The following is a 121,896-nucleotide window of genomic DNA, read 5'->3' as shown; positions in this document are numbered from 1 at the left end:
ACCCATGTTAAAGGCCGGTAACGCACCTCCAACACTTCTGGTGTTTCGGGTGTCCATGGGTGGCAGTGATCGCTTACCATCAGGCGACCTGTCTGCTCGTTTGCCTCCTATCCCATAAAAAAAATGAGCCGTGGCAAATGCCGGGATAACGCAAGGAGGATAGACTCATGATGAAGTTCTTTGAACTACTACGAGACTCCACAATAACAGCGCGTGTCACATTAGTCACATATTTACAGGTGCAATTGACCATTATCCTCATGCACCATCGCAAGACGTCCGTTAGCTCACACCCTACCGAGTCCGTATGTCCAAACACTGACCTAAATAAGCCAAGATAACACCTGATGATGCGATAATGCACAATCGAAGAGGGGATTTCAAGTTTAAATAAAAAGAAACGCCAGCGGCCGGTGAGAGTGACAGTATTGCGAGTTGCACGCGCACCGTCGCGCGGGAAAGTTTACCGATTTGGCGCCAACGCGAATTAAAAAAAACTTTTGCTTTTTAACAGGAACAGTGTTGTGTCTCGCTCTAACAGTACGGGTTGGATAGTGACGTGTAATTAGTGACTTTCGCTGTTTGATCAGGATGATGCGTTGTGTGAAGGTAAGGCTTGTTTACACGGTTAATTGGTCGCGGTTAATTTTTTTAAGTGCCAATCTGACGTGGAAAGTTGGAAAAATGAATATGGACCGATTGATTATTAATTTGATATGATACATAACATGGATGCAATTATAAAAATATATGCATAAAATAATAGAACATATAAATATTTCTATAAATTAAAAACATAAACGAAATGTTCAAATCAGTACACATTCATTAAGATAGATATTCATTAAGGTAGAGAAACTTTTACACGAACAGAAAATATACAAAACACACCAAACGTTGTAAAGTAATATAAATCAAATAATGTATTATTATTTAAATGAAAACCAATCAAGTGTTAAATAGACAAAATCAGAAATATAAACAATAAGTATTTGTAATGTAAAAGCAAAATTAATCAAATATTTGAACGACAAACTGGCCATATAATATTACAAGTGTATATGTGTAGATATGGAAACACGTTATTGTACTTACATAAAAATATTACAAAACACGTTTGGAACAAATTAAGTACAATATACAAAGGTTGACATATATATCCGCAAAAGGGATCTCTTCTAATTAACCATCCAAATATACAACAGTAAGTCTAAAATATTTTTTTGATGTCTGAAATTTTAAGTTATAATTTACGTATCCTTGGTACAATGCCTATGCCTATGGCAATGCTAATGGGCCTATTTTAGACAGTAGTTTTAGCTTTTAAGTTTAGTCTTAGTTTCTTATATAATTATGTCCCATGTAAATAAAAACCATTTTTATAATTTTAACTCTTAAAAAAAATATTTGCTGCTTATACAATATGCTTTGTTAATTTTATATGTATATTTTTCAAATTGTTAAATACCTCTTCATCCGTTTCAACAAGTCAAATACTGATTAGGTAACACATATATATTTTATTTAAGTACCTATTTGTTTCATTTCAGATGCGATAAATGTTCAAATTATTCGCTTAAATAACGTTTATTTACATAATTAATAATCATTTAAAATGCATAAGTATATTCTACAGTCTACTTGCATACATTTTGTCATAATCATAACGTTCGTTTATTGTAGTGTGTAGTCCTCTATAATAGTATTCTTCATTTATAATAGTATTGTTTCCTTCATATATGTTGCTTATATCGATCGCAAGACGCAAAGCCATTAAAGTGAGACATATATGAGAACAATGAGGCATTGAAAGTTCTTTCACATTACACAGGTGTCAAAGCTTAACCCATTCATAAACGTTCACTAAAGTTATCAAGCCGATAAAGTTCGTTTATCCCTTTCTAACGTATTAGTGTGATAGAAAGGGACAAACGAACTTCACCGGCTTGATAACTTTAGTGAACGTTTATGAATAAGGGGATAAGAGCATAATATTATTAGTATGTTATTCTTCAACACAGGGCGCAAACGCGCAATCTATGAAAATTGATAATAATATGTATTAAAATCCACACGAATGGCCAAGTCTTTGCCTTTGGCTAGTCTGTGGCCAAGAGTTAGCCCATTTATAATACTAAAAAAAAGTATTTAATCAGATGCCTATTTGGATTTGTTTTCTTATGGCTGATGGAATTATTTGGTGTTATAATAAATTGTTGCGCTTCACTCCAAAACAGTTTCTACGCTTAGAGCCGGTTCCCACAAGTCGGATGTCGGATCCGGATTTTAATCGGAAGTTCTAGTGGCAGAACATTTTATATGAAGCAATTTACACTTGCCCGACACCAATTTTGTGTCGGAGCGGACAAGAAAATAAATGTCGGCTCTTTTGCCGGCCCTCGTAGTCGACGAGGAGTGTGTATAACAACTGATTGTTCGAATATATTTAACTTCAGTTCAAATTTTATAATTAACATAAGATGTATTATATATTAAACAAGTGTAAAGCAAACGGATGGACTAATACTTGTAATTCATCAGTTACCCGTGATCATGAGTATCATGATACATATCATTACGTGAAAATTTCGGGAGCTCGACAAATATCAAAATGGTAATCATAGATGGTAGATTGGTAGATTAGATTAGGAATAAATCTCATATGTCATTTCGAAACATTTAGATTTAGCAACCTGTTTTGATATAAATAAATAGAAACTACCGGAAACACTAATGATATACTTGTACATATAACTTAATCGTGCCTTTAATTGTGAGTATTATTTGCCAAATTATTGCACGATGCGAGATCAATTCATATTAATATTTATACCTAAGTAGGTAAATAAAACTGTATTAATATGAATTACTGCTGCTACTCTCATTAATGCTGCTACAATTAGTATTCTCTATGTAATGTTTATATGCCAACCATTTCTCATAACTTCTTAAAAACAATACGTTTTCTGTTACTCAATCGCGGTGCAGGACCCTTTGTGCCACCTACTTTTCCTTGTATTTAAAACTAAAACGTTATCATGACTATTGACATCAGCTTCTTATTGTTTATCAAAGTTAGAAAGCGTTTTTTTCTCTTCATTTAAGGCGTTTCAAGAAAGTAAAGCGTCGCCTGAGTAGTTAAACTGAAAAAGCTCTATAGCCATCCTACAGCCGCCCCAAGCGTATTATAGCCATCATCTTCATCATAGGTGAGTTTAAATAATCCACGGTTAGTTTAATAAAAACTAAAAAGGTTATCACGGTTTACATCCCGGTCAATATAAGCCTAATCATCATAGGTTATTTGCGCCGTACCGGTTATTTTCGATTTCGTCCAAATCTTTATTCCTTTTCTTTATCCGCGCCCATGACTTGATCATTATTTCTCCCATTGTTCAAACACATCAATAGATAAATGATATACTTTACACCCTCATAGTCCGGCCGTTGACATCGTTGCGTCGAACGAAAGTGAGTCCGTTTTGCTTTCTGAGCCCATGTGCTCAAATTATAACTATTACAGCATTTGTTTATATTGACGTGTGTCACTGAGGCATATATTTTTCCTATGCAACTGACCATTACGGTGGCTGGTTGTTGGATAAAAATTACACAGGAACTGGTTTGTGTAATGCGATTTTTAAAGGCCTCAAGTCTAATGCTTGGTATAGAACGTTTTCCTTTTAATATTCTTTTTACATTTCCCGGATGTAGAAATTACGACACTTGGCTGTTTTTACATACAATAAGTGTCATTATTATACAATAATTTGTTAAACAATTGTCATTAGGTAACTTGTTCATAACCTTTTTCCTTTTCTTTGCTCCGTGCACTATGACGTTTGAGTTTGAGTCACGGAAATTCACAATAGTTGGTTCATTAGTGGTATTGGTGATCTACGGCTATGAAGACACTTTAAGTTAGTCTGCATATTAGTTTTTACCCACATAAAAAGTTTGTAGTAGTAAATAAAAGGTAGTAGTACTAGTACTACACTAAAAAACACTTTATTGTACTAGAAAATAAGATAAGAAAAAAGCTTATCATTAGTAGTAAGGCCAACTTCTCCCTTTAAAGGATCTCTTCCAGTTAACCTTTGAGTAATTATTTTATTGAAAATGTCGATTGGAAGAACACTGCATTTATTATTCTTAAGTTCTTATTAATTAGTTTTACAAAAATTCGTACCGATCCATGCTAAGCTAGGCAGCGAAAGCAAGAAGGTGTGGTCACCCGGTGACATTTATATAAATTTTATTTTTAGAAAAGGTTCATTCGGAAACTAGCCACTAAAATATACATAGGCACAGATACTTAATACACAAACGATGCAAATAAAAGTGTAAGCGTTCTTAATAGCTTACAGGTTTATATAACTTATATTCAAATCGACATTAATCACGAAAGCATGCTCATCTCAGGTGTGGCACACATCCGGATGCAAGATCAAGCGGGTCCAATAGGCAGCGTCCCCACTTAGGCGTCGCGTGTCTCGCGGCGCGCAACGGACGTCTCCGCTACGCCGCCTGAATCGCGCGCCGCGACGCCTGGGGGCGCGTCTTACGTCCTTCCTATACAAAATGTACTGAGGAGACGTTTTTTGAATTACATTCAGGCGGCGTGGCGGAGACGTCCGTTGCGCGCCGCAAGACATGCGTCTTATGAGTGTGGATGGTAGCTAAAACACGTCTTGCGTACTTGCAAAAACGCACATAAAGAGTCATCAGTCACAGTCAATGAAGACGATGCACACTTGCACAGTCAACAAATCGGAATCCTAGGCCACTTTACAACCATGTCAAAATGACATGCAGTAAGAGATTTTTTACAATCTTATTTATAACGTCACTGTGACATAGTTCTATAGTGGCCTAGGATTCTAATTGGTTGACTGTACAATTGCCACCAGATCGCGGTCAACGTGCTCACAAATATCTGAACACGCCTCTCTTGTCAAGACGATATGACGTGTTCAGATGTTTTTGCTCGTCCGACCTGTTTAGATATATCTGATTGTGACTGTACATACGGTTGTTATCTTGACTGCTCTCGGTGATTCTAACCCCCTGATTCGTAAACGTTCACTAAAGTTATCAAGCCGATAAAGTTCCTTTGTCCCTTTCTATCACACCAATACGCCGGAAAGGTATAAAGGGACAAACAAACTTTATCGGCTTGATAACTTTAGTGAACGTTTATGAATAAGGGGGTAAGTATTTAACTATTCAAACCTGAACATGTATTGCCTAACGCTTCATCAGTCTTCGAAGACGAGGTGACAAAGACTAGAAACTCATCTCTCGAAAACCGGTCATAATCTCCAAAACAACGTGTGACCGAGAAACCTAACAATGTGTCATATTATATAATGTGGATTGTTTACGACAATTCAGCTCTTTGGGTACGGTTTGGGACCGCAAACTGGAAAATTGTTATGTCATCAGAGTTGAGACGTCACTTTTGGTGATAAGTATACAGTGTGTAAATTCAATACGGGCGATATATTAAACCAGACTAGATTGTAATTTATCCGTGTCTTTAATTAAGAACTATGTTAAGTGACACGTAATCGTGACATCGTTATAAACCTTTTTTAAAATTTACAACTATAAAATGATTGTTCTTAGTACTCATGTTCTAGATATCTCATCACTGTAATGTAATATAGATTTGTGTAAGATGTCCCTAAATAATTATTTATATTTATTCATAGCTTCACTCTTATTTAATTCACACACTGTTATTGTGTATATTGAACTTGCGTGGGATTTTATATTTATAAGGTTATGTCGAAATAGTAGGTAATAGAAATCAAACAATTAAATTTTTTATAAACTTAAGATGTCTTTTTTTGACACTGAAACCCAAGAGTAGTATACCTAAACCTATTATTAAGTTTTAATGTCGAGAAAAATTATGACAATCGATAAATGACACTGCTTGTTTTGATTTAATTAGTAATTTAATATCTGAATCTAGAAAAATAATTTGTCGGTTCGCGTGTCAGCACACATAGGGTAAACTTTATTATTTCCATCTACGAAATGAATAAATCGGATATAATTATGTTTCGACCGCTCTGATTCATATTATCTAATAATTCCTTTTAAGGTAAAATTACGTAAAACGCATGATTGGTTTTTAATTAGTAATGATTTCCTGCTATGTTGTTAATAAATGATAAATTATGGTTAAATCAAAAGAAATCAATAACTTTGCGGTAAGTTGTGCTTGTAAAAAACACAAAAGTGTAATTAAACACGGCGTTATATTTGGTTGAACTTTTATTGGCAACATTTTAATATTTTAAAATGTAGCTATCTCGATTTTTGAAAAAGTTGTCTTTTTAACGTTTGGTAACTTTGCTTGCAAGTCTTGCAACAAAAACTAGACATGTCTGTGGAATGACAACAAATTTTAAGTTTTAAACAGGTAAAAAAAAATGAAATAATCTTCTCAATCAATTGGTTTTAACGTGATATTTCCGTATTTACGAGAATAGTACCAGTTAACCATATCTTGACCGAAATAGGAATTGTTACATCACACAACTAGGCTGGCAATACCAGATTTCCTGGATCTTATATCAATAAATATCATTGCTGCGGAGCAAAACTTGATAGTAGATAGTTGACCTGAAGTTGTTTTAGCACCAGCCAGTTGATGAAAGCTTTTAAAGCTAGCATCGTAAGCATCGGACTCATAGTATTTCGTCATACTGATACTACAATAACACAGATTATTGAGTAAAAATTTCATGTAATAATAGATATCGAGGGAGGAATACATATTGTATGAATAAACTAGCGGTAGTATTAGCGGTCGTCCACCGCGTTCTTAACACATACATTTTTCCCGTTTTCCTAATATATTTGACGTCATAACTAAGCAACAGCTTGAGGCTAAGTATTATACTTAGTGTATTTACTCTGTATGACGACAGACTCGATGTAGAGGTGTTCGCGTATTTGTGGTGCAAGTACTGTGTCGTGTTAATTCGGTCATTCTCCAGAACGATGTTATAATTCTAATTAACGCGTCGCTTTTTTTCCTCTTACTTTTTAATGAGTTTTATCTCAAATATAGTATCTTTTTGATCATTAAAACTTAAATCCTTATTGGGCACATTAAATATATTGACGGTTAATTAGTTAAAAATAATTTAAAATTTCTGTGGCGCGTGAATTAGAAAAACGACGTGTTATTTAGAATAGTACACTTTTCCATGACGTGTGAATTATGAAAACGACGTTTTAATTAGAATATGTTATTTTTGCTGGATGCAAAACATACAAAACGGACCCGGAAAAATAATTAGGTATAAAAAAATCTTTTTAAATTAAAACCAAAACGTTAGTGAGCAGTCTTTTTATTACAAAACGCAATATGGAAATAAAATAGAATTAAAACATTTTAATAAAACATTTTTAATAAAACATCCATTACGACAAACATAAGTAAAAATACTGATAACATTATCCAAGGATCCGTCCAGCTTGCCAAAAGCTTTCATTGGTATGCGTGTCATCGGCAGAGGGGTTGAAGAAGTAATTTCTCGAGAGTTTTTAAATGTTAATGAACTCTCAGAAAGCAATGGCTCATTCGGAATATTGCTGTTCAATATATTGGGAGATCCTCGTGTGTCGGTAGAATAAGTTGTATTCATATCGGAATTTCTTTCAGCACGACTACCCGAACGAAGATGATATCTAGAAGTCTGTAGTGCAGCAGCTGGTGATGGTAATGGATCGTTTTCATTTTGGGATTCGTTTCGTTGTGGTAACGTGATCTCTGGCTCGGATTCTACTTCCTCAATAGTCTTTAATTTTTTTGCTTTTTGCCTATAATAATAGGCACGAAATGCTTCTCTATTTCTTTGCCTTATAATTTTTTGTTTTTGAGGTGGTAGTTCATTTATTGGCAAAGCCTTTTTCTCTAGTTTTCTTTTTTGATACCTTGCTTTTTCTTTTGCTCTAAATTCTCTATACAACTCAGGATCATTTTTAATCTTTTCCCGTCTTCTACGATCTCTTTTTCTTTTTTTCTCCAGTGCATCGTTACTTTTTGGTTTTCCCATGCTAAAACGGAAGGACTTTTTAGTATGATTATAAAAAATTAATGCACTTTATTATGTAGCAGTCACATTAAACTACTATTATTGAATCAAATGACAAAAAAAAGAGTAAATAATACGCAAGTATATACTTGAATAAGAAAACTTTAGGAACAAACACACAGACCAAGAGAAAGTTATTGTTAATAAGTAGGTATATGTAATTATGCCGCCGAAAGAAGCTGTATGCAAGTAGCTTTCAACCGGTATTATGTATTATATATGATGGAGATCGAAAGGGGAGGCTTATGTTCAGCAGTGGACGTCTTGTGGCTGAGATGATGATGATGATGATGGTGATGATAACGTAACTATGCATGTAGGTCCATTCTTACGGTAAGTAATTATTATTCTGTATTTAAACTATAATATAACTATACATATGACGATATTTTTCCACAAATTCTAATTAACGCGTTGATTTTGGACGCGTTAATTAGACGCGTGAATTAGGGATTCTTGAAAAACACAAAATAACTTTTTAAAGGTACATGTAATAAATCACAGAATCTAGTATCAATTAAATATTGCTACCTTTAATGTATTCTGTAACTCTCATAGCAATAAAGTTGCTGGTTGATTTTTAAAATGTAAACTTGTTAATTAGAAATTTATTAAACCAAAACGCGTGAATTAGATACTTACGTGCGTAATCTGCGGCCTGGACACAACTGACACTACCATCCCGCACGGGGCTTTGGGCGCGACCGACTGCTTGACCGAAATGCGGTAGCGAGATCCGTGCCTACATTCAGACCACTGGTGTGGTCAAAAACGATCGCGACGCGTGATTTAGGATACGTTTCGAGACAAAGTAATTATAATTGAATTTTTTGTGGTTTATGACTGTATTGACTAGATTTTTTTTGTACAATGAAAATATATATTCTTTTGTGAAATAAACTTGTTTTCATCGGGTTTTCTTTATGTATATCATCAGGAAAAATTGGAACGTAAGTAGTTTTGGTAGTGGGACGCGACGTGTTTATTAGGAGAATGGGACTTTTAGATTTTTTTTCCACCCGAAGCCTTTTAACTATCTCTTTGAAAATGCATATACAGCTCAATACAAATACCTTCTACGATAAAAAAATATAAACCATGATAAAATCTATGATTTTATATGGTTAAAGAGTGAAGACAAGCAAAAATGTACGTCTGGAGAATGACCGTATTATGACGAGCCTTAATTACAGCCTGATCTGGACCAAAAATTTGCTCTAAAAAAAATATGGATCATATGTATATAATGTCAGTGTAAAAGGTAATTGCAATTATTGCCGTATACTAAAGTTCGACTTTAAATATTCCATTCGAACACCCGACGTATGAGTTCAGGCCCTGTTAGCCGAATGGCATTTATCTGACGCGAAACGAAAACAAAACACCGCGAAAGTTAGTCTGGCTCTGTCGCGCCAATACGCAAGAGCGATACAGATAGGTATCTACGAGCGTTTCGTTTCGTGAGCGTTTCGTAAGCGTTTGTGACATTCGGCTACGTACCCTGATAATAAATAATTTTAGCTCTTAAACTTGTTATCTTCTATGGGCACGTTTACATGGTGTTGAATTACGACCGGTCTGGCTCAGTCGGTAGTGACCCTGCCTGCTGAGCCGCGATCCTGGGTTCGAATCCCGGTAAGGGAATTTATTTGTGTGATGAACATAGATATTTGTTCCTGAGTCATGGATGTTTTCTATGAATATAAATAGGTAGCTATTTATCTATTTAAGTATGTATATCGTCGCTTAGAACCCATAGTACAAGCTTTGCTTAGTTTGGGGCTAAGTTGATCTGTGTAAGGCGTTCCCAATATTTATTTATTTATTTATTACATTGCGGGAGGTATATCTCGTTTCTTCACAGGTTACGCTTTGTAAGCGTGCCTATGTATAGTAGCTAGAACCCTATTGCTCTTCTGTATTGGCGCGACAGAGTCAGATAGCGTTTCGATCGCCACGTAACGACGATAACGATTGTAACCTCGAATAGACCAGTGTGCGTAGCCGAATGCACAAACGAAACGCTCACGATAATATCTCTTTCGTAGCTATTATCTCTGTCGCTCTTGCGTATTGGCGTGACAGAGCCAGACTACCTTTCAGCGGCGTTTCGATTTCGATTCGCGTCGCAGAAATGCCATTCGGCTACGGCGCCAGCAGTACTAGTAGAATGTGAAATGTAAGTTACCTCTTGAGGTATTTCTTTAGCCTTCCGATGTGAAGTTCTTCAAGAAGTTAGTATTCCGGGTTTCAAGAGTCGGCTGTGGCATTACGTAACTTGTAATGAACTATAATTCGGAAGATGTCTCTATAATGTAATTTTGTTTGCTTTAAAAAAAAAAGGAATATCTTCCTAAAATTTGCTATAAACTGAAATAAATAATTATCATATACGAAAGAAAAAACGACAAGGCCCACTGGTGGCAGAGTGGTGTATGATATCTGTCGCGTTTATAATTTATACAGAGTGGGGCCTGTAACAAAGGCGAAGAATTGAACTGTAGGCTATTCTCCTTATACTAATCAACATTTGTTCAGTGACTTTTAAAAATTATGAAGTCTTTAAATTTTTAATTTTTCATACAAGATAAATATTAGCTTCAATGTACGCCATTATTATTGTCATTGACGTTGTCTGTTAACAGAATTCGCAATACATTACTTCTTAGAAAAAACTTTCAAGGGTGATAAAAATCAAAATACAAGTTATTTTTAAAAGTCGCCGAACAAATGTTGATCAGTTTGTAGTGTAGTGTGACAACCCTGATGATATATAACTCATCTCATACAGAGTGACAACCCTATGCTCATGCAGCTGTGTGTTATGGATCATAGAGTTTTACGATGTAATTATAAATAATCATAAAGTTTATGGTATAATTAAAGTAATGATTATTGGTCATAAAATATACAATAAAATGTAATGTTAAAACAGATGGGAATGACTATTGACCGTGACCAGGATAGTATATAAGCATGATTTTCATTGAATAAATATGGAGTATTGACTTGACTTTTGAGTTATCATTACACCCGAAGCACCCCTCACTTCATGGCGACCCTAGCCAGTCGTGCTACTCGAGCCAGCCCGAGTGCGACCCCCCGCCGCCGTAACTAATCCGCGCCGCTTTTGTCTCTCATATCAACTCAGTCGTCACCTTACCAGTTGGGCAGCTCGAAGCAGCCTATGTGTGACCCACCGCGAACACCAACGCCGCCGACACCACGACCACCATCGCTATAGCCAAGTATGGACCACCACCACCACAGAAACCATCGCCACAGCCAAGCACGTCCTCGCCACAACCGCGCATGTAATTACCAGCCGCAACCGTCATCGTCGCCATTCAATTGGACTGAACAATGCGAAGACGCGTTCAAAAATCTAAAAATAACCATCACAACCACTACCACCACAAAGATGGACAATAAGAAGATCGAGCGGCAATATATTGAAGTGGCCATGCGTAAGCCGAGCGCCGTCGGAGCCAGCCCAGCGCAACATCGTCCACCAGCTACTCCGCACCGCAGCGCCACGGCCCCTTCGCAGCACCGCGGTCCCTCCGCAACGCCACAGGTTCGCACCGCAGCACCACGACGCACTTGGTGGCACCGCGTGCCACACCCGCCCCAGCCCAGCGCACAAACAGCGGAACAGGGTAAAATATAAAATCCATTACATATTCACACTAATCGCTATTATGTTTCCATAATAAGTTTTAATATATATAAAAATAAGTATATTAAAGTTCTTGTAGGTATTTAAAAAAAATGTTTATAGAGAGTTATAAAAAGCACCAGATTTTTTTAACACTATTTGAGTCTATCAGACTCCAGAAATCGATTAGTTCATAAATTACAATACTTCAAAATAACAAGAGAAAAGACAAACAGACTCAATAAACAAATCATAATAAAAATTTCTAAAAGTTAAATAGTAGATCGCGGAAAATTCATACGAAACTATCAAGTTTTACATAATTAATAACTACCTATAAAAGGTGAAACAACTCTGTCAGGACATCTTATAATAAATTAATCAGAACTCATGTTCCATGATAAAAATATATATATATATAGATATAAAGTATCTATTCAACATACAACTTGTTGCATTCAAATATCCCATTACTGTACAAGATCAAAAGCTTATATGGGACCCAAAAGAAATTCGAAAATCGAGAAATGGTCCCATGCCATTGGTATGAAAAAAAAAAAAAACTTCTTTTTTTTCTATAATTCTGTTTTGTTGTTGTACTATATGTACTATAATAAAAATTAAGGTAATCGAATACAAAATAAAAGTCGTGCTATTGAAATTGACTGATTTTTATCAAATCTAATTAATCTTATTCTTTCCAATTTATTGTACGTTTCCGGTCGTAAATATTAATAGAAAAAAAAAACACCTTATCAAACGTATTTATTATTATTTAATAATCAGGCAGGCAGTTAAAAAAAAAACTGACATAGCCTAAATCCAGTAATCACTTAATATTCGTAAAATAAAAAAGTGATGTATAGATTTATAATTTATTTTCTCTCTCTCAATAGTAGCGAGACCGGACAGATCTCAGGCTGTAAGGTACTAAGGACAAGGACAATATCAATATATATATATATATATATATATATATATATATATATATATATATATATATATATATATATATATATATATATATATATATATATATATATATATATAAAAAAAAGAATTTTAAACTGCTGATATGTAAAATTAATATTATTTAATGACAGTAAAAAGAGGATAATATAAATTGTATGTGTAATGTAATAAAAAAATAAAAAAATAAATAATTACATAAGTATGTTTACAAGTAACAGGGAAAAAAACATAAGAAAAACGTCTTGTCGGGAAAGCAAAATCAGTTAAGTGTCGCAACCAACGATTAGCCTGATCACCTAAAAGTTATTGTGACTCTTAAATGCTTTTATGTTTTCAAACCGACATTATTAACAATACTGGGTATAGCTGGTAAATTATAATGTAAGCAGAGTACACCAGGATACAAACCAGACACAGCCCCCTTGAAACCAAAACCAATTCGAGCGAGCTCTCAATTGTGAAGGTCCTTGGGCACACGCAAAGCTATTGCGTTCTAATGTGTGAAAGCATATGTCTGGAAAAACATACTACATTTATTGAGTATGTATCAGCGCGCTATAATAAATATATTTTTTGTATCCTTAATATTTATGTATTGTAATGTAGGGTCGGCCGACCGGATGCGCTAAAATGCGCAGTGTACTCTTTAAAAGAAAAGTGAACTTCATGTATCACGAAGAAGCTTACATTATTTCCCAATGCAGACATTAAGGTACTATGGCTCATGGGAATTGATTTCTATGTAATACAAGCAGGTATGAAATCCTTGACGGCTGACCATGATTCGATCGAGAATCAATCGTGGAGACTCTTGGACACACAAAATAGTGTGATGCTTAAAAGCAATGCCTGAATGCATGAACAATACTAAAAGTATAATTGTAATCGCCAGTAGTAAAAAAAAAAAAAAAAAAACTCCTCTAACAAGTTTAGTAAGCAGGTTTTATCTGCGGAAAAGAGGTGTAGGTACTAAAAACAAATACTTTTACCCCAAACAAAATTGATATCACAAAACGACATAGGTATAAAAATTTATTAAAATAGGAATACAAATCTAAAAAAAAAACACCTTAAAAAAAAAAGAGGGGATAAGAATATGAAAAATAAAAATAACCACAATACTCACTACATCAATCGCTATACGTACAACAATTTTTTTTTTTAACTCAATCACAAGTCAGAATTACTGCATACACAACTCACAAAAGTAACTAGAATACAAATATCATATAATATATAATTATAACCTCAAAATTAGAAAGTTCAAATAAACTAACTAATTTATTATATTTTATCTCGAGCAAAAAAAAAAAATCTGAACTACCAAATAAATTAACATCTCTTGGCATTTTCTTGTTAAAAAAAAAATACTATAGCGTGATTACGCTATACAAAATAGTTTAAATCATCTATAAAAATACCACAAATAATCAGACCTTACTAAAATAAAATGACAAAAATATACATAACTCGAGTACAACTCACGTACAAACACGTTAACAAAAAAAACAACCAACTTAATACAAGTAAAAAGCAGCCAACAATAAATTTCAAATTAATCGGTATCAAAAATTCAAAAAAAAAAAAAAAAAAAAATTAGAAGTCGAACTATTTTCACCACAATATAAATACCCAAAACCAAAAGTGTAATTTTACGCAACTACATCCTTTCTTTTATAGCGTGTAGTAGTAAAACTAAAATCACAAACACAACGCAGTTAGACAAAAAAAAAATGAATAGAAAATACTTCAAAAAAAATACCTAAAGCATAACGCGAAACAAACACGAAATTATTAGTGAAATTGTGTGATGCTTTAAAAGTGATGCCACAATATATGAAATATTATATAATATGTTGTAATTGCCAGGGTGAGCGATAATTTTTTTTCTTGTATCCTGAGCAAATAAATATGTATTGAACTATTGAGCTGAGTAATAGCCATAAATGAAAATGCGTTGTGTACCCTTACCGTTTGTGATGCATTTCGTCTGCACACAAAAATAAGGTTAAAATTGTTTTAATCCCTTTCAAATAAATACAGAAGTCAATATGACAGGCAAAGACAACAGATCTAATGGAAGATTGTAAAGTGTTTATGAATAATGTCATTAGTAAAATTAAAACATATTATGATCAGATGACACCATCCAAGTAAGGAATTGCTAAAAAAAAACACTCATTGGCACACATATACACACCTATACACAATACACATATAGCTATCTTAAACTTATAATGATTTTTTTTTTGCATAACCAACTAGCAATAAGATTTTTTATTATATTCAGATCTTAATTAAGAATCTATAATCAATTAAAAATGTATCCCAGTAGAAATAAGTAAAAAAAAAAAAAAAAAAAAAAAAAAGTCAAAAGCCAAAAACAGTTGTCATGTATAATCCAACTATTTTTAACTCAAAAAAAAGGGGAAAGCTGTAGTGTAGTGTGACAACCCTGATGATATATAATTCATCTCATACAGAGTGACAACCCTATGCTCATGCAGCTGTGTGTTATGGATCATAGAGTTTTACGATGTAATTATAAATAATCATAAAGTTTATGGTATAATTAAAGTAATGATTATTGGTCATAAAATATACAATAAAATGTAATGTTAAAACAGATGGGAATGACTATTGACCGTGACCAGGATAGTATATAAGCATGATTTTCATTGAATAAATATGGAGTATTGACTTGACTTTTGAGTTATCATTACACCCGAAGCACCCCTCACTATTAATAGTGTATGTAGTGTAGTGTGACAACCCTGATGATATATAACTCATCTCATACAGAGTGACAACCCTATGCTCATGCAGCTGTGTGTTATGGATCATAGAGTTTTACGATGTAATTATAAATAATCATAAAGTTTATGGTATAATTAAAGTAATGATTATTGGTCATAAAATATACAATAAAATGTAATGTTAAAACAGATGGGAATGACTATTGACCGTGACCAGGATAGTATATAAGCACGATTTTCATTGAATAAATATAGAGTATTGACTCGACTTTTGAGTTATCATTACACCCGATCAAACCCTCACTTCATGGCGACCCTAGCCAGTCGTGCTACTCGAGCCAGCCCGAGTGCGACCCCCCGCCGCCGTAACTAATCCGCGCCGCTTTTGTCTCTCATATCAACTCAGTCGTCACCTTACCAGTTGGCAACCTATGTGTGACCCACCGCGAACACCAACGCCGCCAACACCACGACCACCATCGCTATAGCCAAGTATGGACCACCACCACCACAGAAACCATCGCCACAGCCAAGCACGTCCTCGCCACAACCGCGCATGTAATTACCAGCCGCAACCGTCATCGTCGCCATTCAATTGGACTGAACAATGCGAAGACGCGTTCAAAAATCTAAAAATAACCATCACAACCACTACCACCACAAAGATGGACAATAAGAAGATCGAGCGGCAATATATTGAAGTGGCCATGCGTAAGCCGAGCGCCGTCGGAGCCAGCCCAGCGCAACATCGTCCACCAGCTACTCCGCACCGCAGCGCCACGGCCCCTTCGCAGCACCGCGGTCCCTCCGCAACGCCACAGGTTCGCACCGCAGCACCACGACGCACTTGGTGGCACCGCGTGCCACACCCGCCCCAGCCCAGCGCACAAACAGCGGAACAGGGTAAAATATAAAATCCATTACATATTCACACTAATCGCTATTATGTTTCCATAATAAGTTTTAATATATATAAAAATAAGTATATTAAAGTTCTTGTAGGTATTTAAAAAAAATGTTTATAGAGAGTTATAAAAAGCACCAGATTTTTTTTAACACTATTTGAGTCCATCAGACTCCAGAAATCGATTAGTTCATAAATTACAATACTTCAAAATAACAAAAGAAAAGACAAACAGACTCAATAAACAAATCATAATAAAAATTTCTAAAAGTTAAATAGTAGATCGCGGAAAATTCATACGAAACTATCAAGTTTTACATAATTAATAACTACCTATAAAAGGTGAAACAACTCTGTCAGGACATCTTATAATAAATTAATCAGAACTCATGTTCCATGATAAAAATATATATATATATAGATATAAAGTATCTATTCAACATACAACTTGTTGCATTCAAATATCCCATTACTGTACAAGATCAAAAGCTTATATGGGACCCAAAAGAAATTCGAAAATCGAGAAATGGTCCCATGCCATTGGTATGAAAAAAAAAAAAAAAAAAAACTTCTTTTTTTTCTATAATTCTGTTTTGTTGTTGTACTATATGTACTATAATAAAAATTAAGGTAATCGAATACAAAATAAAAGTCGTGCTATTGAAATTGACTGATTTTTATCAAATCTAATTAATCTTATTCTTTCCAATTTATTGTACGTTTCCGGTCGTAAATATTAATAGAAAAAAAACACCTTATCAAACGTATTTATTATTATTTAATAATCAGGCAGGCAGTTAAAAAAAAAACTGACATAGCCTAAATCCAGTAATCACTTAATATTCGTAAAATAAAAGTGATGTATAGATTTATAATTTATTTTCTCTCTCTCAATAGTAGCGAGACCGGACAGATCTCAGGCTGTAAGGTACTAAGGACAAGGACAATATCAATATATATATATATATATATATATATATATATATATATATATATATATATATATATATATATAAAAAAAAGAATTTTAAACTGCTGATATGTAAAATTAATATTATTTAATGACAGTAAAAAGAGGATAATATAAATTGTATAAACTTAAATAAAAAAATAAAAAAAAAAAAATTACAAAAGTATGTTTACAAGTAACAGGGAAAAAAAACATAAGAAAAACGTCTTGTCGGGAAAGCAAAATCAGTTAAGTGTCGCAACCAACGATTAGCCTGATCACCTAAAAGTTATTGTGACTCTTAAATGCTTTTATGTTTTTAAACCGACATTATTAACAATACTGGGTATAGCTGGTAAATTATAATGTAAGCAGAGTACACCAGGATACAAACCAGACACAGCCCCTTGAAACCAAAACCAATTCGAGCGAGCTCTCAATTGTGAAGGTCCTTGGGCACACGCAAAGCTATTGCGTTCTAATGTGTGAAAGCATATGTCTGGAAAAACATACTACATTTATTGAGTATGTATCAGCGCGCTATAATAAATATATTTTTTGTATCCTTAATATTTATGTATTGTAATGTAGGGTCGGCCGACCGGATGCGCTAAAATGCGCAGTGTACTCTTTAAAAGAAAAGTGAACTTCATGTATCACGAAGAAGCTTACATTATTTCCCAATGCAGACATTAAGTACTATGGCTCATGGGAATTGATTTCTATGTAATACAAGCAGGTATGAAATCCTTGACGGCTGACCATGATTCGATCGAGAATCAATCGTGGAGACTCTTGGACACACAAAATAGTGTGATGCTTAAAAGCAATGCCTGAATGCATGAACAATACTAAAAGTATAATTGTAATCGCCAGTAGTAAAAAAAAAAAAAAAAAACTCCTCTAACAAGTTTAGTAAGCAGGTTTTATCTGCGGAAAAGAGGTGTAGGTACTAAAAACAAATACTTTTACCCCAAACAAAATTGATATCACAAAACGACATAGGTATAAAAATTTATTAAAATAGGAATACAAATCTAAAAAAAAAAAACACCTTAAAAAAAAAGAGGGGATAAGAATATGAAAAATAAAAATAACCACAATACTCACTACATCAATCGCTATACGTACAACAATTTTTTTTTTTTAACTAAATCACAAGTCAGAATTACTGCATACACAACTCACAAAAGTAACTAGAATACAAATATCATATAATATATAATTATAACCTCAAAATTAGAAAGTTCAAATAAACTAACTTGAAGTGAGGGTTTGATCGGGTGTAATGATAACTCAAAAGTCGAGTCAATACTCTATATTTATTCAATGAAAATCGTGCTTATATACTATCCTGGTCACGGTCAATAGTCATTCCCATCTGTTTTAACATTACATTTTATTGTATATTTTATGACCAATAATCATTACTTTAATTATACCATAAACTTTATGATTATTTATAATTACATCGTAAAACTCTATGATCCATAACACACAGCTGCATGAGCATAGGGTTGTCACTCTGTATGAGATGAGTTATATATCATCAGGGTTGTCACACTACACTACAGCTTTCCCCTTTTTTTGAGTTAAAAATAGTTGGATTATACATGACAACTGTTTTTGGCTTTTGACTTTTTTTTTTTTTTTGTTTTACTTATTTCTACTGGGATACATTTTTAATTGATTATAGATTCTTAATTAAGATCTGAATATAATAAAAAATCTTATTGCTAGTTGGTTATGCAAAAAAAAAAAAAAATCATTATAAGTTTAAGATAGCTATATGTGTATTGTGTATAGGTGTGTATATGTGTGCCAATGAGTGTTTTTTTTTTTAGCAATTCCTTACTTGGATGGTGTCATCTGATCATAATATGTTTTAATTTTACTAATGACATTATTCATAAACACTTTACAATCTTCCATTAGATCTGTTGTCTTTGCCTGTCATATTGACTTCTGTATTTATTTGAAAGGGATAAAAACAATTTTAACCTTATTTTTGTGTGCAGACGAAATGCATCACAAACGGTAAGGGTACACAACGCATTTTCATTTATGGCTATTACTCAGCTCAATAGTTCAATACATATTTATTTGCTCAGGATACAAGAAAAAAAAATTATCGCTCACCCTGGCAATTACAACATATTATATAATATTTCATATATTGTGGCGTCACTTTTAAAGCATCACACAATTTCACTAATAATTTCGTGTTTGTTTCGCGTTATGCTTTATGTATTTTTTTGAAGTATTTTCTATTCATTTTTTTTTTTGTCTAACTGCGTTGTGTTTGTGATTTTAGTTTTACTACTACACGCTATAAAAGAAAGGATGTAGTTGCGTAAAATTACACTTTTGGTTTTGGGTATTTATATTGTGGTGAAAATAGTTCGACTTCTAATTTTTTTTTTTTTTTTTTTTTTTTTTTTTTTTTGAATTTTTGATACCGATTAATTTGAAATTTATTGTTGGCTGCTTTTTACTTGTATTAAGTTGGTTGTTTTTTTTGTTAACGTGTTTGTACGTGAGTTGTACTCGAGTTATGTATATTTTTGTCATTTTATTTTAGTAAGGTCTGATTATTTGTGGTATTTTTATAGATGATTTAAACTATTTTGTATAGCGTAATCACGCTATAGTATTTTTTTTTTTAACAAGAAAATGCCAAGAGATGTTAATTTATTTGGTAGTTCAGATTTTTTTTTTTGCTCGAGATAAAATATAATAAATATAGTTAAAATTCGTTTAATATTATTCGTTTTATAAAATTCGTTTTTACCCGCTGGTATTAAAGGACAAAACACGTGTTTCCGAGCTAATGAGGGGAAAATATTTTTTCTTATATATTTTATTTAAGAATAATATAACTTACAGTCACTGTTTGCCGGAAATAAAATTGGATACCATTTTATTAGGTAGGCGTCCGGTTTTTTTATACCATAGCCCAGTATTTAGTCCTTCACTTTAATACAATATCCCAGTTCATTTAAGATTCCATTAACTCTCAAATAGTCCCTACACCATGGCCTCTGCATGCGTCCCATAATACGCGCAATGTCAGCATGCGCTCGTTGTACCTTTTACATGTCATTAATGTGTCAAATGGGTTTCTTTGAAGTGTAGGCTTTAGCCCCGCGGATGCCTTAAAAAGTCGTAATACACAATAGTTTTCGTAATACAAAAGACATACAATTTATATATCTTATTTATACTATGATTTTCTTTAAGTTTACGTAAAATAGCCCAGAGCACGATAAATCATCAACGCAGACACAAGTAATGCATAAAACCGGTCGAGAGGAGACACGACCGCTTTCTTTCTTTACTAAGCGTTAATGGACGTTGGAGGCCATTTACACTGCGAATCTGTATGCTTAATTACTTCTACGAAACAAAAGCCCTGTAACTTTAGAAAATAGTAAAACGCAAACATTTTAATCTCTTCTGTCATTTACTGACAGATTCGAACTTTTTGTCAGCTCCAGACACGATATGGTTCGGATATCAAAGTTTTTAAAGTGACGTGTTTTAAAAAACGTCATATTTGCCAGTGACATCCTAACTATTGTCCCGGAGCTGTAAGTTCACATTTTTGAAACATTTGTTTTGAAGTATGTCAAGTTTGCCAAATCTAGCGATAATTTACGAATTGGTTGAATCGATTAGGATTGGATGTACAAGGAGGCGCTTAAACAAATATACGATTTCTATCAACTTACTGAAATGTCATTAGAATCGAAATGACAGACTACCACAGCACTAGTTTAAAAATAAAAATGAATGATAAAAAACGACATAATAAGTAAATGCTGAGTGATAAATTAATTTCGTAAAATACTCACTACCGAAGATCAGCAAAAATGTAACATGTGTTAGATTATGTTTAAAGTAAGCGAAATATTGTTTTTGTGTAAGTACTTGATTTTTTTAAATATTATTACAGGATTTTATTTCAAATTTCATTAGGTCGCTCGAGTTTACGATTCGAGTTGACGCTGTCATGAGTCAAAAAGAGGAACTTACAGCTCCGGAACAATAGTAATTCGAATGAGACCGTATGTCGCTATCGCGCATCGCGAGTACCTACTTACTCGTACATATGTATGAAGAGTGATTCTTAGAGACCAAACCGTTTTCTAACGAGCTATAGAAAATATTTTTAGTACGTAACTACTTTACTTTAAAAAAATTAAGATATTTTTTTACAATTCTTTATATTTTTAACACACACATGATTATAATTTGGGAGATGAAGCTGTCTACAACATGTAGTACGAAAAGCTTTTCCTTCGTATTTTTCCGGAAACGTTAGTATTTGTCACGCTAGTTCAGATAGTGTCAGTACCTACGTCTTGTACTGAGACTGACTGAAACAGCATGACACGTTCGTATGTTTCCGTAAAAATAAAAAGGAAATTCTGTTCGAAAAACATCTGTAGTAAGCAAAGGATTGCCTGTGTTATCAGTGTAATAACTACGTATTCACCTGGTATAGTCTAACCCAATACATACTACATAATATACGGAATGGTGGCCGCTAACAAATGCAAGAAGTGCCTGGCATCCGTTGGCGCGTTGGGTCGACGACATCCGAAAAATTGGGGGTCACAACTGGATGAGACTAGCCCAGGACCGGGAGAAGTGGCGTACTAGAAGAGAAGCCTGTGCTCAGCAGTGGGCGATAAAGGGCTGATATGATGATGATGATGATGATGAATACTACATGGATACGACTTATAATAATAGATTGTCACTGCACGATTTCCAATATTTACCAATTAAAACCTTATTGAAGCTATCAAACGATGCGTAAGCATCAATTTGCATTTCAAAAAATGTCTCAAAAGGAAACCGGCCATTTGTCGTAGTTGCCATTTCACGCGTGTATGGCCGCGATGATTGGTGGCTGTATGCTTTTTTATGACAACCTAGAATTTTACACACAAACACAACACATACATGTACAATTTTCTTATATGCCATAGATGCCCGAAGTCAGTCAAAACGTCTATGTACAGAATTGTGCCAGCAGGGTTAGCACATGATTGGCGGAGAGTATGTCGCCGCGAGATAGACTACCCGTCCTTTTTTTTTTTATTATTATTATAAACTGGCCAGTGATTGACCTTAGTCGCACCTGATGGAAAGTGACGACAAGGCCGAGGTTGTAGCTCACTGGTTCAGTAATAGCCTATTCACTCTTGACTTGAATTCACCCAGATTGTATTCGCCCGGGAATACAGACGAGGGGAGCATGTTCCATTCCTTAGCAGTTCGCATTAGGAAAGAAGAGGCAAACCTCTTCGTGCGAATGAAAGGTAGGTCGACAACGTAAGGGTGAAACCGCTCCCCGCGCCTGGTTGTCCGGTGATGGAACGGTGAAGGAGGAACCAGGTCATGCAGTTCCTGTGCACACTCTCCAGAATGTATCCGGTAGAAGACGGACAAGGACGCAACTCGACGGCGATGCTCGAGGCTTTGTAATCCTGCCTTGCCTGCCGGAACGTCGCCAATGAGTCTTCGAGCTCGACGTTCTATTGAGTCCAAGGCTGCCAACTGGGGTGCCCTCTATTTCGCCTATCATTAATTCGCATAATTTGAATTCGCATAACAGATTTGGCATAACATAATTGTTCATAACATTGAATAAGCATAATATTAAAAATGCATAATTCTTATTTCGCATAACAATGAATTTGCATAATTGAAATTTGCATACTATTATTTCGTATAACTTTAATTATCCTAAAATGAATTGCCATACTTACTAACTGTATGGAGAAAGCGATTGGATCAATCAGGGGCTGATTTTCCAATTTTGAGTGTTTAATTTTATACTGTCTCACTTATTAAGCATGAAAAAAATAGGGGTAAGTATGGTACAGCGGGGCAAATCTCGAGTGGGGGGCAAATGTAACTGGTCAATTTCTTCCATGTTTTACAATGTTTGCATTATTAAAAAAAACTGTTTATTTTTAAGAAACATACATGCATTTATGAACTTATCTGCTAATCTTAAATTAAAAAGATTATTTGAGTTAAGGAGTCTTTATTTTATTTATACATTACTTATTAAGTTTTTTCGTTTTTCATAAGTGTTTTTTTAGAAAATGGAATGTCTACCAGTTATGTAGTCAGCGTGTTCAGTGGGTACATGTAATAATGGAATAATGGAAATAGTGTAAAAATGGAAAAAATGGATTAGTTACAATTGCCTTTTAGTCTAGATTTGCCCCGCTGTACCTTACTAAAGAAATTGAAAATGGATAGTATTTAATAAATAATACTATTTCATCGTTCAGATTTTCGCTGATCGCACGTGCCGATACTGATACCTGAGCAAGCAGAAGATTCCAATATTGAACCGCGAGCGTAGCGAGTGGTTCACAAAGTGGAATCTTGAGCGTTGCGAGGGTTTCAAGGCACATTAACCTTCGTACGGCACGTTAAACATTGCCACCGAGTTTGAAAACCAAAATTTTCACCACCCCAACACGAACAAAATACTGACTATAAAACATCAAACTAAATCAAATCCATCGATTTTTTCAATATTTATGATTCAAAATCATCATTTATAGGTAAAATTCTATCAGCTAGCTTAAGACATCAAGTTAAAATTTGTATGAAATTACTTTGCACTCTTGTGGATAAAATGCAATTTTGCTATCTGTTTTCGAACAGAAAAGTAAGCCGTTAGGCCGTTACCCGTTAGTGTGGTGAAAATATAATTTTCTTGTAAGTATGCCATTTAAAGATTCTACGAAACAAAGTTATGCTTATTATACTTATACCAATTCATCGTTATAACAATTTACATTATGCGCATTAGCATTATACGAAATCAGTTATGCGAAATAATGATATGCGTATTAAACGTTATGCGTAATAAACGGTATGCCAATTCATATTAGGAGTATTCAGTTATGCGAATTAATATAGACCCTGCCAACTGGTATTTGTCATAATTACTATTATAAAAAGACCTGCGATCTATGGCGACGGTATACTCTCGCGCCAATCATGGGATATATATAGGCTTAACTGTCAGCTATTAAAACTAAATGCGTGTAAAATAAGTCCAATTCATAGCAGTTAAATTCATAAATGACTGTACCCAAATTTAATTTCATTGCAATGGTAAAAGGTAAGTAAATGAATATTCATGAACTCAAACTATAGTACATTATTTAAAATATTCCAATTGTAATGGTTATGAACTTGATCTTTATACAGTGATCTCGATTTGTTTTTTGAGTTTATCTGTTAGCAACAACAGTAGGCCTAGCACATGATGACCGCGAGAGTATGTCGCCGCGAGATAGATGACACGTCTTCTTCTAACTGTATTAATGACATAAGGACGGGTAGTCTATCTCGCGGCGATATACTCTCGCGGCAATCATGCGGTAACCCTGCAGGAGCTCTTGATGATTTAGATTTGTTGTGACCAGATAGCGCAACCGCCAAGGAAAATTTATGTAAGTAATTCACACGCAAAGGCCCCGACGGAAGATCAGCGTTGCGCAGGCTAACACCATGCTGAATCGGGACCATTTCGTGTCAAATATATGTCAAATGTATGTACCTATCTTTTTGTGTTATGCGCAAATAATTTCTGTTGTCACGAACAAATAATTTCTATTTCTAATTTTTAATTTTAACCGCCTAGGGGCAATATTCACTTTCTCCATAAAATTAATGTCATTTTGACTAACGTAGGGTAACGTAGAAGGTCTAGGTTAACCACAATCGATCACCTAATTGATAGGCACGCAAATCTACAAACAGCCGTTAACATCTAACAGTGGCAAATGAATCTAAATGCGTTTCGTTCCACGCTGCACAAGCACGGCATTCTATTCGGCGCGCGTACCTTTTCGCGCGCACTCGCCCGTGGCATTGAATCATTCAGAACACCATTGCGAATGAATCGATTTGTTTTATCGGTGACGATGACATTACGACTTTTTTACATTTTTATTTTTAAGTAGGTGTAGAATGAAGACGTCACGGGGACGGGAGCATGCTTGACGCGAATACCAAACACATTTTTTTGATACAGTGGAAATGTAGTTACCTACACTAGGAACTTACAGCTCCGGGACAATAGTAATTCGAATGAGACCGTATGTCGCTATCGCGCATCGCGAACACCTACTCGTATGTATGAAGGAGTGATTCAGAGAGACCGTACCGTTTTCTAACGAGCTGAAGAAAAATATTTTTTACCTACGAATCCTACGATGTTTGGGACTCGCCGTTTTTATCCCCTCCTCTAGAGAGAGGGAGGAAACATATCCCTACCCAATAAACTCACTCTGACGTTTCAAGTCATTTTGAGGACATTTCACCAAGGCGCCCTCGAACACCAAATTTATGCCAAATCACCACGATTGTGCCAGTTTGACGCCCCTTTAATGTGCGCGATAAAACACCGATACCGATCACTGGCAAATACCAAAAAGAAAAATGATCAATCACCTATCTTAACGTGCATGTTCGTCTTTCGAAGAGTGATGTTTGCCAAGCGTGAGGAGGCACCTTCAAAATTAAATATAACACGAAATTCTGATAGGTTTAGGTGCGGATAATGCAGTATTTGTATTATGCCCTATTGCTTCCCTGTGGGAATTATTATTTGTCGTAATCCTTAATGACTAACATATTCCTAAGGTAGTCTGCTGAATGAAGAGTAATATACATATAGGCAAATTGGCTTTATGACCAGAAAACCTTTGGGAAATCATCGATGCAAGCTAGATGCACACGATGCACCGCATGTAGAATAAATACAATCGTGAGAACTTAAACTTACTCGAAGTATTATACAGGGAAAACAGAGGAAAACGTAAGTTGTGGGATAGGTGATAATGAAAGGAAAGTATTTGAATGAGGTGTTGGACGATTGCTAAATTACCATTTCTATGTAAACTCGTGAAGAACGCCGATGTGTGATTATTATAATATTTCCTTAAGCTAGATTGGTGGACACAAAGTTGGATCCACCAGAAGTATATTTTTAGGGAAATGGTTTTTAAGTATGAAATGCACCGTAGGTTCCTATTTTTTTATGAGATAGGAGATAGACAAACGAGCAGACATGTCACTTGATGGTAAGCGATCACTGCCACCCATGGACACCCGAAACACCAAAAGTGTTTTAGGTGATTTGCCGGCCTTGAAGATGGGTGTAGGCTCTTGTTTTGAACGTATTGAAAGCAATTGTACAGAATGGACCTTGTTTTGTCCAAAAAATGGACCATAGCGTAACTGTTATTTATGGCAGGTACATTTAAACTATCTATAATACTTTTAGCACTTCCGCAGCATTGCAGTGGCATTACCTTAGTAAATGTTTTTTAAATACAGTCATATTCTCCGGTAGTCGTGCTTTTCCGCACGCCTGACGGTATTTAACTTTCTGATAAAAGCAACGAAGAAAGTTTTTTTCGTAACAAGCATAGTTTTGAATTCGAGGTCGTTAATATGCATATTAAGACGATACGGTAGGGGTCAATTCTCCATACAAACGCTCTCGGCTATTTCCTCCCTGGTTTTTGAAGATAGAGCAATGATTTTTTCAACATAAATTGTTATTATTTTTATCTGTGTCGAACCGTTTTGATTTTTTTGATATTTTGCTTTTTAAAGACTCTAGAGTCAATCAAAAATTTCCAAAAACGGCCTTTTTCATTGTGGCGCAAAAAAAGGTGTGATACTCAAGATTGGTAACAATTAACCAAAAAAGCTAAACGGTCCGACATAGATTATTTCATTGTTATTCAGATTCTCAAATTTCGTTCCGATTGATTAAGTTTTGAAGGAGGAAAGAGTCGAGAGCGGGACCTCGATTTTAAAGATTTTTTGAAATGTCTTTTGACTGAGTTGTTCTTAATGGACAATTTTTTTTCGATAAATCTAGTTAATAACACTTGTATATTTAACTAAAATTCCCAAGTTGAAAGCGGGGCTCCTTTCCATTTTAGCATTTTCGCTACCGTATCCTCTTTCAGAACTTTACACGCAGTATTGTATTTTATCTCATGAGATCCTAACAAACCTCAGATATTTAGTAGAACCTCCAAGGGATCTCACAAAGATGCAAAATATTTTAACCTGTAGGTATAGATGACAATAACAATAAAGTGCAGGCAATGGCCATTTACTTCGGAGTGCTGTAAATAGGACTGAATAAATGAAATCTGCACCCTTGATTTATTCCAAAATTATCTCAGTATTTTAAATGATATGGATGTATTTTCATTAGCAATGCAGATCCCAGGTTTGACGAAGACACTCTTCTTTTCTATATTCGTCTTTACTAGGGTATGCAAAAACCGGTTAACTTAAAAAACCGGTTAATAACCGAGACTTTTCCTTCAAAACCGGTTAACCGGTTATTAACCGGTTTTGAGGATTTTTGGTAAATGGCCGTACTACGCTATAATTACCATTACCTTTAAGAATTCTGATGATGATATCGTAGCAGGTATTACTTGCACGATGAAGATCATTTTTATCCAGTTTTTGGAAATTTGGTAAATGCGGAAATTGCTAAAAAAGGCTTGTGTGGTTTGAATGTGATTCGACAGTTGCGTTTTCTAGGCATGTCGCGAAGGACTACAGCTCCCAGAGCCCAAAGTAATACAAGCAATTGATGTAAGAAAACCAAGATCTCCATTTTACCTTTCTTTTAAAAAATATAGTTTGAAATATACGGTAGACTCCGGTTACAACGACGCTCAAAGGACCGCTGATATTACGTCGTACTAACCAGATGTCGTACAAAACAAATTTCATTTCTTTTAATTAAAAGTAATATCTACATCTCTATTACTAAAACATTTCAATCAATAGGTTTATTTACAGGGTATTATTATCATCATAGTATTAATACCTTATTTTATTGTGACTTGTTTAGTTAGAAAAGTCCTTCTTAGTATGCGTGCTTGCTCATCATTTGTAAGTAAAGCTAGTTTATACGCAATCGAAAAATACAAATTGGGTTCTATTTAGCTTATAATATTAGACCCGAGGCGAACAAATTGTTAAAATTTTAACTGCAATACTCCAAAAAGTTACTTGGCCACAATGTAATCTTGCTACTTGTTGTAGGCAAGACTGGGGGCCGTGCTCGGGTGGAAGTAGCCTTGTTTCCTCAATTTACTAGTAAAACTAAAAACGTTGTCGCTCGTCGTTGCAACCGGACTTGACGGACGGATTCTGTGTAAAATGTGTCGTAAAAAGCGGCTGGTCGTTCAAATCGGAGTCGTAATAAACGGATGTACTTTCATACTATCACATACGAAAACCAAATAAATACCTGTGCTTATGTCGTTGTAAGAGGCTGGACGTTAGGTCTATGCGGAGTCGAAATATACTAACTGCACTGTACTGTATTGTATAAAATGTGTAATTGAGTAGACTCGGGACAGTCGGGACTCATTAGGATTCCGTAGTCAACTAGGAACCCTTATAGTTTCGCCATGTCTGTCTGTCCGTCCGTCCGTCCGTCCGCGGATAATCTCAGTGACCATTAGCACTAGAAAGCTGAAATTTGGTACCAATATGTATATCAATCACGCCGATAAAGTGGTAAAATAAAAAGTGGAAAAAAATGCTTTGTTAGGGTACCCCCCTACATGTAAAGTGGGGACTGATTTTTTTTTCATTGCAACCCCAACGTGTGATATATTGTTGGATAGGTATGGTAGGAAAAAAAAGTGTGTCCCCCCCCTCTAACTTTTGAACCATATGTTTAAAAAATGTGAAAAAAATCACAAAAGTACAACTTTATAAAGACTTTTTAGGAAAATTGTTTTGAACTTGATAGGTTCAGTAGTTTTTGAGAAAAATACGGAAAACTACGGAACCCTACACTGAGCGTAGCCCGACACGCTCTTGGCCGGTGTAGCGGCGTTTAATTGGTGAGGCTACTTACATTTGTCCAGAGGCGCTTGTGGGGCCACGTGGAAACACTTTGGGAAAATCCTCACACTAAAACGATTGTCACATATAAACGGAAGCTTAGGTCACTGGTCGGAATATCACTTAAAATGTCAATTTTCACGTTTGTGTCGCGCCGGTGCACCGATAACTATTTTTTAATTCGTAATAACGGGAGCGCAGATCATGGCGCTCGCACGGTCGAAGAGAGAGTTTTTTTTTATATATCCGCCAGGTGGCGTGGTGGGGCACCGGAAAATCGCTTTGGGACTTCTGTAATTGCCAGCTCCAAAAAACTGTGCTACATATACATGGAAACAAGTATTCTTTCAAAATTGTGTTGCCTTGTATGTATGAAAATGAAATAACTATTTAACTATATCAAGAAAAGAAATTAAAACTAAAAATCTCTGTTCCTCGACGGAACATGCCGCTCACCTTAAAAGACACGGAGTGACTTTTAAAAGAAAATAAAAAAAGAAACCATACGAAAGTATACCAAAATATTTTATGAAACTTATATTTAACTTAACATTAAGAGTCGTAACGATTGTATAAGTTTATTCTAAAGGTAAGGGACAGACCTTCACAACAGGTCGTTTGAACAACGTGTTCCCGCTTTTCAATGTTACGACGCGAATAACTTGATCGCTGCCCGGATGGACAGCATGAACGCGCGCGAGTTTCCACTGCAGCGGCGGCAGGTGGTCGTCGCATACCACAACAACAGTACCTTCACGAACGGCGGGACCGCGGTCTTGCAGCCACTTTGTACTTTGTTGCAGTTGATGGAGATATTCACGACTCCATCGACGCCAGAAATGCTGGACAGCTTGCTGTATCCAGCGCCAACGTGTAAGACGATTAGGGTTCTCGTCTATCAGAGAAACGTCCGGTAGGGCCGTTAAGGGCTCACCGATTAAGAAATGGGCCGGCGTAAGAGGTAAAGGATCCGCGGAGTCCGAACTTAGAACGCAGAGCGGACGACTGTTTAATACAGCTTCGATTTGACACGTCAAAGTGTGCATACAATCATATGTTTGCGTTTGTGTACCTATTACGCGATGTAAATGAGTTTTGAAACTCTTAACAGCTGCTTCAAATAATCCACCGAAATGACTAGCATAAGGTGGTTGAAAATGCCAAGTTAATCCTTGTTTTAAAGTTTGTTGATTAAGGGCACTCATGACCGAATCATTACGTAAAAAAATATATAACTCTTGAAGGTAATTATTACAACCAACAAAGTTACGTCCGCAATCGGTATATATATCCGTACAATATCCTCGACGGGACGTGAAACGTCGCAACGCAGCTAAAAAACCTTCCGTGGAAAGTTCGGAAACTAACTCAAGATGTACAGCTTTAACGCTCATACATACGAAAACTGCAACGTAACATTTTATTATTTTTGCATTACGAACCTTATTAGCGCGTACGTAGAATGGCCCACAAAAGTCACAAGACGTTTTACTAAACACACGTGCGGGGCGTAGCCGAACCGAGGGTAACATTCCTATGCGCGGCTGGCAGCGAGTCGGTCGAGCGCGGAAGCATTTGATACAACGATGTACGCGGAGGCGAACAATATCACGACCAGAGATAATCCAGTATCGCTGTAAGAGCGAGTTTTGCACGCACTGCGAACCGGCATGTAGTTCCTTTATATGCGCATCGTCAATGATAAGATTTGTAAGAGGATGTCGTTTAGGTAAAATCAATTGATGTTTTGATTCAAAAGGTAAAAGTGATTTGTGAATACGTCCGCCGACGCGTAACAAACCATCCCTATCTAACATGGGCGTGAGACGCCGCAAACGAATTGACGGAAGTTTATTTGACGAAATCCTTTTAATGTCGTCTTCGAACACTTTTTGTTGTGTAATCAATATTAGTCGATTTAATGCAAAATTGTACTCTGGTACGGTGACGTACTTTGGGAATGTTTGTTTATGTTTCCTGCATTTATTGTAGAAACGAAATATGACTGCCGTGACGCGAACTAATTTACCTAGCGACGAAAATCGCGTTATAAGAGTGTCGTCGTCCGGGGAAGGAGGCAATGTGGACACACATGCATAACTAAGACTTGCCGAGTCATGTGTATTGCGTTTTTCCTCGTTCGTGTTTACCACCGGTTTTGGTATAGGCCAGGAGTCGCGACTTTGTTGGAGCCATGTAGGACCATGGAACCACAAGTCATTTTGTACGAGCGCGGCGGGGAGCAGACCGCGAGACGCCGGGTCAGCGCTGTTATCAGCTGACGGGACGTGACGCCAACAGCGCGCCGGGACACGGGACAAAATCTCACTAGTGCGGTTCGAGACAAACGTTTTCCATTCGTGCGGGGGTGACTGAAGCCACGCGAGCACGACGGAACTGTCAGACCATGCGTACACTTGATCGGGGTGAATGTGACCACCGTAAAGATGCATAACTCTTTCAATTAATTTTGATAGGATTACACAACCCATCAATTCCATTCTAGGTATAGTAAGGCATACCCGAAGAGGTGCAACGCGACTTTTAGCCATGACTAAATAGGTTTGAACTCGCCCGGTGGTGTCCGTCAGACGTATATAAACACATGCTGCGTATGCAATTTTGCTTGCGTCGGCAAATCCGTGAATTTCGATTGAATCGAAGTCGTCAGTATTGAAAATATGACGAGGAAAAGAAATTTGCGATAGGAGCGGTAGCTCGTTAATAAAACTCGTCCATGAGTTAATAATATCGATAGGGGTTCTGAGTCCCAGGAAATTTTGGCTAACCATAGCAATTGAATTAAATGTTTGGCAAACAATGTCACCGGAGATAATAACCCGAGGGGGTCGTAAATTTTTGCAATTTCGGAAAGAATCGCCCGCTTTGTACAGGCCTGCGAAGAACTTTGAACTTTGAAACTAAATGCGTCAGATCTTGGATTCCATTGAAGTCCAAGGACCTTGACCCCTTTGTCATTTTCCATTTCGGCAAAATGAACATTTTCGCGCCGCTCACCATGAAACTCTGTCGGTCGCGTGGCAGCGAGAATGGCTGGCGAGTTACTTTGCCACTTTCGCAATTCGAACCCGGCCGTGGCACAAATACCTATCAGCTCCTGCTGCAGATTGAGGGCTTCGGCTAAGGTATCTGCGCCGGTCACCACATCGTCGACGAACACGTCATTTAGGAGGACTGGCGAGGCGAGCGGGAAACGCTCGGCTTCGTCATGCGCGAGCTGTTTAATTGTGCGCAAGGCGAGATAAGGGGAACTACTGATACCAAAAGTAACGGTACGCAGCCTATAATCGCGCAGAGGTTCCTCTGGCGACTTGCGCCACAGGATGCGCTGAAAGTCCCTATCACTCTCACGTACAAGAATATTCCGATACATTTGTTTAATATCAGAACAAAATGCAACTTTATGTACTCGAAATTTTAGAAGTACATCTACTATGTCTAAGTGTAACTTAGGCCCTTTTAGCAACGCATCATTGAGCGCGTAGCCACTCGTTGTGCGACAACCAGCATCATAGACAACACGAGTTCGGGTAGTGTCGGAAATCTTCGACACCGAGTGGTGCGGGATGTAATAACTCGCGCCAGCGGGGGTTATCGTCCGCGAGCTCCATGTGGTTAAGATCCACATACTCCTGGAGGCACGCGTGATACTCCGCCTTCAGCTGGGGGTTTCGTTCTAGACGGTATTCCAGTTTGTGGAAACGTGCTAGAGCAATTTGCCGAGACTCGCCGAGGGGCGGTGCATCGGGCTTGAATGGCAGAGCAACTATGTATCGCCCTGTCTCATCGCGCGTATGCGTCCTTTGGAAAAAGGATTCGCATAGCTTTTCTTCGGGAGTGTAACTCCGCATCTCTGGAACTGACTCCAGCTCCCAAAACTTCTCGAGATTGTCGTTGTCGAACGACGTAAAACAAGTATGGCGTGGAGTCGAAATATTAGAAGTAAAGTTGACTTTACCCCCTAGTAAATAACCAAATACACTATTGATTGCTGTGGGTGTGCCAGGTTTACCCCTGACTATACCCTCGCGAATGACATCCATGAAAATGTCCTCGCCAAGTATCATGTCAACCGGCTGAGGTTTATGAAATTCAGGGTCGGCTAGAGCGAGCCCTTGCAAATGAGGCCATTCCCCGTACGGTGCTAGTGGTACACTAGGCATTTGACGGGTTAATTTTGACAAAATAGTAGCCTCCAAAGGAATACTTGGACTTTGTTTGCCCTTGGGCGAAATTGAGCACACGAAGGTACCCCTAGGGTTGAGCGGTAAATCACCGACACCTACCAACGGCTCGCTGACATTTCGTCGCGGTAAATTTAATCGTTGCATACACGATTCAGTAATAAGAGCTGCTTGTGAGCCCCCGTCTAACATACAACGAATTGTAGCAATTTTATTACCTTCGTAATAAAGGTCAACCAACGCAGTTGACAGTAACACCGTATGAGGCTCAATACCTAAACCTAGATTATTTTGATTCACGCCGTGAACAGCTGATGGGCTCGGGACAGCGCCCGCGCCGGGCTGCGACTGCTCCGTTAGAGCGAGCGAGACGGCAACTAGTTCCGCGGCTTCATTGTTCGCCGGGAAGGGTCGCGTACGCGTAAGGTCCGAATCTAAATGAATTAAGGTGTGGTGCTTCTTATTGCACTTACGACACTTAAAACTTGATTTACAATTACGTAAGTCATGTCCGGAACATAAACAATTATAACAAATGTTATTTGTTTGAACAAATGTGAATCTATCTTTAGTAGACAAATTTAAAAACTCCAAACATTTGTGAAGGGCATGCGAGCCTTTGCACTTCACGCAAGATCGAACCTTATTCGTATCGACATACGGTCGAGTTTGGTCTGACGTATTCGTAATTAAAACCCGTTTAGGTGTAATTTGATTTGAAATTAAATTATTTTTATTTGTTGTACTTAAGGAATTATTTTTTGTGGACTGTATATGGGAAACTGTAATCATCTGTTCCGCCGTAAGTTCGCGCTCTAAGAATGTTATTAAGGTTTGGACTTTAGGTATTTCACTTGGGTTGGTTAAAGAACGTTCATATTCTTTTCGCGTATTAACGGGAATTTTACGTAATAATAAATTTAACAGAACGAAGTCCCATTCTTTAACCGGAAACTCCAAAACTTCAAGTGCTTTAATATTTTCGTGGTAAACATTAAGCAAATTTCGCATAGCAACAACTGATGAGCGCGCGGAACAAGAATCGATATCGAATAATTTATCTAGATGTTGTGACGCAATAATGCGTTTGTTGTCATAACGGGATTTTAGAACATCGATCGCAATTGAATAATTACTTTCCGTTATGGGAATTGATTTAATTAAATTAAATGGTTCGTTTTTAACCGAAAGTAGTAAATACCTAAACTTTTCCGCGTCAGTGTAGGCATTGTTGTTGTGGACCAACGATTGAAATAAGTCGAAAAAGGCGGGCCAGCCCGTAGGTTCACCGTGAAATTCAGGAAGCGACAATTTAGGCAAGTTTCGACGGTCGTTCATAAACGTGTCGTGTTGGCTAGGCACAGGAATGCGGCTCGCTCGCCGCTTTTCTACATCTACCTCCTTTAGGTTATTTAAATGCGTAACTATCGCGTAATATAAATCGTTGAAATCATTTCGAATCTTAATGTTGGCTTCTTTGTTGAAGCTATTAGACTTAATTAATGCCTTTTCGATCTTAGTTTGAATTTTGGTAAACTTTCGCTGGTGCGCTGTTAAATCGGAAGTTCTTGAACGAAATTGTTCTATATTCGTTGCTGCGAACTGTAATGTTCGTTTTAATTCGTCGAGAATTAGATCTCGCTCGAATAAATCTTGTGTCATACACGATGTGTCGGTTTCGACACCCTCTGTAGGATTCGGTACCATTTTGCCGTGAGCAAAGATGGCGGAAATTACAATGAAAAATTGAACTACAAACGTATGTAATTGGAATGATGGGTACGTAATACCGCAAAATACACGGGCAACACAACGTGAGAAAGAAAAATCCGGATCGAACGGATCAAAAAAACTATATGTAGCGGCGTTTAATTGGTGAGGCTACTTACATTTGTCCAGAGGCGCTTGTGGGGCCACGTGGAAACACTTTGGGAAAATCCTCACACTAAAACGATTGTCACATATAAACGGAAGCTTAGGTCACTGGTCGGAATATCACTTAAAATGTCAATTTTCACGTTTGTGTCGCGCCGGTGCACCGATAACTATTTTTTAATTCGTAATAACGGGAGCGCAGATCATGGCGCTCGCACGGTCGAAGAGAGAGTTTTTTTTTATATATCCGCCAGGTGGCGTGGTGGGGCACCGGAAAATCGCTTTGGGACTTCTGTAATTGCCAGCTCCAAAAAACTGTGCTACATATACATGGAAACAAGTATTCTTTCAAAATTGTGTTGCCTTGTATGTATGAAAATGAAATAACTATTTAACTATATCAAGAAAAGAAATTAAAACTAAAAATCTCTGTTCCTCGACGGAACAGCCGGTTTTTTTAAAATAAAATCATTACAGATAATAATGTTGTCAATGAAAAGTAATGAATAAATCTTTATTATTACAAAACATTAAATAATTACGTATTTTTGAACCTTTTAATGCCGAATTTTCCAAATTTTGAGAAATAAATACAGTTTCGGTTATTAACCGGTTAGAGACTATAAAAACCGGTTTTTAACAGAGGCCAAAAAGTCTCGGTTAACCGGTTTTTCGGTTAACCGGTTAACCGGTTTGCACACCCTAGTCTTTACTGAACAAAGTACAGTGGTGCTTTGGACATAATACCTAATACTTATGCCGTGATCCACACACAGGCGACGCACGTCGTAAGACGCGGAACAGACGTCAACGCCGCGCCGCCCGAGTGCTGATACGCAATAATCTTTGAAATGATTGATAATGGTTATAGAGGTACATACTACAACTATGTTCTTATGATTTAGTGGATAACTAAAACTTAGTTTAAACAACTCTGAACTCTTCTCAGCTCTTAAACTACAGTTTTTTAACTTTTTTACAAAACAATTTTATTTATATTTTGACGCAAGGTACAGCGGGGCAAATCTCGACTGGGGGGCAATTGTAACTAATCCATTTTTTCCATTACTACACTATGATGTTGAGTTCTACTTCTACATGTATCCTCTGAACACGCCTACCATATATAACCGGTAGACACTCTATTTAATAATGCAAACAGTGTAAAACATGGAAAAAATGGACCAGTTATATTTGCCCCGCTGTACCTCATAGGTGATTATCTCTTTTTAGTAGTTCCTTAGAAAGCTTGACCGGCTTGACCCCTTGGCGCTGCGTAGAGATGTGGCCTCGCTCTGCATTTTCTATCGCATGTATAACGGGGAGTGCTCCGAGGAATTGTTCGGATTAATCCCTACCGCTTCTTTCCGCCATCGCCCTACGCGACAACATTTCCATCGTCATCATCTAGATGGCTGGCAGTCCTCAACTGTGCGTTTCTCCAGAAACTTCCTGCCCCGCACAGCTAAACTGTGGAATGAATTGTCGCCTGCGGTATTTCCGGACCGATACGACCTTCAAATCTTCAAGAAAAGAGCGTACACCCATCTTAAAGGCCGGCAACGCACCTCCAACACCTCTGGTGTTTCGGGTGTCCATGGGCGGCGGTGATCGCTTACCATCAGGCGACCTGTCTGCTCGTTTGCCTCCTATCCCATAAAAAAAAAAAAAAAAAGCTACTAAAATAGGAGCTTATTATCCAACGGAATACATAAGATCTTCATTAGTTATTTACTTTGATTATTCGGTAAATATTCGGCAATGCAACCGAATTATTCGGCCAAGAATGTTCGTAAACATTGAAAAACTTGCCGAATATGCCGAATATTTACCGAATAGGCCTATGTAGTAATGACATAATACTTACACCACCGGCACGATTTAAGAAGTAAATAACGCGGAATGAAATATTATCTCCAATAACTAATAATTTTACATCCGTCACGAGTCATAATTGCAAGGAAAACCTGTGGCATACCGCAGACATGAAATCCTTAATATACCACCATCGTATCTTATAAATGCATATTATGTCTACCTTATTGATAAGGATGAAGGTTCGAAATGCGGAGACCTGGCGCTTTTGATACTACAGTTTGCCGCGCGGAAGGCGATGACGTCATAACTTTCGCTTTTCACTGCCAAGGCGCTCGCGAGTCGCGACCGATGACATGATCTTTGTAACTCACTTTTGGTGACAATATGAATGTAGCTGTTGTCTTTGTCACTAAGCTTTAGTGCGAAAGGGAAGGTATTACATTTGTAAAGGTTACTTACGTGAGTCGAATGAGTTTAACTCTTGATAGTCTTGATCTCAATTCAGTGGGGACGAGTATGAATAAAGTGCTGCTATTAATTATATCATGACAAGCGAGTAAATTGATTTAAATCAAGTAGGCACTTTAAATCAATTTTCTTGCTTTTATGCCATGGCATGTTTTTCGGATATAATATCGTTTGATTAATAATGTTAATAGTTTAATACGAATTTGAGAAGTTACGACAATGAATATACATCCTAACAATCAAATAAACTACTTATTTTTATGCATGGCATGTAGTTTTTCATCAATTAAGTTTATAACTTAAGGCTATAAATATTTATTACACCCATTTATATTTATACTTATCAGTTTTCCAGCAGTATAGTCATGTCTAGAAATATCTACACATATCGAAACTTATAACTGGGGAAGAAAGTTCAAAATTGAATACAGGTGTGTAACTGTGTACATATTTATGAAGCTGACCCTAAACAAAGATAATAAAATGCTATGCTTTCAATTCAATAAACCAAAATTAAGATAATAACCTAACCACAAAATTAAATTAAACAAAAAATCCCGACAAAGAGGACCGATTTTCATGAAACATAGGTATGGTAGCTAAGAACACTCCCGACTAATTCAGCTTTCAAAAAAAAAACTAAATCTGAATCAGTTCATCAGTTCGGGATCTACGATACGACCGATACGACCTTCAAATCTTCAAGAAAAGAGCGTACACCCATCTTAAAGGCCGGCAACGCACCTCCAACACCTCTGGTGTTTCGGGTGTCCATGGGCGGCGGTGATCGCTTACCATCAGGCGACCTGTCTGCTCGTTTGCCTCTTATCCCATAAAAAAAAAAACCATGCCACAGACAGACAGAAACACAGACATCCAGACACGTCGAAACTTATAAAACTAAAATAACGAAATTCACGTATGAGTTCTTACAAAAGAAAACTGTTTACTTGTCGTATAAATTAGTCATCTTTATGAGCCTTGCATAAGCCGTGCGTAAAATAATGCAAGACCGCATAAAAAACGCATGCACTGGAAAAACGAGAAGAACATGTTAAAGTGACTCGAATTAGGTAATGTTGTGATCATCGACAATGCACTGCGTTGTTGCATGTACCTTGGACTACACAAGTGGCGATTGCGGTGGTGGTTAATCTTCGTTCAACACCCCTGTTGGGGTGTGAGTGGCCCCTTCCGCGCTAGACGCTGTGGGGACTGTGTCGGACCGCGCCCCATCCTTGTGGGGCGGTCTGCCGTTGTCTTTTTAGGGACGACTGGGCGATTGCTAGCCCTACCGCTACCGGCCGTTATCCAACCCCGCGACCCCTAGCTACGGTGATACCGTTTGAGCGGGGCCAGGTTGTGGCGATTGCTGCTGCAGCGTTCCTTTATTAGTCTTGTAGGTTGGTCGTTCTGACAAGTCACTCGCGGCGGCAGGAGTGTTTGAAGATGATCAGGAGTGGTCGTATGCCCCGTAGCCGAATGGCATTTCTACGACGCGAAACGAAAACGAAACGCCGCGAAAGGTAGTCTGGCTCTGTGGCGCCAACACGAAAGAGCGATAGAGATAGATATCTACGAGCGTTTCGTTTCGTGAGCGTTTCGTGAGAGTTTGTGCTATTCTGCTACGTACCCAGGCTATATACCTGTAGCTGCGGCGTCAGATATTGCATTCTTGACTGTGGGGTTAGGAGAGGCCATATTTATTCACTGTGTGCACGAGAATGACCACTCCCAAACATTTTCAAACATCATACCGACGCCGCAGGCATTGTTCCACCAAACGACGGAGGCCTTACTATTACACCGGTCCTCTGACAAGATGTCGATATTAGTTTTGAAATTTCCTGAAAAAAACGTTGCAGTAGACATCCGAAAGCAACCTTCATTCCCGAAGACCTAAGAGAACTACATTCTTGCTTACCAAGTCAAATTTCATGGATAGAAATAAATAAAAAAGTAAAAACCGCTTCAACTTGATCTTGGCGTTACGACTGAGCAATCATCGTTTTTGTCAACTAAAACCTTTTCGTGCGTAGAGTATGAACCTCGGACGATTTGGTTTTCTATAAGACTGTAGGTCGACCTAATAAGGTCCTCAAAACAGTCGCGATAAACTATGTCATCTACCTGTAACAATCGCGATAGATATAGTTAGTAGTTTTCAAGTCCAGCAGCTAGGAGTACCTATGTCAATGTCTAAGAAAATTTGTTTTCTTTCAGCTATGGATGATCGCGTGTCTGACGACATCACTGGCGGCGCCGTCACCACAACAGCTCGGGCTGGACTTAATAGACCTGGCTGCTATCAGCAGAATGTCTCCAAAACAGCTGGAGGCATTAGCTGAGGGGCCTAGCGGCGGAGGAAATTATGAGGTACTTACTTTTTATTAAGTCTGTTATGGTGTCCCCCTGTGAAACCTTAGCTGAAGACCGTGGTCAATGGCGAAAGCGTGTTGTGGAGGGGAGAAGGTTATGCGACGAAGCCTGGTTTAATATGTTAGATAGAAAAACGTGTAAATCGTAAACTAGAACTTTCCTTTGCTAATCCGCGAATAGATAACGTGCAAGTCAATCAGTGCTAACCTGTTATAATTACTTGCGTATTTTTTACATGCAATTAATTTTCCCACCCTCCCACCGCAAAAATAAAAATAAATACGCAAATAAATATAACAACCCACCACCAAAAATACAAAACTCGACACGTGTTTCGCCTCTCTATCAGGGATATAGGCAGACGCGTATGAGTTTTCTCTGCCAAAAATGTGGCAGGTTGTGCCGCTCGCGAATCGGCCTCCACAGTCACCAAACCCGTTGTCGAAGTAGCCATGTGTAAATCGTCTGCAATAGACGCAAAGGCCTGTGATGTGGTGTATGGTGTCTCACAGCTGAGCAAAAAAACAGTGTTGACCAGTTAGTGTTTCCTTTGGCCAGTTATTAAGAAAGGAGTCTATCTAGGTCATCTCGCCATTCATCATGACTGGGTCAGCTCTGTCCACACTAACATAACAATATACTGTCAGCGATGTCTCCACAACTACTGTCCCCAAACTACGTCGCTCAAACAGCTGGAGGCGTTAGGACTGGGGAAAGGTCAACATTTTAGCCTCTACGACTCCTTTTGTTAAGGAAGGAGTCTAGGTGGTCTTGTGATCTGAGACTAGGTTGAGTGCGTCAAAAACCAACACAGCTATGTCGCCACAACTACTGGGAATAGTCATGGCCTGCAAACATGTCTCCCAATCAGTTGGAAGCGCTGCCTGAGGGTAGGAGTTTACCACAAGAAATTATGAAGAAGGTACTCATATAATTAAATATCCTACTCGTAGCAAAACAACTTATTATACTACATCATTTCCACTACCTCTAGATCTCCACGGTTCCCAATTTAGTTTTTCCTTTTTAACCGATTTCTTTACGCAACGTGTACTTCAATACTCTTAAGGTAGCGCTCGAAAATATTGCAGATACAGATTGTACATATACAGCATAATCATTTAAAGCATATCTTTATGAGGCATCTATTTAATATTTACAATGTCTTCTATAGAGCACGAAAGCTGGGAAAGCTTACCATCGCGTAGGTTACAAATGATGTATGTTTGTAGTCACGTACTTATCAACGTCAGCAAGTCATTCATAAAAGTATAATAGGAAAACAAAAACCATAATGACGGAAGCGACATTTCGGCTGAACTATTTCGCCGCTCGTTGGTAGAATAAAAAAAAAAACTAGATTTTTTGCTCATTGATTTCATGTTAATTATCGGGGGCTGCGATCCTCGTTCTGGGTCGTATCTGGTCCAACAGGTCTCCATTGCCGTCCAGCAGGGTAATGCAGCGGGAGTGATGGGGACTTTTGAGCCAGGTACGATCCAGGGAGGAATATTTTAGTTTTAGTGTATGATATGATTTGTATTGAGTTGACTTAACTTAATTTTACATATTAACTTATTGACGCTTGCAACATAACCTTGAAATGGGAATATCCACAATATCCACATACAGAAGGCCATTCCTTGTAGTTTCCATCCACAAAGCACATCCTTTGCCAGAGCCACACGTGACCATTTATGTTGTTCCTAAATCATCCATACTTTCGTGTACTACTTAAACATCACGATCATTATTATCATATTTGTCCTTTTGGTGATCTAATTTCTAATGGAGGCTTCTTTCTTCCCTGTTCTTTCACTCTTTTCGATAATGAGCACTATGAGCAGAACTCATCCAGTTTCAATTGCTGTATCATCAGTGATCCACCAAACTCTGTGTTGATCTGTTGGTCTACATTGCTGTCGGGTCATAAGGACATACCACATTAGCAATATTCCTTGCAGAAGCAAATTCCTTTTCAAACAACAGTGTATTAATAACTACCATCCATACTTCTTCTGTTATCCCGGTATTCGCCACGGCTCTTGGGAGCCTGGGGTCTAGTTTTACGAAAGCGACTGCCATCTGACCACTCAACCAGAAGGATAAGTGTGTTAAGAACCATGATTTATTTTTGACTTCAATATTACCTGCTTTCGTGAAATATAATCTAACCAGATCTATTTTTCCAGGACAAAGAGATCATCAGCGCAAGCGCTTAGTTCTGTCGTCTCAAAAGCATCATCAGCATCAAACATCGGCAGCAAGATCGGGCTGCTTGGCCAAGCATCATCAGGGGCGCTGACATTCATCGCCTCTGCTTCAAGCAAGTCAGGCCAACACGACGAACACCCTGGATATTCCTATGAACCGGTAAATGCTTTTTTGACCTTAACACTTCAGACTTTTACGATTTTTAGACCTGCTTAAAATTGCAAACGGAGCAGACCACGCTCTGAGACCACGGAGACAATGACGTCCTTCACGATGACTTGGAAGGTTAGTGTTAAAAACACAGTACGCGATCCTGTTTACAATTTTAATCATGCTTATTTATTTAAACTTTATTGCACAACTAAATAAAAATGAACAAATTTCGGGCTTAATGTCAAAAGGCATTTTCTACCAGTCAACCAACCATGTTATGAAAAAATCGATTTTGAAAATCGGTTATATAGTTTTTTCTCAAAGACGTAAGCGGACCTAAAATTCCGAACACTTTCTTATAGAAATTAATACAACTCTATGAATAAGTCATTTTTTTCATTATGGCCAATTCTGGTCAAATCTCATTTATTTATGCTAGAAAGCAAAAGAAATTAATGTTCGCTCGTTTTCTTATTCGTCATATCATAATAAATGTATTTCACAAAAGAGTTTTTCAAATTAAACTTTAGTTAACAAAAGTTCGTATGTTAACCATAACCGCTGTATTTTGAAGGTCTTAGATTAAGAGCCTACTTCGTGGAAATTCTGTAGTGTACTTTTACTCAGAAAAAAGCTTTTAGCAAACTGCACTTGTTTGCTCTCTTATGTATTCTACTGTCACTCATTCTACTTATTTATATGAAATTATTGCAAAAAGCATGATTATTTCTCACGATTTCTTCCCTTGAAGTGCTCCGGACATGTCGTTTTTTTGCACATTAACGGCATAAAAGACGTTTGATTTTATTCAATTTAATTATTTTTTTGTTATAAACTGGTCAGTGATTGACCTTAGACGCACCTGATGGAAAGCGACGCCAACGCCGAAGTTGTAACTCACTGGTTCAGTAATAGCCTATTCACTCTTGACTTGAAGATAGGTACCCAGATTTGTATTCGGCCGGGAATACAGATTTGTTTCCTTTCGATATGTTTTTTATTTAAAAATCTACATTTCAAGAACATCAATGAATTGATTTACATTCAGGTGACATAATGATTATCTTAAAGAAACTTAACGTGTCTATCTATGCTAAGTACCTATATTTTCAGTTTTTAATTAAAATGTACAGCTAAATAGAATGCGGTTTTGATATCTATTCCGGTAAGTTTCGCAACAATACGAGTAGGATGGTATTTACGTCAATTGTGGTTACATATTACAATAAAATTATTATGTAACATAGTGATACCATGTAATAAAATAAAATGTGATATTACTAAATAAGGGACTCGTCACGTCACTAGTACCTACGCAAATACATTGATATCCATTATTCATTGTTACTAAATTGTGAATCACTTTAATAGAGAACCCATTTTTTTAGAAATAATAGATTTTATACTTTTGGTTCCCTGCTACATTGATTCGCGACGTCAGGCCTATTTTACAACAGTGACCATTGTCACCCGACAGTGACACTTCGCTGTTCATTGCCTGTTCTACAAGGAAATAGATTAAGATTAAGATTTATTTATTTCATAATATATAATTGATACTAATATACATTGACGACGAGTAACAATTATTTTTATTATTATTTGGAGCCCGTCGTGTCCCACTGCTGGGCAAAGGCCTCCCCCCAATTTTTCCACTGATCTTTATCCAGTGCTATGTCTGACCATTCCTCCAAGAAGGAGTCCAGTTCATCCCTCCATCGCCGGTGGGGTCTGCCGGATCCCCGATCAGAGTTTTCGGGCTCCCACACTGTAGTGAGTTTGGCCCACAACTCATTAGGCATTCGGCAGACGTGACCAGCCCAGTCCCATTTTAACTTGGCCGCCTTCCGAGCTACATCGGCGATTTGAGTTTTAGAGCGTAGCGTGGTGTTCCAATATTACTTAACGAGTAACAATATTACTTATTAACCCAGAAATAGGCACGGAATTGTCAGTGTCAAGAGGTGTCAAGTATCAATTTCAAATTTCAATATACTGAACGTGTATTAAAGTATTTATAAAAAAACACATTTACCCACAGCAAGAAAGCAAAGTCGACTTCTGGGGTCTCAAGAAGTCCATCTTCTACACACTCCTTCAAGCGGCGAAGGCTATAACCGGAGGGGTGACCATCTTGAAGGGCCAGCTGATCAAGGGCGGTGGTGCGCTAGCTGCGACCTTGGGCAAGGTCATATCGGTGAAGGGGGAAGCTGTCAGCAACTTTGGCAAGAAGATCGTCTCGTCTGCTGCTTTGAGCCATAAGAAACCATGTGAGTATTTTGGAATAAACTGAAGCTGATGTTACTTTTTTAGTTTGCAGCATTTTTTATATATCTGATCTCTGAGTTGCTTTTAATGTTTTATGGTTAGAGAAGAAATTCAATTACATTTTTCATAAGATTCATTTATTCAGAAGGATAATACTTTTATGATTACTGGAACCTGGCGTTTCACGTGACAATATAAATATGATAGTCATTCAAGGTCGTATCATAACAATATCGCCACTTTTAGGTATACAATTTTGTACGCAGCATCGGCCTCTTGATCGACGTAAATTGGGGTATTGGGATTTGAATTGACGTAAACTTTATATGTAGCTCACAAATTGTTTATTATAATGTAACAATTTAAAAAACCGAGTTACAATGTTTAGTGAAGTTAAGTGAGATAATGAGGAAGCTGTTAGATATGGGAAATGGGTTCAATTATGTGTGGGCTAGGAACCTGTCTCTGCCATATCACAATTACATTTTCTTTCAGCCCCTTAATTGCTAAGAGTAGCACTGAAAGTTAAGCAGTTTAATATGATCTGCCTGCCCCTTATGGCGTCTGCATAGAGTATTCGAAGGCATGAGTTTAGGTATATTTCTGTATGTTCGAAAATGGTAGTCACTTTTGACGTGTAGTCTATTCCACTACTTTTGATACTGTCTGTACTGTACTGTCTGTACCACACCTCGGACACTGGCGATTAAATATATGAAAGAAGCGCGTTCCTAGCACACAGTCTAACTTCGTGTAGGTTAACGGTTACTATGCTTGTATGAGTGAAATATGACAGGTCGACTGTTCGCGGTTTTGACAGGCGGTAACTGTGAGGTAACCGAGAGGGGGTGGCCGGCACTTTCAGCGGGGAGCGGGAGTGTCCACACTGTACGATAGTACTCTTTATTATACTGTGACTGTACGCTCATAAGTAGCAAACTTTGTTGCAAAATATTGCGATGTTTCAAAAGATGCAGTGAAAGAGTTTATGACTGTGTGAAACTATTTTACGTTTATTACGATTAAAATAATTGATAATCATTCGGAACCTGATTTACATGAAATTAGTTTCATAGTTCTACAGAGTAAAGAAAACCACGAATGTCCTTATTTGTAAATCAATGGTTGCAAAGTTTATACATACGTTTTAATTAGTGCAATGATTTTATGCCGCGACAGTTAATTATGTTTTCCTTACAATTTAATTATGTGTGATGTTAGCAATTTACATGATTATCCTTATTGGGCCTTGTGTCTCATAGATTAAGAAGCTCTATTTTAACAACAAATTAAATGAACTTAATGGTATTGAGTGAAATTATAATAATGTTATTGAGTATTTTTGAATACTTTATAGTTACAGGTCAAGTTTAAAATACATTCAAGCAAGTTAAATAAAATAAATAAATACTTAATATAAATTATTTTCGACGTCCGAATACGAAACGATACGATATTGTAAGGGTGGAATCACATCTATCAGCATCCAGCCACATTTGTATTATTAGAAATCGCTTGTTAGAATGAACATGTGTACGCATGTTTTCCGCTTTCCGATGCGTTAGCGTCTTCACCTTCAGACTAACGAGCGGTCTCTCATAGATACATAAAATGCGTGATGACTTCTCCCTAAAAATATTGACGCGATACTACTTAGAGTTTTTCGTATATTATGAACCGAATGCAAGTGAACGATGAGATGACGTCCGATAGAGAGGTATGGAAGAAGAAGACATGATGCGCCGACCCCAGGTAACTGGGATTTATAAGGGACTAGCTTTTGCCTGCGGCTTCGCTCGCGTTAGAAAGAGACAAAAATAGCCAATGTCTCTCTCCATCCTTTCAACTATCTCCACTTAAAAAATAACGTCTATTCGTCGCTCCGTTTTGCCGTGAAAGACGGACAAACAAACAGACACACTTTCCCATTTATAATATTAGTATGGATTTTTAAGGTCAAGCGAATGATGTCTAGATTTTTTCTTATACATTCTTATATTTATTGTTAGAAGGTTTGATATTTTTACTGTTAATAGTGAGGCATAAGTAGCAATTAAAGCATAATTCAAAATTCAAAATATTTATTCAGCAAATAGGCCACAGGGGCACTAAACAGTTAAACACGTCACATACATTTTAACATAATTTTTATTAGGGATGTACCGACTATTGATTTGGCCGACTAGGCCGACTACCGACTAGTCGGCGCTTGGGTGGCCGATTAGTCGGCCGACTAGTCGGCTAGTCGGCCAAAGCATAATTTTTGACTAAATTTTCATTTTGAATATCATTTTTGGTCCTTCGTTCGCGCTTTTCATGATTTTTAACAGGTTCAAAGGTTCATGACAATAGTTACATATATACATTTTACATTTTCAACAAACTTGGCTTAATGCGTAGTGATCCCGCTTATGAAATCGATAATCCTAGGTAGGAAATTTATTTCTGTGATGATTATCAAAACAACAAATATCTGTAAAGAAAGAAATTACGAATAGGTACATAATACAACCGTAATTTTCAGCTGATAATTTAGTTTCGTTCTGTTTTTCTATCAGTAATGAAGTGCCGACTAATCGGCCTTTTTTGCCGACTAGTCGCCGACTAATCGCCGACTACAAATGTGGCCGGATAGTCGGCTTTCCCGACTAGTCGGCGACTAGTCGGTACATCCCTAATTTTTATATTTGCCCGTGTGGTGACGGGTTAAGAATTTCACCACCCCCTTTCTTCCCGTGGGTGTCGTAGGAGGCGACTCTGTGGAGGCGACTGTGGGATATGGGTTAAATTGTGGCGTAGGCGAGAGGCTGGCAACCTGTCACTGCAATGTCACAGTTTCGTTTTCTTTCAACCCCTTATTTGCCAAGAGTGGCACTGAAACCTGAGTAGTTTCATGTGCTCTGCCTACCCCTTCATGGGACACAGGCGTGATTGTATGTATGTATGTATGTATGTTTTATATTTGAATTTAAATTACGCAATTGATACAATACTAATTTTACCTAATGTATAACGCTACTACAATTTATTAGAGATGTATAAGGTCTCTTCAAGTCGAATTACAACTAAAGCTGGTAGCTTAAACAGACCGGTCTTCGTCTTCACAGACAGCACCCGTTCCCATAATTCAGCACCCATAATTTTGTTATTGTATTATATGTATAGTTATATCATTTTCAGAGTGTGTGCGTCCCCGTTGCACATAGTAAAAAATATTCTGTGTACGTAAATGTGCATGTGTACGTTCATTTTAAGTGTGTTAGGGGTGGTGCATAGGGATCAGCCCTCGTATAGCCTCTACATGTGCATACTAGAAGTATAGCCTTTTTTAAATGAGAAACCTTGTTAATATCCTACACTGAGGCTTTGCTATACATAAATTACGGTCTAAAATACGCTGTATTCATAATAACGCCTTTATTTTTCAGCGCCACCCGTATACGGGCCACCGCCCGCGCACATAGAGTACCCGCCAAGCGCGTACGGCGCGCCGACTGCGCCCGCGCATTACTCCGCGCCGACCGCGCCGGCGCACTATGGCGCGCCATCGGCGCCCACCGGCTTCGCTTCGCACAAATACCCCTCGCATTTGGACGGTATGTATTAAATACTATTTAACCCCTTTTTCTGACAACGTGTCTTAAAGAATATTTTTTTTGTATTTTTTTTCAAGATTTTATAATCTGTCATGTGCTATAGAGGCTTGATTTACATAATTTTTGAAATGTGGCAAATAAAGTTACTAAGCGTCATTAATTTGGATAGACTTGGCTGTGACTATACAAATCCCTAGACAAATATGTATTAGGGCGCCGTTAGTGCGTTTTCACATTATCCGATCCGATATCGGATGTAGGACCGATATTCCATACATTTGAGCCGCCCTCTTTGCTTTTTGCCTTTGAAATCTTTCCGACATCCGATATCGGATCGGATAATGTGAAAACGCACTAAGAGCATGCAAGCGTTTCATACGTGTGTGTATCATTTTGGATGTCAGTAGGCAATTTTAGGCGAGCCTGCTGCAGGCTCTTAACTGGACGAATTTCTTGTGACATACATAACTTTTCATATATGACACAACATACTTAATACATGAGTAGGTATCCTATAAGTGCTGCTATGTGATATCTGCATATATATGTAATATTCGTACACTACTCCAGTGTTTGAGAATGAGAACTATGAACTATTATGCAATAATTGTATAATCATAAAGATGCGTGTAATACCGCATAACGCCGGTAGATTAAACTGGTTCCATAACAAGCCAACATGACACATCTTTCAGAGTACGGAAGTTCAATATTTGAATATCTTACAATTCTAAGTAAGTTCAAGTAACACCGGAATCATTAATATAGAAATAGGGCAGTTTCGTCATAATTTAGTTACAATCTTGTCTGCGTGGACACGGATTCGTCAGTAGAAATTTTAATATTTTATTTTAAATATAATTCAACGTATACATTTGACACTTAGCATACGAAAGGTCCTTCCTAAATATTAGTACATAAATACTAAATTAGGGTTAAGTTATTAGTGGTTCAAACAAAATTTTGTTTACCGAGCATTTATCTATTTGATATTTTATTGAAATCATCAAATTGCAAATAAATGTGTCAATATAATTAATTACGAAACACGTACATTAAAACAAACTAATTAAACATTTATATTTTAGCAGAATTTCAACATTAAAATAGATGGTAAATAGCTAACCTCATGTTGAATCACGTAAAATCGTAAAATTGTAGTGAACTAAACGACATAACATTTTCTGCTACGCCCAAGTAGTAATAATGTTATGTTGCATTACCAAAACTTACGTAGGTACAATAAATACTTTCAATTTATACAGTCCCTACCTAACACCAGATTTTATGATATAATAATGATACATAGGTACCTATCAAAGTATAAATTGAAATAGATATCATACACGAAAGAAAAAACGGCAAGGCCCACTGGTGGCCGAGTCGGGAATCAAACCCGGGACTTCAGCTTACGCGGCTAACGTCTTTACCACTAGACCACACGCCTGCCTATACATATATCTATTTCAACAACTACTTGAAAAAAGAACAAATATAAAAAAAATCAATAAAATAATTTCATTTGTTCCCTAGTTATACTCGTACCTATCAAAGGTTAATAAAAGTGAAGTAATTTATTTATATTATAGATACTTATTACTGCCTAATGTTAATATTTGTAGCCTATCATAAAGTATTCCAATTCATATTGTATTACTACGAGTAGCTAATAAATATCCCACTTTATGATAAACTATGCCGTCTTCAGAAATAATATAACGTGTTTTATCGCCATTTCGATTCATGAACAAAACTTATGCACGCGATCATATTTTCAGCGTTTTTTAATATGTCAATTCGTTATACATGTATTATATGATGACATATTTATTATGATGACATATTTATTTATGTAGATTTTAATACATTTTGATAAACAAACGTAGGTAAATTACCAGATTGGGTTGTCTAAGCCAGCGTTCCCACTTAAGCGTCGCGTGTCTCGGGGCGCGCAACGGACGTCCGCGCCACGCCACCTGAGTGTAATTCAAAAAACGTCTCCTCAGTACATTTTGTATAGGAAGGACGTAAGACGCGCCCCAGGTGGCGTGGCGGCGGCGTGGCGCGCGCCGCGCCGCTTGGCGGCGCGTCTTACGTCCTTCCTATACAAAATGTACTGAGGAGACGTTTTTTGAATTACACTCAGGTGGCGTGGCGCGGACGTCCGTTGCGTGCCCCGAGACACGCGACGCTCTGATGTGGCCGGTCCCTTAGTTGTTTTGCATTCTTGTAATCTGTAAAAATGTTTGTGATCTCGATTGAAGTAGGTTACGCATCTGTTTACATATCTCTTACACACAGTACGAACATACTCCTCAGCAAAATCCTAAAGGAACCAAATGTCTCATTAAATATTACGCAAACCAAGGTAACAAACCAGAAAGAAGTCGCAGATGTAACAGTTGCGTAAAACATTATTGGGACAAAAAACGATACGGATACGTGCACGGCTTTAATGAGTGGACCAGTTAATGGGCTGTCATTTGCGAATTGGTTGTCAATTTCGACGGGCCCCTACAGGCCTAGAAGCAGCAATCGTGGACGCTATAAGGTGATTAAAATGCAGTCTGTCCCTGTCGCGCTACTAATGCTACTTATACAAGAGCGATAGGGAGACGGAGAGTTACGACGATTACGAATCCTATCTAATCTACGAAACGTACCAGTGTCTTTTGGTTGTTTGATACGAGTACCTCCTTTATTTGTGTTTAATACAGATATATCGTGTCATTTTTTATTTAAAAAATGGTCGTGAGCTATTTATAAGCATTTGTTTTGCTCTGGCACATTATTTAAAATTATAATTTTAACAAGCGTCTAGCCTTTCTGTATATAAAAAGGTATTAGAATATCTATGTTGGAAAATAATATGTATATGTTAAATAAAACTACAAATTTTTAAAATGTATTACTGTTTCTTAAAATATTTTTATTTGTCGTTGTATTTTTGACAATTCTGTAAACTTTAGCGACCATTATTGTAATTCAATTTGGCAAGAACAACTGAACAAGTGACCTCTTTAAACTTTAATATAACATATTACTTAACATGAGCGATATAAGACTCCGAAAAAATTCAATTTAACATTTACAATCCCAACGTAACATTTCTTAATTAACCACGACGAGTATAAAATTAAATAATATAAACATAAAAGTGGAACATGAAGCTAAGCATTTCCTAACAGTTATCAAAACTGACCTAGACAGGAACTGAGCATTATAACGTAACTTCCGTGTGAATCTTCAGATTACATCATTAATGCATAGCTAAAGTAATTAATAAAGCAGTTGAGTATATTAAAACCATTGATATTTAGGTGTTTTGGTTGAAGGCATTAGATAAAACATTGTTTAGATACATCGTCATATAAAAGCTACGTCATATAAAGAACCACTGATTGATAGCCCAAAAGTTTATTTAGTCTTTACAACCATTTAAGATGCAATTACAAGATATTTGTCTTCCTGACCATAGTTTTGGAAAAGCAGGTACATCAACGTCCTTATCAATATGAATTACGACGAAGTTCATGAGGTAAAATGTTAACATACCATAGGTATTATATAATGAGGTCAGCCATAACTTACCTATGATCTGACCATATTGACTCATTATTTAACCAAAAAAGGAAATTGTACACGGAACGGCGAAATTACCAAAATTATAAATAATTAATGAATGCTTCACACAATGACTCGTAGACGATGACACCAAAAATATTCGTATTTTCACTGCCACCGCGGAATTTAAATAACTCATGTATTATTCAGTTTGAAAAGTGTAACCCACTTACATCACGCGTATTTTGTTTCAACTTCAAAACAATGTATCACTACCTAAGTAATGTTACTAAGGACCCATATGATAATTCCATAACGTAATAATTTGCAAGATAAAAGGATGTTTCTTTTTTCCATTATTTGGGACTGTTTATGTACGTAAATAACTAAAAAAGTAATATTTACAATAAAAAATCGCGAAGCTTAGAATATGACAGAGAATATTCAATTGAACGCCACATCACTTACAAAAGAAGACATCATGCGAACATCGAAAAAACATTAGAAGCAAAGATAGAACCCCAACTCAGCATGATTCCGGGGCAATCCGTGGCACTGGCTTTTTGTGGGGACAACTTATTTGCTATTCATATTTGTGTAAAGATGGTCATTATGGTCATTTACTAAAAATTGTGGCTGGATTGCAGTTTTTAGTTAATTTAGGTCAACCTTAATAACACTAGCTTTATCCATTTCAAGAAGAGTTCTAAAGGAATAATGGGTGAAAAGTAACGATAATATTATAACTGTATGTTACTTAAATCCATCCCATTGGCTATTTCATTTCAGAGCTGATAGTGATGTCCTCAGTGGCAGACAACACGGTGATATCTGACTCGCCGCCGCCACCGTACCCTCCCCCGGAGTTATATGAACGTTACTATGATTTAGTTGACGCCCTTTGGTAAGACATCGGTCAGATGTTGGTACAGTGTGTATGTTGTTGTCTGGTTTGTTAGTGGACCTTATTTCTGCCTTCTTATGCTCATAACTTTATCAAGTCTTGCAGCTTTTTGTAATACGAGCATTGTTTTTGTTTCTTGTAGTGTCATGTATTTTTTCGTTTCTATTTATTCCCTTCTCATTATTAACCTTGTACCTTTTAGTACTCCTTTGCATTTAAATTGTAGTTATTGTCTTCTTAGCTCTGTATTTTGCAGTTATAGATGTGTTGTTATTGTAATTAGTTCTTGCTTCGTTTTCCTCTTCTTTAGTGATGTATTATCATCGTGTTTTATTATTGATTTCACTAACATGTTTTAGTTTTTGCTTCTGAGACGACCTTCTTACTGCTAAACACATATTTACATAAACGTCTGCTTTCCCTTTCAAACGGAAACAGATATTTATTCGACATGACGATTACTCAAACGTTGCGAGTATCTGAATCGGTAATTTCAACATTTTACCCAATAATTTGGGTTTGGCAAGTGTGTTACATGGCAGAGGTTTTGGATTTGCAAAATAGGATGAAGGTTTGTTACTAATGTTGCATGTTGAATGGTTTGTGCGTGAAATTGTAATGTTCGATGACAATGCGTATTGTTGCCGTGAAAAGTTTATTCCCACGCCTTTTCCAAACGTTTTCGAACATATGATAATTTTATAATAAGATATAAAATGAACTAATATGGAAGATTTACGTTTTCGTTATTAATATGCAGTAGGATCCATTTTTATACACTTGTAAAACTTCATAACCGGTTCAGTCAGAGTTATGCATCTCTTTTTATGCATTCATGACTTAATGTCTATTTGATATCTAAATATCCAAAAAACAAGTTAGAAATTTTCTGAATTTGAGAAATAGCGTAAAATATTCAATCGCCTGAGGTCAATTTACGAAGTCTAAAGATGTGTTGTTATAATTAGGTAGTTGTAGATGGCATCCGATTATCCTAATTCACAATCACGAAGCTATAATAAATAAATTTAATTAGGTACTATAACAATGCACGACCGGATACATTCATTAGGTACATTTACCTTGTACCTTGTTGAAGATTGTTTTAACCTAGTTTTAATGTACTTTGCTCTAGTCTTCGAATCCATACTAATATTATACATGGGAAAGTGTGTGTGTCTGTTTTGTCCGTCTTTCACGGCAAACCGGAGCGACGAATTGACGTGATTTTTAGGTGGAGATAGTTGAAGGGATGGAGAGTGACATAGGCTACTGTTTGTCTCTTTCTAACGCGAGCGAAGCCGCGGGCAAAAGCTAGTACTCAATAAACTAACGAAACACTGTAAAAAGTTCGAAATGTTGGTGTGTATTAAAGTAAATTCCGGATGTATTAAAATATAACTTGATTTGTTCCTAGTTCCATTATTTTGTTTTAGATGATAATCAGCATCAATTTAACCGATTTATAACTTTCGATTTTTTATATCCAATAATCATAAAATACTAATAGAAGAATTAGCGAGAACACAAATCTAGCTTGTCCAGATATTCTAAAATAGCCATTATTTTCACAGGACAAGATTCCAAATTGGCTTGTTGATTGGGTTCAGTGAAAGTGCATTATGTCACCGGTCGGCTGCGCGAGCGCACATGTGGAAGGAAGGAGGAAACATTGCTTTAATCATATATATATAGTATTAAATGGCTAAAATCTGTACCGAGAAATTAGCACACAGCGTCTTACGTGTATTAATGTGTAATAGGGTTTTTCTGGATCTTTCCTGGCGGCATATTTTATGACAGTTCGTCTCGTAATAAATTAGTCATAAAGCTAGTAAATTCTTTGAATATGTAGGGATATGCGGAAAAACCTGTGTCAAGTAAGTAAGTATGTAGCAAATAGAGGCTACTAGATACATTTGGTACCTTAAAGTTTTAAATCTCGTGTCACGGTCGTGTTTGTCATTCGTAAAATTTCAATTTCTAGAAACTTCAGCATTTTGAATAAATTAAATTGAAAAATGTTGATGGTAATTAACATTTTTTAACAGGGAGCCGGTTTCTGAATCTCGGCCATTCGATTTCGTGAAATTCGTTCTCCTAAAAATAATATTTCCACTACTAGCGGTTTAAATTCTACTAACAGAATCGAAAACGAGTGGTCATTACCACTAGTTTTAAAATTACTAGCCGTTCTTTTTCAAAAATAGCATTACGTCGTTTTCCACAGACTTTCGAACGGCGAATTCGTGCGTCCCAGGTCTTAAACCTACGGACTAGGCAATGTTTCAAGAAAACTTTGAACAAGTAAAATTCATCTGGAACATACGTGAATCAGAAATTAAAATTGTATATTGGCGTATAGTGGAACTTTATTTTTGTAAATACTATTATATTTCAGAAGTAACTATCCCTTGAACATAACAACGAATCATTTTTTATTTGTAAACAACAGGGCGTGACGACTTGTCTAGACGGATCAACAGACAGCGTAATTCGCTATCTATTTATTTAACTAGTTATGTTTAATGGCGTCGACCGAAAATTTACTACCGCAAGTTGCATCGTTGTTTTATTATTATATTATTAGCTTTTGCTCGCGGCTGCGCTCGCGTTAAATTCGAAAATTGCGGTATACTCCATCCAAACTTCCATCCCCCATTTTCGGAAAGTGGGGGGTTGGAAAGAGACAAAAAGGAGCCAATGTCACTCCTCATCCCTTCAACTACCTTCACTAAAAAAATCACGTCAATTCGTTGCTCCGTTTTGCCGTGAAATACGGACAAACAAACAGACACACACTTTCCCATTTATAATATTAATATGGATTATGATTACTTAATGATGAAAATTATATTATTAATTGCGGTTTACTTGGTTTTCCACTACGATACGTTTGGAGGATAGTTTGGCATAAAAGGATTCGTTGTTATTATGTCAACTGAAACTATTTGTAATCGTGATAATTTCATTAAAAAAAAATCACCTTTGAATATGATATTATCGCCAATCGCAGAAGTGACTGTAAAACCTATTATACAGAATATTACAACTTTATTTCTTATAAGTCTGATAGTTATTTCTAATATTTCTGTTTTAACACTTGCAACCATAACTATTATCGATAAAAATCTATCGATTGTGTGATAATAATCTATCGATTCCACCTATCAAACTATCGTTCTGTGAAAGTTTCTATAACTTGTTTTGATACTCATATTTAGAAAGATCACGTAAATTGTGTTTGTGTAGGAAGTGTCTTGCTACTGACACATTACACAATGCTTTCTGCTGATACTTGTTTAAGGGCTCGACGGCAGTGATAAGCGATAGCGGGCTAGCACTTACTGCAGTGGGTCAACTCAAAATACCGCATGCAGTCTATGATACTTATTTATTAAATCTACAACCGTGTAGTCACTAAAAATATTTTTTGTTATAATATATACTCAAAATACATAAAGAAATGACTACCGTTCTGAATAATATTTTTAATATAATATGCTAGCTATGTATGAACTGGATAGAATATGTCAGTATCAACAGTGATAAACAGCTTCTCCGATTTATAGGTATAGAGTTAATCACGGTTTGAATCAGACCGTGTAACTATGTTACTTCACCTATTAAAGTACTTAAGTATCATCGTAATTCGTTGATGAAAATCGAATATAAACTTTGATTTAATGGTTTCCGTCGCTCACTTTATTTATGTTCGAATGTGGTTTTCTACTCGAAAATTTATTTTATGAGCATAGTAAATGCAAAGTATATTAAATACACAATATAACTACGTATAATCCTGATATGAGGATCACTAAATGATAATGAAATACCAAAGCAAATTGAGGAAATATGCAATAACCATAATTTTATAAATTATTTTTAAATATCATCATATTTAAATCTCTTTAAAAGCATATTGAAATAAAAACATTTAATTATAGCTTCACCCAAGCTTCAATATAGTGAATTCTCCACTTTAGTTTTTTTTTTCTAAGTTTAATCGCATAATCGCCTTCGATCGCATTAGGTACGTTCCTAGTGCCGTTAAAAATGGACATTGAAATGCATTATTTGCCAAGAGTGGCACTAAAACCTGAGTAGTTTCATGTGCTCTGCCTACCCCTTCATGGGACACAGACGTGATTGTATGTATGTATGTATGAAATGCATTCCCGCGTCTGCTACTTGGCTCGCGACCGCTCATGCATTGTGTCCTCGCCTTAATCGGTGAAAGAGAACCTTTACTTGTGAAAGGTGGTATCGATGATATAATATGAATCATCGCGAACCTACTGGAGCGTACAGTTATATCATTTGTCCGAGATACACAATGTGGGTCGGTTGATGGTCTAATCTACTTATTCGTACACTAGTGAAGCTCGCAATAGGTACGATTATAATAATGAAGTTAATGAGGTATTTTATATACATATGTTTTACCTATAAACAATTGTATCATATTATTGATTTCATTTTGGAATCGTATGGCTTGAATAGCCATTTAATCCCAAAGAAAAATCAATAGATACCTAGGTAAAATGGTGACCGTCGACTTTATATTGCCAAAATTCCATTGTCTACTACAAACTATCGTCATCTAAATATTGTCACGCATTATTTACAATTTACAATGTAAAACACACTATTCATGATATACTGAATTAAAAGCTATCTTTTATGAACGAAAATGTAAAGCTTATCTCGTATCATGATTTTTCATTGCAATAAGTATTTAAAAACAAATGCACAAAACAATAATTTCTTACTTTACCTATACATTATTATTTACCTTAATTCAACATACATCTTTCTAAAAAAAATTAATAATAAATTTTCAGGTATTTTTATACTGATTTATCTATTTTTAGGTATTCTAGGAGACGCATCGATACACCAAGTCATTCCTGTTCACTTTCGCAGAATAGGTATCTCTTTCTTACACGCACACGACGGGGATTGATGGAGATTAAACAAAGATACATGATGACCGACTTTTACTATCTTACGTGAATGACAGAACTGTGACTGGTCTAACCAAATATTTCTTAACAAAGCGTTAAAGCTACGAAAAATATTTAATAAACTATTGTAATATATTAGCGTTCAGAAAACTAGATTTAAAACTTCCTTGGGTTTTAACTAATGACACCTCAACTCCATTTTTAGTTAAGTTTTTGTATTAAATATCTGTATGATTGATTTGAACTGATTCTCCGAGACAGGGCGAGGTAAACTGAACGGAGTACACGCCGGCCTCGTCATACTGACGCCGCTGGAAGAAGGCGGCACCAGCGAAGCTCAGCACACTCACGCTAGCCACACCCCCCTCGAACCACCCCCCTCCATCCTTCATACCGCCTTCAGTGCCATCAAGAACGTCTTCTCCTCAGTCAAACCTGCATTCCAATCCCCCGAACCAGAAGCAGACACCTACCAACCCCCACCCCCACCAGTCCCCGCCTTCAAACCGATGACTTGGGGCGCCGTCAACTCCTACGGAGAACCAGCCATGGTCGAGGCCCACCCGGACTATGACCCTCGCAACCCATACCCACCCTTCGACAAAGCCTCCAACAAAAAAGGTGTCGCGTCTCGACCAGCCCCAGTCTTCCACAAAACAGGCTTGACTGACGAAAAAATACAAAAAATAAGTCATAACTTAAAAAAGATGGCCGCTTTTATAAACGACAACATCCAACGATCCTCAGAAGAACAACCAAAATTAACTCCCATGGATGTCTATAGGGACATGCTTGTCAAAGGCGAAATTCCTTTAATCCCAACTCCTGTAGTAACTGACAATGAAATAGGAGTTTTACCCGCTGATCTCCTCCCTTCCGAATCCCCGACAACAACGACAACAACAACGACCACGACAACAACTACAACAACGACAGAAAAACCAAAGACATCGACAGAAAACCAGACGGATAGGAGAAAGAAGGATGTGAAGTATTTCCTACGAGGGAACAGAATAGTCGTAGTATGATCGACTGACCGACAAGACTGACTGAGGTACGTTCTGACTAACGACTGTAACTGACCGACCTTCCTATAATAACTACATGTAAGGTCAGTAAGTATGGCTACTTTCAGCCGCGGGATAAGTACGGCTAGCTATTGAGGGCTACTGTCAGAAACTAGATAAGGTAAGTACAATCAACTAATCTGAATCCCAGGCCGCTGTAGAACCCTTTCACAGTAAAAGTTAAACTGACTTCTATAGCAAATAAAGCACGGTGTCAATACGACAGGGTTCTAGAGTGGCCTAGGATTCTAATTGGTTGACTATACATTTCGTCACTACTTTTAAAAAAAATTTTTTTTTTTTTTGAACTTGAAAATATTTTATTTATTAACTTGCGTACAATTATAAAATAAATAAAAAAAAAAACAATTATTACTACATATATAAAAAAAAGGTAGGATACCTAAAGGAACCCGTTCCGGGCCATGCCGGGTCCAAAGGTCCCCATCACGCTAGCAGCGTTACCCCGTTGTATGGCGATGGAGACCTGTTGGACAAGCCATGACTCGGAACGGGGATCTTTTGTTTTCTCCCTGAGGCGCTTTCCGATCTCTCGGAAGAGTTCACGCGCCTCCCTTCCCCAGGGCCCGGCTGTCTCAACCGCGAAGGGCACGAAGTCATAAGTGGCTTCCAAGGCAGAGTACTTCAGGCGTTTGTTTTTGGCGGCAGTCTCTGCTGCTGAGCCTGCCGTCTTAACTGTGTGTCTGATATGGGATGCAGCAAATGTACTCACACACGTTGCATCCCATATAAGACACCGCCCTCTCTGCCAAGGAACCAGCGTCAGCCCGTCGGGACGTTTGCCATCGGTTCGAGACAAACCTGGCGGTTCCAGGAGGCACGGAACACTTACCGAGAGCATCGCACGACGAATTATTTCGTTTATCGAGTGGTGCCTGGGGAAACGACCGGCGCAACGTAGGCAGCTGAGTCCGTGGTGGCCGTTCTCCTCAACTGACGCCCCACAAATGCATCGGTGAACATTGCACACCTTGCTCCCTAGCCTTAAGGCCATTGCGATTCTTAGGGAATCGTTGTCCAGCAGTGTCCCCAGTTGAGGAGAAGGCAAGGCATGCAGCCACGCACCCGACTCAGGCTTGGAAATCGCCTTGAGTCGCGCTAGATCGTATCCCGAGGCACCAGCCTGTAGGTTAGTTTGACGGAGCCTGCACAGGATATCGTCCCAGCCCCTCTGAACAGCCGGGTTTTCCGGCCGGTCGTTGGAAGGGCATAATGTGGCCCTTGTATCTTCGTCTGTCAATGAAAAAAAAATTGTAGTAAGTATGTATGGAATGCATATAGACTTACTGCGTTTTAACTTTGAGGAACAGCGTGAGATACGAGATTTTTTAAAAGTAGTGACGATTTGCTACTTATGTTTAGTGGCACTTATCAAAGCGTAATAGACCCCAATATGAAAACCAGCCTCCCTTACCTATTCCGTAGCCAAACTTAGTCATATTGACCTCATCTAATTTACTAAGTAGCCCCCTTATTCCATAAATTACATTAAAGTTATCAAGCCGATAAAGTTCATTTGTCCCTTTTCGACCTTTCAGTGTGATAGAAAGGGACAAACGAACTTTATCGGCTTGATAACTTTAGTGTACGTTTATGAATAAGGGGGTTAGTATAAAAATGTTATAAGTGATGATAGCTTAAAAACAAGCTGTCTCCACTTTCCAAGAATCATAATATATTGTGTAGCTGTACCAAAATTATTTGAATTGTATTTCCCGAAACCATATTGAGAGTATTAGAGAAATAATGACGGCTCTTGACTTTTCTAGATGGTCCGACTGACTTAACACACACATGCACACCACTAACACACTCTGTTGTATGTAGTTGTAGTTAGAAGTAGTTAGAAACACACATTTAATACTATAAATATATGCCTAATATGTTTTAGATAATCCTTAGTGTAAGTATAATAAAATTCAATGGTGATTTTTAACAATGATCCCAAAAGTCCTCTCTAGTCTTTTCAGTACCTTAAGTGGAAATAAATTGTATATAAAATAACCCTAACCTAACTTGTTTTACATTACTATATGGTGCTACTTTAATGCACTAGTACGCAGATTAATATTTTGCGTGCATAATTATGTGCTGTAAAACGTCACCGGCAATAACAACGTACGAAAAGAAGGCTGCAAAAATATACAGGGCTAAGATGGACTGATGTCTATCTAGACATGTCACCATGTTTGTCAAGTTCTAACCCGTATATACTTAAGTGCGAAAGTGACAGTATGATATGACATGTGTCAAAAACAATACCATGATACGGCTACTGACAAACTTATTTCTAGACCCATAAGTATGTCCGATATTTCTGCACCCTTCTTTTTGTACGAGTTCACTGTCGGTGACTACTGACTATACCATGTGCGAAGAGGTATTTTCTCGACCGTGTCAAGTCCCTTCGGTCTTGTGTAATTTAATTGCTTCCTTTTTCGTGTTTCCTCTTTACTGCACATGTATCTTAATAGGTACTCTTTCAATACGATACAAAACTTACTAGAATCCTATGGTTTTCAGATGTTCCTGACCACGGTTCGGTGTTAGGTGGCGAGGAGCTTCAAAATTACTACTACCACCAGTAACGGTCGCCAGTGATAAATAGTTAGTAGGGCCCTGCCAGTCTACGCAAACACTTTTGTGACTCTCCAGCCGACCTAGCCGAAGTGACAATCGTTGCCGATCGAAACGCAGTCTGTCTCTGTCGCGCCACTACCGAAAAGCGATAGGGAGAGCTACGCAGCGTAAACGATTGTGACGATGGCTAGCTATCCTGGAGAGAAGGGTACAACTTTATTACCAAAAAAGACGAATTCATGTCGGAATTTCAGTTGAAAGAGTCCTCATTCCATTTGAAGCATAGGGCCCTTTCTGTGGTGGAAAGCTACATTTATCTTAAACTTGCACTTTATGATTGTTAGTTTGAATGAAAGCAGTCAATGGTAAAAACTAAAAACACCATTATTAAACAGAATATCAAGTTTCTGAGCTATTACTGCAGCCTATCCAGGATACAAATTTTAAAGCCTAGCCAGAAATATATGAGCGTCGTCATGAGGGCGCTGTTAATCTCATGTAAAGTCATGTACCTATGTAGTGACAGTCCAATACACTCTCATACATTTCTGGTGTCCATGAAGAAACAAGCTTATTTAGGATTCAAGTTGATTTTAAATGGATAAAGGTGGATAGGCTGCTGTAATAATAACACAGTCATAAACTTGACACTTTGCTCGTAGCGTAAACGTAGGAGTTTGAACAAAATTTTTTGGAAGAAACAGAAACTATTTTTTTATTTTTGAAAGCACAGTTTCTAGAATTGTTCATGTCGCGCTATTTTGGACATTTTAAAAGTTTATTTTGCGTAGACGTCTTTGAGGCTAACATTAGTTTATCCGCACCTGTCTAAAACCGTGTATTATTAAATAAGTCTCTATTTATATAATCTATGACTAATTTAACATTCGAACAAAATTCAGAATCGTGTGTATGTGTATGTATGTACGCAATGGTTACATTTGTGCGTTGTATGATCAGAAATGGCTCAATACCAAAGTTATAGTATCATTGGTTTCCCAAATTTCAGAAATTTATTTGTAAATCTTTTTTTAACATATCAAAGCTACATATTGTTTGGCCAAAATAAATAAACCTGGTATTTGTGCATAAAAATCTAATGTTTGCATGCTATGTTTTTTCAACATATTTGTCATGAAATCAATACTACTTAGTAAGCAATTTATTTTTATTGTGTCTTTGTTGTGTCTCCTTTGGATGTAGGTACCTAATCATTTTTTGAATAATACTATATGTATGACATATGGATTGTCCAAGTATCAAAACAGTTTCATCTTTAGGTATTCGTAATAACAACCCAAAATCACGTTTCAACTTTCAACGGACAGACTATATTAATTATACATATGTAATTATGTTCTTACTATCAAGTAACACGTACTTTGTTAACACTTAATTAATAATTTTATAGAAGACTTCATACAGTTTTGAAAATGTCTCTTTTCAAAATATTTTATTCACTTTTTCCCTATATGGAAATAATGACACAAAATTAAATGGGTTTGTATTGTATGTACAAATATTTTTCGAGCAAAAACCTAGTTAATACTTGTAGCCTTTTTTATCTGATTTAGATCATTGTCCTAAGCTTATTTATTTAAACGCATATATTGTAAATAATCGGTGTAGTTAATATAGAACGAATTTATTAGCGAGGGTGTACATAACAGAATGCTCAATTAATATTGTATTTAAATCTCTAGGTAAGTATGTAGTAATTTGATAAATAAAAATTAAGGGTAAATAACTGTGTTTTATTTTGATTAATTTAATTAACACTGTATAGATTCTGAATCAAATAAAGACTGGCAGTATCATACAGATATCATAAGACACGGCTAACGTGGTATATACGGAGGTCAACACATCAAAACAACTAAGTACAAACGTAACAAATATACCCTCAAGTCATATTATTACTACTATCCAGGTTGTATTCTATAAACGCCAATCTTTATTCATTTGAAATCCAAAGGAAAGTCTTAAGCCATATTTTTTTTGCATAGCTGCACGAAATCGGATTTTGCAGTCGGGTAGTTATTAATTAACCAAACGGACTCAAGTTTTGCAAGGTCCGAGTGGTCTGACCGAGACTATGGCCGGCCGAGAAATCTCGGCCGAGACTTCATACAACTTAGATCGCGAGATCCATACAACTTAAATAGTAGCCGAGAATCTCGATCAGACTTTACATAAAACCGCCTTCAAAAATAAGCGCGTTACAAAACACAGAGAAACTAAAAAGCCAAAAATAATAAACCTTTCAATTCAGATTTCTTATCGTATTGCAATAAGTTAAACATCCAAATTATAAACAAATCAATTATTTTTGTAGTCGGTACTAGACCTGTTCGTCGCCTTGCTATTGCCTGTTTGCCCCACCCAACCATACACAGGCTGGTACCGACTCCAAAAATAATTGATTTGTTTATAATTTGGATGTTTAACTTATTGCAATACGATAAGAAATCTGAATTGAAAGGTTTATTATTTTTGGCTTTTTAGTTTCTCCGTGTTTTGTAACGCGCTTATTTTTGAAGGCGGTTTTATTTTTTGTTAAAAAGTTTATTTATTTGTTGATTTTTAGTGGTTCCTAGTGATATTATATGTATCAGTCCGAATACATGTACAGTAGTGAAAGAATTATCCTTTAACTCCTAACCATTGAGGATTTGACCTTCCATCAGCAGCTCAGCCACATAAAATTATTACCATCAGGCGTAAATACTGGTGTACCTTTGAAAAATAGACTAAAAACATTACATGTGCCTATAACATTTGAAGAGTTCCCTCGATTTCTCCAGGATCCCATCATCAGACCCTGACTTGGTGCCAATGGGACCATCTCGGGGTTATACCGGTTCGATCAAAAAATTTTGAAAATCGGTCCACGATTCTCGGAGATATCGAGTAACATACATACAAAAAAAAAATAAAAAAAAAAAAAACATTCAGTCGAATTGAGAACCTCCTCCTTTTTTGAAGTCGGTTAAAAATGGTTAATACTTCAGTAAGTTTGGCCTCTTTTGAGTTTCACAGATAAAGTACTTAATAACCTATAACTAGAAGAAGGAAAAATAGTCAGCAACATAACTGTGTGTCGAATATTCTAGAGGTATTTAGTTACAGCAGGCAATAATGTTCAAGTGCAACAATAGCACGAGTTTTCAATGAATCCATAAAAAATTAAAAACATACCTACCATGCAACCAACACCTGCGAATCATTGGCATTCCATTTTAAAGCTAAGTAATACACCGTGTCTTTTTATTTCCATAAAAATCGACACGTCTTTAGGCTTCTGCAAAAGCTTCCTGGACTTCCTGGTACATAGTAGTAGGTTTTTGTGAAATTAGATTTTGTTTAATAACTCAATAACATTAAAGGTTAAGAAACTAGTTTCTTAGAGACATTAACTTTAATGAACTTGAAGAATTAAAAGTAACCGGAATCAAAAGTAACACAGCGTATATTAAGTACCTGCAGTTGATAACATTGCTTTCACTTTATTTTCTGCATACCTGCTGAATTTTAACAAAATATTGTGTCAAGTGTAAAAAATATTTGTTGAAAATTAAAACTAGTAGGTACCAATTTATTTTTTAATACACGTGTCAAATAACAGGTATTAGGTATTAAGTAAAAAGTAGTTACTTGAGTAGGTATACAAAACTAAAGGAATACCTAATGACAATAAGGTTGTCAAATCGGACCCCAGGCTCTCATGAGCCGTGGTATTTATGCCGGGTTAAGAGGGCTTTCGGGTGAAAAACAGGTAAATCGCAACCGAGCGCTTGATCATACCGTGTGTGGTATCAAATTAAAGGGCTGTGCGAGTAATTTACAAATATATATCACATTATAGGACTTTTTCTACTTGGTCTAACAAAATATGAGAAAATGTCCAAAAGTGGTAATAATTGTACCGGTGAAGGCTCGTTTTCAAAAAATTGCCAAAAATAAATAATAGCAATTTATAATCACTAAAGCATAACAGCAAAATAAATAAACGTTGCAGATTAATAAAGTACAAAAATTACTTCGATGTGATGTAGATTTTCAAAGAAAATGTCACTTAATTTTAGGTAATTTCTGAAAAAAATTGAATTCGTCTTAGCCTTGTTTACTCTTTTTCAAAACCTTATAATAAAAAAGTAGTCTGAGAAGATTGTAGCACAGGATAAACGAATTATAAATTTACCTGTTTTAGTATTCAAAATTGTCCAAATTTTACAAATAAGATCGACTAATTCTGCTCTATACGTGAGAGCTGCATTTGCTCAACTCAAGCCTGTCTGGGATTCAAACGTGCTTACTCGCCGCGTAAAAATCTCCCTCTTCGAATCCATTATCAAGTCCGTGCTGCTCTTCGGCTGTGAGACATGGAGAGTAACAAAGGGGCTAACGCACAAACTACAGGTGTTTGTCAATAAGTCCCTCCGGTCGATCCTCCGTATCTTCTGGCCGAAGATCATAAGAAATGAGGATTTGTGGAGTGTATGCCGACAACCTCCGATTGCACAGGAAGTGGCTCAGCGGAAATGGAGATGGATCGGTCATACCCTTCGAAGAGGAGCTACCAACAGCGCCAGTATCGCGTTTGAGTGGCGGCCTCAAGGAGGAAAGCGAGCCCGCAAACGCCCCGTACACACCTGGAGGCGGAGCGTAGAGAACGAGTTGCGGGAGTTCGGACTGAGTTGGAACGAGGCCAAGGCGGTGGCTCAAGATAGAAAGGCGTGGAAGGATCTTGTGGAGGCCCTATGCACCTATGGGGTGTCCTAGAACGATCAACAACAATAACAACATACGTGAGTTTCTCTAAACGTGCATTAGAGAAAAAATCATAATTAATTTAGTGAGTTAGTTTTCAAAAATCCAGTCTTATAAAAATCAAGATAATAAAATGATTTAACTGAAACTTGAATTAAATAAATCGATTGGATAACGGAAAGTGTAGTATTTCACCGACTAAAACTATCAATTTTACATTCTTTTGACGTTTTTCTTGAAAGCACCCTACTAGGTATGCCTCTTGTAGCGTCAAGCCAGAAAATGTGGACTGTAAACATGTGTAAATATGTATAAGTAAGTATGAAGAGGTACTACATCAGAAGTTCTAAGATGGCTTACCGGGTGCTGCAAGTTGAGCTTGCTCGCAAAACCCGTTCTTCTGCTGCTGATTTGGGAACTGTATTTCTGGTTTACGCTGTTATTAAATTCTTCACAATAGTATTTGGCTATTGCCTAAACAGATTTTGAGATGACACTAATTTTATTTTGAAGTTTAACATTTAATATTTTTTACTAGCAGGCTAGTGGCCGCGCTAGAACCAATGAATTTTGCTTTACCAAAGAATAAGGTTTACTAAACACTGTTCGACCTTATTTCAGACAACTAAAAGATAACAACATGAATAACATGATAACAACCGGTAACGGTCGTATCAAAATCAAGATGTTAATTTTCGAGTCTCTTATCTGTAGATGTCCAATTGTCCATAGAAGAGACGCCAGGCATTCTAAGGTGTAACATTATGACCAGTCTGCGCCTGCGTGCGGGCACAGAATACATATTCGGTGCGGGCCCTTTTTTTTCACCGCCGCCATATTTATGAAAATATAAAGGCTTAATCCATCCATACTAATATTATAAATGGGAAAGTGTGTGTGTCTGTTTGTTTGTCCGTCTTTCACGGCAAAACGGAGCAACGAATTGACGTGATTTTTTTAGGGAAATAGTTCTTCAACTATTTCCCTAAAAAAATCACGTCAATTCGTTGCTCCGCTCCCTTCGGATGGAGAGTGACATAGGCTTTTGGCTCTTTCTAACGCGAGCGAAGCTGCGGGCAAAAGCTAGTAGTTTATAATCCAATTTTACAATATTAATAATTCAAGGCTCAAGCTACTAGGCTCAAGGTACTTGTTGTATCTAGTACCTAAATAGCCTAAACTTAAAACTGTTGTATACCTACCTGCCAACAAAGCTACAAGCTTTTGAAGCTTTCCTCGATTCTCTGACACGGAGACTTGTTTTTAATATGCTGATTGGCGATTGACCCTAGTCACACCTGTAGGGCAATCATGGTCGCGCGATAGATGAGAAAACATCGGGCCGTCCCTATCGCACTTACAAATGGTGCGGTAGGGACGGCCTGCTAACATTTATCGCGCGACCATAATTGCCCGCCTTGCCTGGTAATGAAGACAGTCCAAGATGGAGCTCACTGATTCATTTATGCTTTAAAGAGACCGAGGTCGCATTTTGCAGGGAACACCGATGGTGGTAAGCGCGGATGTGGTGTAAACACCCGAAAAAGTTATTTTTCGTTTCCTAATTTTGTTAAGATAAGCAGGCCTTCCGAAACGCGCAGGCTGATGCGTAGTTCAGAATCGTAATCTTGGATATGGCGCGGATCGTTCGGCGGTTCCTCTTCTCTGCAGCCTTCACTACGGTCTAGCTTGGGCCCTGCCCCGCTGCTATATGTTCTTGTAGCTATTTTATATGTTTGGTAAGTAGTTTTGTATTTTATAAATGACCTAACTTTTTTTATGAAATAGGCAGCAAACGAGCAAACAAGCCGCCTGATGGGAAGCAGCCAGCGCCGCCTGTGGACATAAGCAACATCAGGATCTGCTTCTTGCAGAATCCTATATCATAGCGCAAGGGAAACATCTCAGAAGGTAGCTCATTCCACAACTTTCACGTTCTGGCCAAAAGCGAACGAGATGCCCGTTTGTTCTTGGTTTGCCACGTAGTTAACTTAAAATGTAAAATCAATAAAGTAAATTTAATAATATTAATTAAAATCCAACATTATTTACTACACGTGTACATATAACATTTCTGATAATATTGATATTGCAATTATTTAAGCAATCCCAAAAATGTTGAAGAACAAAATACACGTGGAAGTAATTAAGTATTTTATTATTATTTTTTATATAAAAGCGCTGCGAAAAATTGTATCAGTAGTTCTACTTGGTACCGTTCTAGTAAGATCATACCTATCAACGAACATCATGTTTGTGCCAATTGTCCTGGCAACCGTCTGCCTCGCCAGCAGCACGGTCTTGGCTGCTTTCGACAAGCCGTACTACGACCTGGAAGACGCCGAGAACCTATTCGACGCCTTCCTTCAAGAGCATAATAAAGTATACACCCGTCAAGAGTATCACGAAAGGCTCGCAATCTTCAAAAAATCCTTAAAATCGATAAATGAGCAAAATGAGAAATTCCCTGACACTGTATTTGGATTGAATTACTTCGCTGACTTAACTCCCAAAGAGTTACAGTGTTATCGCGGTTACAAACAGCAAAATGTTAATTTGACGAACGTGGAGATCACCGAGGGGTTGGATGCGCCTGAGGCCTTTGACTGGAGACAACAAAATAAGGTTACACATGTTAAGAACCAACAACAATGTGGGAGTTGCTTCATCTTCAGTGCTATTGGTATATATCCTTATTTTATTTATTTACCTTGTTGTTATTATCTTCGTTTAAATTTAAAATTGTAGTGTTTGCGTTAGCATGTATTTCCCACCAGGGATCCCCACTGCCATAGAGTTCTCTTTTAGTACGCCACTTCTCCCGGTCCTGGGCTGGTCTCATCCATTGTGACCCACTAATCTCCGGATGTCGTCGACCCAACGAGCCAATGGATGCCAGGCGTTTTTTACATTTCCATTCCTTTAACTTTTTTGGTCCACCTGCTATCACTCTGCCTAGCAACGTGTCCCGCCCAACTCCATTTTAGTTTGATAATAACGAATCTCACGTCTTGCAGCTTGGTGCGACGACGGATCTCGGTATTCCTCACTCGATTTTGCATCTTGCAGGTATCAATGGTGTGCTGAAACAGTTGTTGTAATATTTGTCTTGCTCTTTTTGCAGGTGACATTGAAGGTCAGCATGCTATTAAGCACAATCAACTCATAGCTCTGTCCGAACAACAAGCTCTCGACTGTCTTAATGTAGGAACTTGCGAGGGAGGATGGATGCACCAAGTTATGCAGTATGTTTAATTTTAATTTATTTTAATTTTAATATAGAACAAATCCAATTATTGTATTAAATATAAACTTTTTTAACTAGTTATATTAATTATAATATAAGTACATTATACAGGATGATTCATGAGTCGTGAGCAGGAGTGAACAGGGTACTGGGGAGGGTCACGCTGAGCAACTTTCATAATGGGGCAACACTGAATTGTGATTATTTTTCTTAACTATGACTTAATTGATAAGTACTTAATTGATAGCTAATTATCAATTACGTTCTAATTATGACTTAATTGATGATTAACTATCAATTAAGTCATAGTTAAGAAAAAAAAATATCACAATTTAGTGTTGCCCCATTATGAAAGTTGCTCAGTGTGACCCTCCCCAGTACCCTGTTCACTCCTGCTCACGACTCATGAATCACCCTGTATAGAGTCAATCACGTCAGCCGCGTCGACGCTAATTCGATTCAGGCGTGGATTTTATCGTGAAAAAACAGATTGTCAAATTTTATAAGGGGAATTATTTTTTAATGGGGTTATCTTTTCCTGTAGGAGGTAATTAACGAGTTATAAAATAAATAAAATACATTTATTTCAGACTATTTGGGTCCATAAGTTTGTTAATAAATTTTACAATAATAAATCTTACAAACTAAGGTTAATATCCTAAATTACTAACTTAGAACCTAGACATAAATGTAGCTGGGACCAGTGTTTAATTAAACCACTGTCCCATCTACCTGCAACGACGGCTAGGAGACTAGCGGCTGCCGCTCACCCTGCGGAGCGTGGCAGCGCAGCGCTTGCGCAGTGTTGTGTGGAACCCGCCTACATGCGCATCCGCGAACATGCCAGACGCGCTGCAGTACTGCGGCAGCCGCAACAGTACGTACGTTCAGGGAACGCGTCAATGTATTGCACGCGCAGGGCGTTAAATGCTTTTTGAGTATATCTAGTCCACAGGCTACAGGCGTACAGTGAGGTACAATACGCTCGAAATAGTGCTATTTTAACCAGCGCTGTACACCTGCTGAACCTGCGGGCTATCATGTTGGCCATGATGGCCAGAGCCCTACGCTCACGTTCCATATCCGTGTCATCACGCCGGTCATCGGTAACCAAGTGCCCGAGATATTTAAATGTAAACACCATGACATGTTGAGAATGGGTGGGACATGAGAAGGGCACTTATTTCCCACCCTAAATACCATGTACTCACTTTTGAGAACATTGTACTCAAGGCTATGACTTAGAGCGTAGGATTCACACTTCTCAATCAGCATACGCAGGCCACCAACCGAGGGGCTCAGCAATACCATGTCATCAGCATAGCTAATGTTGTTAAAACAAACCTTATCTATGTGACAACCGACATGCATACTGCTAAGCCCACCGATCAGTGCGTCCATATACAGATTGAAGAGCTTGGGAGAGGTTATCCCCCCCTGCCTCACCCCACACTCTAGACCATATTCATCAGACTGCGCATTGCCCCACCGAACAGTATTTCGCTGGCTCGCGTACCAACTCCTAAATATGCGTGTGAGTTCCTTTGGAAATTGCACTTCGTCGAGTTTCTTCCATATTAGTTCATAATTGACAAGATCGAAGGCCTTGGAAATATCTAAAAAACACGCATATATAGGAGTCTTCCTGCGGGTATAGTACTCGACGGCGTGCTTTAAACAAACAATTGCACTTTCTGTAGATAAGCCGGCGCGAAAGTATTTGTCCAATTGTGTGTTCAACAGGCCATCGAATACCCGTGCTACAATGGTAGCCAGCGAAATAGGTCGATAGTTGTTCTTGTTCGATACATCACCCGTTTAATTTTTGACAATAGGCATCACCCGTTTATTTTAACAATTGTTTTTGTCATGAGTGGAGGTAGGTACGAGTGACATATACACAGGTTGAAGAAAATTGCTTGCACTCGAGGCAGGTGAGATCCAGCAAACCGCAGGTGCTCAACACTGAGACGGTCATGACCTGGAGATTTACTCCTTTTCATTTCCTTTAGTACGCTAGCTACGACACTAGCACTAAAACATTACTCTTTTCGTACGTCATCATAATTAATTGCATGTAAAAAATACGCAAGTAAGTAGGGCAAACTCGCCTCATTCAGTGACACGCCTAATTCGGTAGTACAAGCTTTGAAGCTCTATTCCGAAAGACGATGCGTTAGGTTGTTTCACCGAATTAGGCGTGTCACCGAATGAGGCGAGTTTGCCTTATAACAGGTTAGCACTGATTGACTTGCACGTTATCTATTCGCGGATAAGCAAAGGAATGTTATAGTTTTTGATCATCATAATAAGTATATCTTTTATTTTTTAAGGGAATTAGCTCAAAGACAAATGAAATCAGAAAAGGAGAGTGATTATCCCTACAAAGGAGCCAAAGATAGCAGCTGTCAATATGCGCCCAACAATGGGGTTGTCCAGTGCACGGGCGGCGAACAAAAAGCTATCATGGACGAAGAACAGCTGAAGGCCCGTCTAGCCAACCGTGGACCTATTTCGATTGGTAAATTTCGTTCTTTAACCTCTTGAGTCCTGGCACCGTATAGCCGAATGCCATTTCTGCGACGCGAAACGAAATCGAAACGCCGCAGAAAGGTAGTCAGCGTGCGTAGCCGAATGGCATTTCCCCGACGCCGAACGAAAACGAAACGCCACGCCAGTTAGTCTGGCTCTGTCGTGCCAATACGCACGAGCGATAGAGATAGATATCTACGAGCGTTTCGTTTCGTGAGCGTTTGTGCCATTCGGCTACGCACCCTGGCTCTGTTGCGCCAATACGCAAGAGCGATAGATATGTATACATATAGTATAGATAGCTACTCAACGAAATAAATTATTATATCGTGAGCGTTTCGTGAGTATTTGTGCATTCTGGTAGCGTTTGTTTCGTCTTTGAATTTTGAACCTTTTAAATCTCAATAAAAGTTAAAAATAAATGTTGGAAAATGTGCAAAAATTTGTAAAATAGGACTGAGGTGGTTAAAATTCAGTTTTTCGTAATTTCAGTCTCCACGTTCTTTGATTTCTACTTTATGATACTTAAATCTAAGATTAATTAACTTTATTTTACTATCCATTTGAAGTTTTCCACTGTGGGTTTTAAAAAATCTTTGAATGCTCTTTTGAGGAATGTCCTTTAGGTAAAATGAGCCAGCTTAAGTATTTATGGTAGTTTTCCTCCAGGGTCTGACTTATTTTTCCCTGCGTAGTATAAAAATACTTAAAACATCACATGGGATTTAAACCCAGAATCGCGGCTAAGCAGGCAAGGTCACTATCCGTTAGGCCAGACTGGTGGACAGTTCTGTTATGAATATCGCTAACCTCTTATTTACATGTAATATTTTCTTGCAGCTATAAATGCAAACGACTTCAACTATTATCATCATGGTATTCTGATACCTAGTCAATGCACAGGACAACCCGTAGATCACGCGGTGCTTTTGGTGGGATACGGAGAAGGTTTGTACAAAATATTACGACAGTTTGTTCAGCTATGATTTCATTGGAAAAAAAAGTATTTTTTCACTTTGAGTTCTCGCGCTTTGTACACATTTTTTTATTTTATTTATTTATTGGTATTTAGGACAACAACAGCCGTAAATATTCAACTTACATAGGTATTTTTACATAGACTTAGGCCAATAACAGTTATCCGTTGAGTGAAAAGTATTATACACAATAATTATGTTACTAAAAAAAAAAACTTGTGTTACATATTTAAAATTACAGTGAAAATGTGCAAGCCACACAGAAAACAGTGAACTGATGCAAACAATACATACAACGAAAAGTGAAGTTAGAGGTCGATACACAGGTTAAATATTACCCTACCTTAATAATATTTATAGGTAAATGAATTTAGCGATTATAAATAATTCTTTTAATCACGCTTATACCCAAGGATCACTATAAATTACGCAGATTAAGCTCTTGTAAGAAATGCCTATTGTTCTACTTTTTTTTTATATACCCTTCCATATTATAAGTGATAAGATACCAAGATATATCGTCTTTCCAAGCCCAAACACAAAATACCTTTTACTTTATAATGAATTACATGTATTTTTTTTATTTTTTTTATCCGTTATTTTTCAATATTTTTTTCATCACACTGGAAAAGTAAATCCTTAAATAGTAATTTTTCAATACTACGGAGTTTATTCGCTCTATTTGCAATAGGTAGATCTTTTTCCAGAATGTCCACCGCAAGTGTTTTTGTGGCTTTACGATTAAAAAATACATTTTTTTTCTGTAATCTTTAAGCCGCCTAAAGCACAAGTGCTAGAAAGTTCCAATTTACATATCATACTTAATCTATGTGTTAGGTACAGCGGGGCAAATCTCGACTGGGAGGCAAATAGAACTGGTCCATTTTATCCATGTCCTACAATGTTTGCATTATCAAATAGTGTCCATCGGTTATATAATAATATGGTAGGCGTGTTTAGTGGATACATGTAAAGCTTAACATAATAGTGTAATAATGGAAAAAAGGGATCAGTTACAATTGACCCCCAGTCGAGATTGGTCCGGCTGTACCTTACAAAATTATAAAGTTACTAGCTTTTGCCCGCGGCGTCGCTCGCGTTAGAGACAAATAGTAGCCTACTCGTATGTCACTCTCCATCCCTTCAACTATATCCACCTAAAAAATCACGTCAATTTGTCGCTCCGTTTTGCCGTGAAAGACGGACAAACAAACAAACACATACACACTTAATAGGTAATATTAGGATGGATCTTAAGATTCAGTGAACAGTGAAAGTTTTAAAAAGGATTGATAATATGGGAAAACAAAATAATTTAACCGTTTATAATAGTGTGTACACGTAACATGCACCTAGACCTAAGAAATATTGAATACCCTTACAGGGTGTCATGTACCTACCTCTTTAATGTGTAACACGTAACACCTAATGTATTATGAACATGACTGCAATACAATAAAGAATAATAATGTGAAATAATTGTCTTAATAAGCCGCAGCCCTAACCACCGGCAGCTTGGGCCCTGCCCCGCTGCTGGCGGCACCCTAGCTTAGGTTTTTTTATAATATGTTTATATGTCTTTATATTTAATTTTTATGTACACATTGTAAAATACCTAGCCTAAGAATTAAAATAAATACTGAATGTCTTAATAATATTTTACAGAAGGCGGCCAAAAGTACTGGATAATCAAGAATTCCTGGGGAGTTGGCTGGGGAGAGCAAGGTTATGTGCGCATGCTGCGAGGAGTCAACGCATGCGGCATTGGGTCTGCCGTAGCCGAATCCACTGTAGCATAAGAGCATAACCTCTTTCGTTTACTATTACGAGCACTCAATGAATCCCAAAGCGTATTCAAGGCATAGCAAAATTCTAAATTAAACTTCATCATCATCATCATCATATCAGCCGAAAGACGTCCACTTCTGGACATAGGCCTCCCCAAAGATTGCCACAATGACCTGTCCTGCGCCACCCGCATCCAGCGGACTCCTGCACCAAGTCATCGGTCCACCTTGTGGGTCTACCCACCAAAACCAAAGCCAAATTAAACTTAAGAAGTAGCAAGCAGTTTCATGGCTCACCTTTACGATAATCAACTTACCTATACATCTTTTATCATGGTTTAGGTAGGAAATTAATTAACAATAATGTGAATTTGGGCAGCATGAAAACTTACAAGAAAACTAAAATTTTCATAACTGTTCTTTTTCTTCACAATTATATCGGCTTCATTCAATAATTGGAAATAAATAAATTTGGTATATCGTGGCTAGACTTTCAAACTGACTTTTTTTTTAACCCCTTTTCCTACAGATTCAAAAGAACTAGTTAGGAACAGTTAGTTCAACTGCAACATTAATTTTCCAAAATCCGGATACCTATACAATGTACTACGTGTACTTCTTAACTTTCTCTAATGAGTACTTATAAACTGTTATTGCCCACTTGACAAGTGTCTGTGCTCTACATTGCTGGCAATTTTTTTTTTGTTAGAATGTTTAATAAAGTCAAAATGTTTATTTTTAATTACTGAAAAGGGCATGGTTGAGTTAACTTACTATGTTAGATTACGCTCCTTTAAAAAGCCCATTTGCTGTTAACCATATAGGTACTTACATATTCTTCGCTGATAATACATTGTTTACTTAACATCATTTTTATTTCAAAACAAAAAAACCTTCACTCATGGGGTTCTGGTGAAAGATACTCGTACTTGCGAATGTTGGATTATGTAGAAATCTGTATTATTAAAAAGTGGTTCCGCTACTACCTCACTTCGCGCTTCTACAAAGTCAGGGTTGGGGGTTGGGAACACCTTCAGTCGGTGTACCCTTGTTTCACCGACAAATTTTTCATCGAAATTCATTTCATCGACAACAAATCATCGAAAGTTTAGTTCGAGTAAAATTGTTTCAACTACTATTTATTTGAAATTTTCTTAGTTATTAACCGACTTCAAAAAAGGAGGAGGTTCTCAATTCGACTGAATGTGTTTTTTTTTCTTGTATGTATGTTACTCGATATCTCCGAGAATTGTGGACCGATTTTCAAAATTTTTTTTTTGATCGAACGGGTACGAGGGTCTTGCCAAATGAAGTTAGATACTCCATGGTCATTTGATCGATATTGGCCAGTTTTACACCATTGTAAAGGTAGGTTATTTGCTTACAAATTTAAAAATGGAACACTTGGAAATTCGTAGGATTCTTTTTTTAATTATTTTTTTTCTAAATAATTTTGGCGGGAATTTTCCGCAACAATGGAGCTTACTCGACGTGATTTTCGTGTTATGATATACAGAGTGGGGCCTGTAACAAAGGCGAAGAATTGAACTGTAGGCTATTCTCCTTATACTGATCAACATTTGTTCAGTGACTTTTAAAAATTATGAAGTCTTTAAATTTTTTATTTTTCATACAAAATAAATATAAGCTTCGATGTACGCCATTATTGTTGTCATTGACGTTGTCTGTCACACTTTGGACTTAACAGAATTCGCAATACATTACCTCTTAGAAAAAACTTTCAAGGGTGATAAAAATCAAAATACAAGTTATTTTTAAAAGTCGCCGAACAAATGTTGATCAGTATAAGGAGAATAGCTTAGAGTTCAATTCTTCGCCTTTGTTACAGGCCCCACTCTGTATTATGACTTTAAAAAAGGTTTAAAACCTCAAGAGTGTTGTGAACTTTTAGTTTTGGAGAGTCTGCGTGTTCATGTGCAACTGTTTTTAATTGTTTTGCCGAATTTAAAAGAGGACGGGAGAGCTTTGAAGATGAGGCGAAGACCGGACGGCCGCCAACCGCAGTCACTAAAGAAAATGGAACACAGGCTGTGGAAAAAAATATTCGTGCGAACCGACGAATTACATATGTAGAGCTCGAACGTGAACTGGGCATTGGATCAGCAGCATTGCAAACTATAATTATTCATAGTAAACTGTCTCTTCATAAGTGTTGTTCTAAATGGGTGCCGCACAAGCTCACCGATTTACAGAAAGACCGTCGCGTGGATTGGTGCAAATTTATGATAGATAAATTCGACGCAGGCGAGAAAAAAAACGTATATGATATACTTACAGGTGACGAAACATGGCTATATAACTACGATCTCGAAACAAAGCGACAGTCCACAATATGGTGTTTTGAAGATGAGCCGACGCCAACAAAATGTCACCGAACCCGAAGCACACAAAAACAAATGGTTGCCTCATTTTTCTGCAAGACGGGACATATTGCTACAATAGTGCTAGAAGATCAAAAGACAGTTAATTCAGAATGGTATGTGACAGTTTGTGCCCCAAGAGTACTGTCAGCTTGGCGTGACAAGCGGCCGAAGTCAGGAACCCGGCACCTATTCTGGCACCACGACAACGCTGCCCCGCACACTTCCGCTAGAACACTTGACTATTTCAGCTCAAAAAACGTGACTATTCTGCCCCACCCCCCATATTCCCCTGACCTAGCCCCCTGTGATTTTTACCTTTTTCCTAAAATTAAAAAAAAATTAAAAGGAAAGCGATTTGAGAACAAAGAAGATGCTCTGGCTGCTGTAGTGTAGTCGTGACGTAGCTTATTTATCATTGTAAAGGCTTGACCTAAATGAACCATAATTAATATTATATTAAAACAATACTTAAAGGTCAGCCTAAATGTCACGCACGTAGGCATCAACTATATAAGCCTAACCATCTTCAAATAAATGTTCTTTACTTAACTGGAAACAAGAGTATTATTTTATCACACCTACCGCCGACCATTATATGGCGACCCTGCCAGGCGGACTGCCTCTCAGCAGTCCAGGTATCATTTCTGCTCTCCAGCAAGCCTGAACACATCCCCTGATCCTGCAACATCATGGGAAGTCAGCCTGCCAAGGGCTATCAAAAGCAAGAAGAAATCATCATAGCCCAAAACGGCGCGGGTAGCAGCGTGCAGTCATCGCAAGCCGAGAACCACACGGTTGTTTACATAACCACCTCAATAATGATATTGGTGGCTATCACGTTTGTGTACATACTCTGGAAGAAAGTACACAAGTGCCTCACCAGGAAGATAGAACGTCAGGCAGTCGCGGTAGCGATGCGAAGAACCAGCTCTGTCTAATCATCACGGAGCACACCAAACCGGCGGAGCAGAACGAGCCAGCCCAGCAGCACAGCCCAGCTAACCAGCCAGTGTCTTCAGCCCAGCCGAACAAGCCTGCTCGCAGAAACAACCAAGCCAGCCCATGCAGTCAGCGCACGTAACGGTATTGTTAATTTATTTTCATTTCCGATCGTAATGAGCTTGTACTGGGGATAATTTGCTATGATTACGAGGGATGAGTAATGACTAAAATTGTGGACCTATATGAGAAATTGTCAAAATTACGAGACGATATAAGAAAATTAGGACCTAAGCGTCGGCAAGACAAACTCGGTCAGGACAAATTACTTCAAGCACAGCAAATTTATGCCAAGTACGAGGAGCTCGTAGAGGAAGTTAGCGATAAGTTAACCAAATCGGAAATATCTTTAGAAGACAGTCAGCTAGTAACATCATACTGCATCAAAATTGAACAGATTTTTAGCACCATAAAGGGGTATTTTTCAGAAAACGCAACGATGTCTTCTCAAGATAATTTTGAACTTAAGGCCGCGGTGACGGTCAAGACCAAGGTCACAACGTTAAAATAATAGCTGCAGGTAAGGAAAATATTGTGCACAAAAACAGAACTAAACCCTACTACTTATAAAAAAAAAAAAAATGTATATATAACTCACCAATTCCACAGTTATAATAGCGCGAAACACTAGTTACTGAACAAACTTGGTCTATAATAAAAAAAAAAAAAAAAAAAAAAAAAAAAAAAAACCACACACAACACACACTTATGCAGCCCATGGGGCCACTAAGTCCAACTCCGCCCAGAGCCAATCCAGTTCCAAGCGCGTCCAGGCTACACGCCAGAATAGGCCACTGGGGGACAACTCATGCGTAACCCCATAGAAGGTGTTGCTGTCCGACAATATGCATAGCTCCGATAACAACACATCCCCCAAGTCACGGGCCGGATGCCGGGGACACAGTAGGGGATGCCCCTCCACGGCATCCAACCACGCGATATAGGTCACTTCGGGGCCAGAAAAGTCCAGGGTCACCCCGAAAACCCGTACACCATGCCGTACCGCAAAGTCATTAATAACTAAATACACATATTCATACACATTCGCGACTTCCATAATGAAAAAAAAAAAAATATATATATATATAACAAAAGAAACAAAAGGAAACAAAAGTTAGCACAAGTGGGATGATTGACGAAACCACAGCAAGACTGATCCCATAATCTAAAGATACACTTTAGAAATGCAGATATTGCAATTAGAAACCAGGAAAACACCAATACGTATTGATGACAAGAGCACTCCATAGATGGATCTCCATCTTCCTTATTAAAATAGAGCATTGCTGACGGCGTCAACGCATTGAAATACTAGCATTTAAAATGTTTACATTGTAATATAATATTAAGGAAGCTAATACCTAAGATGTAACACTAATCCCTAAGATACGTACGTATGTGCTTAATTAAGGAATAAAATGTTAGAAATAGATTATGTATAACTACAGATAGCATTTAACCATATATTTTCGTTTTTAAGATCTAGATTGTTTAGAAAAAAATTTTTTTTTTAACCAGTAACCATTACGATAATATATCTGTATATAAACAAAAAAAAAATGTCAAAAACATTTTTTTTTTTCCAAAAAGAGGGAAGGTGTAGTGTAGTCGTGACGTAGCTTATTTATCATTGTAAAGGCTTGACCTAAATGAACCATAATTAATATTATATTAAAACAATACTTAAAGGTCAGCCTAAATGTCACGCACGTAGGCATCAACTATATAAGCCTAACCATCTTCAAATAAATGTTCTTTACTTAACTGGAAACAAGAGTATTATTTTATCACACCTACCGCCGACCATTATACTGCGTATAATTACGAAATTTCTGGGGTGTCTAAAGAAGAGTGGTCATCGGTATTTTCTAAGTGGTTTAGACGGATGGAAAAGTGTATACGTGTTTACGGTGAATACTTCGAAAAAATAGATAGCTGTAATAAAGAATAAAGTATGTAAATTTTGAGTATCTAATTTCTTTTGACATGACCCTCGTATAACCCCGAGATGGTCCCATTGGCACCAAGTCAGGGTCTGATGATGGGATCCTGGAGAAATCGAGGGAACTCTTCAAATGTTATCGGCACATGTAATGTTTTTAGTTTATTTTTCAAAGGTACACCAGTATTTACGCCTGATGGTAATAATTTTATGTGGCTGTGCTGACGATGGAAGGTCAACTCCTCAGTGGTTAGGAGTTGAAGGATATTTTTTTCACTAGTGTACATATATTCGGACTGATACATATAATATCAATAGGAACCACTAAAAATCAACAAATAAATAAACTTTTTTAACAAAAAATAAAACCGCCTTCAAAAATAAGCGCGATACAAAACACGGAGAAACTAAAAAGCAAAAAATAATAAACCTTTGAATTCAGATTTCTTAATGGATTGCAATAATCTAAACATCCAAATTATAAACAAATCAATTATTTTTGGAGTCGGTGCCAGCCTGCGTATGGTTGGGTGGGGCAAACAGGCAATAGCAAGGCGACGAACAGGTCTGGTACCGACTACAAAAATAATTGATTTGTTTATAATTTGGATGTTTAGATTATTGCAATACGATAAGAAATCTGAATTCAAAGGTTTATTATTTTGCTTTTTAGTTTCTCCCTGTTTTGTAACGCGCTTATTTTTGAAGGCGGTTTTATTTTTTGTTAAAAAAGTTTATATTTATTATAAATACTGTATGGGCTGCTAGTGCTCCGTACACCAGTTATATTCTGTTGGTTGCTTGATGTAATGATAACACTCACTATTGCCGAAACACTTTATTGTCACTAAAATACCTTAAGTATAAAAGCGCGAAATAATGAATGAAAATGCTAATGAGAACACGCGTGATGGGCGGTAATTATGCACGTGAACTGACTCGTATTCTAATGCTTTACGCAATTGTAAGTAATTTCGCTGAGATGGCAATGTGCGGTATGTGGACCGTACATGCTGCCCCGCGAGAGAAGCGAGAGATGAGGATGATACAAATTTGATGATAAAAGCAATTGATACAATATAAATTTAAAAACGTATGATCACTGTTTTGATACGTAATGTTAATTTAAGACGGGTGAAGTTCCTCTATGTTGCTTCGACGTCTTACGTATGCTGAGAGTGTTGGGTGTCGTCTTAACTTCTAAGTTAATAGGTGTCTCGTGCCTGGATGAGTGACTCAGGATTCGTGGTTGAATTTGTGGAGTGTCAGTTACGACGGTAGATATTGTCTGTTCCTGAAGTGCTGAATGAATATCGGCGCTTCCGCTACGGCGACGGCGCAAGCGGCGCCAGATGACTGCTCCTGTTGCTATGAGCGCAGCCAGCAGTAGTAGGTAAATTATGGAGAATTGATGTACGTCGTGGTACGAGATGTCGCCTTGTAGTGCTGTCTCTGTCTTCATTTGTTTGATTTGAGTTCGGATTTGCTCAAGCTCAACTCTGTTATCAGTGATATTTATATCGGATAATGGGAGTGAAATATTTAAAATATGATTTATTTGAGCTATTTCTGGGGTGTAAATGTCTGATGTAGCCTTAATTTCACTCCATTGGTCCTTATGTGATAATACAGTAAAGTCCACGCCCTTGATGACGCAGCTCTGGCCGAGTACGATTACCCCGGCCTTTTCTGTCTGTGTTGCAGTAACTTGATCGTCGCATATGATTCGCATAGTGCATTTATCACAACAGTAGTACAAATAAGTGTTTAACTTATTTAATTCTGTCCAGCTATTTCGGCATGCTGTGATTGTTGTTTCACATTTGTTTGTGATCTGATCTTTGATACAGAGACTTTCATCTGGCTTGAAATGAAATACTGGCTTTTTTGTGTGACAAAGTCGAGTAGAGTCTTCATAGCGTAGACACTGTTGTATGTCCTTTTCCGACATAGAGAGATACACATCTTTGTGTAAGTTGATGGCCACATAGTCGGATATTGGTTTAATGCTGACTGTTTTGATATTGTTGCGGGATCGTTATAACCTTGTATAGTTCAAAGCTCTCTCTGTTGACCAGGGGTATTTTAATCTCGAACATCAAATACCGCTGCGTAACTCTTGCCTTTACCTTGAGTAAATGATATATGTTTGCCATACCAGTCTGTATGTTATTGATTGGCAATGCTAAGTCTTGAGATAATTGCCCTGAGATGATGCTTAGTTCGTTACGTAACTGTTCAGGTGCTAGGAGATGAATGTTAAACATGCCGTGGTGAATGTCAGTTATTGTGTCTAACAATGTATCTTGAATCGATTTTAACTTGCTGAGCATGTTGTTAGCGATGATTGCCGAGAGTGCTAATTCATTCATGACTTCGGCGTTTTGAACCTCTGTTTGCAGTGTATTAGTTGCGTTGATTAAACTGTTCAAGTGTTTGTTGATAACTTTATGTTGTTTGTTCATTGCTTTTTCTGTTCTTTTCAGCTTTTGCTTCAACGACCGATGTTTGATTTTGCCATAGTAGTGCCAAATGTTTCTGATTGTTCTTGACAATAGAGATGTCTTTCTCGTATTGTGCGGCAAATCGTTGATCTAAAACTCCAAATAGGCTATTTGCGATATAGCCTACGCCGTCCGCGAGGCCGCGACGCTTCCGTACATGTGATTCAAAACGCTGACTAAGTAACATGCTGTTATAATATTGTAATTCGCTGTAGCTATGATGCAATTGTAACATTATTATGTCACAAAAGTGTTTTGTTTTTGTTTTAGAACAAACATTGTCGATTTGCTTGAGATATTTTTCGAATGTTTTTGAACCTTCCCAGTAGGGGCCCATGTCGTAATATACGACCAGTTTCCACTCGTCTCGGATTACTTGCATGTTTGATATTTTGTCCAAATAAAGTGATTTGCTCAATTTCGTAATGTTATAGTAGCAGTGTCCGGTCGTGAGTAAGGTCATAAATAGAAATAGCGATAAAGCCATTGATGCTAAGACTGATCTCCGTGGATTTGTCTTCCTTTTCTTTTCCGCAGTGGGTTCCACGTTTGATTGTTGTGCTTGTTGTTTGTTGGCTTCGTTGTCGCTTGTTGATTGGTGCGGTGTCGTCGTCATTGATTTATATGCTGTGCTTAGCGATGTATCTGTTGATAATAACGACAACTTGACGATTTTTTGCCGTGCTTGATCTAACTCCGTTGTAGTCAAATAGGGCTCTTGTTTTGTTTGACGCGTTATCACTCGTAGTATCCAAGCAAGTACACGTACCGCTCGTGTCATTTTGCTGAATTTGCTCAATATGTGTTGTATTACGTCGTCGTCGCTGTTACGTATTGTGACGTTGATTTGCTTTGTTGAACGTACTTCTTGATCTGTGATAAAGGCGGGATGATCTATGTTTTGCTCTTCTTCGAATGACGGAAGGAAAGCGGGCCCTTTCCACCATAATGAATGTTGTTGTAGTTGCTCTCCGGAAATCCCTCGGCTAGCACAATCAGCTGGGTTTTCAGCTGATTTTACATATCGTCAGTTGCTTGATGGTATTACTTGTTTTATCTGCTCGACTCGGTTTGCTACAAAGGGCTTCCATCTTCCGCTGTCTCCTTGAAGCCATCTTAGGACCGCGGTTGAGTCTGTCCACCCAAAAACTTTGATATGGTGACCTGTCAATGCTTGTTGTGTTTTGACCATGAGTTTGGACAATAATTGTGCTCCTGATAATTCTAGTCGCGGCAATGTGAGGTTTTTATTCTCGGGGGCCAATCTTGATTTAGCTGCGACCAGTGTGATTTGATTGTTTGCTTTACAATATATGACACAAGCGAATGCTTTCATTGATGCATCACAGAATCCGTGTAGTTCAACATGGTCGGCCTCGGAAGTCTGGTACCATCTTGGAATCTTGAAATCGTTGATATATTGGAGATCAAGCCGAGTTTTCCCCCATTCCTCTTTGATGTTGTCAGGTAACTCATCATCCCATTGTATATTGCTAAGCCAAACTTGTTTGAACAGGAGTTTGAATTTTGTTGTTAAAGGCGCGTACCAGCCTGCCGGGTCAAATATTTTCGAAATTTCTGAGAGTAATGTCCTTTTTGTAAGTATCTTCGCAGGCGCTGTAGTGTCGTTTTTCATTTGAAATGTAAATTGATCTTCAACTGGATTCCATTTGAGGCCGAGCGTTTTTGTTGTTGATTGTAAGTGCTTGAAGTTGAACTCTTCCTCATGATTTTGTGCTTTGCTGACGTCTTCTAAAAGTTCGGCTTTCTTCGAAGACCATTTTCGTAAATGAAAGCCCCCTGATTTGAGTAGCTTCATTAAATCTGATTGTAATTGTTTTGCTGACTCCAAAGTGAAACTTCCGCTGAGGAGGTCGTCCATGTAAAACTCCTCTTGTAATGCTTTTGCTGCTCTGCTATTTGGGTATTTGTGACCTTCGTCTGTTGCTAACTGTCTCAATGTCATCATTGCTAGAAATGGGGCGCATTTTGTTCCATACGTGATTGTTAATAATTTGTATTCTTGCAACGGCTCATTTGGAGATGGCCGCCAAATTATTTTTTGAAATTGCTGATGCTCAGGGTTCAATAACACTTGCCTGAACATTTTTGCTATATCTGCTGTATATGCGTATTGATATTGTCTCCATTTCAAAATAAGACTTAGAAGATCTTGCTGCAAATTTGGGCCTCGGTACATTAAATCATTTGATGTGTAGCCTGTTGACGTTTTTGCTGACGCGTTGAAAACAACACGTAGTGCTGACGTTGCAGATTCCCGTTCGACACTATGATGCGGCAGGTAGCAGCTGGGTATCTCATTGCTGGTACACTCTGCCATATGATTTAATGATAAATATTCATTGATAAAATCTTTGTATGCTTCTGCTAATTTCGGGTATCTGCTGAATTTGTTTTCGAGTTGACGAAATTGTGCTATGGCCATAGGTTTTGAAGCTCCCAAATTTTCTTCAAAATCTGGCTTAAAAGGTATGTTCACGATGTAACGACCTTCATCGTTGCGTTTCGTTGTATTCTGATAATGATGAAGGCAATCGAGGTCCTCTTGAGACATATTTGAAGTTTCTGATATATCTTCTACCGACCAAAATTTGTGTATGTCGTCAATGTTGTTGCAAACAACGTGGCATCTCATTGGTTGGACGTTACCGCTGAAAATCCATCCCAATTGTGTTGCTTGTGCTAGTGGGTGGCTTTTTTCTCGTCTCATGATACCAGGTAGCATGATATCTGCATAAATGACTGCTCCGAATATTATGTCTATCTGGCGGCAGATGTTAAAGTCTGGGTCAGCTAGCTGAATTTCTTCTAAGAAATCCCATGTAGGTTTTTGAAATGATTCGTTGGGCAAATTTTTTGCGACTTTGTGCATAATGTAAGTCTCTGCGTTAAAGACGTAGTCATTGACTAGAGACGTGCATGTTATGTTCAAAACGCCTCTGCAATTGTTTTCCTTTTCACCGACGCCAATAATGACTCCACTATATTGTTCACGTGGTAGCCCCAAAATTTGCGCTGCTTTCTCTGATATCAGGTTTGGCTGAGCTCCCGGGTCAATTAGGGCTCTCAAGACCACCATTGTATTATCTTTTGTCATGACTTTGACTAATGCTGTTCCTAAGAGAGTTTCTGGAAATTCATCTTGATACACGTGATTGCTGTTGCCTATGTAAGGTTTTTTGCTGTCGGCGGTAATTGCTTTGTGACCCGATGTGCTTGGGTTCGGGTTTCCGTAGGCATCATGAAGTAATGTGTTGTGATTTCCATTGCAGACGTGGCATCTTTTATATGACTGACACTGATTGCCTTTATGATCGTATAAACAATTTTTGCATAAATTATATTTCGCAATCATTTCCCGTTTGTTGTTTGCTTGTAATCCGAGAAATGCTTTGCACGCATATAACTTGTGGTCATTCTGACAATGTGGGCATTTATAACATTCATTTAAATTGTTTGTTGCATTTTTAAATGAATTGTTATAATATGAATTAGAGTTCTGATTAGTGTTGAATGCTTTATAATAATGACCCTTTTTGCTACTTGTTGAGGGTTCATTTTGCTGTTGATGCTGTTGGTATGATTTCGGCTGGTCAGATTTGCGGCGAGATGACTCCAATGATGTAAATTTGTTTTCTAAGAAATCCAAAAATTCGCTCAGAATAGGTAATTCACGTGGCGTTTTCTGTGACTCGACGTAATCATTGTATGTTTCCACGTCCAATTTTTGAGAGAGAAGGTGGACTATGATAGGATCCCACGTCGATATATCCACTCCAAGGTTTTTGATGGCATGTAGACATTCGTTGGTAGTGTCGTGGATTTTCTTAATTGATGCTGCTGAATGTTGCAGTGTGTTTGGTATGCTGAGTAAAACGTTGATATGAGACGAAAAAATCATCTTCTTGTTGTTATATCTATGGTTTAGAATATCCCAACATGTATGATAGTTGTCCGAACTGATAAGCAGATGCTGAATTAGTTTTTCTGCTTCCCCTTTCACCTTGCTTTTTAGAAATTGCATTTTCTGGGCGTTAGGGATCGATGGATTTGCGTGGATTGCTTCTGTAAAAAGGTCCTTGAAAGAGGTCCAATGTTGATAACTGCCACTGAATACTGGAATTTCCATCTTAGGTGTTGACTTTTCTCGGTGAGAGACCGACCACATTTTGGTGTTTATTTCTTTCTTGACTTTGTTAAACTGCATCTCATAAGTGTTGTAATTCATCTCATACGTGAGATTTCTTGATTCTAAAATGCTGTCAAGTTCCCAGTGAAGGGTATCTATGGCGGTCCACCGTGCTTGTAGAGTCTTGAGAGCATCCTCAAATTCCCATTTTTCGTTAAGATGCTCTAAGACAGTGTTTGATACAGTTCTGACGAATGCTCTAAAATTGCTGGCTTGCTTACGCAACATCTCATCTGTTTTGCTAAGAGACCCACGAGATGTTGTATCTGTTGCTTCTGTATTGATAGGAGCGGGGTCACTATTGTGAGTAGACCCCGTCTGCAATGTAGTTGGTACCTGGAGCTGCTCCGCCATCGCCGGGCGGGGTTGTTCCGCCCTGTCACGATGACTTGGTTGGGGTGATGGTTCCCTCTTTGATGTAGATGCTTCTGATAATGATGGTATATCTGCTAACTTACGTTCCTGCTTCAAGAAGGTACATACGTACTGCCTTGTGGTTTTGTAAAATTGCTCCGCGGTTTCAAATTGATTATCGTAAAAGTAAGGATGCTCGACATCCTCCCCTTCACAAAGTTTCTTGTGGTTTCCTTGAAAATCCTCCCAATACCGGTCAAGAATTTGTAACCTTCTCGGGATCCTGTCAGGAGTCTTGCGATCATGTCCATCCTTTTTAAAATTTTCAAGAAACTTGCTCATGCTTTCCATAAGCTCTGATTGGGTTTCCAACATTTCCTGTGTGGATCCCATTTTGCTATGATATGCTTACTGCTTTTGATATGCTGTGATATGCTGATTATGATGTAAACTGCTAAATAAGTGCAGCTGCTGGTGCTGCTAAATTTTAGCTGTATACTGCTGTAAAGGTCTGATATTCTGCTCTATGATGCAGCTGCTGGTGCTGCTATGCTGGTCAAACAGTGTTCCCTTATGCCCGGTGTAGCGTAGACGCCTTCTCAATCCGACTGGTGAGACCCGCTTGTGGGAGGCCAGCCAAACCGATTCGATACTACACGTTAGGCATTCGAAAAACACTATAAAGACTCGAAGGACCAAATTGATTTTTTTTTATTTTTTTTTATTGCCGAAACACTTTATTTATAATCCGGCTCGAAGGACCAAATTGATGTATGGGCTGCTAGTGCTCCGTACACCAGTTATATTCTGTTGGTTGCTTGATGTAATGATAACACTCACTATTGCCGAAACACTTTATTGTCACTAAAATACCTTAAGTATAAAAGCGCGAAATAATGAATGAAAATGCTAATGAGAACACGCGTGATGGGCGGTAATTATGCACGTGAACTGACTCGTATTCTAATGCTTTACGCAATTGTAAGTAATTTCGCTGAGATGGCAATGTGCGGTATGTGGACCGTACAAATACTATTCAACTAATATTTCTTCATCGCTGATTCGTTTCAAAGTTTTTCAAATAGCAGAACTCGCAATTCATTTATTTGACGTATTACAATATTACAAAACTTTTTCATTTTTTGTACAACATATTTATAGATGTTTCTATTCTAAGAAACTTCAGATTGTCGATTTTATCGTGACACATCACATACGCTCATAATTAAACTATAACCATTGGCTTGAATCCTATACATATTAAAGTAGGTTTAGGTTAGGTTAGAACTGTAATCACGCAGAAACAAACGGCTTACCGAGTAGGTTTAGGTTAGGTTAGTATTGCGACCTACACAACAACGAATGGCTTTTAAATTAGGTTTAGGTTAGGTTAGAACTGTGACCACACACAAAAACAAACTATTTACAGAGTAGGTTTAGGTTAAGGTTAACTATAACCAAACAGTTTACTAATTGTAAAATTTCAGAAAAAATCATAATTGAAATAATATGCGTAATTAATTGTATTTATATTTAATGAAAAACAGAATGAAATGAAAAAACACGAAACTAAATACCACGATATAAAGTATACTCGGAACAACTCATCTACGAAATAAAAGTCTACGGTTTGATTTTACTTGTATCGATTGGTCTACGATACGAACTGTCGATGAAATGAAATTATTTGAAACGTTGTCTTTGAAATAATATTCGAACAAGTGTCTGTCGGTGATTGAAGGGTAAATCCCTTCAGTCACAAGTATGCAGTCGAGTGTGGGGTTTCGCAGGGCTCAGGGTGAGGCCCAGTCTGCTACGTGTGGTGCACGTCAAGAGCTTGTGCGGGGTGCTGCAACATTGCTCAGCTTACATGTTTGCGGATGACCTTTGTACCCTGCACGGTGGACACTGCTTGACTTGTACAGAAATACCTATTCAATCGTTAAGTGGTCCCATGATAATGGAATAGTTATCAACGCTGACATAACTAAACTTCTATTTATGCACTCACCGTACATTCCTGTCAACAATATCCCAAGTTTAAATGCTCATAATTACCCTAGTTTTCACCAAAATATGACTAATTGTACGTGTAAACTTATAGAGAACGTGAAACGTGTTACACACCTAGGAATACAAATATACTTGATGAAAAATTGAAAACTCAGAGTAGTACATGGTAAAATGTTCAGTTCGCCTAATTATAATTGGAGCCAACTTCGAACCTGTCAGTAAGAGGTAGGTATATAACATTTACATAATTCGGTGTCTAATTTAATATTGGAATATTTTTTTGATAATAATACGGAACGTAAAACATTTTAATGTTTCAAGGATACGTACCAGTACATACATAGATAAACAAACTAAGTTATTTTGCACTGATTAAAAAGTAATTAAAAAAAACATATTAACGCTATTTTTAAAATGTTGGTACAAAGTACAGTTAAAAGAACTATAAATGCCTGGGCATTTTTATGATTATTTTTTATATAAAAAGGCTGCATAGAAAAAAGTAACTTCATCAGTTGATCTACTGGTAAGCTTACAACAGCCCACGACCACCATGTTTGTATCGATCGTCCTGGCAGCCGTCTGCCTTGCTAGCAGCACGGTCTTGGCTGCAACTGATAAGCCATTCTATGACGTGGAAGACTCTGAGAACTTGTTCGAGAGTTTTCTCCAAGAGCATAATAAAGTATACAAGAACCGGAGGGAGTATTACGAACGGCTTGGCAATTTCAAGAAAAGCTTGAGGGAAATAAATGAGCGAAATGCCAAATTTCCTGACACTGTATTTGCATTGAACCACTTTGCTGACTTATACCCTGATGAGCTGCAGCAATATTTAGGCTTCAAACTTCCAGAAAACATGACGGGTGTAGTACTCCCCAATGGGCCGACTCCGACGGAAGACCACTTTGACTGGAGGGACAAGGATGCTGTTACACATGTTAAGAACCAAGGAAGGTGTGGAAGTTGCTACATCTTCAGCGCTGTTGGTATGACCACTCTATAAGAACTTAACCATTATTTTATTGTCAGTACCTTTTTGACACGCACATTATCAATTTACTAAATACCTATTATAATATCTTTATTTACATGAACATATTTACATAATTATATAAGAAACTAAGACTAAACTTAAAAGCTAGCTAATGTCTAAAATAGGTCCTTGAGGCATTGTACCAAGGATACTGGCGACATTTCCTCGCTGTATCGCAATGCTTTATTTCTATTAGAACTTGATATGTGCTGAATCAATGTGCTGTCATGACGTACTCAAAGAAGACACACACCGTTGATCGTACTTACGCTTTGAATCACGAAAACCTTCAGAATGTCAAAACTATGCGTGATCTTGGCACATCCTTTGATTCTGAAATATCGTTTAGCCAAAATATAATTCAAATTTGCAACAGGTCGAGAAAGGCCCTTGCTGGATTAGTTGTTCGTCAGTCAAAATACTTCCATAGTTGTCATGTCTTCACATTATGTATAATGCATTTGTACGTAGCTTACTGGAATCCGCACGAACAAAAGTACACTCTTCTTCTCGAACAAGTACAAAAGTCATTTGTTAGGTATCTCTACTGGAAAACACTTGGGTACTATCCCTACATGTATCCTACGCCATTTGTATTGGGAATGGTCTCCTACCAAAGTCTTGAAGTGCGCAAGCAGCTTGCTGCGGTCAAATACTTTTTGAGGTTGATACGTCGATCAATATATAATCCGTTGTTAATAAATTATTTTTATTTTGAGGTACCATCACCATTTGTTAGAACCACTCTCAGACCTCGCATTACACCTCTGTTCGTAATACCCAGGACCAGTACTACAATGACACTAAGTGACTATATGTTGCACTTAATCATATTAATAACATAATTTTACATAATCCCACTCTTGACATTTTCTCGCAGACAGAGCCTAAGGTCCTAGCCGCTGCAGCCCGCTACCGCGAGTCCATATCCACTCCCACATCTATTAATATTAATAATTTTAGTTATAAGCTTATTATTTAGTTTTAAGTGTTTGCATGCCTGGATTCTCTGTAAATGTAAGTTGGTTCAATAAATAATAATGATATATCTATGCATACCTATAAATCCTTCAGTACCTACCTAGTTGTCTTTCATGACTCTATAATATTTATTATTTTTTTATTTATGTAGGTAATTACAAACAAAAATCTCTAGTTAATTACACTGGTATCGATAAACCAATAAGGTTTGCCTCGATACCTATTCCATTCCGCGGTAGATACAATACAACAATCACATGATCATGTAGGTATTTATTCTATTCATTATACATATTATAACTAAAACAACGAATCGCCAATATTGCACTGAGCGCAAGTAGCATTGTTTAATCGTAGAACATGAAAAACAAAATGCTGAATAAAACTCTGAAGAAATTAGTAAATTGATGCCAAATGAATTTATTGACAGGTAATATTGAAGGGCAGTACGCCATCAAACACAAGCAATGCCTAGCCTTGTCTGAAGGGCAGGCTCTCGACTGCCTTCACAAGGGAAGATGCTACGGAGGTTGGATGCACGAAGTTATGCAGTAAGTGTGTATCGATCGTTGCCAAAATAAAAAAAAAAAAACTTCTTCAACCTCCTTTATTTAAATACATTTTAATAAAATTTGGCGTCCAAACAAAGTGGAAAACAATATATGTATAATATTGTATTGATTGTTAATTTTGGCATTTACTTACTTAACTTTTGTGACTCATCCAACTCCTAATTATGCAACATTTTTTTTTTCTTATTAATTTGACTTTAAAGTGCGTTCATTACAGAGAACTTGCTCACACAAAGAAAAAGTTAGAAAAAGAATCAGACTATCCCTATGTCCCTGTAAAAAGAGATTGCACTGAAGACGCCAGCAAAGGAGTTGCGCTAGTAACAGGAGGAGATTACGTCGCAATCGCCGATGAAGAAGAATTGAAGAACAAATTGGTAAACTTAGGACCACTTGCAGTGGGTGAGTAGGAACCTCACGTATTTTAAATTACGTTGATACTTTTTTAGGCTTACGCACATCAAAAAGGAAGAACATAATCCCGAAAGGAGCCACATGACCAGACGATTTGGCCCATTCTTTTCTTGAAACTGAACTAAATTACATATGTCCGAAAGCAGTGCCCGCAGCTGGAATCGAACCAACGTAAACAGTTATAACGGCCTGAGAACACATTTCTATAAACCTATAGGAATACCGAAATCCGTCATCGCACTATGTAAGGTGCAAGACGTAGGTTTCGTTATACCAAACTAAAATGGAGTTGGGCAGGACATGTTGCTAGGCAGAGTGATGGCAGGTGGACTAAAATGTAACAAGTGCCTGGCATACGTTTGCGGAAAATTGCGGATCACATCTGGGTGAAATGAGAAGTGGCCTACTAGAAGAGAGGCATTTGTTCAGCACTGCAGTGGGCGATAAAGGGCTTATATGATGATGCTGATAAACCTCTCGGCCACTAGGATAACAGCGGCTTAGGTCGAAATTATCTCTCTTCTAAGTACATCATTATTTATAAAGGGCTACTTGTAGGACAAAACGCTATGGTTCTTGCTCCGTATGACTATTGTGACCTAATACGGTTAGTTGAGTTAGTTCATAAACCCGCTAAGGACTCATCTTGGCAACCCATTAAATAAAGAGGTTAACTAATTAGAATGTGTATATTTTGATTTTTCCAGAAGACCTCGTTGATTATACGGCCTGAAAAAGGGTTTATACTGAAATTGTTTGTTTTCTTTCAGCTTTAAATGCCTATGACTTCTTCTTTTATCATAAAGGCATACTAGAACCAGACTACTGCAAGAAGCTGCCACCTAACCACGGCGTGCTTTTGGTCGGATATGGAGAAGGTATACCGTTATATATATTTTAATTACCAAATATTCCCTGAAGAGGTAACACAAGTATTAGTCTAGAGAAAAAAAAATACAAGTACTGTCAACCAATTGGAACCCTAGGCCACTGTAGAACTATCATAATATGATAACTAAGACATATTATGTCTTAGTGACGTTATAAATCAGATTGTAAGTAAAGCCTGACAAGATATTATTTGACCCTGAAATAGTGTCGCTATAAACCGCTTTCATATGGCAATAATTTGCCGACGTCATATGTAATGGGGACAGCGTGTACTGGTTACCTGTTAATATTGTATTTCATCATCATCAGAAATTTAAGAGCTGGGCTCTTGTCGGTGAAGCAATCTCCAGCTATATCTTTCCTGGGCTTTTTCTTTGACAGCCTGATACGACACGACATTCACTTTCTCTTTCACTTGGTCCATGTATGCCCTCCTTGGCTTTCCTCTCTTTCTTCTTCCTTCTACTTTCCCTTCTATGATGATCTTGATGAATTCGTCGTGTCGTAACAGGTGTCCCAACATATTTCCTCTTCTGCATTCAACAGTTCTTAAAATACACCTCTTTTCTTTCACTCTGTTTAAGACTTCTTCGTTTGTTACTTTCTCTGTCCAACTTATTTTCTCCATCCGCCGCCAGCACCACATTTATCACGTTCAGTATAATTATTTTCACTTTTATGTCTTTCTCATCACGGAACAATGGTGTTCCGGACCTTTGGGAGGCGTGCGCGGGGCCGAAGCCAACACGTAGAGGCCCTTTCGACACTTTAATGAAATGTAAGGGGTACACCGAGCGGATGTTGCCCTTGCCCGTATCATGGGACACACGCAGAGGCAACACCCGCCAGGGTGTAAGGACTATTTGAGAGTTAATGGAATCTAAAATGAACTTTTTTTTTTTATACCACGTCGGTGGCCCGCCTGATGGAAAGCGGTCACCATAACCTATGGACGCCCGCAACTCAAGGGGTGTCACGTGCGCTTTGCCGACCCATTAGAAACTTGTACACTCCTTTTTTGAAGAACCCCATACTGTAGTTCATCGGGAATACCTCGACAGGGAGCTCATTCCACAGCCGGAGCGTTCGTGGGAGGAAATTCCTCTGAAACCGCATGGTGCGCGACCATTTAGGTTGCAAGGTGTGTGGATGAGCGCCCTGTCGATGAACTGGTCTATTTTGATGAAAGTGATGGACTAATTACTGGGCTATGGATAAAAAACCGGACGCCTGCCTAATAAAACGGTATCCAATTTTATTTCCGGCAGACATTTCACTTTTATTATTATTATTTTGGGGAAAATTGCGATGAAACCGTTAGAAAATTTAAATCATTTACTTCTTGTTTACATCACTGACATTCGATGACTTTCGACGACGGGTGTCAAATAGTAATTAATCCTTACCAGTAAAAGAAATTAGTTCGCTAAAAACCCGCAACGCGGCGAGGGTCAAATAAAAACTTGTCAGGCTACAATCTCTTACTGCTTGTTATTTTGACATGGTTGTATGGCCTAGGGTTCCAATATTTTGGTTGACTGTACACGACCTGAGAGGACGGTTAGCTATTTTTTAACTTATAAAGTGACATGCCTTACGTCATATTACGAGAAAAGTAGGTCACCCTTTTCGATTTCTGCCTCTGATACATACTTTTTTTTTACGTTGAGGATCATCATAAAAATCAACCAATCAAATATTTTCCTTTTTGCAGAAAATGGCAAGAAGTATTGGATTATTAAAAACTCGTGGAGCTCAGGGTGGGGAGAAAAAGGCTACGTGAGACTGTTGCGAGGAGTCGACGCTTGCGGCATGGGCACCAGATACACCGCTCACTCCCAAGTGGCTTAGAGTCTGAAGTCTCCCGCAGCCTGCTGCCGTCACCTTGGATTGCATGTCACACCGGCGCTTTGGTTAACATAATGTAAATCTTCATTATGGTTTATCGATTTAAATTCCTTGATTATTGTACGTAAAACGCCAAAATTCATTTGTTTGAGTTTGAGATCAATAAAGTTCTCAATTATTGGACATAAAAATAAAATTGGTACATGCATTTGAGTTACAATCTGTGTATTTTTAAGACCTATCCTTGCAATATAAGGCCCCAAAATGGATTCCTAGAAAAAAACATATTTGTGGAGATCTGTTATTGGCTATAGCTCAACAAGACATATTGTAACTCCGTATAGGCGATCAATTCTAATAAAAAAACGTACCTCAAAGCCGTAGAGAAATAGGTATGGTGGCCTAGATGGCGTTACACCTTTGGGGAACGCTCGGCTAGATGGCGCTAATATTAATATTCGTCATTTTAACACATATCAAGCAAGGACCTAAGACTGATATGTATGGGATTTGTATGGGCTATACAAAAAAGCGTACCCCTGAAAAAGCTTAGTTTTTGCTTTAAAACTAGATGGCGTTGTTTCGTAACCCGGGAGTGGAAAAAAACATATTTTCACACATATTTTTACTTGTTTTTATATTATACTATGAATAACTATCAAAAAACTTTATTTTAATATCAAAATATTAGCTCAAAACACAATTTTTACAAATTATATTTTTTGGTCGGCCTCGACGTAGTTGTGATCGCTTCGCTGGCTAAGTTTGTTCGCATGTTGTCTAATTATTTCCAAATAAAATGACTAGATGACGTTGGTGGACTAGGAAAATGTCACATCCGTTTCGTTGTTCATTAATATAATATACTTAGTGATAATAAACCTATATGTTGAGCTCAAATACGTTCAACAAAACGCAATCATTGTGCCAACAGATGTGACATCTGACATCCATGTCACATCACAAATGTCATTGTATGATTTATTGAATATTCATAATATATGGATATTAAATATTTTAGAATCGCAGCAGCAATGCGAGTAGAGATACAGAATTAATAACTGTATAAATTAATAATTGTATGACCAATGACCTCATACATAAAATTACCAGTTTAGGTGACAGAAGGCGAATCCAATTTGTAAACATTAAATGTGCTAAGGAAAAGAATCTTTCCGATTTTCAACGGGACACGGCTGAAGGGGCGAGCTGGTTTCGACTGCGCCCATGCATCTCAATTGTCCAGAAAGTTCATTCGAAGATCATTTTGCTTACAATAATCTGAGTAATCACAGTGAATGGTTTGACAGTATTTCAGCTAACATGTAGAGAGACTTGCTAGCTTCGTCGGTCAGGCTTCGTCTTGGACACAACGCGGATAGTTAGGCCGCCAGGTGTGGCACTTTGGATGACGTTTTTATAATAAATTAATGATAGTTTGTATTGTTTTGGTAATATATTTTCTACTCGTATACTACTCGTTTGGTACTCGTATAAACCTAAACTGAGATAATAAATGAATAAAAGGAAATAATTAGTGAAACTCTGACATAAGTAATAATTAATGAGACTAAATGCGTTTTCACATTATCCGATTCGATATCGGATGTAGGACTGATACCCCATACATTACAGGCGCTATCTTGGATTTTTTCCATTTAAATCCTTCCGACATCCGATATCGGATCGGATAATGTGAAAACGGACTAAGACAATAGATACCTTGTTAGTGTTATATACCTATGCCTATGTATATCCCACCAAAAACATTATGTAAAAAATAGCCGTCTCGATGGAGCTGCTTGTTTATTTCTAAAAAGTAATGAAATCTACATAAAGTTCCTTACTGCGATTTCTTTATTATTATAGTTAACTAGCCTTTGCCCGCGGCTTTGCTCGCGTTAAATTCGAAAATCTCTCCACAAACTTCCATCCTCCATTCTAAGGAAGTGGGGGGATATAAAAAGAAACAAAAAGTAGCCTATGTCACTTTCCATCCCTTCAACTATCTCCACTTAAAAAATCACGTCAATACGTCGCTCCGTTTTGCCGTGAAAGGTGGACAAACAAACAGACACACACACTTTCCCATTTATAATATTAGTATGGATGTTGTGTGACTTGGCCGTTGAAGTGTAGCGGTGCTGGCGACAGATTGGTGCAATGGTGTCATGGAGCACCTGGTTATAAACTTCTTTATACCCTTGTGTATAAATAAGTTTTTAAGTTTCATATTCGATGGTCCGAGCTAAGGTTCGTAAAGCCATGAAGCCGAGCTGATAATCATTGTCGCTAAACGCCGATCGAAACGCAGTCTGAAGTGGGTGATAAACGTACGATACGAGCAGGTATGCGTACTTATGGCTCGACGACCTTTTTCGATTGTGTGTCACCGTAAGTACGCGTAAAAACCGCTGCGCATAGTAGTCGACCATCCAACGCGTACTTGCTCGTACGCCTATCACCCACTTGACGTCGCGCCAACACTTTATGGAAAAAGCTGGTTTTCGACCCGACTTTCGACTACCAATAAGATTTTAGACATTCAAAAATCTTCAATAATAGGTACTCAACTGTTTCGGTCGCACTCGTTCAAATATAGGATAGGATTGGTATGAGCGAGACGGTCAGGAGATTGATTGTCAACATGATATCTATCATAAACACCGTTCGAAATGGCCTCATTAAAATCTAAATTTTAAATATATTGAAAGTAATATTACTAATCATTGACGTCACGCTCAAAATGAAAGAGATAGAAAATTTTACAGTATGGTACTCTTTTGCATGATTGTCATAATTCAAAATAAGAACGTTGGCTTGCGTTGTAAACAGGGACTGAAACATGACACGGGCCCCTAGCGTCATCTATATACTTTTCACTGTATCACTTGTAATGCCGTTGAACTACCGCGTGCGTATTTTTAAAAAAAAACGACATTTTTATTCAAATGACACTCTTAGTGACATCTAGTGACATAGATTTACGGCTGCCAACGGGGTACGGTATTTAGTATGGACTCTGCTGGTCCTTTATAATCGTCCTTGATATCAAGCTAACAAATATGGGCCAAATTGTCAAAACTGAGGTTCAAGAGTTTTAATCTTGTGTCGAGATAGAACTATAACTACTACTGTTACTAATTTGCCTATCTCTTTTCGAGTTCTACATATATAAGTATAAGTTGTACGATGTACAATTTTATTTAGTTGAATGATAATAATAATACGTTCTACATGACATCAAAGCTCTCCAAATGGCCTCTACGTGTTGGATCTATATCCCCACGTACGCCTTATAAATGACCGGGCTCGAAAGACCCGAGAGTTTTAAACGGAGATACAAATAATAATAATAATATATACTTTATTGTACACCACTTAGTGACAATGAAATTACAAAAACAAAACATAATTATTAAGAAGCAGGTAACAACAGGCGGTCTTATCGCTAAAAAGCGATCTCTACCAGACAACCTTAGGGTAGCAGGAAACAGAATGCAAAGAACAATGAACGGGTAGTGCCAACATAAAATTACGTATTCGAACTATACATATAAACACATCAAAAAGTAAGAGAAAAAAAAATGCAAATGACTAATTTGATATATTATACATTAGACAAAGTTATGATTATGCACTACCAGAAATATATTCCCACAACACAAGCCTTCCTGAGTTTACCGTGGGCCTCAGTCAATCTGTGTAATATTTGTATGTCCTTCGTTTATCTCGGGACCATGGGGTCCCGGACATTTGGAAGGCGGGCGTGGGACCGAAGCCAACAGCGCAGAGGCCCTTTAAGAGAATTTAATCTAAAAGGTGATGTGACACCAACCGACGCTTATCTCTGTATGCACTATAGTAATGGACCCAAGGACAAGCCCCGGTTAGTGTAGAACTATTGCAATGAAAAGAGACACATATTATATAAAAACATGAACAAATAGGTAGGCGGTGACTCGCCAACTCACTATATGGGTCCCCGAAAACGGCCGCTCTCTCGGAGTGACAAGGGCACAACATAGCGTGAGCGGCTCAGGGTGTGGAGAGGTCTGGTGTGCGCCGCTTTCTACCCAGTCTGTTCGAAACAGCCACTGTGCCAACTCGCGTCTAATACATCATCATAAAACTATATGACCTTGACGCTGTATCATTGTGTCAAACAAATGCATCCGATGCCCAACGAGCTCCTCACATACAAAGCCATTAGTGTGTTTCACATTATCCTATCCGATATCGGATGTAAGACCAGGTATCCCATACATAACAGGCGTCATCATGGATTTTTTCTATTTAAATCCTTCCGACATCCGATATCGGATCGGATAATGTGAAAACGGACTTAAGCTCGACAAAATGATGTAGACCGATCGCACCTTCCAACAGAATTTCGTGAAAGCAAGGATTTACATCAAGGCTGGCTGAAGAAATATGACGATAGTCGCTTCAGCAAACAGTATTGTCCGGATGAGTCTCAACCAATACACCTAGAGATAGAGTCTCTCGCTCTCTGCGTACGTTAGATACATATCTACTATGGTATCTAGTCTAACATCTAAATAATTTATTAATATCATGTTACTAATAATAACAAGTATTGTAAAACATTTAAAAAATTTGGTGATTATGAAGTACGCATATTCGTGGAGATAATTAAATAAAGTTATTTAAAAATACTTGTACTGATAAAATTATCATGAAAAATTCATATTTCGCGCAATTTTAACAATTTTAATATGTAGGTATTATAGATGTATAAAAACGAATTTGGTATTCATATGATTATTTTTAATATAAAAAGGCTTCGTAGAATGTAACTTCATCAGTTCGTCTACTGGTTGTTCTGCGAAGCTCACAACTGTCAGAAGCTATGTTTGTACCGATCGTCCTGGCAGCCGTCTGCCTTGCCAGCAGCACGGTCTTGGCTGCAACTGACAAGCCATTCTATGACGTGGAAGACGCTGAGAACTTGTTCGAGAGTTTTCTCCAAGAGCACAATAAAGTGTACAAGAACCGGAGGGAGTATTACGAAAGGCTTGGCAATTTCAAGAAAACTTTGAAAAACATAAATGAGCGAAATGCCAAGTTTCCTGATACTGTGTTTGCATTAAACCAGTTTGCTGACTTATACCCTGAAGAGCTACAGAAATATAATGGCTTCACACTTCCAACCAATGTGAAGGGTGTAGTACTCCCTGACGGGCCGACTCCGACGGAAGATCACTTTGACTGGAGGGACAAGGGTGTTGTTTCACATGTAAAGTACCAAGGATTTAGTCTTAGCTACATCTTCAGCGCTCTTGGTATGGCGACTTTATTAGATCTTACTTTATATTTCTTTTAACGGTACATCTACATTATTCCATGTATTTTGTGGAATCTCGAATGAAAAACTAAAACAATCATTACTTACTGTCTGCTTTCTAACCGAGTTTATCCATGTATTGGTTATGATTTGCTTATGATCTATTTGATTTAAGAATATGAAAATTATGAATCAATAACATAAGTTTTACATCACAAGATGGTTTAATTCATCGCAAAATCTAATAAATCATGGGTGTTCGTACAGCAATTAGGGATTTTAGTTTTTGAATGAAACTCTGAAAAAGGGAAGTTCTTATTTAGTAAAAAAACGAAATTGATACCAAATGAATTCATTGACAATTTGACAGGTAATATTGAAGGGCAGTACGCCATCAAACACAAGCAATGCCTAGCCTTTTCTGAAGGGCAGGCTTATGAATGCCTCCGCACAGGAAATGGATATTATTGGCCGCACAAAATTATGCAGTAAGTGATTATCGCTACCAATATAAAAAAAAACATTTCTATCATGTGTGATCTGATGTAGTAATAACGTTAATATCCGAATCTTGCACCGAGTCAGATGACGCAACGTTGCCACGCCATGTCGTCGCCGAAACCTAAGGGACCAGCCACACTTACGCATGGAACGGACGTCCGGCTACGCCGCCTGAATGTAATTCAAAAAATATCTCCTCAGTTTTTTGAATTACATTCAGGCGGCGTGGCGGAGACGTCCGTTGCGCGCCGCAAGACACGCGACGCCTAAGTGGGGTCGGTCCCTAATGTTTAATTTATGTTTCTTTTTTATATTTTTTGTATTTATCTTCTGCTTGTGTCTTAATTTTTATTTTATTCTGTAGTTTAACAGTGCCTTAGCTGAACTGTAATGCTGTTTATACAGATAGTAATAATTATTAAATAAATAAATAATTATTACTATCTGTATAGGAAAGTACCTATTTATACTATCTATATTTTGCTTACAAATAGTGTCTATAATAATACTTACTAATCAATGATCCTGATTGTTCATTATAGCACTTAGTTCATAGAACTTGGTGACTTATCCACGTGAATCCAATTATGCAAAAGACTTTTGTTTGTAAGTATAACTAATTTATCTTAAAAATGCGTTCATTACAGGGAACTTGCTCAGACAAAGAAAAAGTTAGAAAAAGAATCAGACTATCCCTTTGACGATGAAAAAAGAAATTGCAGTGAAGACGCCAGTAAGGGAGTTGTGCTAGTAACAAGTGGTGATAGGATCGAAATCGCGGATGAAGAAGAATTGAAGAACAAATTGGTAAACTTAGGACCTCTGGCAGTGGGTGAGTGCCTCACATATATTAAACATATAGGTTCGGCATTTAAAAAAGGAAAAACATTATCCTTTAAGATTTATTGCCATATACCTTAAAGGAGCACGTGATTGAACCAATTGATCCATTTTCTTCTTAAAACTGAAATAAACTACACAATATAATTTGCCCGTAAGCCGTGCCCGAGGCTATGCTCGCACGAAAAATGATAAAACATCAGGCCGTCCCTATCGCACTTACAAATAGTGCGATAGGGACAAGGGGCGGCCTGATGTTTTATCATTTATCGCGCGACCATAATTGCTCGCCAGGTAACGCATACGCGACAGTCTGATGACTCTGAGCACCTCTAGTGCAGAATGGTATAATGGTTTGCGTCCCATGCGTGAACTAACTCAGTTGTTTTCGATATAAACTCGCTATATGGTCCTCCCTTCTTGGCAACATTTTAAATAGAAATTATTTTTGGTAGGACTGCTCTTTTGGATTTTTGTTGTGGCTCTTTGGATTTTTTTGGAAAAACCTTGTTGAATAATTCGGCCTGGGAAAATTTTAATAATAAAGTTATTTCTTTTCTTTCAGGTATAAGTGCAAATGACTTAGCCAGTTACTATAAAGGCATACTAGAACCATCCGACTGCATAGGAGATACAAATAACCACTCCATGCTCTTGGTCGGCTATGGAGAAGGTTTGTACGAATTTAATAAATCATTGTATTTTATTACCGATAATTTTCTCAGTAGATAATACAAAAGTACGCGACCAGAAGTAATACAAGTAAACGAAGGGAAGGGTACGGTGCCTTATAAATTGATATGTCATATTATGAGGAAAATAGCTCACTCTTCTTGACTTCTGGTAATGTCATGAGGTATTTACTTATGTATTCCATGTGTTGTGGATCACCATGAATAAAGTGAAAAATCAGAGGAACCGTTCAGATTATTTCTTAAAACTAATTAACTTAAAATATATTTACAAATAAAAAATGCTTCCCAGGTCTTCGTCGGCGGTAATGGTGCCTAGTAAAAAAAAAAAATTAAAAAAAAATTTAATCTGTTTATTTCTAAGAAACGTGCATGCATTTATAATATACTTAACTATACTACTATACTTAGTATAGGTAGGCAGCGTTGCCTTTTAATTACCTATTTGTTCTTTGCAGAAAAAGGGAAGAAGTACTGGATTCTTAAAAACTCGTGGGGCGCATGGTGGGGAGAAAAGGGCTACGTGAGACTGTTGCGAGGAGTGAATGCTTGCGGCATGGGCACCGAATACACCGCCCACTCCCAGGTGGCTTAGAGTCTGCCGTCACTCCCAGCCGTTCACATCACCGTACATTCTTTGATTGCATGTTGCTTCGGTTAACATAATGGATATCTTCATTTAAATCTATAATCAATTTAAAATTCTCTATCTATGGTAAACTGCAAAACTCATTTCATTTGGTAGCTATATTTCATCTAGGTATGTTATGTTCTATATATTTTTTAATTATTATACTATGTACGTATGTACATATGTATGTGTGTATGTTATTATATTATGTACTGAAATAAAATCTGTGTTGGCATTTGAGTATTTTTTAAGACTTATCCTTCCAAATATAAAATAATTGGTAAGTATGTACTAGAACTTTATTTAAACTACTTAGAACCTAGTTCGCTCGAGACTCGCGTTCTAACCGAAAACCCTTTTGTAATGAGCGAGACTGATGCAAACATAAATATTCGTGGACTATATTGTTTTATATTGTCTCAAGTTATCTCAATACGTTGATGATCTATGTATTTTAAACAGAGCAATTAACCCTGATCACTCCACCATGAGAGCGGAATGGGCAGCTGAAACTATTGTTGATTATTGTAACAGAGATGGGGCCTTAAATGCAATGTGGAAAAGACAGAATGCATCTTGTTCACAAAAAAGAAGAAATTCAAGCCGACGGCTAAAATAAAAAATCAGACATTCTCATACAAAAAAGAAATAAAATATCTGGGGGAGTTATTTTCGATAAGACTCTTAAAATGACTCCTCATAATACAGACAAAGTATAAATTGAAATAGATATCATACACGAAAGAAAAAACGACAAGGCCCACTGGTGGCCGAGCCGGGAATCGAACCCGGGTCTTCAGCTTACGCGGCTAACGTCTTCACCACTAGACCACCGGCCCGCCGTGGTACCCGACGAAATTTCTCTAGTGTATGTTATCTCTGATAAGGCTAGGCGCCTTTTGACCTTGTGCTTGCACCTCCTATACGAAACCTTTACAGGATTACGATATAGCGAGAGAGATGGTGCTGCCATCTATACGACTAGGGAACAAATCAAATTATTTTATTCAATTTTTTTTGTTCTTTTTTTCAAGTAGTCACACTACTATAATTATATAAATATTTTTTTAATAAAGACATGAGACGTTGGCCTCACGGGGCAGCGGCTCCCCGTCCTCTGAGAATTAAGTAAGCATAAAAACTGTAAAATATGAAATATGAATACACTTTCTTACATCTTTAACTCATACCAGTGACACGACACCTTCAGCTTACACAGATCTTTCCTAGACATAAGTCAGCTGACACAATCCTGCGGAAACTAAAAGATGTACTTAAACATTAATAGGCAATAAACGATTTCTCATTCTCATTCTCATTGTTAGGAGTGGAAATAACCTTAATACATGTTGATTGGTAAATGAATAATATAAATATATATTTTTTTGTAGAGAATCCGACCTCATGGGCCCATATAAGTACACAACTTATCAAAATCGCTTTGCATTATATACCTTGCAATTTTCATATTCAAAATTATAGGTTTATAGAGACAAAAAAAACATTCAGTAGGTCTTAATATGGATCCTTGCGTTGTGCCATAATAGGATTGTAAAAGTTTGCTTCCCTCTCCAGCAATACTGACAGTATTAAATATTCCCAGGTGATAGTTTTTAAACCAGTGTAGTGTTAGGTTAGCCACTGTCTGTCATTTTGTGAACCTTTTCATTAATTTAACGATTTAGAGTATCAAATGCTCTTCTAAAATCATTTGCTTATTAGTTTGCTCAAAATTCCGATTAAATTTGCATAATGCATAAATCTTTGCCTTTCATTTTAATAGGGTGAATTGCAGAAAATGTGTACCTTTTAGCTAATTTAGTGTCCCGTGAAAACAAGGAGGGTTTAAAAATATATTTTGAGAAATAAGGCACACCGGAGTTACGTTAATTTAATAAAAGCGAATCTTTTGATTCATTTAAAAATTAATCTTAAGACAATTGTAGCTTTTCTTTTTTTATTTTATTTTTTCGGTGATGCATGCAGTAACTTCACAGCAGTATAATCATGTCCCAATGTTGACCGTACTTCTCTCGAGGAAGGTTGTTACGACTCATATTAGTTTCTTAAAAGTTTAATTGTAAATTATTCAGTCTTTACATGTTCTTCTTTATGTTCAGTACGAAAATATTTACTTAAATTAGGAATAATATATTATTTTGGTAATATTACATATTGTCCCAACTTATAGAACTTTCGTTACTCAGGGTTAGTTACGGAGGAATATCCCAAAGATTAGTTTAAAAATATTAGTAGAATTACTTCTCATTATTATTATTACACATAGGGAACAACTGTCAAATTGTTGAACACAGCGGCATCCATTTTGTTTTTCAACGTAGTGGCTCATGGATGGACGCGTGGTGTTTATTGCTATAAAATCTCAGGGTGATTAACGGTGAGTTTCCAAGGTAAATAGTTTGATTATCGTACACAGTTTTATTCATAAATGATTGTTTTTACAATGTTTTCTACAAATTTACAAGATTTTAAAGCAATATGTGACATGTTTGACGATAAATATTTTTTGAGCTTATGATTTCTCATATATCTTTCTCAGTTTCGTTATTTTTCGTTACGTAACGAAACTATTTTCACTGCGATTATGTATGTCAAAAATTTATAATAAATATTGTTGATTAGAATTATAATGTTTCATTGATAATTCTGTTTTATATAGAACCGGGAACATTTTTATTCCCATGTATTCCACGCCTTATGTTATCAGTTTCGTTACAGCAATTATCAGTTTCGTTTTTTCTCAGTTTAGTTACTAAATCCAAAAGGTACATATTTTCTGCAATTCACCCATTAAGTATTGGATTATTAAAAACTCGTGGAGCTCAGGGTGGGGAGAAAAAGGCTACGTGAGACTGTTGCGAGGAGTCGACGCTTGCGGCATGGGCACCAGATACACCGCTCACTCCCAAGTGGCTTAGAGTCTGAAGTCTCCCGCAGCCTGCTGCCGTCACCTTGGATTGCATGTCACACCGGCGCTTTGGTTAACATAATGTAAATCTTCATTATGGTTTATCGATTTAAATTCCTTGATTATTGTACGTAAAACGCCAAAATTCATTTGTTTGAGTTTGAGATCAATAAAGTTCTCAATTATTGGACATAAAAATAAAATTGGTACATGCATTTGAGTTACAATCTGTGTATTTTTAAGACCTATCCTTGCAATATAAGGCCCCAAAATGGATTCCTAGAAAAAAACATATTTGTGGAGATCTGTTATTGGCTATAGCTCAACAAGACATATTGTAACTCCGTATAGGCGATCAATTCTAATAAAAAAACGTACCTCAAAGCCGTAGAGAAATAGGTATGGTGGCCTAGATGGCGTTACACCTTTGGGGAACGCTCGGCTAGATGGCGCTAATATTAATATTCGTCATTTTAACACATATCAAGCAAGGACCTAAGACTGATATGTATGGGATTTGTATGGGCTATACAAAAAAGCGTACCCCTGAAAAAAGCTTAGTTTTTGCTTTAAAACTAGATGGCGTTGTTTCGTAACCCGGGAGTGGAAAAAAACATATTTTCACACATATTTTTACTTGTTTTTATATTATACTATGAATAACTATCAAAAAACTTTATTTTAATATCAAAATATTAGCTCAAAACACAATTTTTACAAATTATATTTTTTGGTCGGCCTCGACGTAGTTGTGATCGCTTCGCTGGCTAAGTTTGTTCGCATGTTGTCTAATTATTTCCAAATAAAATGACTAGATGACGTTGGTGGACTAGGAAAATGTCACATCCGTTTCGTTGTTCATTAATATAATATACTTAGTGATAATAAACCTATATGTTGAGCTCAAATACGTTCAACAAAACGCAATCATTGTGCCAACAGATGTGACATCTGACATCCATGTCACATCACAAATGTCATTGTATGATTTATTGAATATTCATAATATATGGATATTAAATATTTTAGAATCGCAGCAGCAATGCGAGTAGAGATACAGAATTAATAACTGTATAAATTAATAATTGTATGACCAATGACCTCATACATAAAATTACCAGTTTAGGTGACAGAAGGCGAATCCAATTTGTAAACATTAAATGTGCTAAGGAAAAGAATCTTTCCGATTTTCAACGGGACACGGCTGAAGGGGCGAGCTGGTTTCGACTGCGCCCATGCATCTCAATTGTCCAGAAAGTTCATTCGAAGATCATTTTGCTTACAATAATCTGAGTAATCACAGTGAATGGTTTGACAGTATTTCAGCTAACATGTAGAGAGACTTGCTAGCTTCGTCGGTCAGGCTTCGTCTTGGACACAACGCGGATAGTTAGGCCGCCAGGTGTGGCACTTTGGATGACGTTTTTATAATAAATTAATGATAGTTTGTATTGTTTTGGTAATATATTTTCTACTCGTATACTACTCGTTTGGTACTCGTATAAACCTAAACTGAGATAATAAATGAATAAAAGGAAATAATTAGTGAAACTCTGACATAAGTAATAATTAATGAGACTAAATGCGTTTTCACATTATCCGATTCGATATCGGATGTAGGACTGATACCCCATACATTACAGGCGCTATCTTGGATTTTTTCCATTTAAATCCTTCCGACATCCGATATCGGATCGGATAATGTGAAAACGGACTAAGACAATAGATACCTTGTTAGTGTTATATACCTATGCCTATGTATATCCCACCAAAAACATTATGTAAAAAATAGCCGTCTCGATGGAGCTGCTTGTTTATTTCTAAAAAGTAATGAAATCTACATAAAGTTCCTTACTGCGATTTCTTTATTATTATAGTTAACTAGCCTTTGCCCGCGGCTTTGCTCGCGTTAAATTCGAAAATCTCTCCACAAACTTCCATCCTCCATTCTAAGGAAGTGGGGGGATATAAAAAGAAACAAAAAGTAGCCTATGTCACTTTCCATCCCTTCAACTATCTCCACTTAAAAAATCACGTCAATACGTCGCTCCGTTTTGCCGTGAAAGGTGGACAAACAAACAGACACACACACTTTCCCATTTATAATATTAGTATGGATGTTGTGTGACTTGGCCGTTGAAGTGTAGCGGTGCTGGCGACAGATTGGTGCAATGGTGTCATGGAGCACCTGGTTATAAACTTCTTTATACCCTTGTGTATAAATAAGTTTTTAAGTTTCATATTCGATGGTCCGAGCTAAGGTTCGTAAAGCCATGAAGCCGAGCTGATAATCATTGTCGCTAAACGCCGATCGAAACGCAGTCTGAAGTGGGTGATAAACGTACGATACGAGCAGGTATGCGTACTTATGGCTCGACGACCTTTTTCGATTGTGTGTCACCGTAAGTACGCGTAAAAACCGCTGCGCATAGTAGTCGACCATCCAACGCGTACTTGCTCGTACGCCTATCACCCACTTGACGTCGCGCCAACACTTTATGGAAAAAGCTGGTTTTCGACCCGACTTTCGACTACCAATAAGATTTTAGACATTCAAAAATCTTCAATAATAGGTACTCAACTGTTTCGGTCGCACTCGTTCAAATATAGGATAGGATTGGTATGAGCGAGACGGTCAGGAGATTGATTGTCAACATGATATCTATCATAAACACCGTTCGAAATGGCCTCATTAAAATCTAAATTTTAAATATATTGAAAGTAATATTACTAATCATTGACGTCACGCTCAAAATGAAAGAGATAGAAAATTTTACAGTATGGTACTCTTTTGCATGATTGTCATAATTCAAAATAAGAACGTTGGCTTGCGTTGTAAACAGGGACTGAAACATGACACGGGCCCCTAGCGTCATCTATATACTTTTCACTGTATCACTTGTAATGCCGTTGAACTACCGCGTGCGTATTTTTAAAAAAAAACGACATTTTTATTCAAATGACACTCTTAGTGACATCTAGTGACATAGATTTACGGCTGCCAACGGGGTACGGTATTTAGTATGGACTCTGCTGGTCCTTTATAATCGTCCTTGATATCAAGCTAACAAATATGGGCCAAATTGTCAAAACTGAGGTTCAAGAGTTTTAATCTTGTGTCGAGATAGAACTATAACTACTACTGTTACTAATTTGCCTATCTCTTTTCGAGTTCTACATATATAAGTATAAGTTGTACGATGTACAATTTTATTTAGTTGAATGATAATAATAATACGTTCTACATGACATCAAAGCTCTCCAAATGGCCTCTACGTGTTGGATCTATATCCCCACGTACGCCTTATAAATGACCGGGCTCGAAAGACCCGAGAGTTTTAAACGGAGATACAAATAATAATAATAATATATACTTTATTGTACACCACTTATTGACAATGAAATTACAAAAACAAAACATAATTATTAAGAAGCAGGTAACAACAGGCGGTCTTATCGCTAAAAAGCGATCTCTACCAGACAACCTTAGGGTAGCAGGAAACAGAATGCAAAGAACAATGAACGGGTAGTGCCAACATAAAATTACGTATTCAAACTATACATATAAATAAACACATCAAAAAGTAAGAGAAAAAAAATGCAAAAGACTAATTTGATATATTATACATTAGACAAAGTTATGATTATGCACTACCAGAAATATATTCCCACAACACAAGCCTTCCTGAGTTTACCGTGGGCCTCAGTCAATCTGTGTAATATTTGTATGTCCTTCGTTTATCTCGGGACCATGGGGTCCCGGACATTTGGAAGGCGGGCGTGGGACCGAAGCCAACAGCGCAGAGGCCCTTTAAGAGAATTTAATCTAAAAGGTGATGTGACACCAACCGACGCTTATCTCTGTATGCACTATAGTAATGGACCCAAGGACAAGCCCCGGTTAGTGTAGAACTATTGCAATGAAAAGAGACACATATTATATAAAAACATGAACAAATAGGTAGGCGGTGACTCGCCAACTCACTATATGGGTCCCCGAAAACGGCCGCTCTCTCGGAGTGACAAGGGCACAACATAGCGTGAGCGGCTCAGGGTGTGGAGAGGTCTGGTGTGCGCCGCTTTCTACCCAGTCTGTTCGAAACAGCCACTGTGCCAACTCGCGTCTAATACATCATCATAAAACTATATGACCTTGACGCTGTATCATTGTGTCAAACAAATGCATCCGATGCCCAACGAGCTCCTCACATACAAAGCCATTAGTGTGTTTCACATTATCCTATCCGATATCGGATGTAAGACCAGGTATCCCATACATAACAGGCGTCATCATGGATTTTTTCTATTTAAATCCTTCCGACATCCGATATCGGATCGGATAATGTGAAAACGGACTTAAGCTCGACAAAATGATGTAGACCGATCGCACCTTCCAACAGAATTTCGTGAAAGCAAGGATTTACATCAAGGCTGGCTGAAGAAATATGACGATAGTCGCTTCAGCAAACAGTATTGTCCGGATGAGTCTCAACCAATACACCTAGAGATAGAGTCTCTCGCTCTCTGCGTACGTTAGATACATATCTACTATGGTATCTAGTCTAACATCTAAATAATTTATTAATATCATGTTACTAATAATAACAAGTATTGTAAAACATTTAAAAAATTTGGTGATTATGAAGTACGCATATTCGTGGAGATAATTAAATAAAGTTATTTAAAAATACTTGTACTGATAAAATTATCATGAAAAATTCATATTTCGCGCAATTTTAACAATTTTAATATGTAGGTATTATAGATGTATAAAAACGAATTTGGTATTCATATGATTATTTTTAATATAAAAAGGCTTCGTAGAATGTAACTTCATCAGTTCGTCTACTGGTTGTTCTGCGAAGCTCACAACTGTCAGAAGCTATGTTTGTACCGATCGTCCTGGCAGCCGTCTGCCTTGCCAGCAGCACGGTCTTGGCTGCAACTGACAAGCCATTCTATGACGTGGAAGACGCTGAGAACTTGTTCGAGAGTTTTCTCCAAGAGCACAATAAAGTGTACAAGAACCGGAGGGAGTATTACGAAAGGCTTGGCAATTTCAAGAAAACTTTGAAAAACATAAATGAGCGAAATGCCAAGTTTCCTGATACTGTGTTTGCATTAAACCAGTTTGCTGACTTATACCCTGAAGAGCTACAGAAATATAATGGCTTCACACTTCCAACCAATGTGAAGGGTGTAGTACTCCCTGACGGGCCGACTCCGACGGAAGATCACTTTGACTGGAGGGACAAGGGTGTTGTTTCACATGTAAAGTACCAAGGATTTAGTCTTAGCTACATCTTCAGCGCTCTTGGTATGGCGACTTTATTAGATCTTACTTTATATTTCTTTTAACGGTACATCTACATTATTCCATGTATTTTGTGGAATCTCGAATGAAAAACTAAAACAATCATTACTTACTGTCTGCTTTCTAACCGAGTTTATCCATGTATTGGTTATGATTTGCTTATGATCTATTTGATTTAAGAATATGAAAATTATGAATCAATAACATAAGTTTTACATCACAAGATGGTTTAATTCATCGCAAAATCTAATAAATCATGGGTGTTCGTACAGCAATTAGGGATTTTAGTTTTTGAATGAAACTCTGAAAAAGGGAAGTTCTTATTTAGTAAAAAAACGAAATTGATACCAAATGAATTCATTGACAATTTGACAGGTAATATTGAAGGGCAGTACGCCATCAAACACAAGCAATGCCTAGCCTTTTCTGAAGGGCAGGCTTATGAATGCCTCCGCACAGGAAATGGATATTATTGGCCGCACAAAATTATGCAGTAAGTGATTATCGCTACCAATATAAAAAAAAACATTTCTATCATGTGTGATCTGATGTAGTAATAACGTTAATATCCGAATCTTGCACCGAGTCAGATGACGCAACGTTGCCACGCCATGTCGTCGCCGAAACCTAAGGGACCAGCCACACTTACGCATGGAACGGACGTCCGGCTACGCCGCCTGAATGTAATTCAAAAAATATCTCCTCAGTTTTTTGAATTACATTCAGGCGGCGTGGCGGAGACGTCCGTTGCGCGCCGCAAGACACGCGACGCCTAAGTGGGGTCGGTCCCTAATGTTTAATTTATGTTTCTTTTTTATATTTTTTGTATTTATCTTCTGCTTGTGTCTTAATTTTTATTTTATTCTGTAGTTTAACAGTGCCTTAGCTGAACTGTAATGCTGTTTATACAGATAGTAATAATTATTAAATAAATAAATAATTATTACTATCTGTATAGGAAAGTACCTATTTATACTATCTATATTTTGCTTACAAATAGTGTCTATAATAATACTTACTAATCAATGATCCTGATTGTTCATTATAGCACTTAGTTCATAGAACTTGGTGACTTATCCACGTGAATCCAATTATGCAAAAGACTTTTGTTTGTAAGTATAACTAATTTATCTTAAAAATGCGTTCATTACAGGGAACTTGCTCAGACAAAGAAAAAGTTAGAAAAAGAATCAGACTATCCCTTTGACGATGAAAAAAGAAATTGCAGTGAAGACGCCAGTAAGGGAGTTGTGCTAGTAACAAGTGGTGATAGGATCGAAATCGCGGATGAAGAAGAATTGAAGAACAAATTGGTAAACTTAGGACCTCTGGCAGTGGGTGAGTGCCTCACATATATTAAACATATAGGTTCGGCATTTAAAAAAGGAAAAACATTATCCTTTAAGATTTATTGCCATATACCTTAAAGGAGCACGTGATTGAACCAATTGATCCATTTTCTTCTTAAAACTGAAATAAACTACACAATATAATTTGCCCGTAAGCCGTGCCCGAGGCTATGCTCGCACGAAAAATGATAAAACATCAGGCCGTCCCTATCGCACTTACAAATAGTGCGATAGGGACAAGGGGCGGCCTGATGTTTTATCATTTATCGCGCGACCATAATTGCTCGCCAGGTAACGCATACGCGACAGTCTGATGACTCTGAGCACCTCTAGTGCAGAATGGTATAATGGTTTGCGTCCCATGCGTGAACTAACTCAGTTGTTTTCGATATAAACTCGCTATATGGTCCTCCCTTCTTGGCAACATTTTAAATAGAAATTATTTTTGGTAGGACTGCTCTTTTGGATTTTTGTTGTGGCTCTTTGGATTTTTTTGGAAAAACCTTGTTGAATAATTCGGCCTGGGAAAATTTTAATAATAAAGTTATTTCTTTTCTTTCAGGTATAAGTGCAAATGACTTAGCCAGTTACTATAAAGGCATACTAGAACCATCCGACTGCATAGGAGATACAAATAACCACTCCATGCTCTTGGTCGGCTATGGAGAAGGTTTGTACGAATTTAATAAATCATTGTATTTTATTACCGATAATTTTCTCAGTAGATAATACAAAAGTACGCGACCAGAAGTAATACAAGTAAACGAAGGGAAGGGTACGGTGCCTTATAAATTGATATGTCATATTATGAGGAAAATAGCTCACTCTTCTTGACTTCTGGTAATGTCATGAGGTATTTACTTATGTATTCCATGTGTTGTGGATCACCATGAATAAAGTGAAAAATCAGAGGAACCGTTCAGATTATTTCTTAAAACTAATTAACTTAAAATATATTTACAAATAAAAAATGCTTCCCAGGTCTTCGTCGGCGGTAATGGTGCCTAGTAAAAAAAAAAATTAAAAAAAAAATTTAATCTGTTTATTTCTAAGAAACGTGCATGCATTTATAATATACTTAACTATACTACTATACTTAGTATAGGTAGGCAGCGTTGCCTTTTAATTACCTATTTGTTCTTTGCAGAAAAAGGGAAGAAGTACTGGATTCTTAAAAACTCGTGGGGCGCATGGTGGGGAGAAAAGGGCTACGTGAGACTGTTGCGAGGAGTGAATGCTTGCGGCATGGGCACCGAATACACCGCCCACTCCCAGGTGGCTTAGAGTCTGCCGTCACTCCCAGCCGTTCACATCACCGTACATTCTTTGATTGCATGTTGCTTCGGTTAACATAATGGATATCTTCATTTAAATCTATAATCAATTTAAAATTCTCTATCTATGGTAAACTGCAAAACTCATTTCATTTGGTAGCTATATTTCATCTAGGTATGTTATGTTCTATATATTTTTTAATTATTATACTATGTACGTATGTACATATGTATGTGTGTATGTTATTATATTATGTACTGAAATAAAATCTGTGTTGGCATTTGAGTATTTTTTAAGACTTATCCTTCCAAATATAAAATAATTGGTAAGTATGTACTAGAACTTTATTTAAACTACTTAGAACCTAGTTCGCTCGAGACTCGCGTTCTAACCGAAAACCCTTTTGTAATGAGCGAGACTGATGCAAACATAAATATTCGTGGACTATATTGTTTTATATTGTCTCAAGTTATCTCAATACGTTGATGATCTATGTATTTTAAACAGAGCAATTAACCCTGATCACTCCACCATGAGAGCGGAATGGGCAGCTGAAACTATTGTTGATTATTGTAACAGAGATGGGGCCTTAAATGCAATGTGGAAAAGACAGAATGCATCTTGTTCACAAAAAAGAAGAAATTCAAGCCGACGGCTAAAATAAAAAATCAGACATTCTCATACAAAAAAGAAATAAAATATCTGGGGGAGTTATTTTCGATAAGACTCTTAAAATGACTCCTCATAATACAGACAAAGTATAAATTGAAATAGATATCATACACGAAAGAAAAAACGACAAGGCCCACTGGTGGCCGAGCCGGGAATCGAACCCGGGTCTTCAGCTTACGCGGCTAACGTCTTCACCACTAGACCACCGGCCCGCCGTGGTACCCGACGAAATTTCTCTAGTGTATGTTATCTCTGATAAGGCTAGGCGCCTTTTGACCTTGTGCTTGCACCTCCTATACGAAACCTTTACAGGATTACGATATAGCGAGAGAGATGGTGCTGCCATCTATACGACTAGGGAACAAATCAAATTATTTTATTCAATTTTTTTTGTTCTTTTTTTCAAGTAGTCACACTACTATAATTATATAAATATTTTTTTAATAAAGACATGAGACGTTGGCCTCACGGGGCAGCGGCTCCCCGTCCTCTGAGAATTAAGTAAGCATAAAAACTGTAAAATATGAAATATGAATACACTTTCTTACATCTTTAACTCATACCAGTGACACGACACCTTCAGCTTACACAGATCTTTCCTAGACATAAGTCAGCTGACACAATCCTGCGGAAACTAAAAGATGTACTTAAACATTAATAGGCAATAAACGATTTCTCATTCTCATTCTCATTGTTAGGAGTGGAAATAACCTTAATACATGTTGATTGGTAAATGAATAATATAAATATATATTTTTTTGTAGAGAATCCGACCTCATGGGCCCATATAAGTACACAACTTATCAAAATCGCTTTGCATTATATACCTTGCAATTTTCATATTCAAAATTATAGGTTTATAGAGACAAAAAAAACATTCAGTAGGTCTTAATATGGATCCTTGCGTTGTGCCATAATAGGATTGTAAAAGTTTGCTTCCCTCTCCAGCAATACTGACAGTATTAAATATTCCCAGGTGATAGTTTTTAAACCAGTGTAGTGTTAGGTTAGCCACTGTCTGTCATTTTGTGAACCTTTTCATTAATTTAACGATTTAGAGTATCAAATGCTCTTCTAAAATCATTTGCTTATTAGTTTGCTCAAAATTCCGATTAAATTTGCATAATGCATAAATCTTTGCCTTTCATTTTAAAAAACTTATTCACATATAGTTAACAAGGGCTTACGGGCTGGTACCATTTGATATCCTGGTCGAAATGTAGCCGCACCCCATATAGGGAGATACAAATGTTTGCCAGTGTCAACTACGCTTATTCTTCCCAAACTATAAGAACCCAACTTTCTTATCTATTTTTCTTCGCCATCCCTTTTCTTTGGTCTTCTTCTTTCCAAAAGATAATGAACTTACACTCGGGAATTCTGTGCAGGCCGTCGATGATAGGTGTTATTAGACATCATATCATTATTAGAATGATAGATATATAAATACCTATCATGACTGATAGAGCTGTTGTAGGCATTAAGCCCAACTAAATAATAGTACTTAGATTGATCGCACTATGCAACGCCGGGCCGTGCTTCTCGATATCACCTTCCATCTGAATGCCGTGAAAACAGTCTAATTCTAGGTTGCCTGATAAATTAATTAATATGACGATAGTCGGGATGAGTCTCAACCAACAAATACTGGAGAAACAACAAACACTAGGGTATCTAATAAGTATTTACATTATTTATTAGTAACGATACGTAATATAAACCTTTTCAATTATTTGGAAATAAGAAGCGGATACACGTGAAAGAAATTAAATAAAGTTATTTTTAAATACATGAACTGATAAAATTACAAATAAACACATAATATACATTGTACGTACTTTTAAAATTGTTCATATAAAATACACGTGGAAATACTAAAACGTCTAAGGTATTTTTATGTGTTTTTTTCTACATATATAAAAAGACTACCTACGTGGAAATGCAACTTCAACAGTTTGTCTACGGGTTGTTTTGGTAAGCTCACAACTGTTGTCGACCACCATGTTTGTACCGATCGTCCTGGCAGCCGTCTGCCTTGCCAGCATCACGGTCTTGGCTGCAACTGACAAGCCATACTATGACGTGGAAGACGCTGAGAACTTGTTCGAGAGTTTTCTCCAAAAGCACAATAAAGTATACAAGAACCGGAGGGAGTATTACGAAAGGCTTGGCATTTTCAAGAAAACCTTGAAGGACTTAAATGAGCGAAATGCTATGTTTCCTGATACTGTGTTTGCATTGGATCACTTTGCTGACTTATACCCTGAAGAGCTGCAGTCATATTTTGGCTTCAAACTTCCAGAAAATATGACGGGTATAATACTCCCTGACGGGCCAACTCCAACGGAAGAACACTTCGATTGGAGGGAAAGGGGTGCAGTTTCACGTGTTAAGGAGCAACTAAACTGTGGTAGTTGCTACATCTTCAGCGCTGTTGGTATGGCCAGTTTATTATGTAGATCTTAATCTTTGTTTTATCGGAGTCTCATTGAAAATTATATTATCAATTTAAATTTTTATTACTAAGTTCCATAAATGCCTCTTACGATATACATATTATATTTTAAAGTATTTTATTCGTACTATTCGATATGTCTACTTATTTTCGCAAACTAACACGCCTTCTTATGGAATAATAAAAAAAGAGCTTGACTTTTTTTATTATTCCATATTTTTATGGAATTAAGAATGTAACAATAAAAATAAAAGTATAAAAAAACACTAAATTGAAACCCAATGAATTCATTGACAGGTAATATTGAAGGGCAGTACGCCATCAAAAACGAGGTATGCTTAGCCTTCTCTGAAGGGCAGGTTCTCGACTGCCTCACCACAGGAACATGTGCCGGAGGTTACATGCACGAGGTTTTTCAGTAAGTAATTATTGCTACAAAAAAAAACTATTTCTATTTCATTTGGTAAGCCGCGGTCCACTGGGAATCCCAGTAAGGGCATTTATTTGTGTCATGAGCACACACATTTGGACCTGGGTCATGAATGTTCCAAAACAAAAGCCTTCTCTAACTTACCGTGGCGTGGGACTCAATCTGTGTAAAATTATCCTACTGTTTTTTTTTTTTCACTTTTACTTACAGGTACGATTTCCAGGCCCCTTATTTAGAAACGTGTGCTCATAAAATATTGCCTCCAATCTAAATAGCGGCTAACAATACTCATGAATAATGCATTCTGATTGTTCACTATAACATATAATTATTGGAACTTGGTGACTAATAGGACTGACTCTCATCAGGGATCTCAACTCTTTTTACGCCAAATAGTACGAGTTCTTAACCAGATCTATAGTCCCGTCTGGCAGAAAGCATGAAACTTGGCATGTATGTAGCTTATAGGGTTATAAGAAAAAATAGAAGTAGAAACACGCCGAGGTGTCAATGTTTCCCCTCTTTCCCCTCACTTTTGTATCCCTGTTTTCAGTTTTTCTATATTTCCATGAAAACCGTAAAAGCTACAATAATAACGTCTAAAAGAAGTATATTCTCTATAAAATTCTCTACAATACTGTCTTTGGAAGTATATAGCTAGAACTTATAATTTTCAAACTATGCTCATTTTCCCTTTGCCATATTTGTGTTTGGTGACCAGTAGGATAAGGTAAGGCCAGCGACTTTGCACTTTTGCCTGTGGCGATGCTGTTTGGCAAAATTGTTCATTGGGTCAAACTGATCCGATTTAGCCCAATAGTCATGAAATCGCACGTGACTACTCCCCACAAAGAGAAGGGGAAGGGGCCGGTTCCCTCGATGAAATCTATGCAATACTTCTTCTGACTCTTAGCGACTAGGGCAAATCGTATATCATTTCCGTGTAATGTAGGGACGTGTTAATCATTTCTGAAAAAATCGTGGCACCTTTTCATACAAAAATAACGATTTTATAACATAATAATGTTCTTTTGTGTATTTAATTGTAACAGTTATGTCATTTACAATTAAATCGTGGCAATTACCTCATTAATAAATAAAAAAATTAGGACATGTTAGCCCAAAACCTAGTTCTGATGATGGGATCCTGGAGAAGTCAGGGGATCTCCTCAAATCTTAAAGGCATAAATATAGTGATTTTTGTGTTTTTATAAGAACAGAATGCATTTAAGTTCAGAACAGTGACATTTGGTCCAGTGGAACTGCTGTTGATCATCAGAACGTTACTCCTCAAAACTGAACGGCTGACTTATACGGACTTGGGTATTTTTATAAGAACATCATGTATTTATGTTCAGAATAATGACATTTGGTGCCGTGGAACTGCTGATGATCATCAGAACGTAACACCTCAAATCTGAACGGCAGACTTATAATAACTTTGGTATTTTTATAAGAACATCATGCATTTACGTTCAGAATAGTGACATTTGGTGCAGTGGAACTGCTGATGATCACCAGAACGGAACTCCTCCAATCTGAACGGCACACTTATAATGACTTTGATATTTTTATAATAATATCATGCATTTACGTTCAGAACAGCAACATTTGGTGCAGAGGAACTGCTGATGGTGAGCTGAGAGAGGAGTTTCTCAATCCTCAAATCAGACCGGCATACTTTTAGTGACTTTGGTATTTTTAAAAGAATAGCATGCATTTGATACGTTCAGAAATCTCCTAACAAGAGCTCTGATCATCGACAGCAGTTCTACAGCAACGTTACTGTTATGAACTTAAATGCATGATGTTCTTATAAAAATACCAAAGTCTGCCGTTCAGATTTGAGCAGGTACGTTCTCGTGATCATCAGCAGTTCCACTGCACCAAATGTCACTTTTCTGAACGTAAATGCATGTTGTTCTTATAAAAACACCAAAGTCACTATAAGTGTGTTGTTCAGATTTCAGGAGTTTCATTTTGATCATCATCAGGAGTTCCACTGCACCAAATGTCGTTGTTCTGCACGTAAATACATGATGTTCTTATAAAAATACCAAAGTCATTATAAGTCTGCCGTTCAGATTTGAGGAGTTACGTTCTGATGATCATCAGCAGTTCCACTGCACCAAATGTCATTGTTCTGAACGTAAATACATGATGTTCTTATAAAAATACCCAAGTCCGTATAAGTCTGCCGTTCGGTTTTGAGGAGTAACGTTCTGATGATCAACAGCACTTCCACTGCACCAAATGTCACTGTTCTGAACTTAAATGCATGCTGTACTTATAAAAACACAAAAATCACTATATTTATGCCTTTAAGATTTGAGGAGATCCCTTGACTTCTCCAGGATCCCATCATCAGAACTGGGTTTTGTGCTAACCTGTCCTAAATTGTTTATTTATTGATGAGGTAATTGCCACGATTTAATTGTAAATGCCATAACTGTTATAATTAAATACACAAAAAAAATACATAATTTTGTTATAAAATCGTTATTTTTGTATGAAAAGGTGCCACGATTTTTTCAGAAATGATTAACACGTCCCTACATTAAACGGAAATGATATACGATTTGCCCTAGTCGCTAAGAGTCAGAAGAAGTATTGCATAGATTTCATCGAGGGAACCGGCCCCTTCCCCTTCTCTTTGTGGGGAGTAGTCACGTGCGATTTCATGACTATTGGGCTAAATCGAATCAGTTTCACCCAATGAACAATTTCACCAAGCAGCATCGCCACAGGCAAAAGTGCAAAGTCGCTGGCCTTACTTATCCTACTGGTCACCAAACACAAATATGGCAAAGGGAAAATGAGCATAGCTTGAAAATTATGTTCTAGCTATATACTTCCAAAGACAGTATTATAGAGAATTTTATAGAGAATATACTTTTCTTAGACGTTATTATTGTAGCTTTTACGGTTTTCATGGAAATATAGAAACACTGAAAACAGGGATACAAAAGTGAGGGGAAAGAGGGGAAACATTGACACCTCGGCGTGTTTCTACTTCTATTTTTTCTTATAACCCTATAAGCTATATACTCGTACATGCCAAGTTTCATGCTTTCTGCCGGACGGGACTATACATTCATACTAACTATGCGTTAACGCCCCGCACTAGAGGTACTAAAATGCTTTAATTACAGGGAACTGGCTCAGAAAAAAATGAAGTTAGAAACAGAAACAAGCTATCCCTATAAAGATAAAAAAGGAAATTGCAGTGCAAACGCCAAGATGGGACGTGTGTTAGTAACCAGAGGCAATCAGATTAGAATCGCCGATGAAGAGGAATTGAAGAACAAATTGGTAAACTTAGGACCTCTCTCTGTAGGTGAGTAGGTACCTACCGTACATATTTTAAACGTTGACGCTTTTTTAAGAGTCCGTAACTCAAAAGGGATTAAAAAGATTTATGCACGTAACCCTTAATGGTACACGTGACAACACCATTTTGATCTATTTTGTTCTTAAAACTGGATTTATGATTCGGTGAAGTTGTGTTTGAATGTATGGGAAAAAAAATCCAACTAAACTTTAATGTAGTACCTTAGGGTATGGTGCTTTGCGCACACTAGCGTCCCCTACCGTCCCCTTGCCTCAACATCCCATTTTAGCACGAAATAGATCCCGATTTACAGTTTTTCTAAAAGTATCTATGAAAGAATTAATTCTTATTGAATTTTAAACATACAAGGTTACATGCATTTTTTTGTAACACTTACCATATTCGTGCATTAGCTTCTTGAAGTTCGATATAACTCAGTGCTTAATGAAATAAAATATTTTTTTCAAACTTTATCAAGCTACTAGTTTTTGCCCTTCTAAAGTTACTTTTTTACCAAGTTTCAAGCCTGTAGCTTAGAATAAATCTTATTCCCCATACAAACTTCAGCCAGCCTCATTTTAACTCTCTTAAAGGATAAAAATCAAAAAAACGCTGAAATTAGCTTCTTTCCATTTTAATATTACCTTTATAGTCTTTATACGAAAATTCAAATTTCAAGCTCATATATATTGGCCACAGCATCCATTGTAGATGTTTGTTGCGGCGCTTGTAGGTTTACGGGGGCTTGCATCTTTGTTGATGGCTATAGAGTCCTATAGCAGCGCGGCACTTCTTGCCACAACGACCACACACAAAACGTGAGTCTGCAGGGGGTGGTAGCGCTCGACGAATGCTTTTCTGTTTTAGATTTTCTAGCCAGTTACTATCATGTTGCGATATACCGACACTAATGTCATGACGCCATTCAGGTCTCATATCGGCACGTTTCTCCCAACCGTCAATCTGGATACCAAAACTGTTCATGTCTCGCTTACAGGAATCCTTAAAACGTAGGGCAGGACGTCCGACAGGTCTCTTTGCACCCGCTATTTGACCTAACAACACTTTTCGCGGTAGCCTCTCAGGGTTCATACGATATACGTGACCGAGCCAGCGAAGTCTTCTTTGTTTTAACATGGCAAACAAGCTGCAGCTATGCGTCCTCGACAGCACTACCTCATTGCTAACTTTATCTTTCCATGTAACATCGAGTATAGTCCTCAGGCAGCGCATGTGGAAAGCGTTAAGCTTCCGTTCTTGTTTCGCATATGTAGTCCACGTTTCTGATGCGTACAATAATACACTTAAGACGCAAGTCTGGTACACAAGG

The 121,896-nt window shown here is 37.4% G+C and overlaps 6 protein-coding genes across 6 annotated transcripts in view; all 6 read left to right on the top strand.

Annotated features, from left to right (window-relative positions):
- The first annotated feature begins 406 nt into the window (after positions 1–406).
- LOC125242743 lies at positions 407–63,122 on the top strand. Its single transcript, XM_048151665.1, is given in 8 exon segments — positions 407–609; positions 39,889–40,014; positions 40,016–40,041; positions 42,237–42,417; positions 44,453–44,681; positions 48,108–48,275; positions 57,972–58,764; positions 61,322–63,122. Coding segments are annotated over 7 exon segments (1,515 nt in total). The 5' UTR covers positions 407–591; the 3' UTR covers positions 58,739–58,764; positions 61,322–63,122.
- LOC125242744 lies at positions 11,106–11,975 on the top strand. Its single transcript, XM_048151666.1, has 2 exons — positions 11,106–11,776; positions 11,919–11,975. The coding sequence occupies exons 1-2, from the start codon at positions 11,368–11,370 to the stop codon at positions 11,936–11,938; spliced, it is 429 nt and encodes a 142-aa protein (XP_048007623.1). The 5' UTR covers positions 11,106–11,367; the 3' UTR covers positions 11,939–11,975.
- Positions 63,123–68,377: 5,255 nt separating the features above from the next.
- On the top strand, positions 68,378–75,189 carry LOC125224869 (procathepsin L-like). The gene is made up of 5 exons (XM_048128370.1): positions 68,378–68,831; positions 69,273–69,393; positions 71,729–71,916; positions 72,768–72,875; positions 74,570–75,189. The coding sequence occupies exons 1-5, from the start codon at positions 68,399–68,401 to the stop codon at positions 74,701–74,703; spliced, it is 984 nt and encodes a 327-aa protein (XP_047984327.1). The 5' UTR covers positions 68,378–68,398; the 3' UTR covers positions 74,704–75,189.
- Positions 75,190–89,627: 14,438 nt separating this feature from the next.
- LOC125224602 lies at positions 89,628–102,927 on the top strand. Its single transcript, XM_048128020.1, has 10 exons — positions 89,628–90,086; positions 91,545–91,665; positions 91,904–92,088; positions 92,871–92,978; positions 94,706–94,836; positions 99,653–100,145; positions 100,518–100,635; positions 101,296–101,480; positions 102,054–102,161; positions 102,639–102,927. The coding sequence occupies exons 1-10, from the start codon at positions 89,651–89,653 to the stop codon at positions 102,773–102,775; spliced, it is 2,022 nt and encodes a 673-aa protein (XP_047983977.1). The 5' UTR covers positions 89,628–89,650; the 3' UTR covers positions 102,776–102,927.
- A 7,693-nt stretch (positions 102,928–110,620) lies between these two features.
- On the top strand, positions 110,621–113,839 carry LOC125224990 (probable cysteine protease RD19C). The gene is made up of 5 exons (XM_048128507.1): positions 110,621–111,057; positions 111,430–111,547; positions 112,208–112,392; positions 112,966–113,073; positions 113,551–113,839. The coding sequence occupies exons 1-5, from the start codon at positions 110,625–110,627 to the stop codon at positions 113,685–113,687; spliced, it is 981 nt and encodes a 326-aa protein (XP_047984464.1). The 5' UTR covers positions 110,621–110,624; the 3' UTR covers positions 113,688–113,839.
- A 2,486-nt stretch (positions 113,840–116,325) lies between these two features.
- Positions 116,326–121,896, top strand: part of LOC125224671 (macrodontain-1-like) — a 12,645-nt gene continuing 7,074 nt past the window's right edge. Inside the window, exons 1-3 of the mRNA XM_048128098.1 lie at positions 116,326–116,787; positions 117,103–117,223; positions 120,388–120,572. Of these exons, the coding sequence (XP_047984055.1) occupies positions 116,352–116,787; positions 117,103–117,223; positions 120,388–120,572 (742 nt within the window). The 5' untranslated portion in view covers positions 116,326–116,351. The remainder of the gene's footprint in view (positions 116,788–117,102; positions 117,224–120,387; positions 120,573–121,896) is intronic.

This window comes from Leguminivora glycinivorella, chromosome 3 (assembly GCF_023078275.1).
Source record: "Leguminivora glycinivorella isolate SPB_JAAS2020 chromosome 3, LegGlyc_1.1, whole genome shotgun sequence".
In the NCBI taxonomy this organism is placed as follows: Eukaryota; Metazoa; Arthropoda; class Insecta; order Lepidoptera; family Tortricidae; genus Leguminivora; species Leguminivora glycinivorella.
The sequence above is the reverse complement of the archived record's forward strand: the minus strand, read 5'-3'. Positions and strand labels throughout refer to the sequence as shown.

Coding starts and splice junctions, on each gene's coding strand:
- LOC125224990 (XM_048128507.1), top strand. CDS start 110,625: ATGTTTGTACCGATCGTCCTGGCAGCCGTCTGCCTTGCCAGCAGCACG. Junction 111,058..111,429: donor CTACATCTTCAGCGCTCTTG/GTATGGCGACTT, acceptor ACAATTTGACAG/GTAATATTGAAGGGCAGTAC. Junction 112,393..112,965: donor CTTAGGACCTCTGGCAGTGG/GTGAGTGCCTCA, acceptor CTTTTCTTTCAG/GTATAAGTGCAAATGACTTA.
- LOC125242744 (XM_048151666.1), top strand. CDS start 11,368: ATGGACCACCACCACCACAGAAACCATCGCCACAGCCAAGCACGTCCT. Junction 11,777..11,918: donor CGCACAAACAGCGGAACAGG/GTAAAATATAAA, acceptor AAAAAGCACCAG/ATTTTTTTAACACTATTTGA.
- LOC125224869 (XM_048128370.1), top strand. CDS start 68,399: ATGTTTGTGCCAATTGTCCTGGCAACCGTCTGCCTCGCCAGCAGCACG. Junction 69,394..71,728: donor TGGATGCACCAAGTTATGCA/GTATGTTTAATT, acceptor TTATTTTTTAAG/GGAATTAGCTCAAAGACAAA. Junction 71,917..72,767: donor CCGTGGACCTATTTCGATTG/GTAAATTTCGTT, acceptor ATTTTCTTGCAG/CTATAAATGCAAACGACTTC.
- LOC125224602 (XM_048128020.1), top strand. CDS start 89,651: ATGTTTGTATCGATCGTCCTGGCAGCCGTCTGCCTTGCTAGCAGCACG. Junction 91,666..91,903: donor TGGATGCACGAAGTTATGCA/GTAAGTGTGTAT, acceptor CGTTCATTACAG/AGAACTTGCTCACACAAAGA. Junction 92,089..92,870: donor CTTAGGACCACTTGCAGTGG/GTGAGTAGGAAC, acceptor GTTTTCTTTCAG/CTTTAAATGCCTATGACTTC.